The 102249-nt window shown below is 40.2% G+C and overlaps 6 protein-coding genes across 7 annotated transcripts; 3 read left to right on the top strand and 3 right to left on the bottom strand.

Moving 5' to 3' along the window:
• Nucleotides 1–25218: 25218 nt before the first annotated feature.
• Nucleotides 25219–26601, top strand: LOC128357610 (amphoterin-induced protein 3-like). The gene has a single exon (XM_053317975.1). It carries the CDS (start codon nucleotides 25219–25221, stop codon nucleotides 26599–26601), a length of 1383 nt encoding a protein of 460 aa, XP_053173950.1.
• A 10020-nt stretch (nucleotides 26602–36621) lies between these two features.
• Nucleotides 36622–51862, bottom strand: tasorb (transcription activation suppressor b). 2 transcript variants are annotated; one of them, XM_053317128.1, is made up of 23 exons: nucleotides 51467–51862; nucleotides 49689–49834; nucleotides 49282–49374; nucleotides 48989–49061; nucleotides 48504–48595; nucleotides 48281–48415; nucleotides 48059–48183; nucleotides 47908–47939; nucleotides 47358–47463; nucleotides 47013–47116; nucleotides 46674–46783; nucleotides 46082–46154; nucleotides 45895–45966; nucleotides 44575–45414; nucleotides 43111–43421; nucleotides 42908–43010; nucleotides 41943–42799; nucleotides 39867–39989; nucleotides 39458–39617; nucleotides 39267–39375; nucleotides 38995–39173; nucleotides 38598–38732; nucleotides 36622–38348 (listed from the first exon to the last, which is right to left on the bottom strand). In XM_053317128.1, exons 1-23 carry the CDS (start codon nucleotides 51768–51770, stop codon nucleotides 37099–37101), a joined length of 5532 nt encoding a protein of 1843 aa, XP_053173103.1. In that variant the 5' UTR covers nucleotides 51771–51862; the 3' UTR covers nucleotides 36622–37098. The 2 variants fall into 2 exon arrangements, with proteins under 2 accessions (XP_053173103.1, XP_053173104.1); XM_053317129.1 differs by having other exon boundaries at nucleotides 36622–38345.
• A 1905-nt stretch (nucleotides 51863–53767) lies between these two features.
• Nucleotides 53768–56531, bottom strand: asb14b (ankyrin repeat and SOCS box containing 14b). The gene is made up of 9 exons (XM_053317133.1): nucleotides 56407–56531; nucleotides 56261–56313; nucleotides 56035–56166; nucleotides 55784–55942; nucleotides 55421–55666; nucleotides 55013–55181; nucleotides 54395–54929; nucleotides 54126–54279; nucleotides 53768–54022 (listed from the first exon to the last, which is right to left on the bottom strand). The coding sequence occupies exons 1-9, from the start codon at nucleotides 56529–56531 to the stop codon at nucleotides 53847–53849; spliced, it is 1749 nt and encodes a 582-aa protein (XP_053173108.1). The 3' UTR covers nucleotides 53768–53846.
• Nucleotides 56532–58247: 1716 nt separating this feature from the next.
• dnah12 (dynein, axonemal, heavy chain 12) lies at nucleotides 58248–80212 on the bottom strand. The gene is made up of 73 exons (XM_053317974.1): nucleotides 80103–80212; nucleotides 79529–79616; nucleotides 79409–79435; nucleotides 79119–79308; nucleotides 78959–79025; nucleotides 78713–78871; nucleotides 78391–78586; nucleotides 77985–78173; nucleotides 77707–77860; nucleotides 77528–77619; nucleotides 77238–77416; nucleotides 77009–77144; nucleotides 76768–76893; nucleotides 76551–76685; nucleotides 75644–75837; nucleotides 75321–75564; nucleotides 75036–75221; nucleotides 74730–74930; nucleotides 74432–74626; nucleotides 74177–74298; nucleotides 73943–74078; nucleotides 73714–73860; nucleotides 73417–73536; nucleotides 73107–73263; nucleotides 72847–73019; nucleotides 72602–72754; nucleotides 72268–72507; nucleotides 71809–72054; nucleotides 71570–71689; nucleotides 71347–71456; nucleotides 71027–71210; nucleotides 70759–70899; nucleotides 70565–70648; nucleotides 70158–70346; nucleotides 69899–70018; nucleotides 69621–69806; nucleotides 69392–69543; nucleotides 69092–69230; nucleotides 68803–68969; nucleotides 68417–68672; nucleotides 67990–68286; nucleotides 67595–67773; nucleotides 66964–67156; nucleotides 66648–66809; nucleotides 66342–66536; nucleotides 65880–66013; nucleotides 65631–65793; nucleotides 65434–65514; nucleotides 65163–65339; nucleotides 64930–65061; nucleotides 64734–64823; nucleotides 64506–64646; nucleotides 64180–64421; nucleotides 63949–64096; nucleotides 63698–63843; nucleotides 63329–63543; nucleotides 63042–63234; nucleotides 62771–62963; nucleotides 62510–62682; nucleotides 62050–62190; nucleotides 61754–61912; nucleotides 61380–61675; nucleotides 61045–61298; nucleotides 60788–60928; nucleotides 60526–60663; nucleotides 60212–60445; nucleotides 59932–60120; nucleotides 59565–59668; nucleotides 59273–59477; nucleotides 59021–59158; nucleotides 58821–58912; nucleotides 58619–58712; nucleotides 58248–58412 (listed from the first exon to the last, which is right to left on the bottom strand). Exons 2-73 carry the CDS (start codon nucleotides 79601–79603, stop codon nucleotides 58248–58250), a joined length of 11691 nt encoding a protein of 3896 aa, XP_053173949.1. The 5' UTR covers nucleotides 79604–79616; nucleotides 80103–80212.
• Nucleotides 80213–81947: 1735 nt separating this feature from the next.
• On the top strand, nucleotides 81948–84643 carry LOC128356950 (glucose-induced degradation protein 8-B homolog). Its single transcript, XM_053317142.1, has 5 exons — nucleotides 81948–81996; nucleotides 82373–82502; nucleotides 82606–82802; nucleotides 82937–83134; nucleotides 83505–84643. The coding sequence occupies exons 2-5, from the start codon at nucleotides 82385–82387 to the stop codon at nucleotides 83676–83678; spliced, it is 687 nt and encodes a 228-aa protein (XP_053173117.1). The 5' UTR covers nucleotides 81948–81996; nucleotides 82373–82384; the 3' UTR covers nucleotides 83679–84643.
• A 1958-nt stretch (nucleotides 84644–86601) lies between these two features.
• On the top strand, nucleotides 86602–99675 carry slc17a9b (solute carrier family 17 member 9b). Its single transcript, XM_053317137.1, has 13 exons — nucleotides 86602–87063; nucleotides 88109–88306; nucleotides 88924–89063; nucleotides 90141–90240; nucleotides 90354–90484; nucleotides 90616–90712; nucleotides 91589–91685; nucleotides 92733–92820; nucleotides 92949–92983; nucleotides 93130–93245; nucleotides 96386–96441; nucleotides 96589–96618; nucleotides 97000–99675. Exons 1-13 carry the CDS (start codon nucleotides 86930–86932, stop codon nucleotides 97176–97178), a joined length of 1401 nt encoding a protein of 466 aa, XP_053173112.1. The 5' UTR covers nucleotides 86602–86929; the 3' UTR covers nucleotides 97179–99675.
• The last annotated feature ends 2574 nt before the right edge of the window (nucleotides 99676–102249 follow it).

Here is a 102249-nt window from a genome sequence, read left to right as displayed (position 1 = left end):
AGATAGATAATGCACAAGTGACCACTGGAATACATAAACTGCAGAGGTTTTTCTCCCCAGGCTATCTTTGTGACTGCTTGAAACTCTTGGGTTACATGGCAGCAAGCCTGCCTAGATGCTTTAACAGAGATGCAGCCTTTCAGGGAAGCAAAAAGTAAGAAAAAAGAAAGCCAAAAGAATAATAAGCCCTGACTAGTGCTGTTTTTCTCTCTCACAGATGTGACAGGGACCTGTTCCTGATTGGGAGCTTGCCTGGTAGCGTTAATGATCAGAGGTATTATTTGTGGCGGCAAGGGGCCCGAAGGTGCTGACCTCCCACCCACATAGCCCTGGAGTCTTCCAGAGGCCCTATTAGTGGGTGACTGGGACTTTGTTTTGATGGCTAACCTCATAGTCCAGTGGTCTTACATGATAAGTGGGTGCAGCTGTGTTAGTTAGCCAGGAGGACTTTAGCCACAAATTTAATTGTGATGGCTAATGCCTCTCACCTTGTGTCTGTTAATTAGCCATCTCTCTGAGCAGCACTAGGCCTCTGTGAATTACTTTATCACAAGTGTTTTCATGGTATCATTGTGATGGTGGAGATTTAATCTGCAGTCTTTGTGAATGACTCATAACAATACCTCCACACGTATGTGTTTGTTTGTGTGTGGGTGGGGCCAGTGGTGTACGCATGTAAGTGACGTGAGACATACAGAGGACCAGATTATCTTTGATGAATATTTCTCAACCAAAGAAAAAGAAACAAATACAAAAATAGTGTATTGTATTTACTCTAATAAATGAATAATATCTTGAGTGCAAATCATTGTTTTATTGGTCTGAATCCAGTTACTATATTAAAGAAAAAATACTGTACTTCTGAGGAGGTATTTCCTGATGATATTTAAGTGAGAAGATCAATGCCACTCCCATGTTTGCTAAATATCAATCAGCTGGTTAGCTTAGCGTAGCACAAACACTGAAAGCAAAGAGGAAACAGCTCGCCTGGTTTTGCCCACAGACTAAAAAATGCACCAAAAGAAAGTGCACAAATTAAAATGTTCTAACTTGTTTTTGTAAAGTTTCATGGAGGGTGGTTTGCTGGACGATTTCTTGGCTGGGCACAGTCATTTCCTGAGGTCTTTACATCATTTTGAGGTTGCCAGGCAACCAGTAAAGCCTCCAGTAGGTTCATTGCGAGTGGTAAAAATATTCTCATCTGACTCTCAGCAAAGAAGCTGAGCGAGAAAAAAGTAATAACTCATTAATTCTAACTACTTGACTATTTTTGTGCATCCTCAAGTAATCATACTGCTTAGTTATATGTTTCTCTACATCATGATTATATTGCCATTACTCAAGTGTCCCCTCAAGAAAAGAAAAGCATTATTCTACTAAACTAGTCTGAGTTGTTCCTTCACAACAAACCAGAGACAGAATCCTCCAAAAGATAAAAACCTTCACTGTGATGAACATCAAGACATTTTCTCTGTACAATGTGTGCAGCTGAGCCGTTCTGATTCAACAGTGTTCTTATTTTGAATTGATTTATGTTCCCATGGCAAATATTGCCCAGCAATATAGACATTTTGTAAAGTACAGAATGTGGTTCCAAATATATTGTCAGCGTGTTTAAATGGATCAATTTGGACAGATTAACACAATCTTCATGTTAATGAAGACGTTAACACCGAGACACTGCACATACTGCAGATGGACATCATAACCTCATGATCCCTCTCACGTTGGCAGGCAACCCTCCTATTTCGCTATTCATTTCAATTTATGTTCTGGCAGCTGGTCACGTACCACCACAGTGAGTTAGTGTGTGAAGTATTTGCATTTCATGAGCCTTGTTTCAAACTATCTTATTTTTCCAATGTGCTCAATGTATTATTGCAGCACAAATGAGCTCATTCCTCAATTTTCTAAGATGAACTTTACAACTTGCAGAAATGTTGTTGTCGTTGAAACCATGAGTGGATTACGCCCTTGCTTCTTGAATTAACTGCAGTGCTGTTTGTGTTGCAAATAACATATTTTCTTCATCTTACACAGCTCATTACCATACGAAGCTGCTAGGGAGGACTGCGGTGGAGGGCAGGCCTACTTATTTCAGATAAGTGCCCCTGCAGTCTCTACCAGAGTTTTGAAAAGCACACACAAAAGGTACACACATACATGCAAACACACATTTTGAGCAAGAATTTTCTTAGCCTGACTGCTTGCCACTGTGCAATTCATCATGCATATCAATCTTTCTCGCTCATTAGGTGGAAATTAACTGTGTTACAAATTACCACACATGGTTATCACATAAGGCGGAACAATAAATCACTACCTTTATGTACATCACCTCTTTTAGCTTGAGGCTGTACACAATTATTGGGTCCCTCACACATGGGCTATTTTGACTGTGTGTAGTCTGACAGTAATCCCCTGGGTTTATCTGTTCAGTGAGCTCAGTGCTTCCATCGTCACCAAGTATCCCTCCTGCCTCTCAGCCCAAGTCTGTCTCCCAGGACTCCCAAAGGCAGAGAGGTCCCATGGGAGTACTGTGGGAACTATGGGTCACAAAAGCTGCATTTTCCCCAGGGCAGCTCCACTGTCGACACGCCGGGTGCCTTTTGGAGCCATCCCAGCTGATCTCTTGCATATAGAGAGGGAGTCAGTGTGAGGAAATGCATATATTCATACACAGCTCTGTACTGTGTTTCCATAGTCATGGCTTGTTTTGGAGGAACTATGAGGATGAGGGGAGTTAAGTCGGGGTGCCTGTCCCCAAGTGACATCTCCTGCTGAGGAATAGTGGCTCAAAGTGAAAGAGAATAACAGGGTGCACACTGCGTTTACAGAGTTAGGAGGGAAGAATGATTGTGTATTGTACAATTTAATGGGTGCCCGACAGTGTCGAGTGAAAGTGAGTCCTGTCGGCACAGGGCACAGCACAATACCGGCAGAGCAGAATGGGACTTCTTATGGTTGCTCAGGGATTGAATAAAGCCCAGTTCATTTGCTACATATCACGTTTTGTTACATGGTTTCCGACAATTCCTCATATTTCATCCGCCGGGCTGGCAATGGGCGTTTTATATCCTTCCTATTTCCTCCACCTTTCAGCTCGCTTTAAGCCCCTCCATGTCATGATGGTGTTTTTTCCCCTTTTGGAATTTCTCCCTTCTTGGTTTCAAGCTGAAAATCAAATCTATAAATCAAAGGCAATGGGAGAAAGACACGGGGACTGAAGGGCATTTAAATCCTTTCAGAGTTCCCAAAGCTTCAGAGAGCGAAATAAACAGGAAATTAAAATGGAACTGGAAATGGTTTCAATCCCTCTTTTCAGGGGATTGAAACCAGGTGCATTTCTAAATGCTTCCTCCTGCTTTATATTCTATTCTGTCGGGAATGGATCCTCTTCTCCCTTATTAATTTCCTTGAAAAGGAAAGGAATTATAGTCTTTGAGAAATACTAGAAATGCCAAAAATTCATAACCAATTCTTCTTGTCAAATTGTTTTTGTGATTTTTTTTTTATCCCGAGACACAAAAAGAGGTTGAAACACTCAATATGCATAAAACCCCCCAGTGCCAAGGTCTCTATCCCTGTAACTGTCTCCCAGACTCTGTCATCAGGTTGAACAACTGTGTATGCTTACCTGCCTGTGTGTTTTCCTGAACTACTGCTGCTGAACAAAGTTGTTGGCTGACCTTCAGGTTGAACTTGATTTGCATGAAAGCATATGATTAGATAAGGTGCTGCCACCAATACGAAAACAAATTTGCACACACTTAAGAATCACTGACCCCATCCATGAGTGAGTGAGAGACCACAATTTACAACTGACAGCCCAAGCCTGCGGCAACAGGAGTCTACACACCAACTGTCAGCTCTTTGCAGGATTGTTTTGAGCTCAATTATGGCCACAACTAACATTTATTTTCATTATTGGTTAATGTGTTACTTTTCTTCATTAATCAATTAGACATTTCATCTATAATAATGTCAGAAAATGGTGAAAAATGTCAATGTGCATTTCCCAAAGCCCCAAAATACAACCTCAAATATTTTTATCCTGACCAAATGTCCACAACCCAAACATATTCAGTGGACATGCTATGAAGGAGGACTACATAAACCAGAAAATATTTACATTTGAGAAGCTGGAACCATATAATTCGAGTACTTTTCTTTTAAACAATGAGTAAAAATGATTATCATAATAGTTGCTGAGGATTTTTCTGTTGAATTGACCAATCATCCCAGCTCTAAGCTAAATACTAACATCAGTGTACTAACAGTTCTAAACTGCATCATGTTTGCATACTAACTCATGCAAAGTGCAGCTGAGGATGAGGGAAATGTCATTAGTTTATTCAGATACCTGGTAAAAGTATTGGAAAAATTAAAAGTCAGGGTAACACCAGGACCTTTCCTCTGGGCATAATGGAGATCAGAACTAACATTTCATTGCAAAAACAAAACAACAACAACCAAAAAACCCAGACATCAACCTCATGATGGCACTAAAACTCAGGGCATCACCAAAATCAGTAGGCTTCCACCTGTCGGAGAAGGTGACTATCTGTATCAAAGTTAATGGCAACCCATCCATTAGTTGTTGAGATATATTTCAGTGTAGACCAAAGTGGTAGACTGGCTAACTTACCGGCACTACCATCCATTCAGCCACTTAAAGAGGAACATCCCTTCAAGCACATAAACAATGAGGAAATATGATGTCCAGTCAAACTGTGAGAGCAGTTGCCTTTAAACTTTGTTCCTATGTCCTTGGATCTGTATCCTGTGAGTCTTCTCAGACAAATTTCGCTTTTCCTCTCAGAAAGGCCTTAAAACAGACAACACAGAGACGTTTAGTTGAGAGCTGCCAAGAGAAGCAGGGGCTATCACAGGCAAACATTATGAGTCATGTCGCCTCTTTGCAGAATTTTAATTAAAGCTAAGCTTAATGCCCACACATACATCACACCCTCTATGATCACCAAAGTAATACTATTGATTAACATCCTATAGATCTTTTCACATAATGTCAAAACTGGTGGTGATATTGAACATTAATTTCAGGCAACATTTCTTAATCAAAGTAGGGCCAAGAGCTCAGTGCTGTACAAACACACAATAGATTTAATCTGTGTGGTGCATAGATCAATATTTTTTTCTCTTTGTATTGAGATGACGTGTGAATGAGAAATCTGAAACCCAAACATAATCACATCAAAATGACTTTTGTATGAAAAATGATACGTCTGGTTCTTTTTCTTCAAAGGAGTACCACACAATAAATTGAGCACCATCAAACTGAAGTTATAAATCATGGTACTCTGAGGCCAAGGCAGGAATGAGAAGCATGCTTTCCTTTTAAGTGGAGGCTTACAATTGAACCTCAGGCACTGGAGTCCATAAATTGCAGCATCAATTATTAACCCAAATCTTTTTTAATGTGCCAAAAGAAACCCCAGTGGGCAAGCTAATGCAACTAGCAGGAAATGAGGAGAACAGATAAAATGACCAGTGTGGCCAGAGTCGCCACCCTTTTTACGTCCGAGCTGCTCCAGAGTGCAGGAAAGCATCAGACATCAGGGACCATCCGGAGCCATATTAGCAGCTAAATAATAGAGAATTCCATTCATTTGAGAGTGGAAATATGCTAGTAGATTGAGCCTTGAGGATATAATTGATGAATGCCTCAGAGACATGGCAGCACACAAAGGAGAGACCGGGTGCAGCAATACAACAACATCCTCTGTTCACTGCCAGGATGCTTTTAGAAAACATGTATGTCAAAGTTCACAAGATGATACAAGTGATTTAAAAGTGCACTGACAGCAAACAGCAAACCATTAGGTTACGTATACGTGGCTGCAGGGATGTGGGTATATCATGATCACACGCTGAGACCAAAAGCAAATAGAATTTAATTCCCTTCAGGGTCAGTCATTTTCTGCGTGGTTTATTTTGCAGTAAATGTTTTTCAGCCTTTTTATTAACCTGTCTGAGAATCGCCCATAGGTGGTGGAGTGAATGCAAAACATCTGGGACACTCAGCATAGAAGCTACTAGTGAGGAGAATCTAGGTAAACACAATTATCTCTTATTGATTTCTCCCATAAAATCCCATCACAAACAGATGAGATGTAGATAAAAAAAGAAACAGGTTAGCAAAGCATGTTTCATCTCTGAAAAGAACTAATTGTACAAGCTCAATACTGGAAGATGTTTTTCTTCCTTTTCGCTTCAGGAAAAATGTTTAAATGAAGTTGAGGCACTGATGACATTTATCTTGTCTTCACGATTTATTATTTAATTATTCATCATGTTTTCTGTAGGAACAAGGGGAAAACAGGCATGCTGATACAGGAATAAGCCCTCATTTTGAAAAGCATACAGGCTTGCAAGCATACAGCAACAACCCAATTGCTTCCACTCTCTGTAAATGATGCAAAACCTGTTTTTTTTGTAACTGTTTTTTGATTTTCACACATTAAAACATTGCTTGGAGCAAAATACACCGCTGCAGCACATATCATTAGTCAGTCGGTCACGGTCGTTCTTACTTATTTAAGCAATCGGCTTTATTTCCACCCAGTGATCACTTGGGAGGCTCTCCCCAGTGCTAAGATCTCTTCCTTCATCTGACAGAGGAGAGGAGGGGAGTGTGAGAGATGAACACTGAAGCTGTCTTATTAGTGCTTAACTCTCCTGCTTAGGCCTCCAGATTGTCAGAAAAAAAAAGAAAAAGCGCTCATACAGGCTGCGCCATAAACAGTGGCAGTGATAAATATCTCCTGTCACTTTCAACATGACTCACTTGTCTGACTCTCAGCTTTACTGCACACAAAGGAAGCTGAAGCAGAGCAACCATACACTGATGCAAAATCTTTATCTGATTACAGATAATAGATGCACTCTATAAAATAGCTTATATTACGAGAGAGTGAGTTGAAGCAGAACACAGTTCAGCACCAAATAGTGAATAATGAGCATAATTTTATAAAAGCACACACCATCACTGAAACAGGTAAGAAGCCATGCAAGCCCTCATTAGTCATAGAGTGGATAGCTCATTCATGTTGTTTTATATAGCCTTCAGTTGCATACCCTTGTCCTTGTCTGGAAAGTGGTCACCACTGACCTAAGTGTGAGTCAGATTTTTTTTTAAAGTTAAGCTTGACCTTGGTTTTCAGATAAAAAGATGGAGGGTGATGACTATGGGGCCTGAAATTATTCCACAGAAATCCATACTCACTTAGATATTGTATTTTCTGTGAGGCAACTGCAACAGCTTTAAAAAAAACCCAAGCAAGATAGGATCATTGGAAATTTTGTAGGCTATTAGCTTAATAGTCAAAAAAACAATTTTTTTGTTTGATAAGCCTTCATAGCAGTCAACGCATTTGGTTTCAAATGTAAAAACTCTGCTTTTAAATGTGTGCATCTGTGACCTTAAATGAGATACCCACCTGTTGATATCTGTTTCAGTTTTAAATGTACATTTGTCCACAACAGGCTCATGAAGCTTTCCTCCCACAGTTTAAACACATGCAAATCAGGGGGACAAATGCTTCTAAATTACCCATCGGTATGAGTGGGACTTATTATGTATATTTATGATCACTGATAAACCTGCAATCTGTCCAGGTTGTTTTCTTGCCTTTATCCCAGGGTATGCTGTGGAAAAACTCCTACGGCTCCTGAATAAGAATGAGAAGTTGGAGACAATGATTTTTTTGGCACTAGCTCACTATTAATGCAAAGAAATGACTGCTTGGTCAAGATCAGGACATTGAGTACACAGTATAATACTTTGAGCATTTATAATCATTCAGTATACATTACATTAATTTGGGAGATGGCTTTGTCCAAAGTGATGTACACTCAAACTCAAAGAACAAGAGCTATATACCATCAAAATGATCCTGTACCTTTAAAAGAATACAGATGAACTGAACTACTTGTAATAAATAATGATACACTCTAGTAAGGCATATTTTATGAGGGGGTTAAGAGTTCAGACTAATGGTTTTATTAATAATGTATTAACTCTGTGCGATACTCAAGTTTTCCTTGCAGTTTGAATACATGCATTTTACTCCATAGACTTTCCTAACACACAAACTTACTGATTTTATGTTGGTTACGTTAGTGAAATATTAGGTGCTATACTCAGTCACAATAATGACCAGTGGTGAACAGCACAATCAGAATTCATGCAAATTCTTCAGCTGGACCTATTCATCACACATTTTAAATCTTAAAATAACAGTAGTAACATATAAGAATGAAATATGGTTAGTATTTAGTTTTGTTCTATTCATGAAACACAATGTTTGAATTTACAAATATATAAATAGCAAACTCATCTGAGGTAGGCTCATTCATTTATGATAAATGGAAACCACACATCATAGAGAATCCAACACTTTAAAATAACATTAAGTAAAATACGATATAATATAATATAATCTCTGAACATTTTATAACAAGAAGATATTCATTTTGTATTAATGTTTCATTTTAATTAATTATTTATTGAAAAGTGAACCATGTTTTTCTTTGAATCAATCTGGTGGATGAGTCTTAGCTTATAAAATATCAGAACATTTCATGGCAGACAGAGATCCCACCCCCATACATTTCATTGTATTATCAATAGGTTGATATTTTGCAATGTTTTCCATTTAAAATAAAAAGTGCCCAGTCATTTACAACAACATCAACTTGGAGTTCGAGTGACAGTGTCTACCATCATTGCCAGAAGCTGAGTCAAGTATATCATCCAGCAGATTCAAGCAGAAAGAAAAAAGCCCCAAAACCATTTTTTAAAAAAGCGTACAGCATGTTAGAGCACGCAGACATAAACTGTGCCTTGAAACATTGTGCCAATTGTACTAGAGCAGAGCATGCTGTAGGGTGACAACAATGTACTTATTTCACAGTCACAGAAACTGTTACAACAAATTTGAGTAAACAGTAGACCACAGCTCAACAGTTAGACTTCACTCTCCATGAAAGCGCTTGAAGCACTATGTGTGAAGAGGTGCATTGCGCTTCTCACATGCATATACAGTGCACTTGTCACACCATGTGCAGCTGTGGAAACGATTTATCTCTGCTCACAGGCTGGTGAGATTTTTCCTCACCTCTTGAAGAATCCTGAGTGACAGCTGCAATCGAAGATCTTCTGCCATGGCCAAGAGGTAGTTTTCAATATCTTTTTCAGAGACTCAAAGATGACTGAATGGCTAAGAGGTCATATTCACTACCAACAACTCCAAAGAACAACTTGCTATTCACCACCACACTGTGTAGGGACCACTTATTTGACCATACTGTAGCCATGGAGATCCATGCCCATGTTTTCATTATATGTGAGTGAATATACGTGGGCTGTGGTGTTTTGTCATAGGTTTGTTTCACTTGTTTACAGGCACCTCAGAATACTTCTCAGCAGCATTAGCTGCATGGTTACAACACTGTTATCCTTCCACCCAGAGTGGTAACAAATATCTTTTTAAGGCTCTACTTCTACGGTTTCAGTATTACCAATATCTATATTATTTCTAGTTTCTGCCTAATATGATGCAAAGTAAGGCTTGTTACATCTTATTGGTATACTGCAAAGTAAAGCTTTATTTATTTTCTAAAAGATTTTTTTCAGCACCTTTGGATGCGAGAGGGGTGTGTGACATTCAGCAAAGGACCTCTGGCTGGGATTTGAACTGGTGTTGGCTGTGTATGTGGTATGCGCTCTAACCACTCAACCACCTGCGCGCCCAATAAAGCACATTTTTTAACATCTGTGAAAGGTACATCATGCAGGTGACACTGTCTCAGTGTGCCATGACATGTAGAGCCTTGTATTGTCATTTCATCAAGGAGGCAGTGAGGTGGAAAAAGTTGTCATGTACAAAGTTACACTCTGAAGGAACTTCTCCTTGTTCAGGTAGAACAAGGACTATACTTGAGCCCTCTCCAGATGAATTGCTTGCAAACATGCCTGCCATAATATGTGCTTTTGTCAACGGATTTTGAGTATGGCATCATTTTGTAAGAAATGCACTGAAGATAAATTGTACTTTGTTGAGAGGGTTGTTTGTGGCCTTTGAGTTATCCGTCAGATGGATTGAGACCATTTTTTCATCCAGTGTTGGGAAGGTTGTTTTGGAAATGTAATGGCTTACATATTACTAGTTATCCTATCTAAAATGTAATAAATAACATTACTTAATCAAAGTAATGTAACTTATTACATTTGATAACTTTTCTAATTGCATAATTAATGTTTTCAACTGTTGGGGTGGGTGTACCCTTTAACCCACCAAAATCTAGGTTCAGGTATTTTTCATGTTTACTATGATTTATAGTGGAGATAAATTCTTATAAAGCAAGACTTGTTGCACTTTTGAAAATGTATCAATTAGTTCATGTAGATTTCGGAATACAAAATAAAGATATTTTTTGAAAAAAGTCAAAAGTGTGACACCATTTAAGCCTAGGTGTTCTCCAAATAAGGCCATGATTTATTTACAAAATTTAAAAACATATATTGATGTCAAAGAATTAAAAACAGCAATATTTATATTCAGTAACTTGTTAAATATTTTAAAAAAGAGGCAAAAACCCTCCTCCTGAGCAAAATCTTAAAGGTCTGACAGACATCACAACAACTCAACATTCCTCAGAGGCAGAGGAGCAAATTGACTACATTGGGTTAATTTACTTTATGCACTCTGCTGCAGTTGGCTCATAGGTCACAAAAACTCAAATATTGGACACGGACGGTTGTTTTTATCTATTAAAAACCCTGTCCCTAATTTGCATATTTTCAAAAGATGTTTTCTTTTTTTTTGTGGCATTTGTAGGGTTTAATTTTCCCTCCTTTTTTTCGGCTGGTTGCTGTGGGAGACTTGCCATGATAGGTGAGTTTGTTTCAACACCAACTGCTGCAGAGGTGGGGGGCACATTTGGTTCTCATGAACATCTGCCTCATCCTCCAAATAGTTCACCTCTGCATCACCATTCAATAGTCTACCTGGCAAATGGCCTGTTTCACCCAGTACTCCCTGTCTGAGCCATCACTATTACAGTCACTTTAAATGGCCTCTTTTTCAAGTATGGGAATAGCTTTGGTGGTGCACACAACATTTGGGGGGAATGTACCTCTAGGAGGTCCAGCACGTCTGATTGAACTGTGTAAAAACAACCAAAAACTAAATGATTATAATGATAATGATAATGATAATGATAACTAGGGTTAGCAGCTAAAATCTGCATTTTCAATTAAAACACTGTATTATACTCTCATTATTGTAACATTCGGCAAATGGTTGCAATAATGACCAAAATATATGTAGACCAAAATATATGCAGGAGTATAACTGCCAAAATATATCAGTAGTTGACCCTTTACATGCAGACCAAAATATATGTGGGAGTATAATTCCCAAAATATAACAGTAGTTGACCCTTTAAAGAATATATGTAAAAAATATTATTCCATCTGTCAGTCTGAGAAAGACATCTCCCAGGTGCAAGCAGGAACACTTCTAGAGCTTCCAGGGAAAAAAACACAGTCACAATTGGTGGGATAAAACAGGCTTTGCAGATTAGTAATAAATTGTGTAAGAACCCTTTTTGGTTACTAGGCTTTTTAAAAAATCCCCTTTGCCTACTCACTTTTCAATTTATTAAAAAGCAATGACCTTTTCAATGGACCATTCGACCTCTTACTTTCTAGAGAAGAGATTTATTGTTCAAAATCCAATTATGATCAATTTACTAACATTAAAATTTCAGACATGATGGTTAATAATAGCAGACATTTATACCTGCAGACATCTGATGACTGATAAAGAGAGAAACACATGACCATTTGAAATGTTAGTGACTCACTCATTTTCCAAGAAGCCATCAAGCCTGCAGAAATATGGATTAATACATCAAAAGACAATTACAGATAAAAACAAAATAAAAAAAGAATTGCTGAGAGTTCAGTCATGTGTGTTTTTCTTGGAAACTTGGTTATATGGAGGATTAGATGGTGCACTTTGGAAATGTAGGAAATAATCACTGTAACTCAATGAAATCTTGTTTACTCACAGCCATAAGCATGATTAATTTAAATTTTGTTACATGGAAAATGTAGTACGTTTTCTTTTCCACGGGATATGCCTACTAAAGTTTACTTTTGCCTTAGATTGACTGCCTCTCACGAATGCCAGACACACTGGGATTAAAGTGGGATTGGCAGCCCTTTAGAATTCCTCCATTTTTATTTCCCCGCACAGTGACAACATGCAGAGCACATATACTGCCAAACAGCCTTTGCAACAACAAAAAAATCTAAAGAATCCGCCAAACCTGCATTCAGACATTTCCTCTGTTTGAATGCATCAAACAGCAGTGGAAGCAGCACAATAGTCCTATAATCTTACAGCTTTAAAAAGCTAATGTGAGCACGCTCTCCCGAATGCAATAAGTCACTTTGTTTGTTGAAAACTCGCCAAGTGGCAAAAAAGCAGCTGCTATCTCTGCAGTCTCAAGGGGCTAGTTAATTTTAGAAAGATAATCTCCTGCAATATGCTGAGGGATTAAGTCGTTAAAAGTCCCCACATGGGAAGACGATAAGGCTGTATAGTCATGGACTGCAGGAAGAATCCAGCGCATTTCAGGAATAGAGATCCATGTTACTTATCATGCTAATCAGCATGCAGATCAGGAAAAACAAACATCAGTTGTTCAATGACATGTCTATGTAATTTGCCACTAACCCTTTTTCTGTGAGTCACAAATGATGATCATGATGACAGCAGTTCATCTTTGGCTATTAGCATTGTCTCCCAAGGCTGTATTGCGTACTGTCTCAAGAGATTACCTGCAGGAGAGCAATGCCACACTGGAGCAGGGGTAGTACTGTCTATGGCTTCATCAATGTCATTTGCATATGCAGGATAAAACTAATCCTCATCAGAGGGAGGTTCTCTCCCTGAGGCCCTTTCTCGTCCTTTTCAAGCAAGGCATCTCTTATTAAATGATCCCTTGACGATTTTCACCTTGCCAGAAAGAACAAAGCATGCCATCATACTGTGTGCAGAGAGGGGGAATCTTCTGGGATGTTTGGTCTCACTGTGAAAGTGTGATGTGATGCAAAGAATAAAGACTAGGGTGAGCATAATGTTAGAGAGTGTACAGAGCAGGCTCGTCATAATGCTGTTTGGGTCTGGAAGTCAACCAAACAGTAAGTTCCAGGTGAATAACAATGTGTGGATTTGGAGGAATCAGGTTCAAAGTCCACAGGAGCACAGCAAGCTTTTCCTGGCCACCCGCTTGCTTCCTGGGCTGCCGCCAAGGTTTTCAAACACCCAGCCAGGAGAAACAGCCGGGGTTCCCCTACAGTTTCTCAGCTACGCTTCAACTCAGTACATAACATACAAGGCAGAAAAATACAACTAATGTACCTGAAGCAAACCTGAGGATGGTGAAGCTATTCCTCTGTCAGGGGGATTTGTGTCACATTAGACGAATGCTGAGTAGAAAAGAACTGGGTTTCAAAAGATCCCTTAAGGCCCTGCATTGTGGAGACAACCTCTTTCCTCTCACAGGCTCCTTTCTGTATAAGATAAGCAAATTTACACTGGCAGACAAACGTGACATTTTCCTGGTGCAGGAGCAGCTTAAGCAGAGGCTTCATAGGTGGGCAAGGCTGATAAGACGACAGCTGGGATTGTGGGTACTGGAAACCCAGCGTGAAAAGAAGATGACAGAAATCAGCAAGGCTATTATGCAAAGATCCACTGACAGGGTGAGGTTCGAACTATGGTGACCCGTCTGTGCTAGAGTAGTGCTCCTCTACAAGTATATTCTTTTATGGGAATGTCTACCCCAGGGTGCTGTTTGGCTGCCTTTCCTGGCGGATGCTCGTAGGAGTCTCACCCTGTTTATAGGCTATCAAATGGATTACAGACTCATTATCAACAGTGCTGTGTGGCCATAGAGCCCTGTCGTTTACACCACATTTCTACTGTGTCAGCCACAACACCGAATTCCATGGCAGGAGAGTGTCAAACTGTGTGTTTGCGTGTGTGTATGCGCGTGTGTTGCAAAACACAGTGTAGAGGGAAAGTGGCTGCACTAAAAGCATGGCTGATCCGGTTGTACATGGTGTCTCATTTCTGAAGTTGGAGAGAAGTGATTGGTCATTGAGTTTACCAGCAGACTTAAACTTCATGACCAAGGCAGGGAATTACCTTCAAATACATAGCAGCTATATATTTACCAGTAAACAGAAATAAAAAACTATTACCACTTTATTTTTCTGCTCTATTTTTCTCTTGACTGCCCTGAATGCTGTATTTCATTAAACCTTGGTTTCCATAGCGGCTGCAGAGTGCCATGGTGTGGCATGCTGGTGTGATGTGAAGCTCTCTGAAGGTCTGGGCTCAGTGACACCATACATGAGACAGTTTAACATCACTAGGCATTATGAATTTGCCTGTGAAAGGTGACGGGAGAAGAAAGTAGTGTTATTCGGCTTTAGAAATGACAGCATTGGCCAGAGTCTCTCTAAATCAGATTGATGATCCATTTTCCCTGCCCCGGGGGGCCACAGTAATGTATGGGCCTGGGATTCACCGAGGCTGCAGAGAGACAGATGGGACCTTGTCTGCTTTGACCTTGCTGAGCTAATATTTCTCCCAGGCCTTGTCTGTTGCCTCATCATTAAAGGTGCCATAGCTATTAACATTGGGGGAATACTTCAAAGACACTGTTTACTTGGACAGGACACAATCCATGCAAAGAAACATCACAACACCAGAGTAACAAGGCAAAGACTGATCATTGGTAAATGGTGAGAGTGTCATGTGTGCAATGGGTTTTAGAGACACCTGTACAATATTTGAAAGCCATGCGGTGCTAAGCATATGCAATATAATGTACAAATATCCAAATAAATTACTTTGAGTATGAGATACAAGTTTTAATTTTATTTTCAGAAACAAGATATATATCAACCACAAGTAATACGAACATGTTATCATGGAAATTAGAAAAATCAGATTAATTGATCATGAAAATAATTGTTAGCTCTAACCCTAGCCACAATTAACTTGCGAGGCAGCTGAATTCATGAGATCACTGTGAAATGTGAGAACCCATCTTGTCAGGCTTAAAGATATGAGCTTATCAGCATTGTGAAGCCAGCTGCCTCGCAAAGTAAGACACTGATAGTTGGTGATGGACAAGTCCATCACCAAGCTCTTTTTTTTAAAGAGCTCCCCTTTTCCAAACAGTTTCACTTCTCAGATGGTTCTATGTAACAATCCATTTGGATCAGGTTACAGCCACAATTAATATGCTTGAAATTATTATACTATTTTGTTTGCAGTAAAAAAAAGAGAAAAACTGTTCTCTGTCATGGTGTCTTTTTTGATATTGCCACTGAAAGGTGCCGAAGTCAGAGATTTCTATGTGTCAACTGTTTTTAGCCTTTCTATCAAACAATCTGGCATTCCATGACAGAAACAAATGAGTTTTTTGTGTTTTTAATTTCCATTTCAGTTTTGATACTTGAGTTCTTTTTTGCTTTACAAGTAATTAAAGATGAATGCAAAGAATGTTTTGCCTCTCATTAAGCTTTACATCCATTTACACTCAGCTCGATCATGGCTGTGTTTCAGCTGTTCAACATGGCAATTTATTTGATCTCATTTTCTTTATTGAGAAGTCATTATTTTGCTGCTTTGTGGGATTTTAAGACCAAGAATAAATCTAGTAACATTAGGAGGGAATGGCAATGCCAGAGTCAGATCAGGAAATATGGTCTAGGAAGCAATCCAGCGGGTCACTGTTACTCACCACCAGCCACTAAGAGAGAGATAAGGAAATAATCAAAACAGAGAGGTGAAGGCCAACTTCAACTTGACTGCACTGAGAAATGGGCTCCCACTTTTCTTCTTTGGTACCTCTATTCTCCTATTTTATACACACCAATCAATGCTCTGTCTGTATATATTTTGGCTTATGGATACGATCTTTTATATCCTCTATGCTACTTTAGCAATTAGTATACAATAAAGGAAAAAGGCACTCTGAAAGCCCCAAACTGCCTTATCCACAGTTTCTTATCTCTTATTAGCTGTGGTCTGTGATGAGTGTTGGGGCTTTGCAACGGGGAAATAATCTATTGAAATATGGTTTCATTTTGGATATACTTTATCAGAAAAGCTATTTAAATTTTGATAATGAAGAACACTGTAAATCCCCCCAGTGCCCTTGTACTGCAGCAAACACACAGCATAACAGTACGCAGAGGGTGGTAATCATTGTGTGATCACTCAAACAACAGTGTGCATCCAAGCCCCCCGAGCCTCCAGCCACTCCCCAGGCAGCCCAGCCCTTACATTTGGTGGGCTTATGATTTGTTCTGGGATCTAAGCAATAACCTCCTTGTGGCCTTGTTGCCAGATTGGATTGCAAAAACATGTTGCACCTGGTGCAGCTAGAGTGGGAAGTAGAAGCAGCAACACTGTCTGCATTCACTATCTGATGGCTCCAACCTTATTGAAAATCTGATAATGATATTTGGTGAGCTTAATGGTTGCCCTCTGCAGGCTCTCTTTTTTCATCTTCTGCCTCACTTTCCCAGCGTGCGGCTGAGAGAAAAGCATGATGTACAGCTGCTTTGCTCTGATTTATAACCTGCAGCACAGCACCATTTTCCTTTGCATCTAGTTTTCAAATAGAATTAGCGTCTCCATAGTTAAAATGAGTGAATAATCAATGAGGTACAGGTGATCAACATGGGCCTGTGTGCTTGATCTTCAGATTTAGCTTGGGGTCTGCAGCTGGTAGGAATTCAGGACACCTTTGCATGAAGGATGCAGCTATGACTGAGACTTGAACCATTACAGGAATGTATTTTTCCTCATTACACTTCCCTGGTCCTTTATACTAAATTTAGGATACAAAAACATGTGGTATCTTCAGAGCCTCCCTCTAACATGAAGGTGTAATGACCCGATTTGCCCACAGGGAACATTAAAGTTTCATCTAATGTGTTCTAATAGAGTCATACAGACTTCACTGAAAGACAGCATAGCGCATCTAAACCCACATCTATCTGTTCTTGTGGGTGACTTTAACAGAAGACATTTTTATTAGGAGTTCCTCCAGAAGCGTGAGTAATCCATCACTTCTTCTGAAATACCTAGAGGCTTTAAAGCCACATTGGCATTTTCATTGTAACACATTTGCAATAATTAACAGAGCTAACTTTTTTTATTGTGATTAATAATGGAGTAGAAGATAGCATTATTGAGCCACACATTAAATTGCATTCATTAGATTGACTTTTCTGAATGCACCAACTGAGACTACTAAGCAGGATCGTGGAAAGGTCAATGTGATCGTTATATAATTTAGTTGGAGAGCAATTATGAAATGGTATAATAAGAGTGATTTCTAATGAGCAGTGTGAGAGTAACACCTTCTCTCTCTGAGTTAATCGATCTAATTGTCAAAATGTGAAGATACATTTCAGAGCTTTAACACAATATAACCTGTTTTTGGTTTTAGGTAGCTGAAGACCAAAAGTAAAAGTGTCAGACTGCAGTCACATAACGTGCACATCTTTTAGACATCCATTAATTCCCCTGTGTGGAATTCAAAGTACACTTGAGGAATGAATATATTGCTGTTCCTACAAATTCAGTCAAAATGCAGTATTCCCCCTCCTGCGCAAACGCTTTTGAAGTGGGGGGCAAAGTTGGGAATGGTTCCAGAAGACCAACTCTCCATTTTTCTAGCTTCAGCACTCAATAGCTCCATGATTAAAGTCAGTCTATTCTATTGATTGAAAAGGAAGGAGAGAAAACCTGGCCCCTTGTGCTTCAGTCTCCGCTTCTCCATCTGTAAAAGTGGTGGAAAAGCCTCCCTTGACCATGTCTAGGCAATTTGGGAAGAGCGGGCCTCTCCTGTTGCACTCAGTGACTTCGGCCATGCTCTGTTACCTCATCTCATCAGCTGAGAAAGTATTTGTGCTTGTAGCTCCAGAGAAGGCGGCCACGAGTTAAATTGAGTTACCTGTTCAGAGATGGTTTCATTTTCCACGGATGGCCCCGGAGATCCATGATGGAACTGCTAACTGCTCATCACCCTTCATGTCCCCCAGTGTCTGTCTGAGCAGAGAGCAGCAACATGACAGCAGCAGCAAGGCTCAGGTGGCACAGACAGCTGGCTGCAGGATCCATCACACTATCTCAACATTGGAGTGCAGTCAGATAAACCTGCTCAGCATTCAGCACAGCTGTTTCTATCTGTCACCTAGGTGAAAGATAAGATTATATTGCTCTACTTGCTTTTTTCTTTTTTACATGTAAAGATCATAAACTATTCACCATTTCTATCAACTTCACTCTACAGGACAAGTTAAAGCCAATCATCTGCATTCGTGCCTATCCTCAAGGACACTTACACACATGCAATCAGATATCCCAGATGATAAATGGGCAATATATTCCCTGAGTAATAAGATAATGATTAATTGTATGGCTGTGATTTATATGAATTCCTATATTATGTACGTTAATCCTTATATTGATTAGGACACAATGGATTTTCTAAGATATGTCAATCCACCATAAGTGATATGGAAGGGGAAGAGGCTAGATTATTGGATGGTGTGCTGTCTGTCTGTTGATAACCACCGAGTGGGAGATGAAAGACTTGGAGGGGTGGTGTAAAGAACGGATGAAGGGAGATAAGAGTTGAGAGAATAAATGGAAGGGAGTGAGTAGAGGATGAGAGGACCAAGAAGAAGAGGAAGGGAGCAAGGAGAAGGTTTACTGGATGGGCAAAAGGGAGGGAGAGGGGAGAAGACGTGAGAGAAGAGAAGAGAATCAAGAGATATCAAAAATGAGAAAAGGAAGAGGAAAGAGATGAGAGGATAACAGATAAAAGAGCAGAGGAAGAGCAGACAGCCTGCCACCCCACAGTCACATCACACAATTTACTATGTTCTGGCCCATAATGTTTTATAGCACAATCACTGATAGCACAGTAGTCAGTAGTGATCTCATTTCACAACCCATATCCTTCAGTAATGTGAACACAAAGGGAGAAGCAGAGCCATTAGCAGCGTCCAGTACTCATCTACTGCTACTCATGCATAATTGGCTTCCATGGAAGGAAGCAAGAAAGGGTAAACAACTGCAAGCAATCATATTAACTCCTGTGAGTCCTAATTGAAATCCGTTAACAATCAGCACAGATGATTGAGGCTGTGGAGACGTGGGGCTGTTCATACCCCAAGCCCTCTTTTCTACACCATGTATTGACATGCGTGAAGACGTGGGTTTGCATTGTAATCAAGAGTTATGCTTGATTTCGGAGCTCATGGGTAGGGCAAGAAAACCAGCCAAACATCTGCACATGTAAGGATATGGGTGATATTTTACCTCAGTCAGAGATTTTCTTTTTAATTAAAATCAGTTCTGGTTGCTGCCCACCTTCATGATGATAAATTAGGTGGACTTAAAGGAAAACTATCCACAACTGTCAATGTTGTCACAAATGCAATCAAGGAATGTATCTTAAAGGAAGAGTCGAACATTTTAGGAAATATTCTTATTTGCTTCTGACTGAAATTTGATGAGAAAATTGATACCACTCTTATATCTGTCCTTTAAATATGAAGCTACAACCAGCAGCAGTTTAGCTTAGCATAAAGACTGGAAACAGCCTTACTCAATCTAAAGTTTAAAAAACCCATCTTAGTAGCTCTAAAGCTCACTAATTAATACATTATATCTACAAAAAAGATAACAGTGCAAAAATGAATGATAACTTCTGGTGTAGTCATTGCTTCTGGCCAAGAAATAGTTCAGCACACAGTTCCCCAGCAATAACACAACTTTATTTTTACACTTTTTGTATGGATCAAATAAATGAGATACAAAGTTAAGCTGTAGTGATGCTAACCTTAAGCCAGAGTCTGGATAACTGTTTTCTCCTTCATCCTTCAATAAGTTAATCAGCTTCTGGCTTAAGCTTCATACTTATGTATGGACACTGGGGTGGTATTGATTTCCTCATCTAACTCTTGGCACGAAAATAAATAAATGTATTTTCAAAAATGTGAAAAGCATGTGTGTACTCAGAATAGGGTTCACGTCTATGTATTTTTGTTTCTGTGTTTTGTAGTAGTGTGTCTCTACTAATTCATACTGTAGTACTGTGTTTTGCTTTGTTTATTTGTATTCTAATTATTCATATTTCTTTGATAGTGACACTTAGGAAATAGTGCAATAGATGAATAATGATTCACCATTTAATCCATCCATATTCTTTACCACTTATTCTCAAGAGGGTGTCGGGGAGCCGATCTCAGCTGACATTGACAGGTCACCAATCAATCACAGGACTAACATATAGTATAGAGACAGACAACCATTCACATCCACAGGCAATTGAGAGTCACTAATGAACCTAACCTGCATGTTTTTAGTCTGTGGGAGGAAGCCAGTGTACCTGAAGAGAACCTACGGTGAACACAAAGGCCCCAGCCAGCTGGTAAATTTGAACCCAAAACCCTTTTGTTGTAGGGCGATTGTTCTAACTACTGCACCACCTTGCCACTCTATTTATTACAGTATTGTGTTTGTCTTTTGTTTATTTGTATTCTCATTATTCTTATTCCTTTGTGTGGCACAGTGGTAGTGATAGTAGGGAAATAGTGCACTGGATGCTTCACCATTTTAGTTGAGTCTTAAACCACTAGATGGTGTGCTTGTCTCTACAACTACTACATCCATCAGATAGGTTGAGTAGAGAAAAGCTCTAGCTGGAGAGGATGGAGTCATATTGTCTTTGAGCATACTGTGTGTTCAACTACATTATGCAACATATAAAACCGCTATCTCACCAGGTTTTGGGGTTTTGGGTAAGACATTCTCAAATAATGCACTGCGATCACTATGAACACAGAGCATATGGAGCAGCTGAGCTGCTCGTTGTGACAAGCAAACAATCCTTCGCTGTCTGAAATTTCTTTTCAACAGAGAGCTGATCCAGACTGCGGATTCACCCAGGGAGAGAAAAGAAATAAAACTCAATCCTCTGAATCTTTATCTAGGCACTGACTCATTCATATCTGAGAGTCTGGCTGCCAGCCACGCTAACAAAAAGCTGTTGAAATACAGAATAAATACTGAACAAGGGTGTCTATGTTCAGGTTCAAGGGTTTCCTAAATGGCAGACAGAAGCAATGGAAACCCTTCAGCTGCAGGGTTTACTTTGTTGTTCTGAGTAATGTTGGATGCTTAGTGTGAGAGTCAGGGATACTACTTTTTCCTCTGTCTTCAGTTTCAATGTATCTTTCAAATCATATGACCAAGCTGTTATGGATATTATTAACACAATTTCAACACAAATTATTTTTTTAGGTATAGATACATTGAAATACATTCATGCATTCCTGCTATCCAATGTTTTAATGCCCAACTAAAATATTCTTCATGCATCTGAGAATAATAAAGCTTTATATTATCGACTCCTAGTGAGCTTCACTGCTTCTCAAGGGCAAGATAAGAGCAGACTTTTCCCTGTGCTGCTGTGTGTTTCTTTTTCCTTTTTTTCCTTTCTCCTCATCTGAAGCAGATGGTAAGGAGAAAATCACTTTCTGCTGGGGGCAGGATGCATCAGGGTCAGGGTTTAAGCTTTGAGGTCCACTCTGAACCTGACTGATTTGACAGGACTGTTTTGCATACAGTGAGTCTAATCAAATATATGCTGAAGAAGAGTGCGGGATTTGCAAAGCAGCTTGATACAAAGATACTGATTAGTTTGGGGATTTTGCAGAACAGCAGGCTGGAGCGACGTGGTCTAGTCTGACAACAGAAATACAAGAACATGAAGAAACAAAGAAAGACTCACAAAAAGATTAGTAGACCACGCTGAGAGGAGAAAGGGGGGCTGAGATGGAGAGTTGTTAATATTGATATTCCAGACTACAGACTATTACTGAATAATTAGAGGCAATCAACAGAAAAAAGGCAAAATAATTGTAAATAGGTTTTGTGCTCAAAAACAACTACCTCTTTGTGTTGTATACCTGCTCATGCTTTGATTGAATTGATCTCCAAGGACAATGACAAATGATTGCGCTCGAAACTGACGGCGTCAATACTGAAAATAATGAGGCACTGAAATGTTCAAGTTGTGTCAACAGCAGCGAAACAACATGTGCCTCAGAAAAGTAGCAGGTTCCCAGCACTATTGAGACTGTAGCTAAAACAAATGCAGCCACTGACATCACACTGGCATAATAATACACCTTATTTAATAGCCTCACATGCTCATATTTGTCTGAGGGCACCAAACCATAAATCTTCACCAGCTTATGCAGATAAACTCACTGGTTTATAGGACTTTTGTGACTTAGGGATCATTTACTCTCAGGCACTTAGAAATACACTACATACATGATTGCAGCAGTCCTTTAACGGGAGTGTTACATAATACCCTGAAACAATCAATGAAACATGAATATTTAAAAAGCTATACGGATATATGGTTCTACGTACAGTAGGACAAAGTTCAATTTGCAAGGAAACAGACAAATTACTTCGAGGCCATTTCAGTCATGATATAAGCCCACACAAACATAACACCTACAAGGGGGGGGGCTGTTAAGAATCCTTTTGGAACATATCTCAAATGTACAAACGTGGGCGTATATATTTCTTACATGCTCTAGCCAAGCTGATGACTAGCCTTGGGACAAGATTGTGTGAAATGCCACAATGCCAAAGATGATAGCTTGTTCATTTTAGCAACAAATACATCCAAATGAACACTGAGGAAAAGAGATTCTAAACTGATCTCAGACTTAGAGCAGCATCACCTCACATCTCCCCTTCAGTTTCCTGCATCCACCTTCCTGTGGACTCTGCATCTGCTCTCCATCAGCCCACCTTTTAAGAAGTGAACCCCATTCTGTGAACCTGAATCCACAGGGAACTGGCTATGTGCCTCTGCAGAGTGAGTGAGTGGGAGTCAGTCAAAGCCCCAAGCACTTATAGGGAGGGGGTGGAGGGATGGGGGCAGCAGTGAGGAGGTGGCTGCTGCTGGGAGGCAAAGCTAATTCACTGTGACAGAAATCAGAGCTGTCAGGACCACCATGACCAAGCATCATGGACAGCATATATCCAGTCAAACCCACAGCTGAAGGGAAGGAGGGATGTCGGGGGCTCAAAAAGAAAGGAGGGGATGTACTGCATGAGGCACTTAGAGAGAAAGAGCAAGTGTGTATGTGTGTGTGCGTGTGTGTGTGTGTGTGTGTGTGTGTGTGTGCATGAGCGTGTGTGTGTGTGTGTGTGTGTATGTGTGTGTGCACGTGTGTGTGCCAGGCATTGCTCATGTTGTGGGGACGTAAATCTGTTTCACAGTCATATTGTGGGGGCTCGCCCCCCGTCATGGGGATAACGGGGGTAAACCATTAATTGAGGTAAATCATTGATTTTAGGGTGAAATCAGTTTAAGGTCAAGGTAAGGTAAAGTTAAAGTAATTTTAGGGTCATGTTAAGGTAACAGTTAGGATTAGGCAAGTATTGGTTATTGTTAAGATTAGGATAAGACTCCAGGAAATGAATGCAAGTCAATGTAATATTCTCTGAAATGATAGAAATACAACTCTCTCTCTGTGTGTGTGTGTGTGTGTGTGTGTGTGTGTGTGTGTGTGTGTGTGTGTGTGTGCGTGTGTGCTTGCAAGGCATGGGGAATATATAATCTATACACTCAAAACCACTAAAATAGAAACGACAAGGTACGCAGATAAGAAGAGAACTTCAGACTCAGAAAGACTTTCAACACAGCAGCTGACAAATACACAGAGAGATGAAGAGGGATGTCCAGGATTTGCTTAATTCAACAATTCACAGAAAACAGGTGCATTTACAATGATAAAGTAAACCAACATCCACGCATTGTCAGAAAAAAAAAAGGTCCACTGGGCACAGCTTAATTTCAGTCCTCTGAGATTATTCATGAAAGGTTACTGGATAACACATGTAACATTCATGAGAAAATCTCCTAGGTTCTGCTCATCTGTTAGTAAGCAACATACTGGAAGTTTGATGAAATTCAATATTGATAGATTATTGTGAGAAAACTGATATTGTTGAGATAGAGAAAGGGAAGAAAGAGAGACAGTGAGGGGGAAGGACAGCCACTAGCATCAATACTTAATGATGAGAGAGGAGACACAAGGCTGCTCTCTAAATGACACAGAAGAGGAGGAGGAGGAGGGGATTGTGGGAGATTAAGAGAGCTCTGTGCTGTTTGTTATACACTGCAAAGCACTGCAGGATGTTTGTAGAGCGGCAGTCTCATTTGGGATGAAGAGAGAGCCAGTAGGGGGACCTTTAACTTGGCCGAGGAGAAAGGCAAGAAGACTGCATTGTTCCTCGAGCACATCGGGACAAGGATCTAAGAGGCAGATAGGGATTAGAGAGCAATGTTTTGGCCATTCATTGATTGGATATAACTTGGAAAGAGAAAAAAAAAGCTAAGTAAAGTTGGACTCTCATGTCGCTAAGCAGTTTACTTTGGATTTGTGGTTCAAGAGTGGTTTTTCATTTTTTGGAGGGGGGAGTGGGATTAACTGAGTGAGCAAAAATTGCTCACTTGTCTGGAAGTGGTATGAACTTTTCCTCTTTGTTGCCTTAAAATTCAAGTCAGCAGTGGGAAAACTGTTTGAACTGATCTTTTTGATAATGTTCAACTTAAAGTCATCTGATAACAACTGAAGAGAAACTTTAAGGTAAAGTATTTTTCTCTGTGTATAGATTGTTGCATCACACTGAATTATCACAATGTGCTTAGCCATTCACTACTGATTGGACGATGATTACTTCTTAGAAATGTCCCAAGACAGTCTGAGGAGAGTCGTCGTAATACAAAAGCTGAATTACAAGGTTTTCTAGAGCAAAATTAATTTGTGGCTTCTCCATTTGAACAATTTTTTAAATCTTCTGCTATTAACAATGAAGACTCCTGTATGATATTAACCTTGTAGTTAAATTATACTTTTGAACAGCAAAGTATCAGGTAGGTCAGAAAAGAACAGCTTTGTTAATGCATCATGCTGTCTCTTATTTTATTCTCTTAAACCAGGGGCTGCCGGAGGCATTAGAAACCTCGAGGGATCCCATTTCAAGAAACATGACCTGTGGACTGTATCCAGGCCCTCTCCTGGTTCTGCTTTGTCTCCTCCACAGCTCTGAGGAGTCCTGTCCATCCATGTGCCTCTGTATATCTGATACAGTGAGCTGTAGCTCCAGTGGTCTGTCCAAGATTCCTCTGTTGCTGCCCTCCTTCTCTGCCACCCTCGACCTCAGCCACAACCATCTGTCCTGGCTGGGTCCCAACAGCTTCAACAAGATGCCCAGATTGGAAAACCTCCGGATGTCCCACAATCAGCTGAACGCCTTGGGTCAGGGGGTGTTTCACAACGCCTCCGGACTAAGGTACCTTGACCTGTCTTCCAACAAGCTGCATGTGGTGGAGCAGCACTACTTCCAGGGGCTGTGGAGGCTGGAGGAACTCCTCCTCTTCAATAATAAGATCACACAGGTAGAGGCCGGCACACTCAGTGGTCTGAGCAGCTTAAAAAAAGCGTATTTCAGCCTTAACCAGATCACGCACTTCCCTTTCTTCAGCATTCAAGACCACAGTCATCCTTTTCTTACCATGTTGGACCTCTCATCCAACCGCATGAGTCGTCTGCCCTGGGAGGATGTGAAAGCTTTGCCTGGGTTGGTACAGCGGGGGCTGTATCTCCATAACAACTCTCTGATCTGCGACTGCTCCATGTACAGTGTATTCTGGCACTGGGATCTGAGAGGTTATGATTCACTGAAGGATTTCACGGATGAGCACACTTGCAGTATCTACGGGGACCCACGAGCTTCCATTCAATTCCTGCGACACACCCGCTTTTTCCAAAACTGCACTGTGGAGAAAGCTGTATCACTGCCTGTGACCGTGCTTCTCTCCAGGGTGTTAGTTTCAGAGGGAGAGACAGTGCGTCTAGACTGCCAAACGTCCCTGAGCAGCACAGACCTCTCATTTAAATGGCTCTCCCCCAGCAAAGGGTACCTCACCCAAGCCAGCATAAATGACACCCTAATTAGTTTGTTTCCTAATGGTACCTTGGAGATCCAAGCAGCAAAGGTCAATGACTCAGGTCTGTACGTGTGCACGGCTGTGGATATTGAACAGGCACTGAATGCAACTAGAGAAGTGAACGTCACAGTGCTGCAGCCAGCACCAGAGTCTTTCAACACAGGCTACACAACATTGCTCGGCTGTGTGGTAACCCTGGTCGTCATCCTCATGTATCTCTACATGACTCCATGTCGCTGTAGCTACTGTAAACAGCCCACACCTCCAGTCATTCCCAATGCAATTTATGACCCTAGCACCTTATCCTCTGTTTTTTCCCCCTCCTTAAGAGACCATCCCAAAATGCAAGCTAATAAGCACGTGGCGTTCATGGATCCAATGATAAATGAAGACGGAACAGAATGGACACCTGAGAGTTGATGCTGAACAGAGTTTTTGTCCTTTTAATTTTTTCTTTTGAGGATGCAGGCAGGAAACTTCTGTACAAACCAAGATTCATTTCTCAGGAATTAGTAATAATGTGCTGTAAAGGAAAAAAGAACATCATCTCTCTTTCACGGCTGCAGTTAAAAGGCCTCCTGAACTAAAAAAGCAATATCTCCTGTTCCAATTTTGCTCTTCTCTGTCATCTGACCCAATAGTCCAAATGAAAGTTTCTACTTTGGTTTATTATCCTGAGTGTACTGACATTGCTAAATCACAGTAGTGCCATTATCAGCCCTAAAAATCAGCTAATAGCATCAGGAGCGCTAGTCGGAAATATTTCTCGCGGGATCAAAGAATGAATCTGACTCACTTTTCACAGAGAGTGTTTAACAAGGATTAAAAGGAAAAACTCTCTAAGTTTATGACTGTAACGAACTGCAGGAAGTAAGTCAGATTGAGATGAGGTGCTACATAATTATTGTGGTAAAGATAGGCACTAGCTGAAGATAACTTCAAATATACGGACTATATATAGACTATATATATCTTTTAATGTGTACGTACTGTATGTAACTTGTTCATGAGGAACCTAAAACTCTATCTAACTCCTGAAAACTTCTATTCCCCATTTCCCTGACAAATGCCCCTTTAAATCGACTCCCTGCCCTGTTGATAGAACTGTAAACAGATCCATAGCTATATTAAAAAAGATGAATTAAGGTACAGTGAGAAAAGCAATGAACGTTTTTGTGGAGGAGCCATCGTATTCAGTGAACATTAAAAAATCTTATCTCACAGAAAACAGGGGCGCATCCCGCAGTGATCCATCATACATATACATATCTCATTTAAACCTGTTGCATTAATCTGGCTGCCGAAAACAATGACTCTGCGCTCTGCTTATCAGGCAAATAGTGAAGTACAGAAATCAGGAGAGTCAACAAACCAAAAATCAAACAGCAATTGGGCTGCTCTTCAGAGACAGCATCTCTTTGATCAAATACAGAAGAGCACTTTGAACACTGCTGAACAAACACAATCCCCAAATTTTGAACTGAAGTGACAAATACTTCAAGCAGCTCAGACGCAAAACCCCTGGGGGAGGCATTACTTTGTGTAGCTTTGAGTTTTTTTTTTAACTCAGTGTAACATGCTTCAAATGACAGAATTACACACTGCAACAAAGGAGATGAATAATGTCGAAGAAGGACGTACACACTTTACAGTGAAAGGAAATAAGTGTGAGATGAGAACATTAAGTCGATGACATGGAAGACCTTAGAGATCATATAGATAGTTGGGGGGAAAGGGATGTTCAAAACAGCAGTGTCAAAAGAAACAAATCAGTTTCTTTAAGTCCAAGCATCCATAATGTTTTTAGATTGTAGTTTAATCTTAAATAAAACACTGGCTTGGAACGAAGGATTGCACAGAGATTGAATAGGATTAGATGTAATCCTTCATATAATGTCAAAGAGAAGTTGCCTGTAACCACACATTTCACAAAGAAGAGCATGTCGTTAGTGGAGGGGCATTTGATTATTTCTAAATCCTTAATTAAAACTTGACTCCTTGCAAGTCCGAGGAGACTACTTTTGTTGTTCAGCTAGAATGCAAATTCAAAGACAGAAAATGTGGAAATCGAAAATCAAATGGGCAACCATGCAGGAAACTGGGACATGACGTTGAGATTCATCACTGTTAAAACGCTCAGGGATTAAGCAAAAATCTGTAAGACTAAAAGAACACTGTATTGTAATGCATTACTGCATTTAATCACACTACAATGGACTCGTTATATTTAGGTAAGCCTAAATTTAAAAGGTTTTCATAATGCTAAGAAACATTGAAATTCCCAAACAAAGATTATATAACATGAGGCTATGTGCCTGTGTGATGTAACAGCTCATATTTGTCATGACCTGTTGTTTTTCAGACAGTGTATAAGAGACATTACATGGTGTGATGAGTTGAGGTTAGGTTTGAGGAGATTATCACTAGGATAAAAAAACCAGGTGCTTTGTCAATTCCACCGGTTTTAAATCCCTCTAATCTGGCTCTGCTCTCTGACACAGCACATGCAACTGAGTTGGGATTTATTGTTTCTGATATTATTAGCAGACAGGTTAAAACATAGGCCTGCAGGACATGGTGTGAGTATTTCATGGCTTCATCACAAAGAGTCCATAGGTGACTCTGTTTCTGTAAGTGCGCTGCTGATTTAGGAGTCAACCTCAGTGTAGGCAGCATGTCAGAGTTAGGATGAAGCTTTCTATTTTAACCTTGTGACAGCAAGTACTTTACTGACAATGAAAGGCCTCATTTAAAAAAATAACTGAGGTATGAAAAGCACACCGCCATAAACAATAATTCAAATTGTTATTGTTCTCAGTTGATATACTGGGAGCTAGAGACAGATTTAGTTTGCTGAAATCAGAATATGCTGTGTCATTTAGCATCTACAAATGAATATGTAGTCCTGTATGTTGTGTTTTTATATCATCAATTGGATCCTACATGAAATATGAAATTTTCTGCCAAAGTTAGAACAATTTTTCACATGACAGTTTTTTTGGATTTGTGTTTTTAACTGTGTTCATCAAGGTGATGTCCTGTATTTCGATGCACCAATTCAATTTAGCAATATCTGTAGGCTATCTGATAACAGTTGTGGGGTTTCTTACTAGAGCTAGCTAGCCAGTATTAGCACATTGCAGATATAGTGGGATCTATGTATATGTCAGTCAATAAGTAACAAGAAACCACAGAACAGAAATGCCATGCTAGTTTTGAGCTCACTTTGAAACAGAGTCAGCGATACATAGTTGATCCACCAGAGAGTGCCAACAAGTCAATATTTCAACTGTAAAATGTCTACTGAATATGTATCTTGTTTTTTTGATTGACTGTCATGACTCCCATATACAGTATCTCTATGAGTATCAGTCTTTAAAAATCCATGTTGATGTTAATCATACCTGGTCAAACCACACCCACACAGTCCAGATGAAGCAAATTATCAGTATTAAATTAATTGATTGATCATTTAGACTGTGGCATTCACAATTTCACAGAGGCCACAGTGATGTGTAACAGTCTAAAATGTTCAGATATAACCAACTGGTTGATTGCTCTATATTTGCAGCTCTATATAGTCATGATACTTCAAGCTTATAGAGAAATACCTAATATCTAAAAACCCAAGTTTACCAGTGCTTCAAATAACTTTATAATTTCTAATCAACACAGAAGGTGCAAGTCTGTATGGTCTTCTCTCTGTAAACTATCCTGAGCAGCTCTAACAAATAACCCAGATGTAAAGGAAAGATACCCTCCTCCTAAGCAAAACACTCCATCAGGCTTCAATTAAAGCAAGCGCTTCCCTTTCCAGATTAATTGTTTTGCCTAGTTCCTCAGGGCTCCAAGGGATTGGAAATCATCTTATTCAAGAATCTAATTACTGTGAAAGGGGGGATTTTTCTGAATAGCTCAAGTTGAATTGCCTTCATTCGTGGAGGGCTGTATTGACTGTCAACAGGGGCTATTACTGAACCGCCAAAACAGTCATCAGGCAGAAATGGAGGCATCCAGCTGTGGCAGATACATGCACACATCTCTCAGACACAGCGACACCCACATATACCGGTACAGCAGAGGCCTAATATCACCAAGTCGACCACAACTCTTATTTCATTTTAATTGGACACTTTATTTGGAGTATGTGCTCAGGAAACACACACACACAGCATTGGTTTCAGCACAGTCCACCAACTGGCTGTACTGTACATGTTTTTAGGGGGTAGGCTGGTTGTTTTCCTTTAAAAGACAAAAAATAAATGTAGACTGCTGCATATTAGACAACAGATTATTTATCTTTCCCTTTGCACTGAATATGAGCGCCAGCCATGTCCTGGGTTTAAACATCACTTCTGTATTTGCAAAGCAATAAAAAGCAGCTGGATGTCCGACATATCAAACAGGATTCTGGCCTCATTCAGAGCACTGTGGGGATATTGAATGCCTCATTAATCAAATGTACGGATCTATCACATTTCACTGCAAACAAGCGAATTGTACACTGTGGTCAGAACCATTCAGCCTGTTGGAAGACTCACGGTCTCTCTGGTGTCGTTCTGTGCTTCAGTGACTAGAACGTAGTTGGATATTATAAGATTTGACAAGCAAAATTACTCAAAGCATTTTACGTTTTATATTGTTGCTCGTAACCGCTTTTCTACAATGTCCTCTTGTCTTTTTATCTTCTTTAGTGTTGAGTTTGTGTCATTTCTTCCACTGGCTTTATTGTGTTATGTGGTAATGGTGTTTCCCTTGGTATTTTGTGTCACACTTGTTCACTAAAAGACAACCGTGAATTTTAATGATATATAGATTTATTATTTCCATTAAAAAGAAACATTTACTGTCACAGATTGTGCAGGTTCCCTTTCTACAATGTCTTACAGTGTCTGAGATACTCAGTAATGTACTTTATGGTACAACTTTTATGGTACTAAGTTACTGGTATTTCTAATATTCATAGAGATATAGGTGACTGACTTTGCCTTATAAAACATTACTGGATTTGGTCCTTTTCCTGTATGAATACCAGCACTTTCACTGTTTGTGTCTAACCACACCACAAAATTTTTGCCTCTAAAAGGGCTTTAAGTAAGCTGTATTTAAGCTAGATTACATTTTTCTGGTTTGGCTCTATTCAGAGGCAATTTTGCTCTTTGGCTACAAACTAAAAATACAAAAAATAACAGTGGAAACTGGAGGATTTCCATAATCTGTTGTGTTAACCACTTAACGCACGCTGTTCCGTTTACGGGACGGGACGGATGTTAGGAGGTAGCCACACGTTCTTCTGGATGTTTTAAACACCAACCCGTAAACATATATATTCATGCCGTACATCGTTGGAAAGCTTAGATTGTCCTGATTCATTCAAGACCACTCACGACTTATATGGTTGCTCACAGCCGTAATAATATTAGCGATTAGCTCGGCTAGCCCCTGAGCTAAGTAAGAAAAGCTATAATGCTACATACCTTCAAAGTCTTCCCTTTATCCACAACGATCATCTTATGACTCAGGACTTTCTGTACAGCTCGCCAAGTATCCATTCTTGTGAAATATGAAATCCGTTTCCATAAAACCGAAATACTTTCCTCAATATGTCCATGTATTTAGTTCAACACGTAACGTAATAACACAAATAACAAACCATATACGGTCCGTTTACGTCATTTCCTGACCTGCGCGTCCATCTCAGAGTACACGTGACTAGAGGTTTACGAACGTGAGCCTCTCCTGCTTCTGACGACACCACACACAAGCCAATCGGTGTTTAGGTTTAGGCAGTACATGTCTCCAAAGCCAATGAGAACATGTGACCGACAACAATGACAACATGGCTTTGATTGACAGCTGTTCTAGCCTATGGAAATATTCGGTGAAATGAAGTTGATAACCTTTTAGCCAATAGTCAGAGGTTTCCAACGGTGTATGACACTAAGCTATTATGTTTGGCTGTCCATAAACAAACTCCAAGCAAAAAAAATATGGTTATATGTAATAATAATAATAATAATAATAATAATAATAAAAATAATATGGCGTCAGCTTTCATTAGAGACCAAGATTTTGATTGTAGGCAAAGGGGATGTGAAGTTATAGGTGTTTGATTGTGGTTATACAGCTTTGGTAACCAAGTGTCCATTTGGAGTCTCCAAAAAGGACCTGAGGAAAACGCATGGACATACCAGTTGAAAAATAATTCAGAAAAATTCATCTTTTGGTCTTTTGACTCCAACTTTGGACTGCATGAAGCCAAGACCTGTGGCTGTGGCCTCATTGTGTCTATATCCCGCTGAGTGGTTCCTGAATGTCTGTACACATGTCATTGCAAAGGCAAACCTATGGGCGAGTAAACAACATTGTAACCTCTGCCACTCTTTGTCAGTAAGTCACAGAATCACACAGACACTTTTACAAGAATCCTGAGAGTGTTTCCTTTCCAATGATACCAGACACATCTCTGAGTCTCAAACTATGTGGGATCTGTGCTGCTCACAACTTGGGCACATCGTTTAGGCTAACAGCATAAAAAACAGGGGCGTGTGTTAAGTGGTTAAGGCTTGAAACAAGAGAAGTGGTACTAAGTTACACCCATTCAAGAGCAGAGCTAGGTTTCATTCTGGCCGAAAGCCCCAAATCCTGCACAGGTGCTTCTTCAGGTAACACCTACACCCACAGAATACAACAGGGCACTGAGATCTCATTTGATTAATTAGCCCTCCTGTTGTCTTCCCGTTGACTGTCAAAACCGTCAAAATTGACCCAGTCTGGTTTGACTGTTTATAAAGCATAAACATTTTTCATTCCAATTTATTATCACAAGTATCACACATATTTGGAAATTATGGTCAATAGGCATAATTTAAATGAAATTATACCCATTTTTTTAGTTAATGCCTGTTGTCCACCTGGGTCAAAATTCACTGGAGGACAACAGGAGGGCTAGATATATCCACAAAGGGGACATGTTTTTTCAATCCTGTATGGCCTAACCCAATGTCATTCCATTAGATTTTTTTTAGAAAAGTGTGAAAGGGGCTGCTCACAATCAGTGATGGATGAAGTCCTTGGATCCTTTACTTGACCAAAGGTGCCAATAAAACAAAGTAGTAAGAGTGCTGGTTCTGCTGAAAAATAGCCCCTATGAATTGTTAGATTGTTGATACAGATGTATGAATTTTGCTGTTGTGGTTTGGTGAGGTTTGTCCAATTTAAACTATTTTACACAGTTTATTACCTTACTCTGGGGTGTGTAAAGTTGACTAATAGGTTACGAAAGACGGAATAAAAAGTGAAATTTTTGGTAATTTTACCTTTTAGGCTGTAAACAGTTATTTAAATGAAACCATCTAATACATTTAGAAGTGAAATGTCTCTTTGGTGGAACTTCTAAAAACTTTGCAACAATTAGTTCTTCAACAGATAGCTAACTGGGAACAGTTTTTATAGATTTACTTATTGCAGCTTCTCAAAATGTGAGGATTTAAAGCTTATGTGTGTCATACAGGCTAATAAAGTGAATATATTTAGATTTTGGATGGTTGGTCAGACACCTGAAGACATCACCTGAGAAATTATAATGGGAATTTTTCTCTATATTCTGACATTTCACAGACAAATCAATCAATCCAGAAGATAGCAGGCAAACTGATCAATCATTATTATGATGATTTTTTCATGTAAAAAGGCGTAACTGGAAGTCTTGCTCAGTAAGTCTCTTCTGTATTGGGGCCCTGGGGATGAAGTATATACCTATTTTTCACATTAAAAGGAAACAGCGCCCTCTGGTGTTTCTCTTCACTAGATACTCCACGGAGATGATGAAACAACACAGTAAACCCACACAGCATCAGCCCTCCTAATGATCGCTTCAGTGGTTGAGGGTTGAAAGGCTAGTGGCACTCTATGGAGTCTCAAAAGATTTAAAGTGCTGGTTTTCCTCCAAACTACTCTTTTCTTTGTTGCAGAGTATAGATTTAACTGGTCACTGTCATGGTCAGAAAAGTGAGACTGTCTACCAAGAGCCCCAGTGGGGACAAGACCTTTGAAAAGTTAGTTTTTGGTCTAGAGACTGAACTTTGCAATAAAAAAATAATGCAGGCTTTCTGAGGCCCCTCATAGCCCTTACAAAAGGCGCAAAAAGGTTTAGTCCACCCCGTTCATCTATAAACACAGTTCATCCAGCCGAGTGACTGCTGATGCTGGAGCACCAATGCACTGTGACATGTCTTTCCCCAAGAAAGTGAAAACAGTGTACCAAAAACGAAAAGAAAGAAAGGAGACACAACTGCTAAATGACACAATTTAAGAATGATCTAAGCTAATATCAGAAGTTGTTGCCAGGATTCTATCTTGGAGCATATTTGCATTGTATAACATAAATTAATCTGTATCATAAATTAATCAACATCATAGTTACAGTGTCATTTGACATATCTATCAACATTACCTCTCAAAGCTTAACATCAGGATGCACATGGCCCTCAGCTTCAGAAACAGCGACTAAGAGCAGAGCAGTGGCACGTCCCTCATCTATTACTGAGGACACGAGACAAGGTGAGCTCATCAAGTGGCCACTAAAAGTTATTACGAGCAGTCATTTGACATTGAGGAGACAGTTCAGCTTTGAAGCGATATTTAACCACTTTCCCCAGTAAGCTGACATGTTTGGTATCAACGGATTCATTGCAATCTCACGACTCATATGATACCACTGGCTTACAAAACTGAGCCTGCAATGACCTTCAAAAAACAGAAATGTTAGAAGATGGATCATTTTCAGAGAGTTAAAAGTAGGTCAAGTAAACCCAGAACTGAGGAGGAGAATAATTCCCATTTTAAGATTATGGTGATCAATCAGGCAGGAGTCAAATTAAAATATAACCTATGGATCTATTATTCACTTTTGAATGGTTAAATTATGTAAGAAATTGGCCTACCAGCAGGATGCAGTTTAATTTTCTAAAGTTTTAATAATTTTGCTTAAAGGGTTAACTGTTTTGAACCACTACACTGGGCTTAGATCTTAAAATAAATTAAATGTACTAAAATTGCACAGACTGCATTGTATGGGCTAGCAAGCTTATTTGGAGCCTGAATCCTTCACAAAGAGGAATAATTATTTTCATTCATAGTAACACAATGACAGAATGTATGACTACTTTGGTCATGGGTTTCATACAGTTTGTTATTAAGCAAAATCTTATGCAATGGGGGTCTATGGTCTAATGAAAAGTTTGAAGTGAGACTAACTTCACATTTTCACTTCACTTCTGTTGGGCCTGCATATCTTTCAGCCACTACACTGCAGGCTTGGATACTAAAATAGATTAAATGTACTGAAATTCTTCAGTGCATAGGGTAGAGTTTATTAGAGAACTGATTCTTTTCATCTTCTTGTTTCTGCAAATTAAACATGACTAGTCTTTTCTTTAATTATGCAGTATAGTAAGCATGTTCTCATTATAGGGGTTATAAAACTAAATTGGTATTTTTTTTAGCTTTGTCTTATACCCTGGGATTGATGTATATTTAAAACATTAAGAAAATATGTTCTGTGAAGCATGATAATCCATAACCATCACTATTGTTAAATTTTAGTTCCCTAAAAAAAAGGGCTTGTTCATGTTTGATTGTACCAAAAGACCCTCTAAGGAGTTCGATTTTCAATCGCTTCTTTCCAGTAAATACATCTAAATTGTTTTAAGCCCTTTTTCGCTAGAAAAAAGTTAGCATTAGCATAAACATAGACTGTAAATACAATATGCTAACCAAGCTAGCAACTAGTGGTAGTCAGCTCCAGCCTCTCATCCAAATATACTCACTTCTGGCTCCAAAAACCCAAGATGGCAACAGTCAAAATGCTAACTCAAGACTTCATAATGGGAGTCCACAAATCAATGGATGATGTCACGGTGACTACATCCTCTATTTTGTAGTCTGTTTAAATGTGGTAAGGACAATTCATTAGTAACTACCCTAATCACTAGATTCATGTGTAGTTATTTTCGAAAAGATGTGTGAAAGACAGACAGAGACGGCTTATTAGGACCCAGGCTTTCATGCTACACCCCTGTAGAAAACCATCTTTTCCACAGTACTTAAAGGCTTGTTTTTATTTAAAAAGGTGTAAAAATGTTTCGAATAAGCACCAACTACATTTGGACTTTCTCACTGAAATATGACCTTTCCATTCTTTTTATATACTTGGCCAACCGTGACCAATTCAATCCTATTTCCAAAAACCTTGTTATTGCACATTTTTTCACTATTTTGTTCTACAACTACTTGTTTTAAAATGATACATCTTCATACCACACATAAATATTGTACATAGCTAAATAAAATGGTGTTTGAGTGAAAAGGGCAGTAAGACAACTGTGATTTATATTTTTAATGGTTTGCTTGACACTGTCATCAAACCCATCACACAAACAGGATTTGAAATGTTTTATTTTAATAGAATTTAGGACAACCAAATATGTAAAATAAAAAAGAAAACCAACAGCAAAAGTGAAATTTCATTCAGTCTTTTTTTTTTTAAGTTTTTTTTTTCCTTAAAAAAATATCAGCCTTTCCCCTTGTTCACAAACAGGTTTCAAAACCGGGACAAACAGAAATTACATGATAAATTCCGAGAAGCTGGAAGGCCATTTACATTTGTTGGCAAATATAAATATAGTGGTTTGAACAGGGTCTCAAACAGCTCACATGGAAAGAGTGTACATACAGTTTACACGACAGTAGGACACTCGGCACTGCCTGTATCAATTTTTATTAATGTAGAAAATCAGGATCCTTATTTACTGATTTAAATCAATGTGTTTATGACATGGAAATATATACATTCAGCCAGCTTTAATAGTCTCTGGAGTATGGCGTTCGTGTTTCCCCTTTGATCAAGTTGATTGTCTATTCAGGGGCATAATTGTGAGTGTATGTGTAGTCCGAGTAGTAATCCTGTGCACCACCCCTGCCTGTTGGGTAACCCCAAGAGCAGGGTCCTCCTCCAGTCCTGTCCCCCCGTTCATGTCCTCGTCCTGGCCGAGGCCAAAGTCCTACTGGAGGGACTCCTCGCCCTCTGTAACTCCCTGAAGCACCAGGACCCATAGCACCCCGCATAGGCCCATGGTCCATCTGTCCAGGGATGCCACCTATACTGCCATAACCCATACCACATGCTGGATGTGGAGGCAGCTTAGGTCTGATGACCGAGCCCCCCCTGTTGGCCACTGTGGGAACTCCCACAGAAGCTCCAAGGTTGTCAGCGCAGTTCACCTGAGTCCTACCCCCCTGACTACCAGGGGTGCTACCTCTGAGGGCTTCCCCACCCTTAAGGAGCCCACTGGGGTCTAATGGGCCAGAGGGGACCACACCCTGGCTGATACAAGTGCTGGTCCCTGCAGAACCCCACACACCCTCCCCAGGTCCACTGAGTGTTCTATCAGTATGTTGCGTGGGGGTCCCGCTAGCATTTTTAGGAATACCAGACATGTAACCTGGCTGAACTGTGTCACTGTGGTCTGGATAGGGGCGAGAGGTGGTGAGCGGAGATGTCCCAGCAACCCCAGCTCCTCCAGTATCTGAACCGTATGTGTGACCCAGCATCATGAGGTGAGGTGGAGGGGGAGGTTTGACCTCCAAAGGGAGGGAAGCCAGATTGGCTAGAGGTCCTGCTGTGTTCTTAAGAGGGGGCGTTGGGACTGTGGCAGAAACTGTGACTGGGGGGCGATACTCCTGCTCCTGGGTGCTGCTGCAGGGCGAGGCGGGATAGGCAGGGGAGGCGGCATAACTCGAAGAGCCAGTGTACGATGACCACGAAGCTGAAGGACACAGGAAGCTCTGGTGGGGATTCACAGGAAAACCTCCTGGAGACAAGCTGCCAATGTCTGAAGAGCCTATCCCTATCTGATTGGAGGCTTTGAATTGAGAGATGGCCGTTTTAAGTGCGCTGTAGTCAGACAGCGTTGGAGTTCTCTCAGGGGTGACCTGCTGGTCGGGGAGTGGAGGACGAAACTCCTCCATCTCCGGTGGAGGTGGCTGTGGAGGCTTCTCCTTCTCAACATCCGGATTCTGTTCTGAAGTATCTGATATGGTGGGTGGCTCTCCATCATCAGAGTCTAATGACATGTCCTCCTCTCCCACACACTCATCATTCACTACTGGGAGAGCAGGAGAGGGCACAGAGAAAGAAATGGAAAAGTAGAGAGGAAGATATTAACAAATGTGTCACAAAAGAATTCACAGAATCAAATGTGCTGGAACGAAACTCTACTGGGTGCTACAGTCATCTTTAACTGAAAACATAACCGCATACAACAAAAAAATGTAGAAAGAAATTGTATTGCAGCAAAATGAAATGAAATCCCTGGTGTGTTTGGGGGTTTCATGCTGCTGATGACACTACCCACCAGTAGAGGGCGGCGTTGGAAGCTCATTTTGATTGATGGAGCCAATTAGGCTGTGGAAACCGCTCATAATGTCATCAATGCTCGCTATCACTATTCCATTTCTGGAGTACTGTAGGAACATCTCAAATGGCCTCTCTGTAAAAACACAGAACAGCACACAACATTCAGTTAGCATTTTAAATACATTTAAATAAAGGAGACGGATGGTATGAATGAAACTTTGCATGTCAGCCTCTGCCATTGGTGTGTGAATGGGTGAATGTGACATGTAGTATAACATGATCTGAGTGTTAGGGAGACTAAAAGATAATATATCAACGCAGCCAATTTGCCATTTAAAATATTAGGCATTAACTGGACTTAATATGGAAGTTAACAGTGATAAAGATGATGATACCTGTGAGGAAGATAAGGTGCCGCTGCTGTGTGTGCTGAGCTTGGAGCTTGATTAGGCAGTCCAGATCGGGAGCCTGACGTGATTGGGTGTCACATTCATGATAAGGGAGGAACTCGACTAGGTGCTTTTTCTGATAGGCTGTGAGAAGGTTTAGCAGGCCCATGGCGTTCGTGTTCAACCTGTGACAAAACAGCAAAAATTAACCAGTTTGGATTAAGATTATTTTACCAATGAAATGTGATTGCTACTATTTTGGGTACTGGGATACTGACCTCCCCAGTTCTTTAAGCTTCTTCTGGGACTTGCAGTGCACCTTCCACTGCCAGGGGTGTTCCGGGGTGCTCTGCTCCTCCAGGAACTTCAGCAACCCCTGCAAACGATCTGAAGAACACACAAGCTCTCATCAGTATCATCCAACTGATATTTCCACAAACACGCACAGCCATCACAAAGTGAAACTCACCCTGTGTGATAAGGTCAGGGTTAAGAACAAATTCGTCAGACACCATGAAGCCTCCAGACACAAACAGCTCATTGTAAGTGTGGTTCTTGACATCGTCCAGAGTGTCAACTCCAGCAAAGCTCACTGAAGGCAGTTTCTTCAAAGACACCAGTGCCGGGATCTGCAGGGTGAGGAGATTTTTATAAATTGAGCTCTTCAGTCACTTTTTCACTCAGGTCACATCAGAAAATAAAGAAGCCCGTTAGTAAAAATAATTCAACTAAATCAACTTCAATACTCTGCAGAAGATGTAAAAATGATTTTAGGACACCTTTAGTTACCTAGATCAGTTGGTTCTCAATCATCTGAACTACATATTGGAAGATGAGACAGTGACAGTGATGAAGAGGATGATAGGTGGAAATTGTACCTTGTGCACGTGTGCGGCGATGTCCTCGTTCTGAATGATGATCAGGAGCTTGTCTAAACTGCTGCTGTTTTCTAGAAACGTCTGCGGGCTGCACTCGCTGTTGCCAAGACTCTTCAAGTACTCCTTTGTGACAGACGGGAGAGACATAATTGTAAGAGACAGACCGATGAATGTGTGCTTCTCTCTTGCACTCTCACACAACCACTGACTGACACAAAGAGCTTAGCACTGACACATGGAACACGTAATGAAAAAAACAGGAGACGGTGTAGCCTGTCACATTTACATGGTCGACCTCGGTATTCCTCTGCATACATATGTTCCTACTGCAGAAAAGCCCTTCAGCTACAATAAAAAAAGGTGACCCAGAGCAAGTCTATAGATGGAGAAAAAATACGGATGCACAATTATGTAATATGGGCAGTAGTATTAATGTTTGCAATAGTGCAGAAACAAAGTCCATTCTTGTGATTTTGATAATCCAGTAAGGGGTGTCACGGTTTCTAAATCAAAAATCAATCGAAATGAGCGATTTCGATCTTTGAAATCAAGTTTTTTTTTTCCTCTCCACCTTCACCTACTTGCATGAATCCAAAGAAAAAATACAATTCAAAGATGCCACAGCTTAAAACTGGTAGCTTGCATTTGCACTGCTTTTCGAAAGACCATGGCAACTGCCAAATTCAGATATGATGGGGAAACAACAGAACTAGAAAATCCTCCTGCTCCCCAAAGTCACAGACGTAGCAACATGTGTGAACAACAAATGCATAGTTGACAGAAAAGCTTCAGTATGAAGGCCATGCTACACACTCGGTTAATGTCAAAGCTGGTAATATACTGACACATTCCAAGTTCCCAGATAATGACTCACAAGCAAAATGCTGAAGCACACACAACGCCTCTTTCCTTCCATAGTAATTTAGAAAATGAGCTACAACCACATTTTCACCTAAAGTTGTTCTTGAAGCTGGACAGACAGGTAACTCTGGTCAGCTGTGAGATGAGTGCATAAGAATTGTCTACAAAGAGCAACGCAATGCAGTTTCCTCACCAAAAAGCCACAAGGATGAAATCTGGTGGCTTTATGCTGGTATGGAAACTCAAGCTGTTGTTGTAAAGTACCCTGCCATCTTGTGACTCTTATTTTTGTTTTTGTGTTGCACAGTTTGTTCTCAATTGGCTGCTGAAATAAGTTACTGTTATTACATTTCAAATAAATTATTTCAATTTGACTTGAAGTGATACAGACTTCAGTGTGATACATTCAAAAAAATATAGCTATTAAATCATGCTTTATACTGTAGACTAACTGACAAGTTGCCAGGGCATAAAATCAATGATCTTTACAAATCAAATATAAAGTATTGAATCAAATTGTGACCTCAAAATCGAAAGTCAAACCGAACCATTTGGCGAATACTGACACCCTTTACCCTTCAGTAAAAGTTTATCATTTAGAGCTACAATAATACGTTGATTAGTCAATCTACAGAGAAAAGAAAAGAAAAATCAGCAACTACTTTGATAATTGATTGTTTGCCATTCTTTAAGCAAAAATATGAAACATTTGCTGGTTACCAGCTTATTAAATGCAAAAATGTGCTGCCTTTCTGCATTTTTAAACTTGTTTCAATCATGTTTTTAATTCTTTTGGGTTTCGAACTGTTGGTCGGACAAAACAAGATATGAAGACGTCACTCTAAGCTGCGGAAATGTGTAACAAGCATTTTTCACTATGACATTTTATAGGCTGATTGATTAATTGAAACAATAATCTGCAGATAATGAAAATAATTATTAATTGCAGCCCTTATGTCATTTATCGATTTTAAATACAGTGGAAAAGCCGATCACAGATTCTCAAACGTAATGTGAAGATAATATTGTCAATAAATAATATCTTTGGGTTTTTAAGCAGTTCTTTGGGTAAAACAAACAAAATACAAATAGGTCACCTTAAGTTCTGAAAACTTGTGAGGCACATTTTTCACTATTTTCTGACATTTCATAGACTAAAAAATTAATGCAGCAGCAGCTTAAGCTTCAAGACCAGAATGCAACCTTGTATTGTACCTTAATCTCCATGCAGACCGTGCTCTCCTCCCCCTCGTCCGCAGAGTAGATGTAGAATTTCACTGTATTCTTTGTGACGTCCTTAAAGATCTCCACCAGGCTGCTGAAAACCTCGGGCTTCAGCTGACCAATGAGGCTGCCAGCCAGAAGTCCGGTCCCAGCGCCAGAAGCAGTGCCTGGGTTTTGGGAGTTGTTGTCTGGAGAGTCTGGTGTGACTTGAGAGGGAGAATACATCTCTCCGCCCAACTCTGCTGACGCGCCTTCTGTTTTAGTCTTAGTGGATGCCCCCTCTTTGATAGTGCCTAGTTTGCCACTCTGAGAGGAGGTGTTGCTCTTTGACAGGGAGGGCTCAACTTTAGTCTTTGGAGTCTGGATGGGGGTGGGGGAAGGTGCTGTAAGATTAGATGTTGTCACTGGGGGAGGTTGAGACGTGACCTTGGAGGGAGCAGGTGGGGATGGGATCAACTTGTCCATCTTCTCACACAGTGCTTTGACATCCCCCTGAACGGAGACAGGTGTGACGTAGGGTACAACAAACTCTGAGAAGCAACTGTTGGGCAGCCAGCAGTGGCGGGGGGGCAACCGCGGGGGTAGCTGCGAGGTATAGCAGATGCGATGAGTCTGCATGATGTTTTTAATGTCAGATGTGAGACTGTGAATTTCCTGGTTGAGTATAGTGTCCAGACTGATGGAGGGCCTGAAAGGAAGCTCCTCCAACACTGGTAACGTAGATGGTGCAACTGTCTTTTTAACTTCTACTGTGGCCACTTTCGACTCCGGGTGTGTGTCTGCCACCGTCACAGCCTCTGGCGCCGGCTCAGGATGGGGCTTCTGCTCAGGAAGAGGCTGTGCTTTGTCTGGAGGAAAAAAAAGACGTGTCACAGTGAAGCCTTGTGAACAACATCTAAACATCTAAATATGCCTATAAGGGTAGAAACAGGTCTGTATTAATTGCTTTGAGTTACCTTCATTGGTTGGGATAACCCAGGTTGGGTTGTCTGAGGTGTGAGCTTGGTCTGGTGGGGATCCTGCACTGAATGGACTTCCAGGGCTACAGTCCATGTCCTCCTAAACAGAGGAAACATCAGTAGTTATTTTTTAGGTATACAAACTCATTTAATGCATGGTAAATTATTCCAGAGTAAACCTAAAAATCAGCTCTTCTCACCTCAATGTAGTTTGTTTGTGATGCTGGCTCATTTTGTTTCCTAAGATCTGGGTCAGAAAAGGCAGGTTCCCCCGTTCCTGGGCCTGTCGAGGGTTCACCGTGGTTTGACTGTGCAGGCATTGAACCCTGAGCCACAGCTTTGTTAAGGGTGGCCAGCAGGATCTTGAGAAGGCGCTGGGTCTCGTTGACTGCCGAGGAGTGCGTGTTTCCACAGGCCCTCAGGTCGGTGTCATAGATGCCCATGCTTTCCATCACTGCTGTCAGATTGTCGCTCTGTACACCCTCTTCTCCAATCTCATCGGTTTGTGCTCCTAGTGGGAAACACACGATTAGAAGGGAATGCTAAATTTGGTATATTAGTCCACTAGAATAGCGCAAGCCCTCACACAGCTAAAGATAGGCTTCATGAGTACTGTACAGGAAATGTGAAGGATACTTTTGCAAAATGTTTAAACTCTGACTAAGTCAAAGTATTATTTACAAATTTGCTCTGTTTTCAGTTTCCCACGTTAACACAAGAGTATTATAATGAAAAGGTTCACATTATAATGAGAGTTGATTTGTTAGAACTTTAACGAGAAAAACTAATAACAAACAAAATGCTTATTCACATTAAGCCAAGCACATTTTCTTGTTATAATGAGATTTAATGTCAGTGTAATGAGAAAAGTGTTGTATCAGGTGACTGTATCTGTATCTTATAAAAACAGCAATGTTGCTGCTGCCGAAATGGATGCACGGGTACATTTGGATGACCAGACCAAGTCTTATTTTCTTTTAGGGCAAACACATAATGAAATTCTCCTCTAACTAAGCAGCCTTGATGGAGTTGTTATCAGCATGCAGACATTTGGGAGGATATTATCCACTCTGTGTCTGTAGCTGAGAAACAACCAAAGTGACATCCTCGATGGGTTTCTGAAAGCCAATGGGATGTTTTTCACTATGGGAGCACCTACTATTTACAAGTTTACTTTTACTCTAACATCATAAGGAGAAAGGCATTTATAACCAGAATATCTTATTATAATGCTAAAAATGTGAGGCTAATTTTTACTATGGGTGGCGGTTAGTTAAGTTGCAGACTAAAACACTGCAGAGACAGGAGTTTTTCTGGTTATAGCACACAGGTATATATATGAACAGCTACCTGACGGAGTAAAAAAAAGCATGCATTCTGACATAAAATGTAAAAAAATGCAAACAATCAGATTCATTTGTTTTAGTACAAACGAAAACCACAGCTGCTTGTTAATGTAGCAGTAATGGGCAGAAATGTTTTAATTTGCAAAGCAAGCTGAGAGCTAATCAGGCTGTGTTGTGAAATGAATATAATAATCATTTTTTCAATGGAATTGACTTTGGTGGTAGGTGGTGGAAATCTGAAAAAAACTGAAATTGAATTAGGGTTAAGGTTAGGGTTGATTTAAATCAATCTACATGCACAGCTGCAGCTCTCCTCACCTCTACTGGACTCCCCGTTGCTCAGTGGATCTGTGCGTTGGTGTTTGTTCATGCCTCCTCTCTCATCTCCATCAAATTTCCTCTTCAAACTGTTGGAGTCCCATGCACCGTCCTCTCCCCTTTCCTTCCCAGGATCCTTCACTAGTGCTTTTTTATGGAGTTGGATAAGCTTGAGCAACTGTTTCATTTTGTCTTTATCATACTCATTTTGGGAAAGCCGCAACCTCTGGGGTTGAGGCTGGGGCTCAATGTGTGGCTTGTGCTGCACCTGGGCCCCGTTTGAATGGGCCAGCCCCGACCTCCGTCTACTGCTGTCTGGGGGCAGCTTCTCCTGGGCTGGCCTCTCCTGGGGTAGCCTCTCTGGGGGTTTCTCTGACCTGTCCGAGCCCCTGTCTGAGCCGCCCCAGTCAGAAACAGGGCTGTATTCCACTGGGGCCGGGGCAGGTGTGGGAATGGGAACCGGGATGGGTACGGGGTTCCGTATTCTTTCCATGATGTCCTTTGCTTTGTTCAGAGGTAAAATATAGTTGGCAGGGTTGTGGACATAAGAACGCAACACGGCCTCCATGTTAAATTTGGGTCTAGGCACCGGAAGCGGGTTGGTCCGATCGTCCACATTATATTTGTAGTCAGGCAGGATGAATGGCCGCACCGTTCCTGAATCCATGCGAGTCAAGTATTCAGTGGCCTGTCGCTCCACCCCAGAGCTCAAATCCTTCCCTGGGTTGGGCCGCAACTTGAAAAGGGCGTAGTGCAGAGCAGGGATGAAGGGTTCCATAGAGGACAGGGTAGCAGGCTGCGGCTCCGCCGTCAACGGCTCTGGCTCAAATAGTCTGGATGCTGAGATGGAGGACACAAATGTCAGTGATACAGTGTCATATAAATGCACATCCGCTCTATGAAAGTCTTAAGGGGCGTTCACACCAAACGCGATGTCGTGCGTTGAGATTACATGTAAAGTCAATGCAAAGACGTGATTAGGCGTGAAACGGGCGGGCTCGCTACTCACACGATGACACGTATTTACATTATGGTCACAAAATGGTCATGGTCAAACTCGAGCAAGTAGCGCAACAGATTCTCGTTTGTCGCACGACAAAATCGCGTTTTGTGTGAACACCCCTTTAAGAGACACCAAAACAGGAGTCATGGTTATGATATGGAAAACTCTCATCTTTTTTTGATGTACCAGCTATTGCTGCTTATTAATCACATGTACCCTTTTTTTAAAAAGCAGTTAGTAGAAGACCAGACAAACATTTGTTTGCTAATTGCTAGGGATAGATTCATAAGTATGGATAAATAGTGAACAACACTTACAATACTTGACAACCATCCTTGACTCCTGAAAGATGAATAATGCTTGCAGGTTCTTCTCCCGCCCTCGCCGCTCTAGAAAACAAACACAAACTTTTTTAGAAGCTGTATCCTCACCGGAGGCAACAAGTAGGTGTTCAACAGACACAAAAGGAAAATATGTGAAGAAAGAAAAAAGCTTTTTGGGCACCTTTGGATTCAACCATCTGAGCTGAGGACAACAGGAAGAGAAAGCCCCTGTCAAACAAGGGCTTCACCAGCACCTAAACAAGCAGAACAGACACTGCTGTCAAAAACACAAGAATCAAGCATCTTTTTCAGACCATGTGAGCAATCGTGTTACATATGTGTGTTGCTGGACACTTTTTTTCTGCTATGTGTGCATTTTGTACTACAGTAGTTATTATAAAGTTACTAAAAAAAAGCACTACAGTTTGACATGTTTTCTCTACACCATTTCTCTTGTTAAAGAGGCAAACAAACAGTTAATGGAACAAAACCTACCCCAATTACACAAGCTGATGATGCATAAATGAATATTGTGTAAGAAAGGCTATTTTTATTCTTCTCTTTCTGCGTGTGCTTTTGAACAAAGAAGGGTGCAAAGGAAAAGCTTTTTGAATGATTCTGGACATCCCAAATCTTTGAATTCAATTCAGCAATCATTTCGTTGACAAACTTTGATTCAGTGTGATGATGATGATTCTCCACATTTAGGGGAATTTCATACACGAGAACCTCTTGCATGAGTCCTGGTGAGTAACAGCTACAGGGTGACTCACCATCCTGTCCCTCTCCAATTTGTTGATCAGTGCTGTCAGGCTGCCGTTGGTAGGTTTGCCTTTTCCATCTACCACCTCAAACAGGCTGCAGGACATCCCACACTTCATTACTGTGGATGAGGAGAGGCAAGTTTGAATACAAAGCAGACAAATAACTCCTCTAGGTAGTCGTTTCATCCCTGTATGCTCAGTTTTATCTGAAACAATGCCAAACTTTTGTTCATAAGCTGTTTACAAGTTAACACAATTATGCAGCATATGCATTCATAATAGCTTTAGAAAGTGAACTTGCCCTGGGCATTTTTTGACCATTCTGATTCACGTGTTGTGCTGACTGACCTTCCCGTGATGCGCTGTAGGTGTCCCAACAAAAGAGCACAGAGGGAATCTTTCGCTTCACCTGGTCCAGCTGCATACCCCGACTCACCTCCATCTTCTCAGGCCTGTTTACACAAAGAGAAAATCATAACCAATTCTAGAGGGAAAAAACGGATGTCTGCATATTACATAAATGAAATCTAACTTCCTCTTTCTAAATTAAAGTTATGGAGCATGATAGTTTAGCTCATAAAAATCTTTTAGTGGCGAAATGCCTTTAATGATTAACAGAGGAAACACCAATAGCACTGAAGACATGTTGCCAGAGATACACAGAATTATGTACAAGACTGAAGGTTTACTCACAGTTTGAAAGGTAGGTATGGGCGTGAGGAGGATCGTAAACTGATTGGGAATAACTCCTTTCCCTTGTTCACCAGTGGACCACTCCACACAGTGTAGCAGCTTTTTCCTGCAATGGTATGAATAGCAGCACAGGTCAAAAGGCAGACAGATATACATATATATAGCCAGAGAGCTGAGCTCATAACTTTTCAGAGCACAATCTTTTGACACAGATTCCTTTAGAAATTTTCAACCTTGGTTGTTTTATATAATTTGGATAATTTGTGGTGTTTAACTGACAACTAGGAGTGAGAATGCCAATCAAAATGCTCAAGTTAGATAGTAGGTAGTTAGTTTAAGACATAATACTGCGACACTGACTAACATGGGAGCAGTCACTGACTCTGTAGCAGACTGGCAGCAGAGTGTTTTCTGCTCCTGGTGTGAAGTGGCCTTTACAAAAATCCTTGTTTATAGACATGACACTAATTCAACACAACACATACAGCCTTCATTGTTCCACTATATATTCATCAAAAATGATCAGTGAAGATTCAAAAAATGTTTTTACCTCTACTTCCTTCAGGGGAAATAGTGTTAAACCTGTTAAGGAGAAAAACAAACGAACAAAAAGCAGGGGAGATGTTAAATGCGTCACACAAGCCACCTCAACTGCCTAAAAATGCTTGCTGAGTTTCACCATTTCCTGCAGGAATACGTACCTGTGTGCAGTCATTGGAGTCGCTGCAGCTTCCTTGCCTTTGTACTGAAAGGAAACTACAGCGTAGGGGCACACGTGCCTGGGCCGTGCCTTGATCTCATCGAATGCAAACTCGAAAAAATATTGCTGAAAGACGACAAGGAAGCCACATTAAAACACAGAAATACTCACCAAGACACAGAGCACATGCTGTAAATAAATGAAAAAAAAAAACTGTGTTTACCTGTGTGAGCTCAAAAGCCCTGTAAGACAGCAAAGACGTAACCCTATTGGCACTTTTCGACAAATGACAGTCAAACTTGGGTGTAGGTTCTATAGCATTCTTAGGCATGTTCTCGTGGATGTGCTTTATTCGGCCCTAAGAAACAAAACATATTAGTTGGCTTGAAGTCCCACAAGAATCAGAACGCTGTAAACATTACAAAATGAAAGAGTGGTAGGCATACCCTCATAACTTTAAAAACGATCATGTCTCCAAAGGAGCCCACTTCAAATGGATTGATTTGTAACAAATCAGAATATTTCGAGAGATAAACACCTACAATGACAAAAGAAATGAATTAGTAAAAAGAGCATCATAATCAAAATGCATTTGAATATCATATTCACACGCTAATACTGTAACTATGAGATTAAAACATTCATTTCTTGACTGGGTCCTCAGTCATGAAGAACATTTTAATTTACATATTGTTCTGTAACTGAGCCATTCCCAGCTGTTAATAAGCCACATATTAGCCGTCCTCAGATGTAACTCCTCTAACAAACATCCCCAGATGCCGATCCACAAAGAAATTAAGTTCTGAAATTAAATCTATTTAAAAAAGGAAACTAGTTTCACTGGCAACTCTCAATAAACTATCATAAGTAGTTATCCAAAAACTGTTATTTCATCTACTTATAGACAGCAACATGCAAGAGACCAACTTACCCACAGACGGATTTCCTAGCGTAGTTATCCTGGAGTGGCCAACTGACAAACCCTTCTCACAGATCCACTGAAGCTAGACACACAAGAGAACATTGAAAGCTCAAAATGACGTTTTTTTTTTTTTTGTTAAATCAATCTTATTGTAATATGTTCAAGATGAAGAGTGTTGGATGCTAATGTATAAATATAAAAACAAATAAATATATGTTAAAGAATAAAAATAAAAAAATCACTCGTTTTAACATCTCCATCATCTTTTATATGGGTGAGTCAGGCTTTGTAGACAGGCCAACCTTGGATTTGTCGGGGAAAAGGAAGCAGTACGACTCAGTCAGTTCTTGTTCGGTCCGCCCCTCCTGCTTCATCTCTCTCCGCTTTTCGATGAACTGGCACCCAAAGGGAGTGTAAAGTAAATGAGATACAGCAGTCTGAACCACACAAACTCTTAGTACTGTAATAATACTAATACACAGCTCTGGCAGAACATGTAACTTGTAAAATCACATGCTGAAAACATTTATTAGAGCTATGTCACATGACCTACAAATAATTTTGGAATTACAGCACTGCTGACTCAAGACATGGACTTATTTAAAATTACTGATTTCGTTGCAACCTACAAACAGGTGTCAGTCAAAAAAAGGGCGTAACTTCACATGCTCATGTTGACAATGTAGGTTATGGGAAGACAGTGACCAACCTCTTTCTCCAGCAGCTCATTGTGAATAAGCCTGGCCTTACAGTAGGAGAAGGTTCCTCGTGATGAAGAGTCTAGGTAAAATGAGGAGACAATCTTCACAAGGTCCTCAAACTCCCGGCTGTCAGGGGGCAGAAACTGGTACAAGCCTGCACACACACAAGGGTGAATCAGTGGATTTAGCATACAGCATCAGCAGAGAGACCTGTGTGCATGTGTTGAGGAGGATCAGTGCAAAAAGTAGCATATCAAACCAAAACTTTGGGTCAACCTGCAGGAAACCACCACATCAAATTGTTTGGCGTGTAGATGTCAAGCCTAAAGAAAGAGTCATATACTTGGCTCTTTCTTTCACATCTGTGTTTGGACATTAGCTTGATATTTAAGTAACATGTTCTCAGATAAAAAGACATGACGTGCAAGAGGAAGGGATGGGAAGTGAATGCTTGCAGTTGCAGGCTGGTATTCTTTGTGTGTTTAGTAAAGCTCAGTGGACTTGCAATGAACCAGTAGCACCCTATTCTGAATTGCTAAAGCCAGCTCATCATAACAGGTTACGGATGTGTGCACTAGGATAAGGAAAACACTGATCAACAACAGTATCTAGTGATCCATTATATCAACAAACCACTGTACAGGTGACTGAGCCTCTCATCGGTTTGTATTTACATAAGGTTTATCATGTCAAAGCTACTACAGGCTAAGAAGTGAAACCACCACTGGCTGACTAAAGGCTACCGGCACGAAACATCATCTACTAACAAATAGTAAACATATCTGTTGTGAGGCAGCATGATGAAGACTGGAGACCGGCCAGTGGAGTGCACACACACACAGCCAAGTCTGCCTGACAGCTCTTATATTTTCAAACTTGGTCAATAAAGCGTTTTAAACATCACATATTGCAAACCTGCTGAGGGAAAGGTTGACCCCCAACACTACAGGTAGGGATGCTGCCTGTATGAGACTGAATGTGATATGTCCTGCAACTTCTGCTCAACTTTGCATATATGCAGATAGCTGATGTTTCACAGCAAACTTTGTAACAAAAACACTGTCCATCTGCCACTTTGTTAAGAGTACTTCCACCTTTTCTTGAAGTATGATGGGGCTGGTGTAGGGTTGCTGAGAGAAATGCTATGAGGAGTTTTGGGAGTGAGGTGTAAAACTGATGCTTTGAAATACTTAAAGACTTCAAGCGGGGACATGTGCACGTATAACTCTTCAGACTCCATTAAAAGAGTCGTGTTACTGTGGAAACACTTGAGATAGATGACTGGGGTGTATGAATCCATGCCCTTCACTGAGGTCAATGAGACACCCACATGTTGTCAAGTGATGGCTGCAACACAACCATGACACCAGCAGCAGTATATTCACTCAGACTTATGGTCTGTGGTCTTCGTGAAAAGGTGAAGAAAACAAACAAGGTGGGCTTTCAAATGAGCAGTCCTCAAGTGCTGCTTTCACAGCAACGTAGCTGCCTGCTGCTCACTAGTAACTTGGATACCTGAGCCCGACAACCACAGCTATGTCTGTTAAAACAGCGCACACTACACCTCTCTATCAGGGGTTAAAGCGGCTCACACTACAGCTGTCTACCAGGAGAGTGACAGAGATATAAAATAAACCCTAAAACGACTTTGGGACATTTTGCAAAACTCATTAGACCCACTTCTAACGCGAGGCCAGTCAGCTAACTAGCAGGCTAGCAACATGCAGCACCAGAATTATGAAATACAGGACAGGCTCTGTTCAAAATAGCAGCGATATGGCACCACCTCTCCGCTCTCTAGTCTTCCTCGGGATTTGGAAATTTCTCCGTGGCAGCTCCTCGCCCGGTTTCTGGCCTGGCAAGGGAGAGCAGCTAAAGCTCCGGGCGTCCGCCAGCACGCTCCTCTGCCGCTCAGGGGCTTTTTGTTCGGGCATTACACTGTCTCCACATCCAGGCTGATCGCCATTTTGGTTGGCTGTGGCCGAGGTGGCGGCTGACTTCTTGTGGGGTTCGCCTCCCTCCAGTTGCAGATCGCCCGTGTCGGTACATTCTGAGTCCTTTTTCCCCACCGCGTTGGGGTTCAGGGCCATTTTCGGCACCGTGCACGTATTACGGGCAATGGAGCTGTAACGATTACGGCGCCGCTTCACACACACACACACACACACTCTCTCCTCCTCACCCAGCCTCCGCCATTGTGAAAATGACGTACACGTTCTTCTCCACCACTGCAAAACGCTGCCGTCACTGTGTTTACATACGAGACAATCCGCGCCACACAGCGGCAGGAAGAGGTACTGCACCGTGGGAGGGAGCATGGAGGTGACAGTGTAAACCGTGCATTGAATACTATTAGTATGTAAGATGCAGCTAAATAAATACAATTGAGTAATGAAGCACCCCTGACTCAACATGACCAGTCCACATTTTAACTTTTGTATCACTATATGCATCACTTTTATTTTTATTATCGGCTACCCATTAATTTCCCCTTTTTCCCACACAGTTCCTCTTCACACACTAACTGATTTACATACTTAAAACTCAGGGGTGTGTCCAAGCCATTTTAGTTCAAGAACCACATAGGCTACAGCACAATTTGATCAGATGGGCCGTAAAAGTAAGACCATTGCATAATAACCTGTAAATACTTTATAATAACATCATGTAATATAACTATAATAATGTCTAAAGTAAGTGCAAGTCTATTAGGTCTCAGTCTTTTACAGATTATTTTTCACAGAAGCTGCTGATTGTCAACATTTTTCATAATGTTCAATGTAACCCAAAACTGGCTTTAGAGAGGCCTTCTTTTTTTCTCCCAAGTTTCGTGATGGGATGTGTATTCATTGGTATTCATATAGTTGCAATCTGCAAGCCACTACTAATCACTAAATCTTAGATGCTGTTCCTTTAAATCTACAAAATAACCCCAGTCTTGCAATACTTAATTAAACCACCAGTGGAAGATAAAGAAGAAACTATAGTTTATTTTTGGCTGCAGCAGAGTCAGGCCCACACATGGCTGTGGTCATTGATTGTTTCATACAGATTAGCTTGATGAACTTGTTCGACTGGCTGAGTGTTGGGAGTTTCCTCATTGGTCTTTGCTCTTTCAAATGAATCGGCGCGAATCTTTTAGTCTAATTACGACCTCAGGGGACGTATGCAGCGCTTCCACTTACTGCAGCTGACAGTCATCGCACGCTGCAGCCGAGCCAGCAGACCCCCCACCTCTGTCTGCACCTGGACTCTCACGCCGTGATTGCATGATTGTCAAAGGAGCGTGCTGACCCGGCGCGTGAGGTCCGTGGCCTCGGTGCCAGCAGGGAGTGTCATGTCACTCCTCGGGCTCGGCATGACGTGATGATGAGGCACGAGGAAGAGCACACAGTACCCCAAATAATCACTCTGACAAAACACGAGAAAAACGAGAGACATCTAGAAACAGATGAAAGAGCAAGAGGAGATAATAGATAATTAGAATAGTCAGAAGGACATTCTCTTTCGATTTAAACATTCCCAGATAGGCTATGAGTGGAAAACTGGGACTAACACAGACAACTGCAGAAGAACATGTAATATCCAGGCATTCACATTATAGACACTGACTATTCCTGCAACTAATTGGCTAGAATTTCTTGACCATGCATGGTCCAGCGATATCTGACTTAGTCTTGTTTCTGAATTACTTCTCTAGGACTCATTTAATAAGAGGAGTCAATATAAAGAGTAAATTAACATTACTGTATTAGTCTATATGGAAGAAACATGCACACTGCACTTTACATTTACATGTTATAGGTATAGGGCACGTGCACACCACACTTTACACTGGTCTGTACTCTTCTTGTTCTTCTTTTATACTCATATATTTTAAATATTTCTTTTTTTTCCTTACTACATTGCTGAGCAGCTGAAACCTTGGTTAGTTTTCTTGTCTTATTCTTGTGTAATGAAATGTAACAATAAAAAATGTGAACTAGTTATTAAAAAACATAAAAGTACAGAGCTTTTATACAAATGATACTGCAAGGAATACAACACATAATATATGTACTTGGAACACAACATGATTTTCAAAACACACAGTAACGGATAAAAGATACTTCTTGTTTTTGTACCTTCATCACAGTGTGACTGTGACAAGTATAAATGTGTTTTTGCTATGGGTTAACCATGCTGCCCCTGCTGTAAACATCAAACTCCTTGTAGCGTAGGTAATCTTTCAGCCTGGGAGGAAGAGGAAGGAAGTTGATGAAAACTGGGGCTCTCAAGCGCAAGTATCTGAGATGCTCCCTTATCCGCAACCGACACAGGTGCTTCAGGCTGCGAGCATTTCCTGAAAGCCAATAAAGTCAGTTCAAGTCAATAAATATACGTAGTCATAAAGTCATACTTTTGCAGACAGGTCAAAGAATAACAAATGACACAGAAGTTCTTACGTTGAATATGACAGATTTCTGGCCACTGTTTCTGCTCCTTCAGTGTGTCATTGAGTTTGGTGCAGAAAGAGACATGGTCGGTGTAGTCCAGCATGATGCGCACTACCTGAGCAGATAAATGTGTAAGCCAGGCCACTGTTATCACCTCACAGAACTGGAAAGACACAAAAAAGACATAATGTAGGAGTCAACGAGAAACCTTGTAAGAAATTGTTACACCACTGGTTCAACTATTTATATTATTTTCTCTCAGACAAGCTTCATCTCACCACCATGTCTTTGATGGCTGAGGTCATCCAAGGAGCATAGTCATGGGAATTGTCACCATAGGGACAGTCAAAGCAACGCTTCACATCGTAACCGTGGTTCAGAATCATTCTTAACATGACCTCGTCTTTCAAGGCATACTGAAGTGCTGAGGGGAAGTGAGTGGCATTGATACGGGAGTAGTAGTTTACATTTGCCCCAAACTTCAGCAACATGTTGATCAGCTCATAGTTGCCTTGTCTGAGAGCCAGCTGCAAACATGTGATAGGATCCTGGTTCACCATTGCTCCAGCCTCTAACAGCAAGCGGGCGCACTGAAGATCATTGTTGGACACAGCAAAGTAGAGGGCAGACCTGCGCTCATCGTCATAGCTGCTGCGAACTCTTGGGTGCAGCATGAAGTTTGGATCATAGCCAGCTTTGATAAGCAACTCCACACAGCGGACATGCCCCCCAGCAGCTGCAGAATGGAGAGGACTCATTCCACTTTCTTTTACAGCCTCCAGCTTAGTCACTGGGATGAGGTGCTCCAGTGCCCTGTCAAAGAGGAGTCCTTTTTTAAGATCATAGCAGTGGTTTTTAATGTGAAAGCTAGATGTTATAACACAGATATTCCTCACAGTATGTGACCATGGTATGCAACACGGTGAATAGGGAGGTGCCCACTATACAGCGGTTGGTTTGGATCTGCTCCATGGTCCAGCAGCAAGGAGATTATGTCAGGGTTTCCTGATGCTGCAGCATCAAACAAGATAGTGCCTGACTCTGATTCACACCACACATGAGCTCCTACAAAATAAATACAGATACAATAAACAATATGGATGCATTTTAGCCTATACTATAACCAAGACATTTATAACACAGTCTTATATGAAATATTTCTTCTAACTTTTTTGAGAGGTCAAAATGCAAATGGATTTTGTAAATTCACTACTATTATGCCATAAAGTCACTGGATGAGTGAAGCCATATGGTACCCAGATACTTTTGAAATCTGAGCACTAAAATCACCTTATGTCCCATACCTTTCTGTAACAGGACCTCCACCACATTCAGATGTCCATTCTGGGCAGCCAGAGCCAGTGGAGTTTTCTTTTTGATGTCACATGCATTTGGGTTAGCACCAGACTCTAGGAGCAGATAGGTAAAGTTCTCCAGGCCTAAAAAGGAGGCCTCATGTAGAGCTGTCCTGTTTAGTGGTCCTGTTTGATCTACTTTGGCATTGTAGCGAAGCAATAGTGTTGCCAAGTCATACTGGTCATTCATAATAGCTAAGAAATGAAGATTAGGAGAGAGGAAAACATTATAAATAACTTGCAAATATCATCACATTTTTGTTAAGTGGGGAATAATGCATCTTGCATTCAGATGATCTTAGTGTTCGATACCTGCGACTAATGGAGAATCCTGCTCATCATTCTGGAGATCTGGGCTACTGCCATTCTGTAACAGGAATGTGGCGTTCTCTCTGAGTCCATGAACCACAGCTAGAAACAGTGGAGTCTCACCCTGTAGAGTGCGACACTGGGCAACCCCAGGAGGTGATACTGGAACCCAAACACCAAACAAATGATCAATATACCAGATTTTTTTCAAACATCTGTTTGGCTAAACGTCATACTTTTAATATCCTTACTACCTGAGAAGATCATCTCAAGTATCTTTTTGTTCTCCTGCACTGCAGCCTCATGCAGGGGAATCCATCCTCGCTCATCAACTCTAGACAGACTCTCTGGTTGCATTACTAGTCTGTTCAGTGCATCCTGATCACCTGCATATGAAGCAGGATATTATATCAGAACCTCTGGAGAGATTAATAAAAATTTGCATCAGCTTCAACAGCTCAAAGAATCACATCATCTTACCCTCTTTGATTGTTTTGAAAATCTCATCAGGGTCTTCACTGACTTTCAGATCACTAGAGAAAGAAATTGCACAGAAAAACAACTCAACAAATAAACAAGAGATACACAACCTAAGAGAGAGGAATTTTACTACAGGGTGAACAGACCTCGGATTCAGTCCTTTGAGCTTTCTATATTCAATCAGACTTTGTTCAATTATATATTGGGTTGCCTCATCTTCATCCAAGTCATCCTCCGATTGATAAAAGTCATTTTCTGTTTCTGTGTCCATCTGTTCATCCAGAAAGACTCAAAGCTTGAGGGATTGCTGAGGACAGACACAGCCGTAAGGCAAACAAGACCATGAAATCTGGTAGCTGAGACCTCGCACGCCACCCATTTACAGCCATGAAGCAGGGAATATCTGCAGCCAGTCTTATTCTTGCTGTTGAATTAGTATAAATGAATCTAGTGACACTAAAATCACTTCAATATTGATTATAATGATTCCAATTTGCATTTATAATTTCTTAACTTTACAGGCCCAATGAGAGCAGATTTCCTGCAGAGAATTGGCAGTATTTCTGTAGCCAAAACAAAAACATGAAGATTCCTACTACAAGGAGTGCTGGTGTCATTTAACAGTATTGCTCAAACACTAACTGAAGGTAGAGAAGGAAACGTCATAAAGAAACAAGACGTGTACAGCATTATAAGTGCTGTAAAATGATCTGGTACATGAAAAGTCAAAGCTACAAATAATAAAGTTAAACAGGTTAATTTATATAACATCAATGGCCTAATCAATTAGACATTTTCACTACATGCATTATTAATTATTGTCTAATGTTTACCGTCAGTCAGAGGGCTGTGCTCCTCTCGTGGCTTTTACAGGTCGAGCCAATGGCTTCCTCAGTAACACATACTGCAGCTATTTATATCCGTGTTACCATAAATATCAGATCATGGGGCCATCCCAGCCTGCACCTAGCTTTGACCTACTGAGCTCTGCAACAACTGCCACCATTCAGCTCAGATACACACTCAGGAATGACACAAGCAAGAACAGCTGCATCACTTTTCCAGTTACAAAAAAATATATATATACTTTTGGGATTTGATCAACAGTTTAATTGTAAAATGTATTGGGTATGTATACCACAAATAGTGTAATTACTTTTTATAATTCTTGCTGACATTTGGGGCATTGTTACTGGACTGTTTTCTTTGGTCAAACACTGTATAATAATGTGTAAAGAAATAACAATACAGCAGATACAGCATACACTAATATATTATGAGATATTCACAAGTGTGTAGACAATATTAGTTCACAGTGAGGCATCAACAGCCTTGCAGGTTACAAACGCAGGCAAGTTGCCATTGAGAACAAAAACAAGGGCACCTAGAGATAATTTGATAGCATCAGCATTAAGTGGGTTCCTAGTTCTAGTTATGAGTCATGTGTTTTTGATTTTAGAAAGCTATATTTTTCACATTTGGCTTGTTACTGCTATGTTAAAAACACTAATTGTGCACCAAGGACATAAGAACTAGTGCAAAATTCAAAAGGCATACATGCAGTGCTGCTTTTATTATTTGAGTGTAAGTAAGTGTGTAAGGCAGTTTTATCCTTTTGAAGGAGTAATTGAAAAGTAATTGCTGTACACTGGGCTGATTATTATGTACTGTAGGACTAGATGGGGAATAAACATGTGAGCTGTGTGTAGGGACAAAATAAGAGTCTGCATGCAATATGTTTCTACAGTTTGTTTATTTTTTTAAAGCCTGTGCAGTATTTTTTTTCCTGTTGTTATTCTGGAATTGAAATAATAGGGAACAGCTGTTCACGTCCATGCTCTATGCACATACTCCCTAGTTGGTCACAAGCAGATGTGATTATGTTTAATTTTGCATAGTTAAGAAAACAGGGAATCAGACAAGGACATCAAACTGTTTGATAGGTCCCAGTAAACTGCTTGAGTCTTCAACAGCGTGCTGTCTGAACTCAGTCATCAAGCTGACAGAGCGTGGCCACACCACGTTTGATCCAGTGTTGAGGGCGCCTGGCAGTGGGCAAGATCATGGAAATGACAAAATTGGTGGAATGGCCTGTAGTAGAGAGGGTGCCCTTCCTCTCACTGGTCTTGTAGATAGGGCAAATATAGAGTTTCTCAGGCTGATTGGTGTTCTTGTTTTGAGCTGCATGGCAAAGAAACAGGAGAATAAAAAAGAAAATAGGAATGGGTTGAGAAAATGGAGAAATAATAATTAGAGAGAATAACAGCATCATGTTTACAATCATGGAGACACAAATAAGACCTGAAAACATGATTGACAGTTAGTTTGTCTTGTGTATCTACAGAGAAATACGGCAACAGTATACAAAGTAAGGTTATATTTACTGGGCTTAATCCAGATGATGGGCATCAAGTCAAAAAGGACTTTGGGGTACTGCTCAGCCAGAACTCCACTGATGATAGAGAAATACACAATAGTTAAGGTTTATCAAGTCTCCCTGCACTTTACTATTTTATTGATATAAACATTATTCAAAAATAACCCTCATATGACCATCTACCTTTCTTTGTCCCATCGAGCTCCATCAAGAAACAATCCATTAATGTAAACGCCATCTTCAGGCGCCGTGTCTGACTCATCAATAGCAAGGACCTGTGAGATAAATTCAAGAAAACAAAATGCAAGATGTGTATACTTTAATAGCTATCAGAAGTTGTCTTAGTTGGAGAAAGAAAGGCAGTACAAAGCCCGTCTTTTGACCTCAAAATCAAAGCCTAGTAGATCAATGGGGACACGATATTTCCTGGCGTAGTTCTGCATAGCCCCAGTTAGGAAGGCCTGGGTGAAGAAGAAGCCAGGCAGCCAGAACACGTTGGGCTTATTGGTGTCGTACCAATCCTACAAAAGCACACAAAGTAAAAGTACAAGTGGAGTGAAAAACTCAACAGAGCTCCCATAAAAGTAATCATATTTAAGCATACAAGACATTTTTTTTACAATAAGCAGTCTCACCTGCAAAAACTTGAGCCTTGAGAGAAAGTCGGTGATGTAACTGCCCAAGGGCTTAAGGCTGGGGTAAGAGCGCTTGGCCCATTTCTCTGGGACCTTGCCCACTATCAAACTGCCTGCAACTGCCTCCAGCTCTGCATCCATCACCACCAAACCCTTGATAGCCTTCAGCAGGTTCTGTAGACTTATACGGATCGTACTGAAAAGCCTAAAAGACAGGAAAAACAATATTGCAGTCATATAAGATAGGTTATGATGTTTTTTTCAAGTTCTACACTGAGCTGTTTGTCCATACGTGTTGTAGCGCTCCATCTCTTGGACGAGCACAGTGTTCATGCTCTCCTCGTAGAGCACTGGGAACTTCGAGAGAGCTGCTTCTATGTCAAAATTAGCTGGAAGCTGGGGAGAAAGTGCATACAGGTTATAATCAAGGTAAAGGAAACATCAACACAAATTTCCACTTTATGGAAAAGATACACTTTCACTGATGCTGTATTTTCTTCCAAAACATCAAATCCAATCATTTTAAAATAGGTTCTAAGATCTAATAATACTGCTAATACTAATACTACTAATAATACTAATCATATACCTTATAATATGCTACAGCTAAAATAACAATCTTAAGAATTGCTAAATGATGAGGTTTGATCAGCTTATACCTTAGTCAGGATGTCATTTGCTATGTCATACAGGGCATTATCACTCCCAGAGCTAGCTCCTCCCTTAGCTCCTCCTCCCTGGGTCAGTATCAGTGAATCAAACATCAGTTTGTTCTGCTGCAGATCCTTAGAAATGTCTACATTTTCATGCATTCCAAACACCTCTGGGTGCTGGCTGAGTGGAAGTTCCTAGAATACGATAAAGAGCATGAGTCATGACAAAGAAAAAACAAATGTACATCTTAATCCTTTTGATGTGTGTTATCTCAAGTGGTTTCACCTTGATAAATTCAATGTAATCCTCATAGATAGATTTAGGTGGGGCATAGTATTCGCCGCTGGGTGAGAAAGGGTAGCGAGGTTTCTCGATGACGTCCTTGTTGTAGAAGTCAGCTAACATGGTCATCAGGAGCCGCCTATCCCAGTCATCTGTTACACGGCCACCATAGTTGCACTCCCCAGTCAGGTATGTTATGGCCTCAAAGGGCACCTCATCATATTCATTCACAAACAGCTAAAGAGGAAATTAAATTAAATGCACTTCAGATTCTTGGTGATGATAGGAGCTTGACTATTGTAACTCTGAATGAATACCTGGAGTTGTCTGATGCTTATACGTAGGTCAGACTCATTGAATCCATACGGGATATTCCAGCCCAGTGGACCAAACTTCTTCCTCTCCTGAACAAGAGCATGGAAGAAGCACAGTCCGTACAGGAGCTTCTCCCAAATCTAGTGTAGAAATCCAAGAGTTAGAGTTAGCTGGAGAGAATTTACGACATTTGATACTTGTTTAAATAGATAGATGGAAATGCATAAGACATACAAAATGTAAATAAGTTTCTCCCTGACTCACCAGCTCCTTATTGGTGCAGTTATTAAAGAAGTTTTGATCAGAAACAGGATCTGACACGTAAGACTGTAGCAGGTTAAGTCGAAGTCCTGTAGGAGGCTCATTTGTCATTTTTACCCCATTCTGCAGGATGGTGACTGGAAACTGAAAACAGAAAGGAAGTTGCTTTATGACTATGATTAGATGAAGGTTAAATCTTACAGCTTACTTAAAGCTGTTCATTTATGCACACGTTCAGAATCAAATGCACTATGCTTTACCTTGGCTGAGGGGTAGCTTGTGAGCCAAAGGCGGAAGTCTGGGTGGCATGTTGCAGGACTTAAGTCCTCACAGATTTTCTCTAGGGTGGACATCCAGGAAACAGCCAAGTGACAATTCTGCAAACACACCCATGTCCCATCCTGCATGGCTGTAGCTATCATTTTGGCAGCAATGGGGCCCTGGCCCTGTCCAAGAGAGATGGACTGAAACTTGGTGCCACTCATGTTCTTGTCAGTGGCAAACTTCAGTAAGCCTGTGGAGAGATATTATTATATTTAATGATTTTCAGGATTAGCATTACATGGAACATTGACAGTGGTAATGGTGGACTTACTAGCCATTGGATCAGCTCCTGGAGACAGCACGAACACCAGGGGAGTGGTGGAGTTGGAGTCCAGGTAGCTCTTACTCAAGTCAAAGGGAGGGGGCTGAACAAATTTCTTCCCCAGTTTGCCAGTTACATATTTAGTCACAGCTGGAACTATCTTATCAGGCCTGAGAGCACGAACAATGATCATCTTCTGCAGCTCATTGAGCTGTTCACACCATGGTGAGAGCAGTGGAGTGTTGCATGGTTCTTTGCTGTCATAAATAGGCCTGAAGTCTTCTGGGCTCTTGATGAAAGCCTCTCTGTGGGATAAATAATACTTTGATTAACTCCACTGGTCAAAATGAAATAATAATGAATGAGTAAATAATGCTTGTTACTTTAATCCCTGTAAGCCAGGCAGGTCACTGGCTCGACAGATCTCATCCCAGCTCTTGTCCTGCAGCCAACTGGGGTCGGGGTTTGCAATGGTGTTCTGCAGGCCCACTCCTCCAGTCAACAAGAACATGAAGTCAGAGTACTCAATCTCGTCTTTTGCCCTAAATAGAAATATCAATAAAATATATCACAATATCAAATTAATCCAGAACATTATGAGAAAATGGTTAAAAGCTTAAATTTGATTCTACTAGCCTGAGTCAGTCAGTCAATATCACCAAGCTGCTTTGACACTTACAGGAGTAGATTGGAGCAGAGGAGGAAGGAGAAAAGGAGTTTGTCCTTCTCAAACAGAGAGCGACAGACATTGCAGTACAGGTTAAAGGTGAAGTGATCAATCAGGTATCGAAGCCTCCTCTCCAAGATCTTGGACTTGTTACTGAATAAAAGACAAAACATATGGAGCTTCAGTTAAACAGTGAGGACGCATTTTAAATCTAGCTGAATCTCAAGTAAAGGTGGAGTAAAGGGTTCCCCCTCCACTAGCCACCATAGTTGCACTTTAGTCAAATATGCACATCTCTGTCTCCACAAGACACAAAATGTTACATTTAATCTCCTCCACTAGAAGCTGCCGTATAGAAATAAGATATAAATCATCAATCTGCCTGGATCATAAAATCCAGGCAGATTGCATTTGTCTTAATGCATTACTTCTTTTGGGACATGGCAGGTTAAACCTTATGACCATTACTCACCTGTCCTGGATAGAGTTTATGTACAGGTTGACAAACCAGCTGAGGGAGTACTGGTACATTGGGTCTATGTTCGTCAGGTCAGCAATGCTGAAGAACAGGATAGAGGAGTGCTTGGCGATGGCTCTGTAACCCTCTCTAGACTCTGCTATTTTAATCTCTGTCTTCTCTGCAATCTGGGAAATACAGAAACAGTTGAACATTAGTTGATCAAATATCAACTCATTCACAATCCAGATTTTCATTGTTGTGCTTATTGCACACCTGCTGTTTTTTAGATATCTCATTGGACATGATCTTTGCAGAGTCTAGAATCTGAATGGCACTCTCATCCTCCAGGATATTTCCCTCAGATGACTGGAGTGTCTCCAAGATCTTGTCCTCAATTTCCTTTAGTTGCCTTTTATTTGCAGCTGACTGCAGAATTAGTGCATTTCTCTCCTCTTCGAGCTCTGGCCTGTAGAAGAGATGAAGCAGAAGCAATGACAAGAGGTATTTCAGTGGGATACCAACATGACCATTTTATGACCTCTACCTCTCTTTAGCAACCACAATGCCCAGTAGCTGGTCTTCCAAGCCCTCTGGGGTAATCATAAAATTGAGCAAGGACACCTTGGTGGCCAGTTCTGGTAGATAATGGGGGTTCCTCAGCTTAGTGGTGATGTAGAAACGGAAATCACGGGAGTACTCAATTACACTCTCTCCTAGCCTGATGCAATCCACACCACCTAGGTCAAACAAAAGTTCAGAATTCTCAATTTTCACAAGTTCTGAATTTTAATCTCAGATGGTCCTTTGGCAACCATCTCACATTCCCAGCACCTTGTTTGAAGGTTTGTTTGAGCAGCAGTGGTTCCAGCGAGGGGTCCAGCTCCTCGCCTACATTTTCCAGAAGCAACGGTGTTCCAAACTGAATACAGTTTTCCAATGTTCTCATGTAGTCCCCATCTGTCAGCTTGATTACATTCAGTTTGTTGTCTTTCTCTGAATTCTTTACCCATTTGTTTGCCTGGCCCTGAGGGTCAATCATCAAGGGCCTACAAGAATACATGAGATTAATTTTAAAAACTGAAACTGGGTAACTTTGCTGCTAGTTTTATTCAACTTTAAGCATAACATGTATATTACTGAGAAATGTTTCAGTAAGAAGAGATTTAACTTTACCCCAATACATTTCAGCAACAGACTCACCATCTCCGTGAATTACTGACAATGACACCATTGTCGATAGAGAAGGAGTCACTGGGAAGGCCTGCAATGGTCCAGGCTCTAATCTTAATGGGATCTCCCAGGGTCTTACTGAGAGAGAAGTCATCTGATGATGGAATGTTCTTAGACTAGAGATATTGGAGTACATGAAAAGAAAGGTAAGAAGCAAGTACATGTCTGAATTCAAAGACAGTAACTATGAAAGTTTAAACAAAGAACTAAAGTAATGTTACTTGGCAGAGTTTGGTCCATGACTTGGTGCAGTCCTGTCTGAAGCCAGCAGTGAAAGCACCCAGGTAGGCAATGACACCAGCAGAGATAAGAACATCTCCAGTCAGGTTGTCATACGTGTTCTGAAGATCATCTGCTGCCTTAGACCATCTAAAGACAGACACTTTTTCAGTTAGTGGTACACTGCAATTTCTTAATTGCAGAAAGTCATGAATCCATATAATATTTATCACCTGGTTTTCTCTCCGCCCAGACCACCAATGAGTTTCTCAGCCCTTTCCAACTTCCTGGCACACAAATCCACCTGGAACTCCAGCTGGGCTTTTTCCTCTGTCTTCTCCTTGAAGGTTTTTTGAAGGGCAGCTAAACGATCCTCAACCTCCTTTAGCTCACCTCTCTTCTGGTCCAGCAGGGCCATGGTAGCAGCCAGAGACTCCTGGGCCTCTGCAAGATTGGCTTTCTTTGGAGCCACAACCTAAAAAAGACACAGAGTGGTTAAGAGCAAATAAGTGTACGAAAGCATGCACGTATCAACAAAGCAAAGCTAGATAGACTGCACCTTTGCCACCCTGTCATACACCTCCATCGCTTTGATCCACTTGCACAGGCCCTCTGCTGCAGAGGAGGCCTTTGCCACTATGGTGGGGTCAAAGTCGGGGTTAGTCATGTACTCACTACGGATTTTTTGCATCACAGGGACCTGCAGTGAAAATACAAAAGAGTTAGTCAGAATGAAATGGAAGTTTAAAATATAACTAAATAATAATGTTATTTTCCTGACACTCACAGGAATATTGTCCTTATCATATTCTTTAAGATCTCGTAAGAAGTTCATGTCACCCAGTAGCTTCTTGCTTGGACCCCAGAAGTCAAAAACCTAGATGATAAAGACAGCTATTCATCAGGATATTATTATGATTAGCAATGTAAAAATGTTTTGTTATGATACATTTTGGCAGTGTTATATTTTTTCAAAGTACAACCTTTTTCCCGGTCCCAGCAGGGTCAGCTATCTTATCCGGCTTTATGTCCTTCATCACACACACAGCTGACATTACCAGCTTCACCCCTGAAGGGGGATTTTTCATTGACTTCACAATTGTAACATCAGAGGGCTGCAATGAAACAGCTCAACTTACTCAAATGTTGACACTGAAAACTGGTCTGTATGGCAGAAAATGGCACAGTGAAGCAGTGCAGTTTAAAGCATGCTCACCTTCAAAGTGTTCAAGGCTGAGAGAGCAGCCTCCAGAGCAGGGATGGCCTCAGCCAAATCACTCTCACACTCATTCTTCAGAGCCTGAGCCTCATTAGCTTTAATTGTTGCTGCCTCCTCATCAACACGCACAACTTTACTTTTGGCCTCCACCTCCACAGACTCCACTTCAATCACCTGGAAGTCATTGCATTAAATAATATATATTTAATGTAAATAGTTATATTCTAGATTGATGTTAAGGCTGAATGATAATGTGAAATGTATTTACCTTCATCATTTTTGTGTTATCTATCTTTGCTTGTTCCAGTTTGGGCTGTAAGTCTACCAGTTCCTTTTTCATCTCACCAACCTATGTGAGAGATTGTTGCAATAAATTAAACAAAGGTATACTGAATATTTAATAAGAAACTGGACAAATATAGGACAAATATAAGATAACTCAAGTAAAAATGGTATTGCATATACCTGAGATTCAGCGAAGGCTAGTTTATCCAGACCATTGGTATACCTCTGTTTTGCCTTCATGACAGTGTCTCTTTTCTGACTGAGCAGCAGACGGAATGCGGCAATTAGCTCCAGATAAGATGTAGGTGTCACATAATTATGCCGACCTAGCTCAGACAGGAATCTGCAAAGACAACAACAGTGTAATTAAGGGATCAAAAATGCACTGCACCTTTGAACATAAAAATTATAAATAATCACACGTCATACCTGTGTGAGAGCTCTTTGGCAGAGTTATGGAATGTTTTGCAGATGGGTATGACCTCCTGCCTCTCATTTACACTCATCTCCAGCGTCTTGAGGAAGGTGTTGGCTACCCGCTCAAGAGCCTCCTCTGGCCATGGCTGTCAGGGCAGAGAGATGAAAAGGATAGTGAGGACAGGGACAAAGACAACAGCATTCAAAGAGAGACTGCTGACACACTTTTCTATTCCCTTGAAAGAGAAAGTGTGCCCAAACTTTTGACTGGTGTTGTATGTATCAGAAATTCTCCTTTTTTCTTCGCTTGATGTTATTGTTATTGTTGTGAGCACAGAACCAACTTGATTACTGACTGGCACACAGATACATACACAGACAGAATTTAGTATTTTCCTTGTCTGGTATAAGCAGTTTATTTGACAAAAGATAAAAATCTAACTAGAAGGGTCAGTCTTAATGCCTCTATAGTACCTGGAACCAGTCAATGGTACAGCAGTTGATAAGAGATGGAAACTGCCGCAAGCGATTTCGAAAGGCGTCGCCAATGGGACTGAAGGCCACAACAATGTGTAGGTTCTCCCTACAGCGTGCCACAAAGAAGGCAAACAGCGTCAAAGGGCTCAACTCCAAATTCTTATTACCAGCCTGGGCGATGGGACGCACTGTCTGCAGAAATAGAGATGAAGTAAGCAATATTAAGTTTAAATCCATATGGTGTTGTTTTTACAAGGTTTACATTGCTCTGTAAGGGAATATGCATAGTTTATAACAACCTACCTCCATTATCTCTTGTTTTTCATCTATGGCAAACAGATTGGGCACTTCCCCTGTGTTTAGTACACTGTCTACATCTTCTAGAAAAGCCTCATCTTTGATCTGTGTGTCAGTTAGCAAGAATACCGTCTTCTGACCTTTCACTCCAGCATTTTTCAACAGCATCTGTAGTATAAGGAGAAGCACGCAGACAAGGTATTGTGACTATGTTAAAATTTGATACAACAGTTTGAAAATCAAAAGCATCACAAGCAGAGATCAATGTGGTTTGAGGAAAATACAAGATTACAAGAAGTCTGTTGTAAACCATAACACTGACCTTGAGGTCATCTCTCCACTCGGTCATGCCGTAGCTCTTAGAGATCTCAGGCTGGAACATGGTCATGTGAGCCATAGATGTGGCCAGATGAGTGATGGACTGGCGTCCGCTGCCTCCCACTCCCACTAGCAGGGCATTACCTCCTGGCTGCTTCAACACACGGCTGATGCGGGACAGGTGCTCCAGGACATAGCTACAGGATGCATACATTTTCTTATCAGGTGATCAAGTTTCCAAGAGTGAATTGAACGTAAAAAACACATTTTATCAACTTAATACATAAAAGCCATTTAGTTGCACATTAGGTCTAAAATCTCATTTTTCTTCTGACAATAAAAAATATTAATTAAGTGCAATAACTCCACATTTTTTTTCTTTTTTAAAGTATATTTTTCTGGGCTTTTTTGCCTTTAATGAACAGGACAGTAGAGATAGACAGGAAACAGGAGGCAGAGAGAGGGGAAATGACACGCAGGATAAGACCGCGGAGCTCGGGATTCGAACCGGGGTCGCTTGCAACGAGGACTATAGCCTCAACACATGGGGCGGGTGCTCTACCTGCTGAGCTATGCTCAACCCATGACTCCACATTTTATGTATGTAGTTTACCGGAAGCCATGTAGCCATTTACCGGAAGATGACGAGATTCATGTGATTCTTGTGCATCTGGTTGTATTCATCAAGACAAGACTCCACCACCTCAGCAAAGCTGTCCATTGAGGGCACCTCAGCATACAAACGCTCATCATCCTCCAGGTCAGGGTTCATGTAGTCACCAAAAAGTAGATTTCGCATATCTTCCTCAACCAACTACAAAAGGAAGATCAAAACAAATAAAAACACATAGATTTTCCTTACCTTGATTTTTGTCAACGAGGTGTAAAAACTTTAAACTGTTTCATATGCTAAGAGAAACTGAATCCAAAAATGTATATATCATATCTTATTTAGAATGAAGAGGGGCAAGCAGCTTTTCTTTCCTACACTACATTATACTGCAGCGAATATAACTGAATCTCTGCTTACTTTACGGCCTTTTTTCAGGTGATCAAACACCTGGTCAAACTGCTCTTTGAAGTGATCTTTGAGGATGCCGTTCATCAACTGAAAGACCCATTCCCGATCTTTGTCATCCACTAGACGGTCATAGTAGACACGGAAGACCTCATGAACAAACAAGCGTATCATAGTGCGTTTGTTCTCCAGAGACTCCTTCTTCAGCAGCAGGCAACCTTGGATTACACGTGAGAAGTCCCGCAGGTTGAAGGTGTAGTGAGACTTGGCTGGAGTAGGCAGCAAGTTATCCATTGCTTTCTTATACACCTAGAAATTAAAAGCATAAGATCAAAAAGCGATAGAGAAGACACATGATTGATAAGAGCTTTTGACACACATAAAAATGTATTTATCTTGATTATGTTCTGACATCTCTATGGGTTTTTAAGGGACTCACTTCCATTGTAGCTGTCACTATTTGGTTGCCAACAGTGAAACATTCTGGCGGGAATGCATTGTTTTTGAGATAGAAAGCCACCACACTGGAGAAGATGCGAACCATGGTGTCATCACTGAAGGCATTGATACTAACAATGTTGAAGTGTCGCAGGAAGCGAGAAGTCACAGCATTTCTCCCACCACCAGGGGGACCCATAGCTGAGATGAACTGGAGGTCAACCAGGGTGATCTTGGATGTATCCTTCAGATCGTACCTGCCAGAGCACAACAACTGATTGTTTACAATGGCTTATGTCTCTCTGATGTGGTTATTTCACTCTGCCTTATTTATTATCTCTCTCTTGTTTTGATGTTAAATTGGCATCTATAGTGGATAGTTCATACCAGTTTCCATGGTCCATATACTGCCGCAGAAGTTCCACGGGAGGCTGCGCTCCAAACTGTTCTAGTGCAGGCATGTTCATGTCATCTACAAAGATGACACACGTCTTTCCCACGGGGGGGCCAAACACTCCCTTCCTTCTCTTATCTAACCTGGACATGATGATATTCTGGAAGACGCAAAATATACAGAGTGAAAAAAGGAAAATTTGTTTTTATCATCTTGTCTTGTTTGTTTAGATTGTCATTCAAAAATTCAAATTTCTTAAGTCCATGACTGCTATATGCTGACCTGGGTCTGGTTGGCACTAGTGCGGGCTGAAAAATTGATGAAGAACGGCAGATAGCGGTCTTTGTCTAGATTGTTCATCAACTTCTCCTTCACATACACTGACTTTCCAGTACCAGTAGGACCAACAAATAGTAAAGGCCTGAGCAGAGAAACAGCAAATCAATGTCTAGCAAGAAATACATTTAGTTAACATTAGAATTAGAAATCTATTTTAGAAGTCAGACAATAATTTATTTAGACAAGTTATCACTTTTGACATTTATGTCTATCAATGCCTCTGTCACCCCTTAGAATACTAACACTCCGTAGTTGATGCAGAGGTCCATGAGGTAGGTGTAGCGAACAGTGTCAATGGTGGGAACAATGATCTCTTGCACTTTGGTATTTTTGTCCCCCAGGTTGACATTTTTGATGCCATCATTCCAGTGAATCCATTTGCCTTTTCCTTTAAACTGTACACAAGATTACAGCGTGATTTACTGATTTAAACACAAGTAAAATACCTCTGAGTGACATAATCGCACATTACCTCATAGAAATAGTCATACACCAGGCCTTTCTCATCCATTGGACACTCCCATTTCCCCACAGTGTCAGGGATTGGTTCATCTGTCTTTCCTGACACAATCACTCTGAAGAACTCACTAAACTTCTCTCTGCTGTCTGAATCACAGCTGCCACCCACAGACCACACCAGGGAGAAGGCAAAGGCTGCCTGCAATCATGAAGTAAGAGAAGGGGAGGTATTGTATCAAAAAATCTGAATATTATATTATTAAAAAGGATATAAAGGGTAAGGGTTCTTACCATAATCCAGGTGCGAATATTTTTGTTCCCAGGCTCCACCTTAAGAGGTTCAGTGAGCAGCATCTCAAACAATCGACATAAGGACATCACTGTATTACTGTTGCTAGTGGAAACGACTTCCTGTAAATAAAACCATGATCCAGCATTACACAAACCCTGTAATTTATACTGTTTTTAAATGAGTGTAAACGTCTACTTCTACATTTCATACAGATATTTGTGTCTGGATTGTTCTGGGGCCTTACCCCAGAAAACTTACTCTGCAGCTTTTACGTAGCATCCTGAGGGCAGGCGGCAGCAGCCAGTGGAATAGCTCAAGCAGCAGCGAGCGGTTGTCCGGGCTTTGCAGAGTATCAGGAAGACTGTTCATCCAGGAGATTACTAAGGGCTCCCAACCCAACTGAGATGGTTCCATGTAGATCATACCGCATCTACTGACTGTTGCAGGCTGCATTGGAAGAAAATAACCAAACAAGACCTTTTTATAATGTCCGATTACAGCTTGTCATTTGTTGTTAATTGCTATTGGCTAGTTGAATGTTTATTAACATCTATTCGACAGTGTTGGTGATTTAGTAGTGAAAAGTCCAACAGATGAATTAGCAATTGTTAAATTTTAAGACAGGATAATCCAATAAATCATTTTACTCCAAAAACCTAACTTACTGAGGCCTGTGATAGATCCATTGCTTCAAAAATCAGACTCATCTGATTGGACATCGAGATAATCTCACCACTCATCAGGCACAACTGCGGAAAAAGAGCAAAGCAATTAAGTTCTTATGCAAGTATGTCAACAACTATTGTAATAAAACTCTGAAATAATACAATATCAATTTTTTTTACTGTGTATGATGTACCTTTTTGTTGTCATCCAGCACAGTGTTCATGCTCTCAATCCACAATGTATCTATGGGACCATCAAACACCACCCATTTACGGTCTGGTGTCTCAGCCGATGCAAACTCTCGAAATGTGTTGGCCACAATCCCATCTGTCCACTAATAATGAGGAACACATGAGAAGAAGAGAGTGAAAAGAGGAAGAAACTGCCATGTGTTGTCCCAGGTCTAACAGGAGGATCTGTGATACAGTATTCATATATGAGGATCCAAGGCGCAGGCCTACCTCATGGGAAACCAAATCAAACTGTCCAAAAAGCTGTCCCATGGTGATGGACTTTGGGTTCAATGTCCTGTAGATTACTTTCTCCACCTCATCACACCCTCTCTCATTCATGAGAATCAGAGTGTCAGCTAGAATGTGAAGCACTTTGGTCTTTCCTGCAAAAGGCTCTCCCACCATCATGAACCTGATATAAAAAAATAGTATTTTGATGCAATACTGTGTTTCACATATCCACTTCATGCCATGTCCCAATCATGTGAAATACTGTATAACTAGAGACATGGCATGCAAGATATCATGGAAATTAAAATATAAAATACCCATGTCTGACTATCATCATCTCATAAGTCTGGATCATCTTCTCTAAGAAGACCTGTGTTGGCTGTACATTGTGATTTTTACAGCACTCTGTAGAAGCCTCCAGGAACAGCTGCCAAATATATGAAAAAATACAGATTGTAATATACAGAACAATATTAAACAATATGCAGGCATTGTTAAATTAAGGACAATAGAATAAGTAATAACATCAGCATATCTGACCTGATAGTCAGCTTCAGGAAGGGAGATGCCTGGGAACAAATCACTAGTGATTCCATTGAACAGCGGAATATCATGAGAGAGAAACTTAGGCTCATTAACATCCTTTATGGACCTCAGGAGCTGTGAAAAAAAAATATAATAGACAGATACTGCAAATGAATTGACAAACCAGGGAAGTTCACAATCAAAACATACTCTATAAACTAATGTTGAGCAAATGCATTAATTTCAGTAAATACCAGTATGTCCTCATTCTCATCAGGAAACTTGAGCTTGAGGTTTCCTGCAGCCACAAGTACAGCTTTGACAGCCCTCATGCCGTAATCATAATGGGATTGAGAGGAGAGCTGCTCTGAACAGAGCCTGTAGGTCATCACAATCTTTACTGACAGTGGTTTGGCATTGAGGAATCCATATGAATACAGAGAGATCTCTGCTATAAGTGCATAGTTGGGGACCATCATTGCCACTGTTCGGAACAACACCTGAGGAACAGAGAAAAACAAGAATAATACGTTAATGTGTTACAGCCAGTGCTACCCTCTATTCCTTCTATTATGTTATACACAGCATATAATTAAATAATTGTTATTAATCTAATTTTAAATGCACTGCATATAACAGCCAACATTTTTCATAATTTACAAACTTAATCAACAATGTCTGATAATATACAATTTGTATTCACTAGTAAAGACCTTGAGGTTATCAGGGAGTTCTGAACGTCCTGCATAGCCTGGGTTCATTGTGATGGACACGAAACAGTTGGGGTTGAGTTTGAGCATGGTCCCTTCGAAGTCAAAGTACTCCAGATTCAATTCAATGGCCCTCTGGATGCAGAGAACCTGCTGGGCCACTACAGACAGTACCTCCAGCTCAATACGGTTGAACTCATCAAAGCATGCCCATGCACCAGATGAAGCCAGACCTTTGAAAAACTGAGAGATTGCACCAGAATACATGTCAGTTAAGAAATATTTTTGCATTTTGTTACTACAGCATTAAAATTAATAATATAAAGGTGACATTTACTTTGCCCATGGCAAGGTAATCCAGTCCATCAGAACAGTTGAAGACTACACACTGCACAGCTAGAGCTTTGGCTAGATCCTTGGTGGTTTCTGTCTTTCCTGTTCCAGCTGGACCCTCAGGTGCACCACCCAAATTCAGGTAGAACGCCCCAATCTATAACAGTAAGAATCTGATCTTTGAGCAGTATTCCAATAAGAAAGTGACATGTATTCTTGTTTAAGCAGGTTATTTTTCAGTTATTTTACCAGGGTCCTGTAGCATCTGTCAGTCAGTGGGGTGATGACCAGACGTGGTGAGTTTCCCAGGTACTCATAGGCGTACTTAACATCACAGTTAATTATGCGAACACGAACATTGTCATTGTTCCAGTAGTAACGAAGCTGGGCTAGCCATTGGAAGTCTGTTTCATTTGATACACCTGTTATGAAAGAGACATATTATTTGTTTTTTCTAACTTTAACATTTTTTTTCTGGGTGCTGTTTCTGAAGCAAAGGTATGAAGTACCTTTCTCAATTAGTTCCACGACCACATCCCTGGCATGGACATCAATTGTGACCAGCGCTCCCAAAGTGGTCCGTGTTTGTTTAGGCAGTTTCCCCCTCACCAGCTCCACAATGTCATTCAGCTGTTTCTGGAGTTGCTGATAGTAGTTTTTTAAACCCTACAGGGTAAGAACCACAGTTACTTTTTTCATTTCTCCCAAGGTGATACTGTTAAGGTGATATGTTAATCAAACGAAAGTATCAGGTCAGTCAATAGGGAGAAAATCACATCACAAAAATTTCACTAGATCTTAAAATAGTTAAAAACCTACATCAGCCCCTGCCCTGATGGCTTCATGCACCTCCAAGGTCCAGAAAATCTGAGAGGTACAGAGCACCACCTGCCCAGGCCACTCCCTGACCCACTGGCTCCGCGGGGTCTCAGCATAGGCCTGCCAGTACAACCACACTCAAACACTCAGCTTTCATCAACTCACATTTATACTCACACATAAGAAGAACCTCAAATGGTTCAGATGCAGCGATCTAGTATGTATAACCTGATTAAATTAGATTTAAATAATCAGAAATCTGTGTATTACTTAAGGTATGGTGAACAGTGAACTCACCACCCTGGAACGGGCCACTACATCTCTGACACTGCGAATCATCAAATCCTCCACCTGCACCAGCCACTTCTCCACAGCTCCTTTGGCTTCAGCTGTGGATATGTTCTGGATTAGCTGAACACGCTCCCCTTCACTACTATACATGGCCTGGGCAAGAATGGTATGCAGTTTAGTAAAAGCCACAAACCATTCTGTTATGTAACAATAGCAATATGTGTGACTGAGTTACCTGGATATCCAGATTGGGTAGGAAGTCTAGTTTCGAAATACCCTCAAAGCACTTCTTCAGATGGGGCTGTACCCGCAGTGGGTCCTTGGTCTCGGACAGAATCTCCAACATTTCATCATTGGACAAAAAGAAGAACCTGGCAGCGACAAGTACATAGCAACATAGAGGGTATCAACATCTGCGTTATTAACAAAGAACTGGACAAAACAGACACTGCTAAATTGTTTTGTTTACCTTGGAAAAAAGATACGCTTCTTTTCCAAATAAGCATTCAGTCCTTTCATGATGCTATCGAGGAGGATGTTCGAATCTTTCAGTTTCTCTAGCAAACCAGGCAATGAGGTCGCTGCCAAAATCTACAGTTACAGATCATCAGTTTACTCAAACAGTCTATCTTTCAGAATTTCTTTTTTCAGAGTACTTTGCAAACACATTTTCACCTGTGGACCAGAAGTCATATGGTAACCATAAACCTTTGCTGACAACTACCTTAGGGTCCTTAACGCAGTGCCTCATGACCTCTTTCCAGTTTTTGTCTACGGTTTGGAAGAGTCGTCCCTCCTCCGGGATCTGCTGCATGATGTCCTGGGATGAGAAGATGGGCTCCAGGTAAAGCCACTGGGACTGCACCTTCAGCCACTCATCTATGGTTTCCTGGATACGAAGCAGCCGCTCCTCCCATAGCTGAGATCACAGAACAGACTTACATTTCTGCAGGACTTGCCATAAAACAACAAATCCTCACAACTGGTACAACGTGTATGCAAATTGTGCACTTAAAACTAACTTTGATCTCATTTTCGAAGGGTTTGATGAACGGTGAGCCCCTCATAGTCTGAGTCTTCACAATTTGGTCATCTAGCATTGTCTGAATCTCATCCAAAGCAGTCAGGATGGACACTCCAGTCTCCCTGTAAGGTTGATGGTGGAAAGAAACATTGTCCCAAATAGTCACCATGGTTTGCATAGCCTTCTCCAGGGAAAACTCCTGTAAAGACACATAGTGGAGATATGTAGCATTCAACAAGGCACATAGTATTGAAGTTTATATCAAATGCTGTAGAGACAAACACAACACTTTAGGACTTCTCACTTTACTAGCTGCAGCGCTGATAGACTCAAACTCTTCCAAGTAAGGAGCCAGGTTTTGTTTGAGAACTTTGCGTAGTGTAGTACCAGAGTCAGGAGTGAGATCATATCCCACTATCTCGGACATCTGGTTCCAGTGGCGAGCTCTAATGCCTTGATTACACAAGATACACACTACAGGGATATGATCCTGTTAACACAAGCACATTCCACATAATAGTTTAGCATCAACAAACAAGATGATGATACTTCATTCATGAGCCCATAAAATAATAGTTACATAAAGTACCTTAAACTCTTTGATTTGCTCCATTACAGTAGAGCACAAAAGTACTGTAGGACTCTCCCTCTTGCTTGGATCATCCTCACTAGCTTTTTTCTTAGTCTTTCCAGCAATCTTCTCCATTTCTTGCTCAGCCTTGTTCTGTTTCTGTTGGAAAAACTTCAGCATCTTGAAGATCTCCCTAAAGAACTCATCCACTTTTACTTCCATGCTCTCGCCATTTAGGTCCTGGAAGGAACCATCCATCCATCTATACAAAGAGAAGATGAAAAGGTTATCAGGGCAGATTTTGTAATTAAAACACAGCATACATCAAACTGAAATCAGACCTGTTCTCTGTGCGATGCCAAGTCAATATAAATCCAAAAAGCTTCTGGTACGGCTCAATGCTGTCTTTGATGACCTCAACTTCTGGGTAAAATGTTTGTTCCCATTCATAAAAGGCCTCTTCTTTGTTAATGTAGTCAATTGTCTCCTCAGCCTCTTGGAGAAGTTTCTGAACTGTCCTGACATCCGCCACATACTGCAAAAAAAAAGTGACAACAAGACAGTTACACCTACAGAACAGTGATCTTGTTCTGATCCAGAAAACATGGCTTTCCATCTGCACTGAAGTGGCAAAAAATGAAAATCTCTTAACAGCAATATCAAGTATATTTAAAATGTTTCTCTCTTTGTCTTATTTTTGTTTCGCAAATGATCCAAATAGCTGGCTATTAAACAGAAAACTAGATAATGTGGTCTTGTTGTTGAAGTATAATAAACATGTCAGATTGATTTACATGGTCATATTTTAATATGGCTATATAATCCGGCTACATTATAAGTTATTTAAGTAAAGTTGATTATTGACATTTTGGGAAATATGCTCATTTACCTTCTTGCAGAGTGTTAGATGAGACAATTAATTCCAAAAATGTGTCCGTTCAATATAAACCTTGAACCACAAGCCTATTAGCTTAGCTTAGTATAAAGACTGGAACCAGAAGGAAATAGCTAGCCTGACTCTGTCTGAAGTGAACAAAATCCACCTTCCAGTACCTCTAAATCTCACTGATTAAATAATTAGTTTAATACGTACAAAAAATTATATTTCAAAATTTGTGGTTTTATGGTGGATAATGTGAGGGACTATTTCATGGTCAGGTGCAGTGACTTCAAGGAGCTTTCAAGTTGGTGGTTCAAAATGTTGAACTGTTCCTTTAAGGACATCTGAAAGTGCAAACAACACTGTACCTGCTGCATCATATCCATCTCAGAGCAATGTGGGAATTCCTCTATCCTGCGTCCCAACTTCTCAAGCTGTACCATCAATCTTTCTCTTTTAGCAAGCAGCTCTTGCTCTCCCTTCTTCTTGGCCCCCTGCATCACCTGAAAAAATACACAGCTCTCCAGAATCAGGTCATTCTTAAAAACACAACCAAAACAGTTGTAGGAAGAACGGGAGTATTACCTCATCATTGATTTCAAAGACATGGAGGATTTTCTGAGGCCAGAGAAAGACAGTCGAATTAAGCTCTAGATCCTCTGACTCAATGATGTGGACATCCAGGAGGTATATCAGTCTGCAGTACACTTCCTGTCAGAAAACAATGTGGTTGTAAATTATGTTAAATTTTAAGATATTTTAAGAAATCAATACAGATGCAATTGTGTAAAATACAACAGGTAAAACAGTTTATCAGGTTACTTACCATTATTCTTTCATTAAGTTGTGCAATACCCTTTGTCTTAATGAACTTTATGTAATCTATCATCTGGGTCATGTCCATTGTGTTCTCTGGTACTTTCATAGCTTCCTCTCTGATAGTTTCAAATTCAGAGCAGATCCTTTGAACAGACACAAAATAATTACACATACATAAAAATGTGAGCCTTTTAAACAGGGAGGGACAATTGCTTTAAAAAAAAGTATCAACCCACTTTAGATTTTGCTCACGGTGGCTGGTTATCATTTTCTTGAGAAGTACTTCAGCATAGTTTCTGGCTTTGTTTGCCAGCCCCTGTTTCAACTCTTCACAGTCCAGATGGACCATCGTGAAGTGGGCTTTTGACGGGAGGTTGATAATGTTCTTTGACAGAGCACGAAACTCCTCCACTTGCTTTAACGCAGCCACATTACACATTGGCAATCATGAGAAACATTTAAAACAAGGAAAGAATAGGTCTATAACACATGCAGCACAAATTAAACTTGATTCTTGATTTGTCACCTCAGTATATTCTTCAAAAGAGTGCTCCTCTTCCATGAACTTCTCCACTTGAGCCTGTGCAGTTCCATTGACTAACCAGTCGTAGTTGTCAACTGCAATATAAAGCAAAAAAATCAGTAATAATCAAAATTAAAATAATTGGGGTGGTGATAGGAAGGGAGTGGATTATGCAACATCACCATAAGTCTGAAAATGTTTGTCAGGTTCCTCTAGATTCTTGCACACAGCTGCCTTTACAGTGACCTGAGCCCAAGCTAGGATGTGATCAGCAACTCTGGCATCCACAAACGAGGATGTGACCTGTGACAACCATGACTGGACTGTCTGTACTTTCTGTGGATCAGTGTCATAGATTAGATTAGATTAATACTAGCTCAAAAACATTTACAGAAATGTGTGAAAGAAAAAAAAAATCAGCACATTGTAAATCGAAAGTGGCTGTTACACATAACCTCACCTGCAGTGCATTTGTGATGGCATTAAGAATTTCAAAAACTGCTGCTTCCAGATCTTGTAAGGTGGGGTAAATTTCCATCTTTTCATCATCAAATGTCAAGGCCATGCGAAAGAGGGGCAAGCGGTGGTGATTGCTTGGTTCAAACAGATCGACAAACTCCTCTATATTTTTCTGAAGCAGGGACTTCAGCTAGGAATTTAGAAAAGGAAAAATGTAACATGCAAACAATGTTAAACTACATAAAAAAACATTCCATAATGAATTAAGTACCAAACAATTGGCAATCACAATAAAGGACTGTATCACTTTTGTATTTCAATAATGAGATATAACCAAAATAATCTAAATAACTCTAAATAGTTTGTTTGACTCCTGTCAAGTCCAAATCTAATCAAAATAATCCCACCTGATTGGAAATGAGGGTGGACGCACAGTCATAGAAGGAGTCCAATTTCTCCTCTTTAACTCCCTTCAGTGTTTCTTTACTTGTTAGTAAGTGGATGACTTTCGGAAACCAGGTATTCATAATGCGCTCTTCAGACCTCTTACACTCCACTGCCATTTTGTTCTGTAGGCTCTTACAGTCCACAGGTCCTGAAGCCCTGAATCAACAGAAGCCAAAATAAGATCAAAAAGAAACTTGAGCAAATCCTTACATGAAATATCTTAACTGCATGTGTATGCTCATTTTAGCAGTGCTGTGATGCATTCTTTATGTCTTTCCTTACCTGCATCCTGAGAGATCTACCAGGACCAGTGGACCAAATGTCACGTAGCCAATATCTAAGACAGTCTGCATTACCGGATGAAGAATTTGCAGATTTATTTGTATCATCTTCCGGCTTCTGATAAAGGTTTCATGCCATGGTTGGGAGAAATCAAGGACTCTACAAAAGACAATAAATATATGAGAGACTAGAATAACAAGTACTTTGTTATTGTGTGCTATTTTTTTGTGTACAGCAGACACTCACTTTGGTTGGCTAGTATGTTTTTCAGAGATAGTCCCTTCATTTTGTGGATTCTTCAATACTGTGTCCACTAATGAGTAGATATGGCACAGTGAGACATGATTCACCTGTAGTCTACATCTATTATGTAACTGTAGATATGTGTACGAATAATTGGTAATACCTGTATGCTTGACAATCACATTGCGGAAGTTTTCGCTGACTTCCACGCAGAGCTCCTGCAGTAGTTTATTTGTGTCTGGTCTCTCTTTAAGTTTAGGTGGCACTCGGGCAACTATGGAGTCTAACCAATGCTGCTGGATTGGAGGGAACGGGCGGCTCTCTACACACTGCTTCAAGAACACATAGTTCATCTGTAAAGATGGTCAGAATAAAATATGACAGCTGTTACACATAAAGAAATATTATTTAGTTGCTTATGAAGTCAAATGTAATACCAAAAACTAAACTTACTTTTCGCCTCCGCTCTGCACTAAGCATCTGTAAAGAAAGTTTTGATACATACCACATTATATTGTACACTATTTCGATAATAATATTTAAACTGTGTGTTTAGATAGAATTATGTCTTACGGAAAGCGGGAGCTGTGGCTCTGGTGACTGGCATTGCAAAGCTCTCTTGTCTTGGTTTTGTCTGTAGGCCTCCATTGCTCTAGACACCCTGTAATAGTTCAGTTAACAAACTGTCACATTGCAGGAAACTCAATGATCTACAATGATTAACAACCCAACTTGAGATAAATATTCTATGTTGAATAATGATTTGTGTCATAATACACAATTACCTCATTATATTCCTAAACTGTATATCCACTCATTCTCCCTCATTAAAAAATCCTGAATATATGAATGTGCAAATCTTTTTTTCATTTCAAATATTTATCTGCTGGACACAAAATGTTTCCTACCTCTCTATAAAACAAGTTATCAGTGTATTTGCACTGGAGGCTTCAGATTTCCACATCACACTAACTTCAATATTGGACTAGGATTGACTTCCAAACAGGTTGTGATGTTATAAATCATGCTCAAAGGCATACACCCCATAAGACTGGATAAGAGGAAACACAGCTGAGGGGACCTAGATGTGGCTATCATTAAGGTACTGACAAATGAGCTGCCATAAGCTGCTGAGCTGAAAACATACAATATTCTGTGGAGTTGCTCTTGTTGCACTTTACTCCTCCTGTGCCTCAGCAGCCTCTTGTGAACCGTTAACGTTATCCTGTGCTCCTTTGCTGCTGCGGCCTGTCCGTCCTCTCCCTGCTGCTGCTGCTGCTGCGCGCCTTCAATCGGCGGCAGGGTTGTAAACTCTGACATGCCCTTCACCGCTGACGCTTTGAAAACTTCGGGAGAGGTCGCCATTTCTGGCAATAAACCGCTGAAAAAAGAGAAAAAACTAAAAAACTTCCAATACAATTTACAAACTGACGTTAATGTTGCAGAAATAATTATCTCAAAAGATACCTGCAATAAATACCAATTGGATAAATGCCGTTTACCTGTTTGTTCATACAATATCTTCTTGGTTTCGTTAGTTTACTAATAGCCAAAGTCAATCTACTCAAGTCAAGTTTCACCTGTGAAGGGACTTTGGAAACAAGTTAACAGCGTCGTTTCCATAGAAACAGCAAACAGGGAAGCGAGGCGGGGCTTGTCATGTTAAATTCTCCTGTATGCCAATTCGGAGTCGCCCTACTCTGCCTCTGATTGGCCACTACTAAAGACATGAGGAGTATGATTGGTCAAACTTGGGGTAAGAATACCAGAGTGAGCCAATCAGAGGAAAAGTGGGTAGGGTCATGACAAATACTGCCTCCTCTAACTGCACCCTGATGAAAGCTGGTTTGTTGCCTGAAATATAAAAACTTAGAAAAAAAACCAACATAAAATAAACAAGAAATGCAGTTAATATAATGTGTATTCTTGTGTGTATTTATTGTCTATTTTATGTCACATCCTTTACATTAATATATTATACTTAACTTCTAGATGCTAACATCTAGAAAAAAGTGTTATGTGTAGTAGCCTATGCCTTTTTGCATTAACTTAGAAAATCCAGTTTTATATTTATTGTTTTACTCAAACTGGAAAATATATGCAAGACATGTAGCCAAGTCACACAAACAGAGTTTCTAAATGATGCTCAGACAGTGTTAATAGAATAGAAATGCTGTTTTCTTTTTGTCAAGCTTTTAATTTAAACGTAAAAACAATTCTCATGTGTAGAAAATTGTTATAATAATGGAATGTATCCTTTCACTTTCTTCCTTTGAGAAGCAGGGATTAATACATACAGACAGTGAGTTTAAGTCCCTCTGCTGCTGCAACAATCTACAGTTTGGACTTCATGACTTTCATGAGTCCACCAGTGGAGGTCCCTTTAGTTCCTCTTAAAACATAGCCTATGCTTCCTCTGTCACATGTAAGCTATTGAATCTGTTGAAGCCAGGGGCGATTCTAGGATCAGACCTTTAGGGGGGCTCAGCTCCTGATAAGAATTTGACATACAATGCCCTGCAAGTGTTCAAACCCCCTGCTAAATTACACATTTCACTAGATTACAACAAGAAATATTAATACATAATAGAGTGGTCTACTATAATAATGGTTCAGAATATACAATCACAGATCTCTAAAGAGAAGACTCTAAAATGAACCCTGAGGGAAAGACAATAATAATGACAGAACTATCCAAAGTACATTAAACCTGTTATAAAACCATTTGAACCTGTAGCATAAGTGTTTGTCCCATCTCTAACAAACAGGCTCGCAATATAATTAAAGTTGTATAAAATAATTTTTAGAAGAAAAAAATGCAATGATTATTTATTTATTTTTAGGAGTGCTGAAATTAAATTTAGGAGTGCCTGAGCACTGGATGTGTAGGTACGATAAATTGACTGTAGGAGGCAGCAGCACCACGCAGCGTTGACGGTACCGGAAAGAAGGCCGAAGAAGAAGAAGAGCCTCCCCACCCCCCCGCCCCCCCCGTCGCTAGCTAGCTAGCTACTGCTGGGAAGTAGCGACAACATTTTCAGGTATTGTGAATAAATTAACCATTATCTTTACATACGACTATTAATACATATTGATGTAGAATAATAAAATAAAGAAGCACTCGTTCCGGTTGTCTGTGTGCAATATAAATGCGCCAAAAGGTGGAAGTTGTCTTTGTTTTGATCCGTGTTGATGAAAGTCAGGCTTGAATGTTGTGTTTTCATGAAAGGCCCAAACTGTTGTGATTGTGTGTTTCCGGTGCCTTGATGCCGTCAAACATGAAAAGCAAATTACTAAAACAGTTATAACGTTAAATTATTGTTGTGCGTACCGTGAGTTCAATATTCTTCGTGTCTGAGATGTTATTCTGTCATTATTACACATCACTCACAACATAAATATCCCATTTATCTTCAGGATACTATCATAATGAGTTATGCAGAGAAGCCGGACGACATAACGAGGGAAGAGTGGATGGATAAACTCAACAATGTCCACATTCAGAGAGCTGATATGAACAGGCTCATCATGAACTACTTGGTGACAGGTGAAGTACAGATTTTTTTTTTGGTACTCAAAGTTTCATTTTAGCTGTGTGTGAAGATCAATGGTGTGTGTGCAGGGTTTTCACTTTGGTTTCTGCTCAACAGAGGGCTTCAAGGAGGCAGCTGAGAAGTTCAGGATGGAGTCTGGTATAGAGCCCAGTGTGGACTTGGATTCCCTCGATGAAAGAATTAAGATCAGAGAGATGATCCTGAAGGGACAGATCCAGGATGCTATTGCACTCATCAACAGTCTGCATCCAGAACTGCTGGATACTAACCGTTACCTCTACTTTCACCTACAGGTAAAATAAAACACCACGCCTGTCATTCACCACTTGTACCTATTGCAGCATATATCCTGTGCATTTGTACTGCATGTCTTACCACTCTGTGCTGTTGTCACTTCCTTTTGCACCCGTGGCATTTGTGTTTGCAGCAACAGCATCTGATTGAGCTGATTCGTTTGAGGGAGACCGAAGCTGCACTTGAATTTGCTCAGTCGCAGTTGGCAGAGCAGGGAGAGGAGAGCCGAGAATGCCTGACAGAGATGGAGAGGACATTGGCCCTGCTGGCATTTGACAACCCTGAAGAGTCACCTTTTGGAGATCTGCTCAATATGATGCAGAGACAAAAGGTAGGGTCAAAGTATATACTGGTCTTGCACTTGTCTCTTATCTTAGATGAAATAGATCAGTTTAAATAGCGTACCACTTGGAGATGATCATCCTACACTAAACTGTAAAAGTAGTTTTTTATAGTATTAGCACAGTGATTATGCTGCAGTTTTTAAAGTATTAATTTTATTCCACATTGTAGCAAGTGATTTATAGTTTTTAATATTCAAATGAATTACACATGAATTCCGTGATTTTTTTTGGGGGATGGGAGCTACATATCATTACTCATTGTATAGAAAATTAATTGGTGAGATAATCTATTATCCACTGTTCAATAATCAATGTTTAAAAAAGCAATGACAGTACAACTTTTTCTTTGCCTTTCAGATATGGAGTGAAGTGAACCAGTCTGTGCTAGACTATGAAAACAGAGAGTCAACACCCAAGCTGGCCAAGCTCCTGAAGCTACTGCTGTGGGCTCAAAACGAACTGGACCAAAAGAAAGTGAAGTATCCCAAAATGACAGACCTCAGCAAGGGAACTATTGAAGACCCAAAATAAGGACCCTGAGTGAAAACATACCAGAACATAACAAAATGGACACATTTCCTTTATCTATTTATACCCCAAAAAACTGACTCATATATAGTACAACCTTTTCTTTTTTTGTAAGGGTTGCTTTTTGATACTTTAATAACTTAGAATGTGTAAACTGGATTGATGGCATTTCAAAATGACCACTCTTACTAAATTAACATGCAGACGATTATTTTACTTGGTATTATAATTTACATATTTGTTTATGTAAAATTAGTATCTTTTCTTTTCATTTGCATATTTCAGTTACACTAGTTTTTCTGTCTGTTGGCAGGGAAAGTTGGCATATGAGGGTGTGAATAAAGCCTAAATTAGGCTGTCACTTTCTGTGTGTGACCACTTAGAAGGAGCTAAGTTTGATGTTCAGGGAGAATGATTGGCTCAGTGTGCACTGCCTCAAATAAACATATACTTTACCTTATAAAAACATACACATTTCATGTAGTAGTCTTTCAGTTAGTAGTCTCTGTGACGGGAGTAGCCAAAACAAAATACTTGGGATGTTTCAAACTACTGTGACTGTAAATTCAGTTTTAGATTCTTACCACATTATGGCTTGGAATATCACAAAAGATGCATACAGTGATATTAACAAAGAAAAGATACACTTTTAAGTTATACATGACGGTAGTAATTAACACATGGGACAAGGCAAAATTCCTGGGAAGCTCAAAACTTTGCAGCAGACTGTGACTGTACAAGCTTAAAGGCAGCCTCAGTTTCATACAGTTGTAAAATATCACAAATGATATTAAAAGATGTGAATGGATAAATCTGTGTCCACAGACATGGAGACACTTTTACAGATGGATTATTTATGGAATGAGTAGCTCTTTTGCGGAATTTGATGTGCTTTTTTTGCTGGAATATTATTTTGCAATAAAAGTGAATTTTAAAACTGGGCAAGTAATAAAGGACATTAAAGCTTGGATTGTTTTTTTAAATTCTGGACATTTCAAAATGGTACTGTACAGCAGCAGAGGTGTGAAATAATGATTTACATTTACTTGAGTAAATTACAAATGTATGGTACTTGTAGTTGAGTGTTTCTATTTCATGGTACTACTACTCAACATTTGATAGAGAAATATTGTACTTTGACACCACTACATCTGTCTGACAGCTACTTACAACAGCTACTAGTTACCTTACTGATGAATATTTTGAATACAATATAATCAGCTTGTATGATTGCCTCTTTACCTCTTTACCTTAGTTGCTCTACAATACAATTCTACGTACATGTTAATGCATCAGTCACAATAATCCAATGATATATACACACACTGATCAAAGACATTCTGTTGAATGAGCGGTGGTGGAGGAAATGTTGAGATCCTTCACTTCAGTTGAAGTAGCAATACTGAAATATAAAAATACTCAATTACGATTAGAATTCCTGCATTGTCACTTAAGTATAACTACATGTAAGTATTACCAGCTAAATGTACTTCAGTGTCAAAAGTAAAAGTACACATCTGACAGAATACATTGCCTGTAAATTCTTGGATTGTTATTACTGATACATCAATGTATGAAAATCATTTTACAGTTGAGGTTGGCTGATATGGAGCTTATTTGAACAATTTTATATACCATAGGGTAGCATACTATTTCATAACATCTTGGCATATTTCATGTATAAATTTCAAATCTGTTAGCTTACGCTGTTAAATACATGTACAGTAAAGTGTAACATTTACTCTGAATTGTAATGTCAGATTCAGAATCATCTTTATTGGCCAGGTATGTTCATTATTATGAGGAAATAGTCTTGTTCAATGTATTTTTGGCTTGTTGAACTTGTTTGGGAGCTCTCAGTGTATTCGCATACAACACGAAACAATAGCAACACTCAGAAAAGTATAACCAGGAGGGAATGTTGATAAGCAGGCAAAACTGTTTCTGTGAGCTGTAAAGACACACATAGAGCAAGGAAGTGAAGCAAACACTGAGTATACATTTTGAATGGTAAAAAAAGTGGCGTTTAATATACATAGGAGGTGGTTATGTTCAGTGTACAGATGTTTAAATATACAGTATGAATGCTGTGGGTTTTATAGTAATGTAACCTACTTAAGTAAGTACTTGAGGAAAAGTACCTATTATACCACTACTTATATACTAATTTCTTTTAACTTTAGCATCAAAAAGTACATTTTACTGCTCTTATTTATTTCATTAAACTTTATTACAATGTATTACTTGTAATGGAGTTTATGGAGTATTTCAACTTGATTAAAGGATGTTTTTAATTCCTTATTCGTTTAAAACAAAACACGGTGCAGTTTTTTATAGTCCTCACTTATTTGCATTCACATTTTGCCACTTATCTGAATATAGCCTAGGTGTATTACTAAAAGCAAAATCACATTTATGTACATTTATTTGTTGTTGTTTCCATTTCACACTTGCTTTGGCAGTGTAAACATCTGTTTCACACACCCTTTAATTGAACTGAGTACTTCTTCCATCAGCAGCTGCTAAAAGTTGTGCTGAATGCAGACTCTTACATAACGACGGCTCTGCTTTGCTAACTCATGTATATACAGGGGGAAGAGACACCATTCAAATCACCTTGTAGGCACTGCGCATTATCTCTGCCCCGCAGCCTGACAGCAGCGTCTGAGCACTGGTACCATCGCGTCTTCATCATCATCAGGCTGCAAGGACACAGGTCAGAGAGGAGAGTATACATCCTGGTGCTCTAATGATGCTCCCACAGTCACATCTCTAAACTGCACCGTCATGAGAGGGACCGGAGCCAGAGGCACTTCTCGGGCGTTTTTGGATGATGCTGTAAAGGATAGATCAGCTGACAAGACAGTTGAAGTAGGTTCAGAAACATACTAAATCACTTCCTGATTAACCCTACCGATCACACGAAGAATTGCGTGGCTGTGCGGGTTGCAGGAGGAGGAGGAGGAGGCTGTAGAGAAAAACTGACACGTGGATTACTCCTCCTCGGGGCACCAGGAAAAACAAGACTCCCTCCTCCAGCTCAGTTCCGTGTCCATCGCTTGTGATCTTGTTAGTCTAGTTTTCTCAGGATGTGGATGTTAAATCTCGAGATATAACACTTTGCAGAAAAAAGATTTCTCTGTTTGTTTTATCTTCCCCCTCAGTGTTTACTTTTCTGTCTGATCGACCAGGAAATAGACCGAAAGTCAAATAGCTGAAGCGGTTGAAAGGAGGCTGCTGTTACCTCGCGTTGAATGGCAGTAATTCAAAAATATGGCAAGAACTATAGTCCAGATTTGGTCTGTCACAAGGAAAACCATCCGTCTGACAAGATCGGAGTGCCTGGATGTCATAAGAAGTGGCCTGAACACAACACCAACTGGTCGAGGTAACATTTCAATCGCTGACAGTGATAATTGATTTTTATTTATATCTCAGCAGTCCTGTTATCAATTATGTCCTAAAGCTCCCAGAGATAACCTGGTAGCTGTTTAAATCTATACTCAGTAACTCTTGTTTTAAAAGGCCCTGTAGCAGGACTTTAAGCATATCTTAGATTTTATCATTAAAGTCCTTCTATGTGGTACTTAGTGCAATATGACACGTGTCATTCGCTTAATGGGTCCATAATGTGCCTTTTCATGCCCCCATACCTCAGCTGGTTTGCAAATGAGGAAGTAAATCATACTTCCTTCATGAGAAATTAATTCATATTTTTAAATACTGTTGTGACACCATCCTTTTCAGGCAATTTTCTTCCTATTCGCTAAACCATTGACTGTCATATTTTCACTATAATTCCATCCATAAGTAACACAGAATGTTTGACTTGCTTTTCATACACTTTCTGCAATTAAAAAAGCAGAAATCTTATCATACAGGGAACCCTGGTACAAGGTTTTATCAAATTGGTGTCTAATTTGTGTCAGTTTAAAGGTCCTTTATGTGAAAAAGTTTGAAACTGCTCTAAACCACAACAATGTAATAACTCTTATCACTTTAAATGAAGCCATTTTAGCCTGTGCCCAGTGTAGTTACATTCAGCGTGTGAACTGTGCCATTTCTTTCGGGGGAGCGTCTTTTCTTTATCAGAGAGGAGAGAAGTTTATCACAGCACACTGCCTAATTTTACACATGATCCATGATAATGAAGATACAGAAAAATAGAAATGCATGGCAAAAATAGCATATTGCAAATACAGAGATATAAATATTTATATAGACCCCACAAAATTTCACCAATCATGTTTTCAGGGAACTCATGTCTTATTAAGAAGAGTTATGCTCCTCCTTGCTCCCCTGTGGTTTATATCCTGGTTACAGTGCAACAAACTTCAGGGCTGTAATTTCCTCCCACATCTTTGAAAACTCTTTGTAAGTCCCCAAATATTTCTATATTTAACTTCAATCCATTCCTCTTCCCTCCCATGCAGGCCAGTGGCGAGGGTATGGACAGTGGTGCTACTGCTCGGGACATGTCTCCTCTACTGTGCCCGTGTGGCGATGCCCATCTGTGCCGTCAGTATGTCAGAGCAGTTCAAATGGAGTAAGAGGGAGGCCGGCATGGTTCTGGGCAGCTTCTTCTGGGGCTACTGCTTCACCCAGGTGCTCGGAGGATACGTCAGTGACCGGTGGGTAGCTCCTCTGAGCTCAAACTGTGGTCATGCTGGGAGATAACAATGGTGTAAAGACACTGAATTGAGTTGTGTCTGCAGCACTGTCTTATCAGTGCTATGACACCAGTCTTCGATTAACAGTCAGCTTGTCTTAGATAACACCTGTTTTTCCTTCCTGGTCTGTCGACTGTCATTTGCAGGAACATTACTGGCACTGATGCAAATAACGCAGCTTTGTTTGCTCAGTCTGGACAGATAGGACGGCTAATAAAACTACATGCTCTCTTAGTCTCTTTGTATTATCATGACGTTAACTCTTGGAAGCTCACAGTGTCACAAACAGATAGACTGCTTATGTGTTTGAACAGTTTTGATCAATCCAGAATGCAAAGTCAATAGTCCAGAATTATTCTTCAAAATGAAAAAAATGTCTGTAGATCTATCAAAAATCATTTAACTTTAACTTCCATAGTGTCTAATCTCAGTGATACTTTCATCAGATTTATTTTTACAGAATTACACATCTCATTTTCAAAGACTAACAAGTCATCCAAGACGTCATAACCTGACGTAAGCAGCTGCCTGATCATTCAGAAGTTAAATCCAGGACATCCTCTATTGTGTGTTCACAGGGTGGGTGGAGAGAAGGTCCTCCTTCTATCTGCAGCAGCCTGGGGGTCGATGACAGCCTTCACACCCATCTTGGCTCATTTCTGCTCCCAGCCAATCTTTTCTATGACTCTGGCCCGCTTCCTCATGGGCCTGTTGCAAGGTGAGGTGAGACAGCTTTCTGAAAAGTGTGCAAAATGAATTCATAACTTTAGATTAAGTCACTGAGATGAAACACTTTTCTCTTAAGGCTTTTTTTCTTGTTCCAGACCTTGGGAAAACTATTTTTTACTTATTTCAAGGACATATTTAAAAAGTCTGCTTCTTAGTGTCTGGCTCCCAGTAGCTGCCAGACTTGATAAGAAAATCACATTTATCAGTATAAACTCATAAAATGATCCTGTCCCTTAAAATACAGTATCTTAGATTTGCCTGCTCCATACAAACTCCATACAAATACCTTGCACCTTCTGCTTAAAGGGAGCAGGACATCTTGTTATATCACGTATTAACACAAACTAATTTGGATGCTGTGTCAATTCCCACACTGCTTTGTTTCCTATGCACCAGTTTGCTGTCTGTGTCAGGGAATAAGATACAGACAACATAAAAGCATGCTGGTTAAAGTCTTAAGTCAATTGTCCATGTTGTCTATGTTGCTTTGTACTGAATTCTTATATGAAACCAGTTAAAAGTCCTTTAAGAATTCAAACTGATCTGATTTGAAGGTATCCACATGACAAATTAACTTTGAACCATCATATTACAACATTTCCATATTTTATGTTTGGTCACATCAGGAAATTCCAGCTCTTTGTCACTTCAATCAGCAGATGTGTCTGCGTTGGTAAATGTACAGATGTTAGGTGGTAACACAGGCCAAGCATTTATATTTCAATTTGTATTTTATTTAAAGACAAAATGGATGTCTTATTGAGTCTAACTTATATAACTATATGAATGGGAAAATGGACTTTTGGACCCTACTATATAACTTAGTTTAGTGTAACTATATGACATGTAAATAGCAACATCTTTTCTTTGTCATTTGGCTATTTTAATTTAGAACAAAAGTTAATATTCTTCATAGGTGGGGTGATTAAGGAGTGTTAAGTGGATTTTAAACAATTCAGCTCCAGTATATGTTTGTTTTTATGTAATGGAGTAAAGAAACATATACTTAACTTGCCTCTTTTCTCTCTTAACACTAATCATTTATGCTTCTTTGTCTTGATTTTAGGAGTTCATTACCCTTCACTGGCTAGCCTGTGCTCTCAAAAGGTGGTGGAGAGTGAGAGAGGTTTCCTCATGAGCACTGTGGGTAGTGGCTCCTACCTGGGGTGAGTCAAGTCTTATGTAATGAACTGGGAATGGTGGGAAAGTGTTTTCTCTGTTATTATGATGTTGAAATATCTGTGACATGTCAAGTCTTGTTGTGACCTTTTTGTTACAGCACCCTGGTGATCGGAGGGGCTGGCTCCCTCATGCTGGACCTGTACGGCTGGGAGAGTGTTTTCTATGTGTCTGGTGTGCTCTCAGTCCTGTGGGCCTACTGCATGTGGAAATATCTACTCAAAGGAGAAGGCAAGTGGACTTTTCGAGTTGACAGTATAAGTAGTGTTGTTGCATGCTCCTATCTTGTGGCTGTTTATTTGTATAACTGGAGTCAGTGTCCTCTTGTATGCCCACGTGTCTGTGTTCATTTGTCCTTGTAGGGCCTATCATCACGCTAGAGTCCCTGGGAAGTGGTGGGCCCCAGTCCAAACTGACCAAAAGACATTGGTTACGTCTATTCAAACAACCTGCAGTCTGGTGAGACAAAGATAGAGGAATGGGCATGCGTGTGCATGTGAGAGTATGTGCAAATACGTGTGTTTGTGCATGCATGTTGTGCTTTGTGTTGCTCATTGCCTTGTCGGTCGTCATATTAGCTGTTATTCTGCCCTTATTACAAAGCTTGAGCCAGTAAGTTATACTATAGTCCCAATTCTGAAATTCAGTCTTATTTTATGTATTTTGCAGCTATGGGAAGATGAGATGGGGGATCTGAAAACTCAGAAGAAGAATTTTAAATGAAAGATTTTGGAAATGTATTAAACACATCTCAGTTTTGACAGATCTTAACTTATTAAAGAGATTTCTGTAGTTCATCCTCCTTCTGTAGACTCCAGTGTTACATGTACCAGATTTAAGAATAGCTAGTCTCTGGTTGCCTCAGCTGTCTCTTAATGTCTCTGATATTGAGTTCTTCCATGTCCTTCCAGTTGCTCCCTGTGGCCTAGATATTTATATACTGTACCGCAACTGATATGCTCCATTTCCAGTGACGGGGAGAACCTCTGTGGTTTTATTTGATTTACAGTATTTGATATACCTTGAGGCTAACAGATTAGATGATAGTTTGTTGACTGTAGACTAAAATGTTCTCAAACCCCTGATGTTTTCAACCACATCCTGCTTGCCTTAACACGGATATGATGTAGAAAGGAAAGCAATAGTTGTCACGCAGATAGCAAGGAGGACAACTTTTGCTACGGCCCACCTAAGAGACATAGCTCAAAGAAATGAGACACTGTCTTTCTCAACAACACTGAGCAACCTTTTGTATTCTTGCACAGTAGGTTTAAATATAGTTATAATGTACTTATGTTGTCTGTTTGTCTCTCTCTCTTTTAATTCCCCATCAAGTGCTGTGATCGTTACACACCTTTGCACAGCAAGCACCTTCTTCACTCTGTTGTCGTGGCTGCCAACATTCTTTAAAGACACTTTCCCTGACGCTAAGGTACCGACATCACCTTTTCATCCTCCTGTTGATCAAATATTTGGCCTCTGAATTACAGGAAAATTAATTAAAGCAAAAAGATATTGCACAGCTGAGGCTGGTGAGCATTTTTTTTCAGGTATATAAACAAGAGTGTAGATTTGGATATGGACAGTAATGGCATGTTCCTACCAATATCAATTTGTTGCTGGATTGCCCCTATATTATATTTATTTTATATTTTTACAAATCTTAAACAATCTATTTGCTTTAACTCCAGGAAATATTAACAATAAAATCTATGCAGAGTTTCCAGGTTTGTGTGTTTTCTGCAAAAAATGCTTTATTATTATAAAGCACAAAAGAGCAGGATATGTGGGGTAAACTGACGTGATGATCTGGCAACCCTCAACTTTAAGCTGTACGCACTGGTGACTAGCAGTAGCATCAGTAGTGGAGTCGATGAGAAACTGAAGTCGAAGAGTTGGAGAAACTGAGGCTGTTAGTTTTCATAGTTTAAACATTCATCACAGATTTGAAAACAACTTCACTGGACAAAACTTTGATCATTTGATATTCTATTTAATTTCAGGCTTTAGGTGTAGTTAGCTAATTTGAGATTGTTGCTCAGACATGCTGTTTAATTAAACACCTTTATTACTTTTAGTGAAAATTCCTCCCGAATGCAAATGAATGAAGAACCACAATGTTAAAAAAAGAAGTAAGATTCAAAGAAAAATTATGATACAGGTCCAGTTGCATTCCCAATCAGAGTCAAGCTCTTTATGTGTGTATGTGTGTGAGCACATGTGCATATGAGAGAGAAAAGAGTGACAGAGAGCAAATACCAGACAGTAGGATTCATCGGTAGGAGTGTCTCTATAAACTTTCATGGCAATCTAACCACTAGTAGTTGACATAAACAGGGCCAAAGTGATAGATCAACTGACATCGCCATAAACAACAACTGAACACCAACTATCAAACACACTGCAAACTAACAATGAAACACTTTATGTTCCCATCTGTTCCTGATCAAGTTCATTAACTGAAAATATTTCCCTCCAGGGTTGGGTGTTCAATGTCATTCCCTGGTTGGTGGCCATTCCTTCATCCCTCTTCAGTGGCTGCCTTTCTGACCACCTCATCAGTCAAGGTAGAGCAGACAAACATCTCCTCACAACATCCTAAGGGCACCTTCAAAGCACATTTCCAAGTGCAGTTTGTTTTTGGAAAAAGCAGCAGTGTAATTGCCTGTCCCACTTTGTCTCCTCATCCCAACAGGATTTGATACAGCTTCAGTGAGGAAGTTGATGCAGGTATAGTATAGTCTCAGTTTGGATTTCATTCCATTCAGTCCACAATGTATTAATGTACTCTTTCATTGTCTTTCATTGACTTGTACACAGAACATTCTGTAACATATTGACCTGTGTTTTTTTGTGTACATTCATCCCTTTCTTAGTTTTTTTCCATGGGGGTTTCCAGTGTGTTCACCCTTCTTCTGTGTGGCACCACCACCTTCCCCTCGGCTGTAGCATTTGTGTCTGCCACCATGGGCCTCACCACCTTCAGTCACAGGTACTGGCAGCCACAATTTCCTCACATTCTATCTCTGACTCTGGCTTTATTTCATATTCTCCCTTTTGGTGATACCATTTGAAACCTGTATGTGACTCACCACCAAGCTTTTCCAGGGCAAATTGGCAGTGTGCCAACTTATGTTAGGCCTGCTGCCAGAAAATTTAGTCAGCTGTTTGACGCTTCCATCTTTTGTTCTAGAAAAGGTCAGGCCTGCTAAAAAAAGTAATAAGTATGTACTTAAACTCTTAAAAAGGCCAAACAATCTCCTAAAACATAATGAGCACTATAGTTTTTAGTAAACATGATTCAAATAACTAAAGTAAATAGTTTATTTGTTTGATTTGTTAGACATCAGATTAATATACATCTGTTTGTACTAATGAAGGAACATGTCACCTAGTACAACAGTGTGGCTAGTTTATGTGTTTTTTGTTATTTAAGTTTTTATGAAATTTCTTATATGTCAAACGTCATACAAAAGACATCAAACTTCAACACAAACAAATCAACCATATTAAACAAAAATACACAAAATAAAAACAAATATGCATATACATATAAATATACATACATACACATATCCCAGCCCATAACCAACGCAGCACATCTCCCAACACTAAACACTGTGTCCACAAAAAGAGTATATGATAATGTATACACAAGTCGTCCTCCCCTCACATGTTATAGGAACCTATTCCCCTCTTATATGATTCAGAAAATTACCCCAGACCTGGTAAAATTTCCCTTTGTTATCATTCAACCTTGCTATCATCAATTCATAGGAGGCATTATCCGTCTGGTTGAGTCTGACTCTTTCCGGGGCGAAGAATGATTCTAGCTAGCTGCAGTGGCGAAGCCTGTCAGTGCTAAACCGAATTCTGCTTCTGATATTCCTGGTGGTGACCTTGACCAGTAGGTCCCACTCCCAGTAGGCAGAGTTGGGGGGATTCTGGTAGGGCTCTTCCAAGCCACTCACCCAGTTTTCCTATAACCTCTTTCCAGAAAGGAAAAACCAAAGAGCACTCCCACAGTGAGTGTAAGAAGGTCCCTGCCTGTGCATTACACAGGTTGTTCTGTATCAAGCCCATTTTATGGAGCCTTACTGGCATATAATAATACCTGTGAATAATTTTATAATGTGTGAATTTGCCCCGGACGTCCCTGATGGACCACCCTGTGTCCTCAATGTCACAATTTAGATCTCTTTGTCAAATTAGTCTTAAATTATTATACTTCCCACATTGGGCATCCACAACCATATTATAGAGAACTGAGGCCGAGTGAACAGAACTGGGCGACTCAAAATAGAGTCTGATCACATTTTCCCCTTCGCTTGGTTTAATGCTTGAGGTTCTAACACTACTTCTTAACTGGAGGTACCGCCAAAAGTCCCCTTTCTCTTTCCACAGGCTCCACTCCTGGTGGTGCCCTTCCATCAATTCCTTTAAGTTTCAGCTTTGCAACCATAATGTGTACTGATTTCTTGAAATGACAGAAACACCCCATCTTTATATAGGTCTCCAATCTTGTTCAAGTTTGCCTCCAGCTAGGACTTCCACAGGAAAGGTTTCTTGTCTCTTTTTATAGATGGATTATTCCAGATAGAGGCATAATCTTGTCTGTATTGGGATATCCTGAGCATCTTGTGTAACTTTGCCCATACTACACTGGAATGGTGCAGGATTGGATTACTCTCACAACCAGTCAGATTACCCACAGCATTTTGTTATAGGGCTTCAATTGGTTTGAATGGGGCTGTGATTTCCTTTTCTGTTTGTGTCCATCCAAGATGTGAGCTATAGCTGGCCCAATGTTTAGCTAACTTTACCATCTCAAATGCCAAGTTCCACATTGGGTAAGGCTAGGCCTCCTTTTCTTCTTGATGCGTAAAGCTTTCGCATGGTGATTCTAGGTTTCTTTCCATTCCATAGATATTGCTTAAAGATCCCAGCAGGAATTGTCACAGATTAAACTTAGGGGCAACTACCATTTTAATTGTATTGATTTTTCCCATAAGTGTAAGATTTATTGATTTCCATCTGTTTAGGTCATTCTTTATTTTCTGAAGCAACGGAGTCATATTAAGTTGCACAATATTACTCATGTCAGCAGTCAGTCTTATACCGAGATACTTCATACCTGATGATATCTATTTGAATTGGAGTGCACTAACCGCTAGACACTGGCATAACCTCTGACTTGTGCCAATTGATTTTATAGCCAGAAATGTGTGAAAAAGTTTCAATTATGTCTAGAAGAATAGGGGCTGATGAATTTGGGTCCGCAGAAAGCCAAAGGATGTCATTTGCACACAGAAACAATTTATGTTCTCTACCTCCTGCCTTCACTCCTGTAATTCCTGCCTCCGCCCTTATTGCGTTTGCCAGAGGTTCAAAGAATAACATGAATAATAAAGGTGATAACAGCTATGTCAAGCCTTGGCTGTATAAACAGTAATTGTAAGAGGGATAAATTAATTACTGGTTTTGGTCTTTTCATGGGATTTGTCAACAATAAAAATATAATACACCAGATGTATTCTTTATCTATGAGTATATTTGCTTCACTCAATGCCAAAACAAATGAGTACATGCTACAAAAGAGTGGGTGATCAATACAGGGTGAAGTGTTGCCGTGGCAGAAGCAAACAATCAGTATGAGGAAGTATCAGCTCTGCTGTGTGCACTGTGAACTAATGACCTCCTTCATACTGTATGATCTTATAATGTGTTTTTCTGTCAAGGTTCTTTTTTTCTTGTAGTTTACATTTATATATAGTTTTTACATTTTGCTCCTTTCTTCAGATATTGGATATTTTTTCCTAAATATAGAAATTCCAGAGATATATTAGGGGACATTCTTTACTTCTGTGATATACCATATTTATAATGGGATTTAATAATATAACATTAATAGTGTTTTATTATAATATTATGTTAATATTATACAATGAATCAGTAGATTAGGGATATCATGAGTACATTTTCCTTAACACAGGCATCTATTTTCTCTTTTTTCGTGTGTTTCTAATCATTTATAATGAATAGATTTGTCAAGTTGGTTATTAGTTCTTAGAAACACATGTAGAGTCAGTTTTGCTGATGAAATCACTAATGGTGCACATATTTCTTCTACAGTGGTGTATCTGTAAATGTTCAAGATCTTGCTCCATCCTGTGCTGGAGCTTTATTTGGTAAGTTTAAGAATAATAGCAACATTTCTGACAACTTTTTTATACAAAACCTTTTTTCGATGACATAACAGATCATTTTGTAATCGACAGGTGACATTTTTATGAATTCATACATTTTACATGTGTGTATCCACATTTCTTTTACAGGTGTTATGAATACATGCGGTGCTTTCTCAGGTGAGTTCCTGTAATTTCAGATAGCGACACTGAAAACAAAAATCTGTGATGAATCTTTCACCAGCAGTTCCAATTGTTTTCTCTATTAAGTGAAATAATTAATCCACTTCTATAAAATTCAGACTTTGAGTTGATGTGTCTCCTGTCTGTCATGTTTCATGGCCCCTATGTGCCATGCATATTTCATCAAGGGGGCTTAATGGAGTTTGTGTCAGATGAATAGAACAGGGAACAGAGGATGTCAGACAGTGAGGGAGGTGGCATATACTTGGATATTTTCTCTGTGGAAAACTGAACTAAACTATCACATGGAAGATACTGTGTCCTTTGTTTATACCTTTTGGATAAGAGACTATGCTGACATGTTGTGTTCCTATGCAGGGGTCCTAATGGTGTATTTCTCGGGGTATCTCATTGAGACCACAGGCTCGTGGACGTCTGTGTTTGCCCTCATCACCACCGTTAATCTGCTGGGTCTCTGCACCTTCCTGGCCTTTGCTGAGGCCCGCCGGGTTGACATTGACTCTAGTAAGATCCGCCACCACAACATCCACATCTAAATCATTAGTCATTGGCAGGACCAGAGTGCTATTACCTAATGGAGGAGTGACCTTGGGCAACCAGCGGCTAGGACATTATCCACATTGGAGAACTAGCCGATGGATATCAAGTGATCAACTAATAAAACCTGCATACATACAAGATCTGGGAAACTTTGATTGGCTCTGTGTATGGTTGAGGGAAGTACTGTAACAGTTACTGTAAAGCACACCGCAGAAAAACCCTCTGCACAATGTTATAGAAAATGCTTGTGAAACTAAAGCTTTGAATCCTAAAGGAACACAGCTGTTCAGGGATGATGTGGACCAGTAAAGATTTCAGGAACTACCTCCAGTACCTTGTGCAGTATATGGTGGTTTAACAGTTCCTGGTTTACTGTTTACGCTTGTTATTTTTTATAGAATGTGCTACTAAGGATGAGAAAAGTTACAGAGATTGTTATCTGAAAGCTGTGTGTTACTGTTTTGGTGTGTTTTTTTGTGTGTAAGAGGAGCTCTGAGAGTGACGGATGGTTCTCAGAAGCTCCCTGACAGCTGTGACAGTCAAGGTGGTGTGTTCCTACCCTGCGGGGATGGGGGAGGCAAAGGGGGCACTCGTAGGTGACGCAGGGAGAGACCAGCCTCTCTTACTTAAGTCTTTTATTAGTATGCCCCACTCACCCATCACAGAGAGAACTGCCTGAGTGACACCTCATTACGCAGCCACTAATTACTTGGCAGGCGCTCTAATGTCCTGTACGATTTACCTTCAATAGTCCCCATCTCCATGGTTACAAGCTCATCTTATCATTACAGTTCAGAGGGGGCGGAAGAGGTCATGGAAAGCTTTATGCAACAAGGCTTTTACTGAGTGCGTTCTCTCTGTTTGTCGTCTCAAAGAATATGTTTCAAGTAGGAAGACCAAAGGTTATAAAATATTTGTACTTTACTTTTATTTGATTGCATGTATAGAAATACCTCCGTTATTTTGAGTACTTTTATATATGGTTTAATTTTTTTTGGTTGATTTCAAAAGGTTTTTTTTTTTTTTTTTTTTGGAGAAAATAAATATTAAGTTGACAGAAAAACAAATATTTTTTAGGTAAGATGAAACAAAATTATAGTATGTTATGAAAAATGTGATGCAGTATGAAAAACCCCATCCAGTTTTCTCATTTCTTCTTCTTTCCTGACGTGCATGTTTTGTCTGTCCATATTACCTTGGTGACTTAGTATCATTGTTGAATAAGTGCCAGACAGGGAGTGATGTCAACAGCCGAGAAAGGATTGGGGTTAGCGCAGGTGAGCAAGTATCTCTGTACTCTGAGTCATCAAGGCAATCTTAACATTTTTCTGCCTTGCTGTATACTGAACATGTTACACACATGACATGATGAATGTTGCAGGACAGGTAAGAGTATTAAAATAGCCTTGGGGGCAGTTCAGTTGAGGGAGTGGAGACAATTTGGGGTAATGTTATAACTGGAAATGTAGCAACAGCATAGCTCTGGCCGAATGTTGAAATGATTGTTTGTAGCTTTTAGCTTTGGCACAGTTTTACTGTTTCTGTTTTACATTTAGATACTTACTTGTTCTTCAAATCTATGCATTTATTATTTTTGTGCCTGAGAGAAATGAGAGAACTGTTAGATGCGTGCAACATAATCACACAGTGTCATTTATTTATTACTGTGTGTGTCAGTTGTTCTTGTGATTCACATACAAAGGCACATACAGGCACTCACGGTATGTTTCCTTAGACATTGTCTGTAGACACTTTGAAGTGTATCTATTCTGTCTGTGCAAACCTGATTTCTGAAATGCCTATTCCATTCCTTACATTGTCATGGTCATTTACAAGAATGCAAAATTAGATACTAATGTGATTTATTTAAACCTTTGATTAAAGATATTTTTTCTGCGCATCAATCATATTTAGATTATTTGTCTTTGTGTGTTGCAAAGACAAATAATTCTGTACTATACAGAGTTAACTTTAATATTTTATCAGATGCCAAAAGTCACTTTAAATCTGGACATACATTATGTATTTTAGTGATCACACACAAATCATATGCCCTTTGACCTTTTGTATACACAATTAAGTCCATACTGTACATGAGACCAATGTACAGCCTTTAAGATTATGTTCAACCCTTTTCGTGGAACCAACAGCCCACATTCATCAGATGTTTAGGTTGCCTTAGCAGATGTGCATTATTTACAACTGCCTTCATTGCTTGGACTTTTTTTTCCGTTCTTGTGTGTTGACATCCAAAGTGTAAAACATTTCCACGATAAATAGTTGGATTTCTGATCACCAACATATCTAACAGTAGGTTCCTGGAAACCTTCTGACAAAGAGTTTTTGATAATATGTAAGATATGTATTATAAAATAAACCATTACTGCAAGAACATGCAGTAGGTTAAATGATTTTAAGATATGTTGTATTTAAAAGTGTATATTAACTTTGAATAAAAATATATTTTGTCAACACTGGTGAGTTGTTTCAGTGTTCGGCACTATCAATTCTTGCATCTGCATGCATTTTCTCTGTAGAGCCACAGAGAGGCAGCACAGTGTTAATAATGGGGAGAGCACATGGCTACATCTAGCCCTCAGAGTCAAATACTTTTCATGTTCTGTGATGTAGAATCTCTGTATTCTCTTATGAAATGATTACTTACCTGAACTTACACTAAATATTACTCATGATTACATGAAAGAGAATTTTCACAGACACACCTACAGTATGGACAATATACAGGTCATATAAAGTTTTCCACTCTGAAACCAAGAACCTTTTGCCTGTTCATCTGTAGCCCGTTCTGCATTTGGATCAGCTGTTGAACAGGTTCTGTCCCATTCACACTGGCGACTCACTACAGGCCCAAATCCTGAGTCCGGGCCAGCAGGACGTATGTGGTGGCACCATATGGCAGGATGCTGTGTGCCATGTTGGCTAGCTGGCACTGCCCACGTGTGAATGGCCAGACGCTAGTCAACCCAACCCACTCCTTCTCATGGGACCGAAAGGCTCAGGTTGCCATGGAGACGGGGGGCTTGTGCCGCGTGGCAATGAAAAGAAAGGGAGGGGTCACAAGTGACTAAAAGTAACAAGTCAGATAGAAGTCAGTGGCAGAGTGAATTTGGCTTTTGATGTACTGTACATAGAAAAACAGCGATGGTGTTAAAGAGGTGGCCAGTTACTTATTGGAGTGCTCTCACTGACAGAAAATGGTGTTGTAAAAGCAGACATAATCATGATGAGTGGCCCACTATTTAATTAGCAGAGATGAAACACTAAGGGTAGTGTAGAGGAGAGGGGAGATAAACCCTCCCCCAACTTGTCGGCTGGTTAGAGTAACCCAGTAAAGGCAGGCCTCATCAGAGAGCCACAGATACATGTAAATGAAATAGCTCCATTAATTAGTAATTAACATCAAGTTAATGACATTTCACTGTGTCGCCATCTCATCCTATGTCCTTCCTCTGTGGTGGAGGGGCTGTCTCTTCGGTCCCTGATCTGAATGCTAATTAGTGCATAGCTAAACTGCCATATAGGACTACCTAATAATATAGAGGCCCAGTTTAAGAGTGGTCATTGTGTGGGGAGGATTAATCACTTTGTAGTAATAGATCAGGAGGCTTTATAAGTCTGCCACTCCTTAGAGGGCTGTGATATTGAGGGCCATTTGACAGGTTTTATGTGCTAATTGCGCTGCGCCTGTTAACTTAATGTTTGGTTATCCCTTGTGACTTAGAACTACTTTTAACAATTCTTCTTCTTACATATTTTTCTAAATGTGTTCAAGCAGTATTTCTATTAAGAGAACATGAAATAGTTTGGTATGTTAAATCTCATTATTTCACTGTCCTGCTTGGTTTGATTGAGTTTGAGGGCCAGGCAGTGGATAGGCTCTCGTTTGTTTTGGGTCCCCTCCTGAGCCTAAATCAGCTCTGTGACAAAGGTAATTTTACATGATTTGACTGCAGTCAGCCACAGCATCTCTGTGAAGCTAGATGAAACATGAAGTTAACTCTCTGTACACAGCGGTGCTCCTGAAATGGACAAGAATGTCAGCCCCAAAATGAAGGAAACAACAGTATATTCACACACTGATATGCCTGCATGTCGTGCAATGCTAAGTCATGAGTCTCCATTGTGATTTCTTTTTTCTTTCCTAGCTATCAACATCTCTCTCTGTATATTCTCTGTTGCCTGTTTTCTTTTTAAAGTCTATTCTGATATGTAATTGACCCTTTAAAAGGACCCCCTGATGCACAAGCACATCCGCCATTAGCACACCAGCACACCAGCACACACACACACACATGAACACACAAATACACAACCAAATATGTTGATTTCTGTCAATTAAACCCCATCAGCTGTTTGCCTCCTGCCAGACATATGGCCTGAGTTAAATCTAAAGAGCAAATGGAGCTGCCATTGAGAGGGGCATCATTTTAATGGAACCCTGAGGGACAAGACCCACACCTGCGCAATAATAACATTAAACTATGCTCAACCCACTGGCCAGATGAGCACAATGTTGTTTCATGTGTGTGTGTGTGTGTGTGTGTGTGTGTGTGTGTGTGTTTACATGCACATGGCATTTGTTCCATATTAATTCAGCCCACCAGGAACAGGAATATTTGTCTTAACAACACAAAGTAATATCCAACACTGTCAGTCTTTTGTGGCCAACACTGCAGTAACGCCTTCTCCTGTAGGCTCTACAGGTATGTTTGTTTGAATACTTATTTAAAGTGTTCTCTGTTTTACAAGCAGCGTCAGGAGAGGGGCCGCTCAGGCTGTCTTCAGCCTTTCATACTTGTTATTATATAAGCTAGAAAAACACAAATGCACTCCATCATTGCAGACCAACTCTCCCCTGCAGTCAGAGTGAGAGTACAGAGATTTTTTTCCGTCATTTTGCCAAATGAATGGTTATGAAGTTCAGAGGTCTTTAGTCAGAAACAGAGACAAAAATGTTTAGAAATATAATTTTAGAAAACAATATGGTGCTACGCCTTTGGCAGGGAGCATCAAATGGTTAGTTTTATAAAAGGGAGACACAAATGA

The sequence above is a fragment of the Scomber japonicus genome, chromosome 4 (assembly GCF_027409825.1).
Source record: "Scomber japonicus isolate fScoJap1 chromosome 4, fScoJap1.pri, whole genome shotgun sequence".
Taxonomy (NCBI): domain Eukaryota; kingdom Metazoa; phylum Chordata; class Actinopteri; order Scombriformes; family Scombridae; genus Scomber; species Scomber japonicus.
The sequence above is the reverse complement of the archived record's forward strand: the minus strand, read 5'-3'. Positions and strand labels throughout refer to the sequence as shown.

What these genes read in the sequence shown, in the direction of transcription:
- LOC128357610 (XM_053317975.1), top strand. Translation starts at nt 25,219, where the DNA reads ATGACCTGTGGACTGTATCCAGGCCCTCTCCTGGTTCTGCTTTGTCTC.
- tasorb (XM_053317128.1), bottom strand. Translation starts at nt 51,770, where the DNA reads ATGGCCCTGAACCCCAACGCGGTGGGGAAAAAGGACTCAGAATGTACC. An exon ending in TTTTCCCCGACAAATCCAAG is followed by an intron (nt 49,062 to 49,281) that starts GTTGGCCTGTCT and finishes TTGTGTGTCTAG; the next exon opens with CTTCAGTGGATCTGTGAGAA. An exon ending in CAACGGGGAGTCCAGTAGAG is followed by an intron (nt 43,422 to 44,574) that starts GTGAGGAGAGCT and finishes GTTTCCCACTAG; the next exon opens with GAGCACAAACCGATGAGATT.
- asb14b (XM_053317133.1), bottom strand. Translation starts at nt 56,531, where the DNA reads ATGGACACAGAAACAGAAAATGACTTTTATCAATCGGAGGATGACTTG. An exon ending in GGATTCTCCATTAGTCGCAG is followed by an intron (nt 55,667 to 55,783) that starts GTATCGAACACT and finishes TTCATTTCTTAG; the next exon opens with CTATTATGAATGACCAGTAT. An exon ending in GGAGGTCCTGTTACAGAAAG is followed by an intron (nt 55,182 to 55,420) that starts GTATGGGACATA and finishes TTTATTTTGTAG; the next exon opens with GAGCTCATGTGTGGTGTGAA.
- dnah12 (XM_053317974.1), bottom strand. Translation starts at nt 79,603, where the DNA reads ATGGAGGCCTACAGACAAAACCAAGACAAGAGAGCTTTGCAATGCCAG. An exon ending in ATATTCGCACCTGGATTATG is followed by an intron (nt 69,807 to 69,898) that starts GTAAGAACCCTT and finishes TCATGATTGCAG; the next exon opens with GCAGCCTTTGCCTTCTCCCT. An exon ending in TACTAGGCTTTGATTTTGAG is followed by an intron (nt 58,913 to 59,020) that starts GTCAAAAGACGG and finishes TTTATCTCACAG; the next exon opens with GTCCTTGCTATTGATGAGTC.
- LOC128356950 (XM_053317142.1), top strand. Translation starts at nt 82,385, where the DNA reads ATGAGTTATGCAGAGAAGCCGGACGACATAACGAGGGAAGAGTGGATG. An exon ending in ACCTCTACTTTCACCTACAG is followed by an intron (nt 82,803 to 82,936) that starts GTAAAATAAAAC and finishes TTGTGTTTGCAG; the next exon opens with CAACAGCATCTGATTGAGCT. An exon ending in ATATGATGCAGAGACAAAAG is followed by an intron (nt 83,135 to 83,504) that starts GTAGGGTCAAAG and finishes TTTGCCTTTCAG; the next exon opens with ATATGGAGTGAAGTGAACCA.
- slc17a9b (XM_053317137.1), top strand. Translation starts at nt 86,930, where the DNA reads ATGGCAGTAATTCAAAAATATGGCAAGAACTATAGTCCAGATTTGGTC. An exon ending in CAGTGAGGAAGTTGATGCAG is followed by an intron (nt 92,984 to 93,129) that starts GTATAGTATAGT and finishes TCCCTTTCTTAG; the next exon opens with TTTTTTTCCATGGGGGTTTC. An exon ending in CTCACCACCTTCAGTCACAG is followed by an intron (nt 93,246 to 96,385) that starts GTACTGGCAGCC and finishes TTTCTTCTACAG; the next exon opens with TGGTGTATCTGTAAATGTTC.